This window comes from Marmota monax, unplaced genomic scaffold (assembly GCF_021218885.2).
Source record: "Marmota monax isolate L192 unplaced genomic scaffold, Marmota_monax_Labrador192_F-V1.1 WCK01_AAM20220418_F8-fsc00002, whole genome shotgun sequence".
In the NCBI taxonomy this organism is placed as follows: domain Eukaryota; kingdom Metazoa; phylum Chordata; class Mammalia; order Rodentia; family Sciuridae; genus Marmota; species Marmota monax.
The window spans coordinates 32814946-32936841 of record NW_026693571.1 but is presented as its reverse complement, the minus strand read 5'-3'; the positions used below and the strand labels follow the sequence as shown (position 1 = coordinate 32936841).

Here is a 121896-nt window from a genome sequence, read left to right as displayed (position 1 = left end):
GTGGTGTTAGTCCAGGATGTGCGCTGTTAACTGCAGGGGTTTTACCTGTTAGCACAGGCTGGCACTAAAGCTACCACAGTTCCGTTGTTTACTGGAGCCAGTGGTACTCGATAAATGTTTAACAGTCTTCCAGGAAAAAAAAAATTACATTCTCTGAGTCTCCTTATTTCTGTGGTGCAAATATTTACACATATCCAATTTCAAACAACCAATGAGATTTTTTAAAATATGAAGTTGAAAGAGATACACACAATCTGCCCTTCACTGCAGTAGAGAACCATCTAGAGCAATTACAATAATTTTTAAGTGCTAGTGTACATCTAGCAATGGCAGTTCAAGGTTGCCAAGTGAGAAGGACAATTTATGGTTGGAGACATACCCAAAGTATTCAGGAAAATTTATTTAAGTCTGAATAAGAGATTGATAGCTGATAAAACAAGAAGGACAGAATAAATTAAAAGATGCAGAATAAGGAGGGGGCTGCATAACTATAGGAGAGTAGAACAATTGAAATAGGTGATTCTGCATTCTAGCACAAGGGTCCAGAGCAGAGATGACTGGGATATACATCTGAAGAGACTTCAAAGTCATACCAGCCAATCAGAAGACTTCTCAGGAGTAGCTCCAGGAAGAAATCCAGGCAGTAAAAAGAACCATCATCAGAGAACTCTGGTATCAGGCAGGAGCAGATATTCAAACACAGTGTTGGCTAAATGACTGCTTCTATAAACCATCTGCTTCTGAATCTCTAGGAGGTAATTTTTTTTTTAAATTGCTTCTGATACACTGTTTGTGGGGCGGGCCAAGAAAACATGACATTCTTAAAAGCTCCAACAGTGATTTATATACAATATGCAGTTGAGAACCTGATTACTATCAAAGGCAGAAGGAGTCAGGATATCAAGGAGTGTAAGAGCAAATAAAAGACACCTAATTATGAGATTAGAGGATAGGGTCAGGATAACAATGACTGAAAGGGACAGTACAAAGATGGCACAGCAGCAAGGTAAAAGGTACACAAATGAAAACAGATGCTGAGACCTGAATATTATGAGACAAGTTAAGTATCTTAGTAAACATTTACAGAGGGTCTTGTGCCCATCACCAAAAACTTTAACTTTATTCTAAAGGCAATGGATGCCAAGATAAAAATATTATTCAGGGAGATAACAAGATCATTTTATTTTTACCACAGGGTGGAAGATAGCAAAGAAGCAAGACTGAAAGTAGAAAAAATAATTAAGGAGTCATGAAGCAAAAATGGTGAAGGCATTGTCAACCACTGTGACAGCAGAGATGGAATAATGAGGTTGGTTGCAGAGATATTGTAAGGTTTGGACTGACATAGAATTTCTGATTAGATACAGAGAAGAAGGAATAGGCAAAACTTGATAATAATTTCTACATTTAGGGATATGGAGAGGGAGGGATGCAGAGAAATTAAGGAAGATTCTCACATTTCTAACTAGGGTGATTCAGCAAACAGAGACATCCAGGGAAATAGGACTCTATGAAAAAAAAAGACAGATAAGAAAGGGTGTATTCTTCAGGACTTTGATTGCAAGTGAGAAAAAACAATTTAACTGGATTAGGCAGAAAATTTAGGCAAGGAAACCAAGAAAGAATTAAACCAACAAAAAGTGGTGTAGTGGGTTGTGGTAGCTGGAGTGTTGTATCCTCAGAGTATTATATCCTTTGTGGTAACAGTCCTGCACTTCTGTTTTTAGTTCATGTATGTCTCACTGACCCATAGCCACAGAAATAGCATATGACTGCCATACCCTATGCTTTTGGCCAGGGGGTTGGTTCAGAGGTTGACGTGTGACCTGAGCTACACCAATCAGCCATTTTTAGACTTTTACATGTAATTTAGCACAGACTTATCCCCTAGAGGCTTTGTTTTGAGGGGTCACCATTTAGGATCATGCCTAAGAGCATGCATTCTGACTGGAACTAATAGCTAAGAGAAGCAGAAATGAGGGATGGATCAAAAAAGAAAAGTAAGTGTCAGTTATAGGTATAAATGGAGACCTGGTTACTGAAGCTATTGCTTTGGTTATGTTAGCTATTTTGATATCCTTTCCAACCATATAAGAAAATAAATTTGTTCACCACCACTACCCCCCACTTAAGCTAGTTAACAATGGCTCTCCACAATATAAAGCATAAGATTCTTCATTAACATCTGCTAAAAGGCCAACTAACTGGACCTTGGGAAAAAAATGAGATCCAGGTACAGAAATATCACCATGGTCTAGTCCTCTGCATTTCATCTGTAACACTCAGGATGTTGGTTTCATTTGGTATCACTGCAGACTTCTTTCCTTCACATAGTTGGAAATGTGGTCACAAATAGCTCTTGAGTTTTGCTTCTCATCGGTTCTATCTCCAGAGGGGAACTGTATGTTACTCTCTATGCTTCCAAGTTCAGACAATTTAAGGAAGGATTGTAATTGACCTGCATTGTGTCCACCTAATGGATCAATCAATTGTAATTTTGAAATAATTGGCTAAACCATGTTGACATCCCTAAACCAATCCAGTGGGGGTGAGTGAGGTTGGGTCATGTATGAAAATGATGATGTTCAAGAAAGTCACAAAGTTAGAGCAAGAAGCAGAGAAATTCCAAACGTAGCAAATGGTGTCACCTACAAGGAGATGGTGTTTTAAACATGTTGAATTGAGATCATATGAAGAGCCAAAAGAAAGCTAAGGCAATGTGATTACGTGAAATTATTACTCAAATCCATGAGACAATTTTTGAATTTGACTTTGATGAATTAGGTCTTAGACTACGAACTTCAAATTCTGCATATAATTTTATCCCAAAGTTACTCTGGTCTCTAGTTTGTTTTTTTTTTTTTTTTTTTGGTTGTTTGTTGTTGTTGTTTTTTTTTTGGGGGGGGCGCTTTGTGTTGTTTTTGTTTGTTGTTGTTCATTTGTTTTTGGTAATGGAATTAAACCCAGGGGTGCTAACCACTGAACCACATCTCCAGACCTTTTAATTTTTTATTTTGAGACAGAGTCTCACTAAATTGCTGAGGCTGGCCTTGAACTTGTGATCTTCCTGCCTCAGTCTCCTGAGCTGCTGGGCTGATAGGCATGCACCATTGTGCCTGGCTAGGTCTCTAGTTTTGTTGTTGTTGTTGTTTTTGCATATAGATAGATAGATAGATGTTGATGGACCTTTACTTTATTCATTTATTTATATTCGGTGTCGAGAATCAAACCCAGGGCCTCACACATGCTAGTCTAGTGCTCCACCACTGAACCACAACTACAGCCCCTAGGTTTCTAGTTTTTTTAAATAAAATTTACACATTATAATGTATACTTTAGAAAGGTAGACATCATGAATTAAAGGAAAAGGTTATAAACTGCAAAGGCAGAATCTTAAGAAAAAAAAAATCCTAATTTATGTTCTCCCTCTTAAGGCAAGAGAAAAGACTGTTGACTCGCCTTGATGTGAACAACTGGGGTTATGGAATTGCCAGTAGAAAGGGAAAATTATGCACAAGCAAGTTTGGGGGTACATCTCAGTTTTCTCTCTGGCATCCAAGTGGAGATACTAGTAAGCTCTTAGAAAGATAAGACTGGATTTCAGAAAAGCAGTCTGCAAACTTTAAAATTTAGAGGTCAAGAATAAAAGAAAGAACCATCCAAGAAGATAGATGGGAGAACCTTCAGAGTTTTGGAGAAAAATCAGAAGACTGTGGTGTCCTGGCAGCCATGTGAGTGAAAAACATCAAAGAGAAGGGAGAAATCAACTTCGACAGATGCTGCAGAAAAGTCACATAAATAATGACAGAGAATTAATCATTGGCTTTAGTAACACAGCTGCCATGGGTGATTTTGACAGTTTCCATGCAATGATGAGGGCAAAAGGCAAGAGTCAGGAAGTAGCCAAGAATGCCAGCTGCAGAGACAGAAATTAGATGGGACATTGTCCTGAAAGGTAGAGAATTCAAAAGACATAGCATCTAGCATCTTAAGACTCTGACTCATCTGTGTTCATAATCTTAAGACATATCCTTCCCCCATACACAGAGCCACTATCTGAGGGAGATGACTGTGGAATTCTGAGGTCATTTGATAAACTGAGCACTAGTTGTGTTTTGTGTTTTTTTTTTTTTTTTAATTTTCGCCAAAAGAGACTGAATACTGAATAAAGTCTTTGTTTAAATTAGCACAGTGGACTAAGCTTTCAACCAAAGTTAACAGTTTTTCTTCTTATCAGCAGGGGTACAGAAAAAACAAATCAACTATATAAAATAAAACTAAAGGAGCCACATTGTATCTTCATATTGGATTTGTTGCCTGTGTTCAGTTTCTGACCTACATGGGGGTCGAATTTCCAATATATTTTCACTAATAAGCTTCCCATATCATATTCAGAGCTTATAGCTGAAAAGTTTTTCAAGCAGATCTGATCTTTTCCTTGCAATTATTTGGCAACTCTAAAGCTATCTCCTACTGTTGATATATGAAATTGAATATTTCCAGATGAAATCCTAAAGGGAGAATTCAGAATGTTAAGTTTGAAAATGAATTTTTTTTTGAAAAGTATAAAGATAGTAGAAACAGGGTAAAAATTGGAAAACTCAAAAATGAGAAACAGAAAAATGCAAGATGTACTTGATTGGCAGTGGGTGATACAGACCTCGAGAACTACTGAACATGCAGGTAAAGACACATGATATTTTTTTTACCTGCTTCAGATATTTGTATGTATATTTCAATTCTATTTAATAAGGCATATATCTCACGATATTACAGAAAGTAAATAAAGAATTAATAACAAGCACTGAAATCAGAGATTTTGTTTTAAGAACTAGCACTATCACTGATAAGCCATGTGATCTGAGCATGTTACTCCTTGAACCTTGGCATCCTCATCTATAAAATCTATAAGGGCTTGTAACTGACTAAGTGGTTCTAAGAATTGAACAAGATAAGGCCAATAATGGTCTTTCTGCAAGGCCTGCACATAGTAGATGCTCCAGTGTTATCAGCACCACTGAGAGGGCTTTCTTGTAGAAGGCTTTTCCATAGATGCCTTTCTTTCCTCACCTATTTCTCCACCTTTAGTGCCTCTGCTGGATCTCATCAATGACACTCTCATCAGCATCCTTGGTGTCCCTTCTCTGTCCTTCCACTACAGGTTTGATAGGACTCTCACTTGTAAATCCATTGACTGTGGAAGAGGGTTGAAGAAAATCACATGGTCAATTGACTGTATGTCCTCTTCTGAGAAGTGTCTGTTCAGGTCCTTGGCCCATTTATTGATTATTTGTTTTTTGGGTTTTTTTGGTTTTTTGGTGCTTAGCTTTTTGAGTTCTTTATGTACCCTAGAGAGGAGTGCTCTATCTGATGTATGAGAGGTAAAGATTTGCTCCCATTCTGTAGGCTCTCTATTCACCTCACAGATTGTTTCTTTTGTTGAGAAGAAACTTTTTAGTTTGAATCCGTCCCATTTATTGATTTCTACGTTTTAATTCTTGTGCTATAGGAGTCTTATTAAGGAAGTTGGAGCCTAATCCCAGATGATGAAGATTAGGGCCTACTTTTTCTTCTATTAGACTTAGAGTCTCTGGTTTAATTCCTAGGTTCTTGGTCCACTTTAAGTTGAGTTTGGTGCATGGTGATAGATAGGGGTTTAATTTCATTTTGTTGCATATGGATTTCCAGTTTTCCCAGCACCATTTGTTGAAGAGGCTATCTTTTCTCTAATGCATGTTTTTGGCACCTTTGTCTAATATAAGGTAATTATAATTATGTGGGTTAGTCTCTGTGTCCTCTATTCTGTACCATTGGTCTATCAGTCTGTTTTGGTGACAATACCATGCAGTTTTTGTTATTATTTCTCTGTAGTATAGTTTAAGATCTGGTATAGTGATGCCACCTGCTTCACTCTTCTTGCTAAGAAATTGCTTTAACTATTCAAGATCTGTTATCTTTCCAGATGAATTTCATGATTGTTTTTCTATTTCTATGAGGAATGCCATTGGGATTTTGATTGGAAGTGCATTAAAACTGTATAGTGCTATTGGTAGTATGGTCATTCTGATAATATTATTTCTGCCTATCCAAGAGCAAGGTAGATCTTTCCATCTTCTGAGGTCTTCTTTGATTTCTTTCTTTAGGGTTCTATAGAAAAATGTTCATCACCTCTATCAATTAGAGAAATGCAAATCAAAACTACTCTAAGATATCATCTCACTCCAGTCAGAATGGGCAGCTACTATGAAGACAAACAACAATAAGTGTTGGTGAGGATGTGGGGAGAAAGATACACTCATATAGCTGGTGGGACTGCAAATTGGTGCAGCCAATATGGAAAGCAGTATGGAGATACCTTGGAAAACTGGAATGGAACCACCATTTGACCTAGCCATCCCACTCCTAGGTCTATACCCAAAGGACTTAAAATCAGCATACTATAGTAATGCAGCCACATCAATGTTCATAGCAGCACAATTCACAATAGCTAAACTGTGGAGCTAACATAGATGCCCTTCAGTAGATAAATGGATAAAAAAGTGTGGCATATATACACAATGGAATATTACTCAGCAATAAAAGAGAATAAAATTGTGAATGTGCTGCTATGAACATCGATGTAGCAGTATCCCTATAGTATGTTCTTTTAAGGTCTTTAGGGAATAGTCCAAGAAGGGGAATAGCTGGGTCAAATGGTGGTTCCATTCCCAGCTTTCCAAGGAAGAACAACTAAGAACAGAGCAGGGAGGAAGAGCATGAGAAGAAGATTAACATTAAACAGGGACGAGAGGTGGGAGGGAAAGGGAGAGAGAAGAGAAATTGCATGGAAATGGAAGGAGACCCTCATTGTTATACAAAATTACATATAAGAGAAAGTGAGGGGAAAGGGAAAAAAACAAGGGGGAGAAATGAATTACAGTAGATGGGGTAGAGAGAGAAGATGGGAGGGGAGGGGAGGGGAGGGGGGATAGTAGAGGATAGGATAGGCAACAGAACACAACAGACACTAGTGTGGCAGTATGTAAAAAAGTGGATGTATAACCGATGTGATTCTGCAATCTGTATATGGGGTAAAAATGGGAGTTCATAACCCACTTGAATCATATGTATGAAATATGATATGTCAAGAGCTTTGTAATGGTTTGAACAACTAATAATAATTTTTTTTTGCTTCTGTGTATCATTTTATTTGAGCAGATATTGGTATCATTTGGGGTATGGTGTACAAGTCTGGGGAGCACTTGCAAGCCAAGGTGGCTGCATGACAGAGACTTTATTCTTCCCTTGTATCTACCCCTCCATGCTACCTCTTGAGCAGAATGAGGAAAGAATACCTAGGACTGGATGAGGGCTGCAAAAGAGGTGAGACCAGAGAGATAAAGGGCCTGATATAGCCTTAATCATTGTTTCTTCTTGAACCCTGGGATTATAGGAGAGTCATGGAGTTTATAGTCTTTTCTTGAAAGGAAACTAGGAAAGAGCAGGAATGTTGTATTCAAGAGGCAACATTCATGTGTACTCTGATATGAATGGTACACTCTGAATCTGTGCAGAGTATACAACCTGCACAGTCATAAATGGCTGCCCTGTCAGAGGTCATAAAATAGGCTACTCAGAATCTCTGGCATTGTCCCAAATCCCTTTCTTTCTGAGCCCTTGGACTTTGGACTTTGATCTTCAAGAAAAGGCAATCTTTCTTCCTGAGAGCTTTTATGAGGTTAATAGGTCTCTAGATGACCCTGAAAAATCAGACCCAGAAAGTCTGGGTTAGAAAACTCAGGCTGTTCACAGGTACTGTATTCCAAGCATCACTGAGCCAGCTGGGTAATTGCAGCAGCCAGCACACTGTTCTTCTGCAAACCATTCTCATGCAGCTACCAGGGAGCACAGGAAGCACTAAGCACTCAATATTGAAACCACTGTTCACAGCTATTGCTTCTCGGCCTTTTGGCTAAGATCAAGTGTAGTATCTGTTCTTATCAGTTTAATAATAATTTTTTTTAAAAAAAAAAAAGAGAATAAAATCATAGCATTTGCAGGTAAATGGATGGCGTTGGAGAAGACAATGCTAAGCGAAGTTAGCCAATCCCCAAAAAAACAAATGCCGAATGTCTTCTCTGATATAAGATGACTGACTCAGAGTGGGGTAGGGAGGGGGAGCATGGGAGGAATAGAGGAACTCTAGATAGGGCAGGTGGGTGGAGGGAAAGGGAGGGGACAGGGGGTTAGGTTAGCAAGGATGGTGGAATGTGATGAACATCATTATCCAAAGTTCATGTATGGAAGACACGAATTGGGGGTCAACATACTTTATATACAACCAGAGATATGAAATATTGTGCTCTATATGTGTAATAAGAATTGTAATGCATTCTGCTGTCATTTATTTTTAAAAAATCAATAAAAAAAGAAAATCACATGGTCATGACAACAAGCAAAGTGAGAGAGGCCACATATGTTTGTTGGAGGCATTTAAGGGTTACTTCTGCAATAGAATACCCTCACTAAGATGATACTCCAGAGTTCTAAGGTTTTTGTTGGTTCATATTTTAGATACAGGGTCTCAAAATGTTGCCCAGACTGGTCTCAACTAACTCATGTGCTCAAGTAATCCTCCTTCCTCAGCCTCCTAAGTAGCTAGGACTGTAAGTGCCTTGCTAAGAGATTTAAAAATTTTAATGAGTAAAATCAAGTAAAACCTTTAAGTATGACAGGATGAGAGGTTTTTGTTTGTTGTTGTTAGTTTTTGGGTTTTGGGGGGTTTTGTGGGTTTCTAAAGACAGACTCTTTTTAAAATTTATTTATTGGTGCATACTAATTATACAGAACAATGGGCTTCTCTGTGGAATATTCATACCTATACATAGAATAATTTGGTCAGTAGTACTCGCCAACACTACTCCTTGCTTCTTCTCCTCCCTCTGTGCTCCCCTTCCTATACTTTATTGATTTTATGTTTACTTTCATGACACCCTTTTTATTTTTTTCCCTTCTATCCTCCATATCTAAGAAAAAATATATGATATTTGTCTGTGTCTAGCTTATTTTGCTTAACATAATGCTCTCCAGTTCCATTCATTTTCCTGCAAATAACACAATTCCATTCTTCATTATGGTTGAATAACTCTCTATTATATATATATATATATATATATATATATATATATATATATACATATATATTTCACATTTTTTAATTCATTCATCTGTTAGTGAACGGTGAACATCTCTACTGATTCTACAACTTGGCTATCATGATCATGGTCTGATAAACATATGCACACATTGCCAAAGTATTCTGTCCATAATTCTTCTGGATAAATACCAAGAAGTGGTATAGCTGGATTATATATCAGTTCAATTTTTAGTTTTATGAGGAAACTCCATACTGATTTTGGTAATGGCTGCAATAATTTACATTCACCCCTCTAAGAAAAACATGGAGACTCTAAATTACCTTAAAAGGTAGTTCCCATTTTTTTAGAAAATTGATGATCTTTATTCAAATTTAAGGTAGGCCCTTATTTTTTGACCAAAGACTAATGAACAAGTGCTGGGGCTAAGGGTTGCGGTCTGATCATTGTCTAAGCAGAATCAGAGCAGGATCTCTGGGAAATGAAATATCATTTCTTGTCTTCCTTCTTTATGTTTGATCAGTTGATTTTTGTTTGTTGTTTTGATTTCTCTCTGTGTGTTTTGTTTGTTTGTTTGTTTTGCTTTTGGTTTTGGTTTTGTATAAAAGTTTTGAGGCCTGCTTGCAGAAGACAGGAGAAGCAGCTTTACTGAGAGAGAACATGAGCACACTGCTTCAAGTTGCAAATGACATTGTAGTGAGACTGTCTGAGGTTCTTATAGAATCCAACAATGCCCTGCTCCCCTGGGAAGATGCAGCTTTGGGCATAAGGAGTGGCAAACTCTCCACCAGCTGCAGCAACAGGAGGCCTTCTTCAGACTACTGTGATGGCAGTCGTCTTAGCCAGGGCAAGCTTAGAACAAGAAAGAACATGAGAGTAGCACAATGGGAGTGTGAGACTTCCCTCTGGAAACTGGCAAGCTTAACTGAGACACTTGGATGCTGAGGTCTGGTAAACATGCTGCAGGGGGCTTTGCAATTTGGGCATTAAAAGTGTGAGACACAAGCTGTTTATGTGCCATGACTCAGATTTCTCAGGAAGGGAGAGTGACTTATGCATCAATATTTTAAACGATGGTAAGTGAAGACTTTCTGGGACTAAAAAAATAAAAATGTCCCTGCCATTCATCAGTCCAAAATCAGAGCTGTGGATAAAGTCATGTACAGATTTATTTCAACACATCATTTTTCCCATATACACACTACATAAAATGCCTTAGCAATCCAATTCTTGGAAAGATAGTACTTTCTTACTGAGAAATTTTATTCTGTGAAATCATAAACTATTGGAAACAATTTTGCTCTTTGAAATTATTTTAGTAAGAATTAAATGCCCCACTCTCCTCTAGAGAAATTAAGTCATTATGACACAGTGAAGCTATCCTTGATATATAGTCGCCCAGAGACAGAGTGTCCCTGGACAAAACACTTGACTTGTGTGTGTGTGTGTGTTGCTGGGGATTGAACCCAGGGCCTCTCACTTTCCAGGCAAGCACGCTACCACTGAGCCACATCCCCAGCCCAACATTTTACTTCTTAATGTAGTTTCCAAGAAAACAGAACCTAAGTTCCATTTTGCAGTCCCGAACTGGTGCTGACCCACTTTACACATAACTTTACTTTGCTCTGAGTCCATCAAAACACAACTTCATTTGCACTGTGTCTAAACTGCACTCTTTCACAATGTTCTGTATTAATTTTCTTTTCCTTCATTTGGTGAGGCACCCCACAGTTGTGATGGGTAGTCATCCATATTGCAATGACTCATTTAACCTAACTTAATTGGTCTATAGTTTGTCCCTAGTGATCTTGGGCTGATTGGGAGAGGATAAGACTATGTCATATTTTTTTTAAATATTTTGCCTCCTGTGAGTACCCTTAATTTTCTATATTTTATTCTGCTCCATAAGCAGCATTAACAAGGTAGTCTAATTGCAAACCAAAGGATACTCATGGCCTAGAAGTTCCCATGCTATAAACATAAAAAGTTATTGAAACTAAGAGTTAAAATAAATGTATAATGAAACAGAGAGAATGAGCCACTTATAGGAGAACAATAATAAAAAGGGTTTTATTCTCCTTGATAATCTGACCAAGCAGGTTTAGTGAGAATGGCCACTGTATCACTTGAAAGCTATAGGAAATTTTTAAATTCTTACAAACTTCTAATACCTCATTCCAGGTCCTCACTCAACTTATGATCTATTTCCTATTTCACAAAGAGGCAGAAAAATGTTGAAGAGAATGTACACAAATTCCTACCACCACATCTTCCCAACTTCCTGTAACTGCTATTATTATTGATGGCTTCTCTGGGCGCCTAACAAAGCCTATTTATGTCCATGCAAGGACATCATTCCAGTAATCCTCTCCCTTCTTTTCCCTGAGAGTCAGCCTCCAAGATGGCCTCCAGTGACCCTCACCCTCTGGTATTCACACCATTATGCAGTTTCCTCTCATACTGAATCAGAGACAAACTGTCAATGAATAGAACACAGAAGAAGCGAAAGTGTGTGATTTCAGAGTTTAGGTCACAAAGGACAATGACATTCTCCTTAGACTTCTCACCCTGTGTAAAGCCAGCACCATGTCATGAGAACACACAAGCAGTCCTATGATGAGGCCCAGATGAAGAGGAACTGAGGGCTCCTCTTAGCAGCCAGAGCCAGCTCAGGACTCACATGAGTAAGCCACCTAGGAGGTGCATCCCCTAGGCCCACTCACATCTCCAGATGCGTAGAGCCCCAGCCCATGTCTGACTACAACTCTTTACCCAATCCATCCCCAATTCTTTGCCCACAGAAACTGTGGGAGATAATACATGTTTAGTTTTCTTTCATGTTACTGTTTTGGGTGGCTATATTTGTTACAAAAAAATAGATAATTAATATGCATCCTGTGATCAATACACTTCAGTGACTTCTTATTTCCCTCGGAGGAATAGCCAAAGTCTTCTTGATACCCCACAAGTCTTCTCATCCTGCCTACCCTCAGGACCTTTCTAACTTTGTCTTCTACTATTCTCCTTCTTACCACCTCAGATCCAGCCATAAGTGACCTCTTTGCCATCCTTCAAATATATCTCAGGGCCTCTATATTGAGGTATCTGTACAAATAAATTCCCAAACAATATTAGCATTTCCTTAAGCTCAAAATAGGTGATTAACACTCTCTTTGGTTTGGCTTATTATAAAATAGTGAACTCTTTAAGGAATGAAGCTTTAAATTTTTGTGAACCTATTTTTAAAAGTTAACAAGAGTTGATAATGTTATTAATTGTTGGAGTAACCCTTCATTGTAAAACATTTTGCGTGGAAAAAATGCTCTCATTGAGGGCAGGAACACTTTTTAACATAGCATCATCAATTCTCACTAAAACAGCATGTTTCTCCTAATATCAGGTTGTTTTTGGTAGATTTGTTTGCTTCTTTGATAAGACTCTTCTTGAAAATTATATATATAAAATTATATAATAAAAGATATTACAGTTAGCTGGTATTTATTAATAGCTGTAGGTATCCCTGCAGATAAATAAACAAAATTACAGTCATGGGCTGGGGATATAGCTCAGTTGGTAGTGTGCTTGCCTAACATGCATAAGGTCCTGGGGTCCTGGGTTCAATCCCCTGCACCACAAAAAAAAAAAAAAAAGAAAAAAGAAAAAAGACACAGATTAGCAAACTGACAATTCAAAGTTTAGAATAAAAGAAAAGGGATTCTTACATCATGCATCCACAAAGCAGATGTGGAAACCAGGTCCAACATGGAATTGTAATAGTAGCAGAGCTGTTGTCACAGATCTCAGAGGTTGGTCTCATTTGTTCAAGTCAGGACCCCAACAGGAACAATGGGACCATGTAACCTGAAACAAGGACAACTAGAGAGACAAGTTAGAAAATCCTAAACTTCCAGGTGTTTTGAACCATTGAGGATGGCAGAAGCATCTCCTTCTCTATAGCTTCCCCTTACCTGGATGCCTTTAGAGAACTCAAGGCAAATTCCCTGGAAGGTAATGCTTCTTGTTTCAAGATGTCTTTCTTCTCTTTTCATTGCCTCCAAACCAGTAACAAGGATCAGAGTGAGCACAACCTGAGTGGGAAAACACAGTATATTCTCTAAGAGAAAAATCACATAATCTTGCAAATGATTACAAGACCTAACTAATATGTACTATTGGCAACTGTGGAACCAAGGTTAAGAGTGAAACTCTGTTCTTTGCATGAGGGGAAGCAGAAGACAAACCTACACAGAGAAAGATTTATCGATATGCCAAAGAAAGTAGTCACTTTTTTAATGGAATAATTTATGCTGGCCACTATGAAGAACCAAAGAACACTTCGATTATAAAGACAGGAAAATAGAGTATTCCCTGGTACCTCTCTTGGTTTTTCTATGCTTATAGCTATAAATGGGCAATGATAGCAACCACAGTCTCAACTTCATTTCATCAGACTTACAGTGAGGAATATTTGACCTAGTGCCTGGGTAGGATGATGCATGGTATAAATTATGGACTAAGGAACAGTTTCCTGAGCAGTGACTATTTTTTTTCCTATACCAAATCATTGTAGAAATTTTGGCAGGATACTATTTGGGGAAAAAAATGAAGGAATAAAGAAAATTATGTGTTAAATTGATTCCTTCCTTTCAACAAAAACTGAAGAAGAGTTCTTTTAAATACAACATGCATGATTACATAATCAAATGAATCAGCAGGAATATAATTCATAATTTTTCATTATAATGAGAGATCTTCAAAATATGAAGCAAGATCATTCAGTCTGTAAATTAATTTAGCAACTAAGGGAGGAAAGGAAGTAGTCAAAAATTTTTTTTAAACTCCCACACTTATATACCCCAAAAGGTCATAAGGTGATAAACAGGTGTTCAGAGATTAAATGTGAAAAATATTGGCTTTGATTTTATAGAAAAGAATAAAATATAACTTGACAGTAGACTATTTACTTTATAAGTGCTTCTGTTACATTTCATAAATTATTTAAAAATATTATCAAATGGCTTAAATATATAGTTAAATAAATAAGAAAATTATGTACATATAGAGATGGAGGTAGAGATAGGGATTGAGATGAAACAAGGTAACTGATTTGGTTGGTTTATTTCCCCAGGCTGAGAAATAATTTAACCCTTGGAAAACAATCTCAAACTTAAAACAATATTTTATAGACTACAAGGCAGTTTTAGGCTTACAAAAAAATGAGCAGATAAGAAAGAGCCCCCATACAGCTCTCCCCTTCAATTATGCTATTATTAGCATCTCGCCTTAGCCTGCTTCAATTCTTAGGGAAAAAAAAAGTGCATTTCTTGAAAATGATAAACCAACATTGTTACATTATTCTTCACTCTAGTCCAAAATTTACTTTGGAGTTCACTCTTTCTGTTGTACAGTGCATTGGGTCTGATCAGTGTATAAGGTATAAGACCTAGATGTAGTCTCTAAATCCTTATGTTTATCTGCCTTCTGAATCCATTGATTGCAAACAGAGGAATAGTGATGACCCTCATTATAACCACTCTCCTTTCAGTTTTACCAGTTTTCTTCTTACATATTTTGACATTGGGCTGTAAAGTTCATACACCTTCACACCTTCTTGGAGGATTAACTCTTTTTTCAAGATATACTGGCCCTCTTTATATCTAATAGTCTCCTAGAATGATCTGTTTTGTCTGAAATTAAAATAGGTTCCCCATCTTTCTTTTGGCTAAAGGAATCATGTATGTGTTTCTTCATGTTTCTAAATCTGAGCCTTTATAATTAAAGTGGACATCTTGTCAACAACATATAGTTGGGTTCTGTATCTTATTCATTCTGTCAGTCTTTGTCTTTTAATGGACGTACTAGGACCATTTACATTTAAAGTGATTATTAATAGAGTTGGAATAACATCTCCCATAGAGTAAATGTTTTCTTTTTGTTACTCTTTTGTTGTTGTAGTTGTTTCTTTTCTTCTTCTTTTCTCTCCTTCTCCTCCTCCTCCTCTTCCTCTTCATTTTTATCTGCCTCTCTTTTTCTGACTCCTCTAGTTTTAATTGAGTATTTTATTATAGAATTCCATTTTCTCTCTTCTCTTGAATATCAATATGCATCTATTTGTAAATCAGGAATTTCCCTAGAGTTTGTGGTAGACATTTTTAAATAGTCCAAGTCCACTTTTAAATAACACCATACTGCTTCACAAATAGTGCATGTGCCATCTAATTAACTATTCCCAGTGTCTCCCTCCTGTCCCTTGAAGCATTATTGTTGTTCATTTCACATATCTATACACTAAAATCACTCAACATATTGCTGCTATTACTATTTTGAACAGTTAGATCAGTAAAGAAAAACAGATCAGTAAAGAAAACACAAGGGGATATAGCTCAGTTGGTAGAGTGCTTGCCTTGCATGCACAAGGCCCTGGGTTCTAATCCCCAGCACCACAAAAAGAAAAACACAAGATATAGTTTTATCTTATTCTTTTTTTTCTATTCTTCCTCATGTCAATCTGAGTTTCTGATATTTACCATTTTTCTTCTACATGAAGACCTTCTTCTAACATTTTTTTCCAAGACAGTTCTGCTGGTCATATACTCCCTTCATTACTGTTTGTCTGGAGAAGTCTTCATTTCTCTTTGAGAGGATAATTACACTGCACAGAATTCTAGGTTGGTAGAGTTTTTCTTGAATACATCTGAATATTTCACTCTACCTCCTCTTTGTTTGCCTAACCAGGCAAACAATAAGTCTGTTTAATTCTTATCTTTATTCCTTTATAGGTAAGGTGCAGTTTTTCCTCTAGCTTCATGCTTTATCTTTGTCTGATTTTCTGCAATTGGAAATGAAATATAGGTTTTTCTTTATCCCATCTGATATTTTCTGAGATTTTTGGATCTATAGATTGGTGTTTGGCATTAAGTTTGGAAAATTCCTAGCCATTGACATTTTAAATATATTCTGTTTCTTTATCTCTTTTCCTCTTGGTATTCCCATGACCTATATTTGATCCTTTTGTGGTGTTTTTGCTTTCTAGAGTTTTCATTTCTCTGCTTATACTACATATATGTTTCTGCATGTTGTCCACTTATTCTAATAGATCTCTTAGCATATTAATCATGGAGATTTAAATGTACAGACCAATCATTCCAAATTCTCCGACATACCTTAATCTGTTTTGCTTTGTCAAACTTTATTCTTGCCCATAGCATGCTTTGCAATTGTTTGTTGAAAGCCAGCCATGATAGCCAGCTATTAGATAATAGGAAATAAAGTAAATAGACTTTTATATTTTATGTTTACCTGGATGAAAGTTAGGCATGTTATTTATACTTGCTGCATCTTTTCAGGTCTATATTTTAAATTTCCTCTAATTTCCCTTTGTTCTCTCCTGTTGTCTTTGAGTTTTCTTACAAACTTGTCCTTAAATAGAGTCTGTGTCTTAAGGCTCTCTCAATCATTATACTTGAGCACTGTTGATGTAGTCATAAGATATTGAGGAATGGATAATATTTTTATAATCTTCTGATAAAACCTCTTAATTTGCTACATACAGATTCCCAGTTTTCCCATCACCATTTGTTGAAGAGGCTATCTTTTCTCCAATACATGTTTTGTTTTGGGCACCTTTCTCTTGTATGAAATAACTGTACTTTATGTGGGTTTGTCTCCGTGTTCTCTATTCTGTACCATTGGTCTACAAATCTATTTTGGTACTAATACCATGCCATTTGTGTTACTATTGCTCTGTAGTATAGTTTAAGGTCAGGTATTGTGATGCCAGCTGCTTCACTCTTCTTGCTAAGGATTGCTTTGTCGAATTGCCCTTTTTAATAATTGCAATAAAGTTCTGGTGAAGTTTGCCTTGCAGGTAAGCTTTTGTTTCAGAAAGCAAAACACTGTGGATGTATTTCAAATGGTTTATTGTTTCTTTCTCGTAGCAGAAGGAAGAAATTTTTCTCCTATCTTCAGTTTCAGAATCTGATGGGGTTTCTGAAAGTGAGACTAAGGCCAGACCCTACCCTCTCAGAGTTTTTAACTCTTAGTTTGTCCACAGTCTGCCTGCACATTTTAATGATTATTTTTTATGTTCCCCAGCCCTATTACTGGCTCCAGCATCTTTTGCTTCTCTGATAAGCTGTGATTCTCTGTATTCATTTATCTCCTCACTTTTCAGGAAGGTGGTTCAAGGCATAACCTCACTTCTCTAAGAAGTTGTTGATTTGGTTTGTCATGATGGGAGTGAAGACTTGACTTTCAAGCTCTTCAAATGTCAGAGCGGAAACCATAAGTCCTAATGATTTAATCATATATATGGTCCCTTTTGATCACATTTCTTACATTTAATATGGTAATATAAGAAAACTGAGGTTTAAGGAAATTAAATTACTTTTATAGAGAAATATTGTTAGTAGATAAAGCCCAAATTAGAACCCGGATCCTTTAGTGCATTCTAGGACTCTTCTAATATATAGACCTTTATGTTTAGTCATTAATGCATATGAAAAAAATTTGAAAGAAAAAATTTAAGCAATGTTATTCATATTTGGATTCCTCTGTGGCATAATGTACAAAGCACTGGACTGAGATATTAAATAATAAATATTCCCAGATCTGACACAACCCCAACTCACTTTCAGATTTTAGGAAATCCTCAACAGTAGAAATCTGTTTTTTCAATGTGAGTCAGAAGCAATAATGAATCACATGATCTTTGAGGCTTTTTCTGTTTACAGAGTGAAACAATTCTAGATTAGATTTAAGGCCCTTTATCTGTGGAAGCATGTTGGTATATGTGTGTATCTATAAGCATACACCAGAGTTTTTGAGGTTTCAGTTCCAGACCACCATAATCAGGCAAATATTGCAAATAAGTGAGTCTCATGAACTATTTAGTTTCCCAGTGCACATTAAGTTTATACTTACCCTCTACTGCAGCCTATTAAGTATTCAATAGTATTATCTCTAAAAAAAAAGTACATACCTATTTTAACTAAAAATACTTTATTGTTAAGAATACTAATGATCCTCTGAGCCTTCAGTGAGTAGTAATTGTTTTACTATTGGAGGGTCTCACCTCAATGCCATTGTCTGCTGACTGATCAGGGTGGTGACTGCTGAAGGTTAGCTGGCTATGGAAATTTCTTAAAATAAGGTGGCAATGGTATTTGCCTCATCAGTTGGTACTTTTCTCACCAATATCTCAGTAGCATTCTCTGTGTTTTAGCATTTTAGCAATTTTGAATTTCTTTCAAAATTGGAGTCATTCTTCTCAAAATTTGCCACTCATTGCTTTATCAAAAAGCTTTGTGTAATCTTCTTAATTTTTTGTTGTCATTTCACCAGTATTCCTGGCATCTTCACCAGGAGTAGATTCCATCTCAAGAAATCCCTTTCTTTGTTCATCTCAAACCAGTGACTCCTCATCATTATCTTGCTAGTTTCACCATATATGCAGTTACTTCCTCCACTAAAGTCTTGAACCCTCAAAGTCATCCATGAAGGTTGGAATCAACGTCTTCTGATCTCTTTTGATGTTCATATTTCTACCTCCTCCTCCTGTGAGTCATAAATGTTCTTAATCGCATCTTGAATGGTGAATACTTTCCAGAAAGTTTTCAATTCCATCAGAGAAGTGGTGAGTTATAGTAGCTATAGCTTTATGAAATGTATTTCTTAAATAATAAGACTTGAAAGCTGAAATTATTCCTTGATCCATGGACTACAGAATGGATGCTATGTTAGTAGGCATGAAAACAATTTCATTTTACATTTCTGTCAAAGCTCGTGAATGACCACAATCATTGTAAATGAGTAGTAACATTTTGTAAAGATTTTTTTTTCCTAAGCTATAGGTCCCAACTGTGAGCTTAAAATATCCAGTAAACTATGTTTAAACAGACATCTGTCATCCAGACTCGATTTTCCATTTTTAGAGCACAATAAGAGCAAATCAATACACTAACTGTCCTAGGATTTTCCAAATGGTAAATGAGTTTTGGCTTCAACCTGAAGTCACCAGCTGCATTAACCCCCCATGAGAGTGCCAGCTTGTCATCTGAAGCTCTGAAACCAGACATTGACTTCTCCACTCTAGCTATGAAAGTTCTAGGTGGCACCTTCTTCCAAGATAAGGCTGTTTTGTCTTCATTGAAAATCTGTTGTTTAGTGTAACCAACTTCATTGATTTTCTTATTTTCCGGATAACTTGGTGCAGCTTCTGCCTCAGCCCTTCTGCTCATCTTGCAAATTTTTTTTAATGGAGATGACTTGTTAAACTTCAGGAACAAACCTCTGCTAACTTCCAATGCTTCTTCTGCAACCTTTTCAACTTTCTCAGCCTTCATAGACTTGAAGAGAGTTAGAGCTTTTCTCTGAATTAGGCTTTGGCTTGTGGGAATTTTTAGACCACTAAAAATAATAAGACTTGAAATAATAAGAGTTGAAAGCTGAAATTATTAGACCAGAAATTTTAGAATTTTAGAAAGCTAAAATTATTAGAATTTTTAGACCACTAAAAATAATAAGACTTAAAAATATGGAGGCTAAAATGTCTCCATATCAGCAGTAAAGCTGTTTCATTTTACCATTCTGTTTTTCACTGGAACAGCACTTTTTAAATTTTCTTTTTGGGATGGGATTCAGTGTGGTATTTCTTACATGCAGATAGCATGAACTGATCAAATCCTTATCTCTAGTCCCTCCCCCTTCCACCCTTCCCAATTCCTAGTAGTCACTAGTGTACTTTAAGGCCAACTTTGTTTTAGCTTCCATATATGAAAGAGAACATGCAGTACTTGTCTTTCTGTATATGGGTTATTTCACTTAACATGATGGCTTCCAGTTCCACTTATTTTCCTGCAAATGACATGATTTGATTCTTCTCTGAATTTGGCTGAATTTTCTTTATTCATTCATCTCTTGAGGGGTACAAGGCTGAATCCCTATCTTAGCTATTGTGAATAGTGTTGCAATAAATACGAACATGCAGGTATCTCTTTGGTATGCTGATTTCATTTCCTTTAGATATATACCTGGGAGTGGTATTCCTGGATCATATGGCAGTTCTATTTTTAATTTTATGAGTAAACTCCATACTATTATCCACTGTGGCTGTATTCATTTATATTCCCCCCAACTGCATATAAAAGTTCTTTTTTCTCCACATTCTTGGCAGCATTTTCCTTTTTTTATAAAGACCATTCTAACTGGGATGAGATAAGATATCATTGTAGTGTTGATTTGCATTTCTCCAATGACTTAAAGATACTGAGAACTTTTTTATATAAAATTCAGCTCAAAATAGATGGAAGATCTAAATGCAAAACTTGAAATTCTGAAACTACTAGAAGAAGACAGGGGAAATATTTCAAGACAATAATTTTTCCTCAGTGCAATGTTTTACTGGAGATGACCCCAAAGGCACAAGAAATAGAAGCAAAACTTGACAAATGGGGTTTCATTGAATTAAAAAGCTTCTGCACAACTAAGAACATAAAAGAATATAGAAACAACCTACAGAATGGGAGGAAATATTTTCTAACTATTCATCTGAAAGATGTTAAAAATCCAGAACATATAAAGAACTCATGAAACTTCACAATAAGAAGATAAGTAATTCAATTAAAAATTGGCAAAAGATCTGAAGAAACACTTCTTAAAGGAAGAAATGCAAATGGAGTAGCCCATCTAATTTCCTTCAACATTTTTCCTTTGCATTCACTTTCTACTGTATGACACAATAGGCCTAGCTTTCAGCCTATCTGATCTTTCAACCAGCATTCCTCACTAAGCTTAATTACTTCTAGTTTTTTCTTTTTGTTTTTTGTTTGTTTTTTTAATGAGAGGCATGTGACTCTTATGTTTGCTTGAACACTTGAAGGCAATTACAGGGTTATTAAGTGCTTTAATTTCAATATTGTTGGGAATAGGAAGGTCCAAAGAGAGAAACTGTCAGATGCTGGAGCAGTCAGAATACACACATTTATCAATTAATCTTCCTGTGTTCTATGGTTGCAGTTCATAGTACCCCAAAAAAATTACAATAGTTACATCAAAGATCACTGATCACAGATCAGTGATCTCATAACAGATACAAGAATAATGAAAAAAATTTGAAGTTTTCTGGGCACAATGGCACATGCCAGGAATCCCAGTGGCCCAGGAGACTGAGGCAGAAGGATCACAAGTTCAAAGCCAGCCTCAGCAACTTAGTGAGGCCCTAAGTAACTTAGGGAGACCCTGTCTTAAAATAAAAAATAAAATAAGGTCTGGGAATTGTAGCTCAGTGGTTAAGTGTCCCTGGTTTCAATCCCCAGTACAAAAGAAAAAGAAAAAAAAGTTTGAAATACTATGATAATTACCAAAATGTGACCCATAGAAACAAAATGAGCACATAATTTTGGGGAAATGGCATCAACAGACTTGCTTAACAAAACTTCAATTTGTGAAAATATACAATATCTGCAAAGCACAACAAACAGAGATGTGCTAAGTAAGTATGTCCACCTGCTAAAGGGATGTTATTTTTTCAAAATCTTTCTGAATTGCTAAATTAATCATTTCCTTTAAGGGAAAAGTCTTAGCTTCTTTAAATACCTAAAATGAAATAATACTTTGACTTTGCATCTGCTTAGTTTATAACACTGTAGTTTATGACTGTGAGCAATACTGAAAGCAAAATCTCCAGGATACCTCATCTTTGAATGGTCCTTAATGTTTTTTTGGTTTGGTTTGGTTTGGTTTTTCTTTTTGTGAACTGCATAACCATCAACAACTACTGGATGGTCTCAGTTAAATATCACTTAATTTCAAAGAGGACTTCCTTAAACTCAGACTGGGATAGAACTTAGTACTTCCCCTTTTTGAACTTGAAGTTCATGTCTGTGTCCTTTGTTGAACTGAAACCTACGTGAAGTTAGGACTTTGTCTACACACTCCCAGGGCCGTATAAAACAATGCTTTCCAGTAGAACTTTTGCAAGATTGAAATGTCCTATAATCTGCATATATGGCCTTAGCAGTTGAAGTGTCCAATGCAAGTGAATTACTGGATTTTTTTTATTCTACTTTTTTTTCTAATTTAAATAATAACCACATGTTGCAGTGGCTACTTAAATATTGGACAATAGAGAACTAAAGCAATGTTTCTTAAAAATCTATGTAGAGATGTCAACATTTTCAACCATTCTTCAGGCAATTTACAGGCAATGAAATATAGAACATAATATAAATATAGAATATAATCCTCAAGCCTGGCTTCACATTAATGTCATCTGAAGGAAGTTTTAAAAGGAAATGATTCTGGAGCCACGCCCCTAGAGATTCTATTTTAGTTGGTCTGGTATGAGATTCGTATTAAAAGAAGAAGAAAAACACACACACACACACACACACACACACACACCACCTCCCTGGTCATTGCAATATGATGCCACCAAGCTTAAGAAGCCTAGAAAGTCCTATACTCATCTATCACTCAGTACACATTAAATAAATATATAAATCAATGGTTTGTGCATTTAGAAAGGATTAGTGGTTACAAGTGAAATTCGTGTCACAGGAGATGTTAGTGACCTCAATAGTTCAGATGAATTTTTTGATGTTCATTGGGGGTAATATTTTACAATATTACCCATAATGTGAAATTCCCCAGTCTTTTGTTTTATTCATAAACACCATAGATAACACTGTGAGCTTAGGGTGACATGCCCAGCCTTCTCTGAACAATCACATCTTTATATTCAATACTCTTCTGGTTTGCTGGTTGATTGACAAAGGGCTTGACGAGTCCTCAACTGTCACCTGACAGTTCGCTCCAGTCCCACACTGGAAAAAAGGCGGTCCCGACCTGCATCCCTGTGAAAGCCTCCCTAGGCAGGTGCTGGAAGTCGCGATTCAGCCAGGGGTGGGAAGGGAACTGTGAGAGCAGGAAGTAGCTCCAGGAGAGTTGGTTGGGCGAGGGAAGGGGTCGAGTTCAGGGCGCCCAGTAGTACTCAGCCCCTGCGCAGCCGGAACACAACGCGGTGAGTACAGAGACCGGGTGGCGTTGCCGGGGGCGGGAATGACTTTTCAAAAAACAGAGGGGTGGTTAAAAGAAAACTCCAGGCTCAGAATAGATACGTGCAAACACTGTTAACTTTAACCAAGAGACCAGCAAAGGCTTGCGGGAGATTTGAGGAAATTAGCATGAAACTAAGAATGAAATCATTGTGAAGCAGAACAAGCAGTATAGATCAGAACCCACCAAATACTAATTTAACAAAGAAGGAGGGGGATGATTAGAAGTTTAAATTGGTAGGGATAACGTAGGGGGAAAATATTTACTAATAAGTGAGATGAAGTAGTAAAATTTTAAAAATGAATACAGTTTAATAAAACATAGACAGTTAAAAGTAAACATTATAAAATTATGTTGGTTTCACTAAAAGTTCAAACAAAAGGAAAAAATTTGAAAGTTTTTATCATGGAGAAATGATGTTTGAAGAAAGATCTTTAACGTGATTTAAGATTAGACAATGAATACATGGATGGAAATATCCCCTTACACCCCATTAATATGTACAATTTTTATGTTTTGTGCCAGTTAGAAAATCAAATAATAAAAATTTTAAAAAGGAAAAAAGTAAATGTAAAATTACAAAGAGAAATTCCATCCAGCACCAAAATAAATATAGTTTGAGACTTAACAGATTTGGACTAAAAGCAATTGAGAGCAATATGCTAGAAAAAAGTGATGGTGCTTTTCTTTTCCACAAAACCTTCATTGATTTAGAAAGAGGTAGACACTTTCTTAAAGACAGTAAGTTATTACCAACACATATTGAAATTACATCACATGCTGTATGCAATAAACTTTATTTATATATGGATTATAACTGATTAATGTTCATACAGCAGTCAAATTGCAGTTCATGCACTCTGGTTAGCACTTCAAATTATTCTTTCAATTCAGGGTGAAATCTGAGAGGTATAAGGCTGTCTGACAATAAAATAATCTGCTGTCTTTGAAGTTTAGTCATCTGTTTTTATCAATGTACTTACAAAGATTTTGTTTTGCTTTGTTTCTTTTTAATTAAAATGGAAAAAAAAATATTCTTATCTAACACCTAATCCTGTCTTTCTACTCCCATGATAGCTTTCCCAGATAATTCTCATCTCTCTGACCCTTCTTAGCTCTGATATCATATCTTGGCAGCTCTGCCTATTTGGCCCTTGAGCTTTATGCCTGTGAGCCATTTCGAGGGCTTAAACTTTCTTGGAGCCTATCAGTAAAACAATTACATGGATCTTTAAATATTTATTATTTTTAAAAATAAAATAACAAGGAAAGTTGATTTCAGGTGTTTTTTTTATTCAATACATATCAACAAGATATTAAATTTGAAGAAAAAAGAAAAACTGGATTATCTTGAATTGTATTCCACAAGGTTATTCCAAAGGGTCAATATACGAATACAAATACAAAATGGTATTGTGGAAAAACTGATAAAAGTGTGTGTGTGTGTGTGTGTGTGTGTGTGTGTTTCATGAAGTTCATGCAGCTGAATAAGGTGAATTGTATTTAGTGGTCTTTTCCTAATGTTTTCTTATTTTTAAAAAACGGCTCTTGGTTTCTTGCAGTTTGGGTCCTTTTCTTCATAGGAGAACCACTACTGTCCACTAGAACTTTTTTCAGTGATAGAAGAGTTCTGTAACTTGCACTGTGCAGTAGGGTAGCTAATGGTCACATGTAGTTATTAAGCACTTGAAATGTAGTTGATGTGGCTGAGGAACTGAATTTTTCACTCTTTTATTTGATTTAATTCATTTTAATGAAAGTTCAGCTATTTGTATGTGCCTAATGGCTCCTGGATTGCACAACACAGACAACTAAGTAGCTGACTCATACACTTCAACTGGTTGATATTATTGCACAACACACCACTGCTGATCTTTCACTTTACAAGATTCTTGAAGCATGTCTTCTATCAGTTTATTTTTTTAAAAAGTTCATAATGATACAGAGGTTCATGAACGATATATATATATATATATATATATATATATATATTTTTTTTTTTTTTCCTCTGTGCTGGGATGGAACTCATTGCCTCCCAAATGCTCAGCACAGAGTCTACCTCTATTATACACCCACTGAGATTCATGAACTATTTAGACTAAAACTTACAATGGGTATATTACTCATGATAAGAAAAGTACCTTTCCCCCTAGGGAATTCTGAGTTTGTAGCAGCAGTACAACCTAAAGTGCCCTAAAGCTGATGTTGAAAAGAAAACAAAAGCTTTTGCTTAGAAAGCACTTAGGCTTTCTAGAAGTCCTTGCAGGTGTTTTTGCATTTGATTGTCACAACAACCAACTGAAGTAAACCAAGTTCCAGTCCCCAAATCTTTCCCTTATACTAGTTTACCTATAGAGAAGAATCTTTTATATAATGTAATAAAAATTGGATCCAGATCTTGGAAGAAGTTAAATTGCAAAAAAAAAAAAAAAAAAAATGTTGGATTTTTAAACTTGTAAGTTAGTGATAAAACATACTTGTTGGAAGAATAAATAAAAAAAATTAATGAATGAACATGTGGCATGTGAACATTATATAACTGCATAATGTTTTAAGCATCTTCAAGAAGTTATTTTAGAGTCCATACTTTTGATTGATGATAATATGTATTAATTACAATTTGTTCAGAGATTCAACACTTCTCGATTGTTTCATTTTTATTTCTTTTATTTCAGAAACTCTTGAAAAGCATATAGAGCCAAAAGTGAACCAGCCCTCTCTTGCACTCCTGGAACCATGACCAATAATGGAACAGATCTAGCCATTGGCTACCTCTCCTCTTCTGTAGCGGTACTTTTGTTTGGCTCAAACTTTGTGCCACTTAAAAAATATGATACTGGTGATGGTAATTATTTTCTCTTCATTATTAACCTAAAATTATTTTTAAATCTTTTGGGTCTTTTTAAAAAAATTATACCTAAAAAAGTAATGAAAAGTATTAACATAAATCATTTGACAGTATCCATACCTGTTTATCTGAGAGTTAGTATAGGATCACCCTTAAGATTTTATGGTAAAACAGTGGAGCTAGGTACTGTCAGGAAAGCTTTTCAGACAGTATCTGCTATGTTTACATAAGAAGAAAATCACAGTAAATTCTAATAACACTTGTTTTGAAAACACACATTTCCGACATGATTGATGTATTACAGAACAGTGTTGAGCCTAAGAGGAGTTTTGTTCTAACTCATATGCAATTTTGTCTCTGAGAAAACACTAGATGAACAAAGAAAACTGCACCAAGATGAATACAGATGTGTAGTAGTAGACAAAATGCATGCACATGTAGACACACACACACACAAACACACACACACTTTTCAAACCCCTAAGCTTCCTCAGTTCACCCCATGTGTTATGCATCACACTACATGCATCTGAAGGCAAAATCTTTCACCAACTTCACAGTAATTTCATCTTCCAGTGCTACTTCTATAGCTAACTTACAGTCTTTTTCAATTTCGAGTGCTATATTTATTGCAGCATTCATGTATTTAACCAGTTAAAAACAACTGTCATTCTCATTAGGTCTACTCTTTTTTGATACATCGCTGATGAAGTTTTCCAGTGTTCTTTCCCCAAAACCCGTTTTCCCTAAAAGCTCTGTGGTTTGTATTGCATGGTTTTTACATAGTTTTGAAGGCTTTGCAGTGATATTTAGTAATGCACATGTCATCTTAAAACTGCCTGTGATGTTTATTTTAGAGAATGAAAAGTCAGAGTTATTTTTATTTAATACCCTCCATATGGAAGCCAGAAGGAATTGAGGATATTGGAATGAGGAATATCTATTAGGAAGAAACTTTCTGTTAGCATTTATCTCCCTAATTTCTTATGTCTTCATACTGCCTAGACCATAGGATTACAAATCTTTTTCCTCCAGAGTCTTTCTTCTCTTTTTATTTGGACTTGAAACAGGAATGGAAACTACTTTAAAAAAAAAAAAAAGCGGGGGAGGGGGAGGGGGAAGAGTAGAGGACCTGGATTTTAGGTTTCTTGCAATTAGCTTTGTGCTTCTGGGCAAGTCTACTTCTTGAAATTTAATTTTAGTTAATTTAGTGATTAGTTAATTTAGTGATTTAGTTAGTTGTTTGGGCTTTGTAGATTGAACCCAGGGCCTCACACATGGCACATGCTCTACCATTGAGCTATACACACTCCCAGCCCTGGGCAAATCTTCTCAGATCTTTCATTTTTAGTTTCTCACTTGTGAAGTGAAGAATTTATAAAATGAAGTTCCTTTTCATCTGGTGATATTACTTTGTTGTCTTAGAAGCCAATTTTTTCCCTCTCCTCCACTGTGAGAGTAAATAGAAATAGGCAAAAATCATCCTCAAAGTCAAAAGTGACAGGTTGAGTTATAACTGACTTTTTCTTTCAATGTCAACTATTTCTTTATCTTTTTAATTCCTAAATCCTTGATAGTGCAGCAGCTTCAGAGAGGTACAGATACATCTCATATCATCAGGTGATCTTCAGATCATCAGCAAATATCAGCTAAACACATTACAAAGGAGAGCAGTCCTGATCTAGAAGGCTTATTCTCAGATTTGTAATTTCTGGCTTATCACAGGCATTAGACTCTAGATGAGACCAGTTGGGGGCCATAAAAGACTTTATTTTTATCCCAGAGTTGGCACAAATCATTCCTAAAAAGTTTTAAGTCACTGTGTGCTACTCTAAAGTCTTAATGCCATGTTTTGGGTGGATGGCTCTTAATGTCACATCTGAATGGAATTACAGACTTGGTCTGGCCAGCATTCTGTAACTGAGAATTCCTGATTTGTTTGATAGGTGGAAAAAAAAAAAGAAGAATTAAGCCATAATGCACTGTGTATAGGCTTAGCATCAAACAACCTGTGTTTAAATTTCAGATCTACAAACTAGCAGCTATTTGGACAAATTGTTTAATCTGGGATTTATTTTCTCTTTAAGTTAGTGTTAATTACAATGCAGAATACTTGTAAAAATGAAATGTGCAAAGTGCCTATTGCATAGACGTTTAGTAAACTGTGTCCATGCCTACTGTGTTATCTCATCCATATTCCTAAGCAAAAATTCACTCAAATCGTTTTGGAGCATTAAGACCAAGTTCTTTTGTTTCCAGGAATGTTTCTTCAGTGGGTTCTTTGTGCTGCCATTTGGTTGGTTGCTTTGGTGGTCAACCTGATATTACGATGCCCTAAGTTTTGGCCTTTTGCAATGCTTGGGGGCTGCATCTGGGCAACAGGTATTGTATGTTGTAACCTTTTGTATAATGATTTAATAATGATCAAAACACGTCTCAAACTCACAAAGAGAAGAAAGAGCACAAACAGAAATTCTCTATAATACTTAGTCATAGATAATATAAATTAACTATGTAATTTCTTCCTTTTAAATATTCAATACATATTTGTGAACATTTCCTGATTTGTTCCTTTCAATGATTTTTAAGTTCTTGACAGAAAATTATTATTTCAAATATTTCAATCTTTTTAAGCAAATCTCATCTATTATCTTATGTGCTCATAAGCAAGCATCCATCCAAACTACAGATTTTTACAACCTCAGTAGTGTTTATATTCACTCAGCAGATTCCACTGGGAGTCAGTGGGGAAGAGCCAAATTTGGGGATATGTTACAGATTGGGATCATAGCAACTGATAGGATATGGACCACAGAGAAAAGGGAGGAATTGATGATGTAGGGCTTTATTATAGTTGATTAGGAGGATGCTGTTATTGATACATGAAGAAACAGAAAGAAATATTTGGAAGGGAAAATGATGGAGTTAACTTGGAACCTTCTGAATTTGAAAATCCTAACGTTTCATCAATAGAACATCTAGCTGCAAACTTCTTATCAGCATAACACTTCACACTCAAGCAAGTATAGGCTGGAGCTGTCATGCTGGGAGTGTGTGTCTCTGGTTGACAACTGAAATCATGAAATTAGGTGCAGTACCCAATGAAGAATATAGATAATAGCAAGAAGAGCATGTTCCAAGTGAAATCTGCAGGAGGCACTTAATCCAGAAGGCATGATGAGAAAGAACAGCTGGAAAGAACTAGAGAGATACAGGAGAATAACCAGGAATTGAAGGAATCTTGGATATCCAAAAAGGAGATCTTATAAGAAGGAGTCTAGACTGCAGGGCTGAGGCCATGCTAATGAGGGGTTAAGAACTGGTAAAAAGCAATCATGGATTTGGCCCTGAGTGACCCTTAAGAGCACAAGGTAATAAATTGGGAGATTTAGAAGAAAAGTCAATGAAGGTGAATGTGGAAACCTGGAAGACCAGTCCATGAAGGTAGAAGGGTAGATTCTGAGGCTATATTGGAGTCAAGGCTTCTCCAGTGGTTGGCCCCAGATCGATTCAAGGAGAACTATAGTTTTATCATTTACATCTTTTACAAAGAGCCATGAAATAGAAACCCTTGTTAAGGATGAAGAACATCTGTACAGTTAGGCAAGAAGCCAATTCAATGTCTTCATGGGATTTTTCCCTAAGTCTAGTTCTTTGAGCAATCATAATTATAAATTTAATGCTAAAAAGTAGTTATCTTATTTTAAAATGAAGAAATATCCTTTACCAAATTTATATAAACCCCATGCACTTCAGTTGAAGTTGAAATAAACACTAATTTTAAACACTAATTTATAAATTTATTTTATATATTGAAAATAACAAATTTTTTTCTGTGTATTGCATCTACAGGGAACGTTGCTGTGGTCCCAATTATCAAAACCATTGGTTTAGGCCTTGGAATCCTAATCTGGGGATCATTTAATGCTATAACTGGCTGGGCAAGCTCAAGGTAATACAAGTCAACTTTTCAACTAAGATTCCCTTCACCCATACCCAATGTAAGACAAGTGCTAAGGATTGGGCTTGCTGAGAAGAATAGCATATGATTCTTATTCTCACAGAAATAAAAAAAAATGTCACATTTAATTTTTTTTAAGTTCTTAGTAAATTATCTAGATACTTGATCAAGATATAGCAAAAAAAACCCAAAAATATTGAAAGAATTATATCTAGGAAAAAAAGTGGGAGAAGGAAAACTGAATGTTTATTTCCTCTTCCTATCTGAAAATTAACTAAAAATGTTATATGCATCATCCTCATTTTATTTTCATAATTATGCAAGTTAAGTGCTATAAGAGAGCTGATCCTCAAAGAGGTTGAGTCATGCAGGTCACAGACTAGTAAGCCAGGATTCAAACCCAGCTTTCCAATTCTAAACCACATATTCTTCCCTTACAGCAGATCTGCAATCTGTGAACTGGTCTCCTGCTTTTCCATACCCATCCATTTAATATTAACTGTGGCTAGTTTTCTTTTCGGTTTTTTTTTTTTTTTTTTGGCTTTGTTTTGTTTGTTTGTTTGGCTTTTGGTTTTGGGTTTTTTGGTACCAGGGATTGAACCCAGGTGCGCTTAACCCAGCCTCATTTTTGTTGTTGTTGTTTTGTTTTTTGTTTATTTGTTTGTTTTTGAGACAGGGTCTCACTAAGTTGCTGAGGTTGGCTTTGAACTTGTGATCCTCCTGCCTCAGGCTCCAGAGCTGCTAGGATTACAGGCGTGGGCCACAGCTTCTGTCTCTATGGCTGCTTGCAAAGCAAGAGAACCTCAAACCTAGGAAGTCTGAAACTCTAACTCTGGCCCTTGAAGAAAAAGTTTGCAAACCCTAGTTCTAGAATAGTGCTGTCCAACAGAGTAGCCACAACCCACAGTCTATTTTTATTGAATCCACAGGCTATGAGTTAAACATTGAGAAAAGCAACCATTAAATTTCTCAGTTGTACTAGCCACATTTCAAGTGCTCAGTAGTCATGGATGGCTGGTGGCTTCCCTATCATATAGCGTGCATGGACCAGTCTAACTGCCCTTGGTCTACATTAATGTGCACACTCAAGACAAATTTGGGGAAATGAGCAGAATGAAGAATGTTGCTCTCACCTTACAATGTGGGCTCCCCTTGCAGTCAAAAGCATTATTACCACCTCAAACCAGGAAAGCAAACTAATTTACTAACCTCCACTGGGTACTTTCTTTCTTGTTCTTTCCCATTACCACCTGAACTTTTTACAAATAACTACTTTCTGCTTCTTCTTGCCTCCTTATCCCTTGCCTCTATATGGTTCTCAGTAATTCTTCGTGATGATCACCATAGTGTCAAGGCATGAGGGGAAAAAGAAAAAGAATTTAAAGTGATTGCAAAGAATAGAAGTTTTTAAACCAAGTTATTTAAAAATATGTTTCTAACACTATACAAGGGCTTGGGTGTAGCTTAGTGGTAGAGCGCTTGCCTAGCATGCTCAAAGCCCTTGGTTCAATATTCAGCATGCAAAAAAAAAAAGCTAAATAGTATACAAAATTGCAGCCAATTAATTAGTATTCAGTTATTCACTTGAACTATTTGTTTTCTCCTTCTTAAGTTTTAATAGAAAAGGGACACTTACAAGTAGTACTTTTACATATGGTAACCCATTTAATGTTTATAACAAACCTAGAAGTACGATTGTTTCCCCACTTTTAACATGGAAAATTGTCCAAAGTTAGAGTTAGTAAGAATAAGGGCTAGAGTTTGAACCTAGGATCTGGCCCCACATCTATGCCCTTAAACAATATGGTACAACATGTCAACAATATCTAATTTGATATGACTCTCTGAATTTCCAGGTTTGGCTGGTTTGGAATGGATGCAGAAGAAGTACCAAAACCTCTGCTAAATTATATTGGAGCTGGGCTCTCAATAGTAAGGTACATAGCCATTTCTAATGTTTTAGCTATTCTTCTAAACATTTGAACTGCTTTTTAAGGATCCTGATGTGTTTACTTTTTTTGAGCCTACATTTTATAAAATCTTCAGGATTTTTTCCTTCATATTCTTCATTTATAATGACAAACCAGTTTTAGAGTACAAAAATACTAGATCTGGATTCAGGAACACCATCAGTAGCTATCTAAAAATTGGAGACACTGAGAAAGTCACTTAAGTTATTTGAAGCTCAGTTCTATTATCTATAATTTGTATAAAATGAGAATACATAGCTCATAAATTACAACCAAGGTATATTAAAGTATACTGCTAACTCAAACATGCTATATAAATAAATGCTGGCTTCCCGATGCCCTGAAATAGTCATTGATTCTCTCTTCTGTTTATTATATAGTCCTAATTCATTCAAGGAGAATATGTCCCAAAGTCCAAGTGGATGCCTAAAACTGCAGATAGTACCAAACCCTATAATTTAATGCCTTCTCCATCTTAACTCCATCTTAACAGTGTGTGATAAATGCATAACTATGCATTTATCACACACTGTGACAATTCTTTTGCAATTTGAGGTGCAACAGAAAAACTATCATAAATTTCTCTTCCTCACGATCTCTTACCATGGATCTTAGCAACTTCAGCTCACAATGATTTTTCTTTCCTTTCAAAGTTGAGAACTTTTGCCTTTATACTTAAAGGAAGCAACTTACAGTTTCTCTTTGGCATATCTGCTTTGCCCACACCAGTACTTTGTGTTTGGGGGCCACTACTAAGCAAAAAAGGGGCTACTTGAATAAAGCACTGCAATACCATGATAATCAGTTTGATAACCAAGACAACTACTAAGTGACCAATTGGTGAGTAGCATATACAGCATGGATACATTGACAAAGGGATGGGTTATGCCCCAGGCTTGACATGATGATACGGCATGAGATTTTATCATGCTACTCAGAATTATGCACAATTTAAAGGTTATGAATTGTTTGTTTCTGGAAGTTTCCATTTAATATTTTCAGACCAGGGTTGACCACAAGTAAATGAAACTTTGGGAAACAAAACCTCTGATAAAGGGGCCTACAGTACTCACTCTGTTGCTAGTGTCTATTTCTGACTTCTCACTCATTCTTCTTAACCTAACTAGATAATCACTGTCTCTCCTGTGAAAACACATGCTCTTTTGGATGCCTATTTTTGAATATATCTGTGTCTAGTCATACACACTATATGAGTGAGGATAAAAATGAATCTGAATCTCTACATGGTGATGTTTGTTCAATAAAATTCTAACAGGAATTAGGTCACCTTAAATTCAGTCCCCATCCTCTCCAGACTCCATTTATATTCCCTGTCAGTCTTCACAAAATGAATAGCACAGCCTAGAAAGATTTTAGTACAATTTTAGTCTTCAGGGAAAGAACAGTATATTTCCCTTCCACCAGCAATGATGGCTTTTCCCCAGCCACATTTAGGAACAATCTCTTTGTCATTGAAATGTTGCCTTAGAGAGTAGTCCTAGGGCAACTAGAGGAGAAATAATGTAGATTATTCTAAAGTTGTATATTCTGGCCACTTTTTGGTTAGAGGCTATTTTATATATTTTGTACGACTTACAATATTCTACATTTGAATAGCTCTCTCCAAAGCAATTTCTTTGCACCCTAAAGTTGTAATGTAGCATGCCTTAGTTTTAACTTAATGGTAATCTAAGCCTAGTTTACCCAGTCTATTAAGGATTGTTCTCTCAATGTTTCTTTTTCCTGTAGAAAGAGTGCATTTTCTAAGATTACAAATTAATTATTTATGTTTTACCACTCTTCCTGTGTGACCTTGGCCAAATCATTTCATTTCTCCAAGTCTTGGTTTCTTCATCAATAATAATAATAATAATAAAACCAATCTTATGAGACATTTTGAGGATTAAATGAAATAAAATATGCTAAATGCTTTGAAAATATTAGGTACCATAGTTAATGCTCATTTATGTTAGGCAGTTTTCATTTTGATCACTATTTTTTTAATAATTGTGCTAGCTTTCTGTTACTTAAACAGATAATACTTGAGATTATCAGCTTGGAAAGAGAAAGTTTATTTTGGCCCATGAATTTGGAGGTTTCAGTCCATGGTTAATTTGCCCTGTTGCTTTGGGGTTTGTGGTGAAGCAAAGTAACTTGGTGGGGAGCAAAGGTGCTCACCTCATGGCCCAAGAGAGAAAAGAAGGGACCAGTTCCCAAAGTCTCCTTCCAGGGAAGCCTCCAATGAGCTAACTTCCTCCACCACCTCCCCTACCACAGGCTAGGGACCAAGCCTATAACACATGGGCTATCCTAACTATAGCCTGGCACGATGGTGCATGGCTGTAATCCCAGCAACTCAAGAGACTGAGGCAGGAGAATCACAAGTTCTAGACGAGTCTCAGCAACTTAGTAAGACCCTGTCTCAAATTTTAAAAAAATTAAAAATAAAAAGTTTAGTGATAAAGCACCCCAGGTTTAATCCCCGGTACTGCAGAGGGGGAAAAAAAAGCCTAATTGTAGCATTACTCTGATCAAATTTATGTTAAACTAGACAATGTACTTGAGAACTCTTGCAGCTTGGCTCAGATCTGAATCCATGCAATGATCTCTTCCTGTGGGGTCTCTAGGACCCCAACTATGTTTCTCTTCAGGGAGGAATTTTAAGAATCTGTCATTTCATTACTTTAACTCATTTAAATCAGTTTTTTTTCTGAAGAACATTCATTGGGTAAACTTGGAGCTTCATGATGTGTGTAAAGAAACTTGGAATATGGTTTAGGGAGGGTGTTGCTTTTCTATTTAAAATTAAAACAACTGTTTGGATCCTCTGTACAATTCAATCTTTAAAAGATTGTATAGATAATTTCTAGCTTTACATTTTCCCTCTGTGACAACCTGTATAACCAAATACCACACTAGGTATTTTATTTATTTATTTATTTATTATGGTGCAAAGGATTAAATCCAGAGGCACTTAACCACAGAGCCATATCCCCTTTTTTTGTATTTTATTTAGAGATGGAGGCTCACTGAGTTGTTTAGGGCCTTGCTAAGTTGCTAAGGCTGGATTTGAACTTGAAATCCTCCTGCCTCAGTCTCCAGAGCCACTAGAATCATAGGCATGCACCACTGCATCCAGCCACACTAGGAATTTTAAATAACAGAGGATTTAATAGAAGGTATGGTATTGTTGACCCCATGGAGCAAAACAGGGAAGGAGAGCACAGCCCAACAGGCATTGCTGGATCAATTGCCTCTGCCTTGAGCTAGCTTGCTGGAAACCAATGGAGCTGCCACAAAAGCACAATGACTTTGTGCATCTTTTAATTCTAGCCACATGCCTCCCATCAGCATGTTGAACTATGAGATCCTGAAAGAAGCAAGATCCATTATTATCCATGTACAACAACCCTTTCACATCATCATCATCAGACTTTTCTAAAACATGTTTTAAACATAATAGATGATTAATAAATGCTTATTGAATACAGTTTAATACTAAGTCAGGCATTTGCTATAAAAATACCAGATGTGGGTAGAGAGTGCATTATGATAGGCACATGAAAGGAGAAAACAAAAGGAGAGATGTCAGATAGAAAGGTAGTTCTAAAGAAATGGCAGGACGACTGCAGTGGCAATTTGGAAGTTATGTTCATATCATAGGTACTTAAAGATTTAAAGTGTGTTTTTTTGCTTAAAAGGCAGCTTAATGCGGACACATGTTATGATAAATATCACTAAATATGTTTTCTTTACAGCGCCTTCATATTCTTATTCATCAAAAGTGAAATATCAAATGGCACATATTCCATGGACACCACCCCACTAATGACAGAGCAGGTGAGTCTCAGTAGAGACAACTGATTTGAAACATGAAATCAAAATAGAAGGAAAACAGCAAATTTGAAATACAGATGAGGAGGTAGAGTTTTCTTTTCACTCATGGTTGCATGAAAGAGCTTACTTATTGTGACTAGGTCTGTGCAGCAGGCAATCAATATTTGCACAATAAAGCTCCTCAGTAAGCACAGAGGTTTATTTATTTTATGAATGTTATATGCCTACTAGGAGATGTATGTATGCATCCCCATATTTTAGGTTGATTTATGAACTTGTACAATAAGGAAGCCCTAAATTCTGCAGAGGAATGTAAATAAAACTTTAAAAAGCAGTAGGGTAGATTTAATGCAATTCCTATTAAAATTACAATGATGTTTCTAGTAGAAATAGAAAAAGCAACATGAAATTCAGTTGGAAAAAATAAGAGGTACAGAATAGCCAAAGCAATCCCTGGCAAGAAAAGTGACACAGAGGCATCACAATACCAGACCTTAAATTATACTACAGAACTATAGTTACAAAAACAGCATGGTATTGGCACCAAAACAGACATGAAGACCAATTTTACAAAATAGAAGACACAGAGACAAACCTTACATAAATACAATTATCTCATACTAAACAAAGGTGCCAAAAATATACATTGGATAAAAGGTAGCCTCTTCAACAAATGGTGCTGGGAAAACTTGGAATCCATATATAGCAGAATGAAATTGAACCCTCAACTCTTACCCTACACAAAATTCAACCCAAAGTGGATCAAGGAACTATGCATTAGACCAGAGACCCCGCGCCTGCTAGAAGAAAAAGTATGCCCAAATCTATCATATTGGCTTAGGAACTAAATTCCTCAAAAAGACTCCTAAAGCAAAAGAAGTAAAATCAAGAATCAATAAGTGGATGGATTAAAACTAAAAAGCTCCAGGGCAAAGGAAATAATTGAGTGTGAAGGGAGACCCTACAGAATGGGAGAAAATCTTTTCCACCTGCACCTCAGCTATAGCATTAATTTCCAGTATATACAAAGAACTCAAAAAACTTAACACCAATATGATGATTATTAATAATAATAACCCAGTCAATAAATGGGCAAAGAAATCAAATAGGCACTTCACAGAAGACAAAACATGAATGGTCAAAAAATATATGAAAAAATGTTCAAGCTGGGCACAGTGGCACCCATCTGTAATCCCAGCAGCTAGGAAGGCTGAGACAGGAGGATCACGAGTTCAAAGCACGCCTCAGTAAAAGTGAAATCAAGATAGGAAGAAAACATAAAGCAACTCAGTAAGACCCTGTCTCTAAATAAAATACAAAATAGGGATAAGGATGTAGCTTGGAAGTGCCCCTGAGTTCAATCCCCAGTACCAAAAAAAAAAAAAAAATCTTCAACACTCTAGCAATTAGAGAAATACAAATTAAAACTACACTGAATTTCCATCTCATTCCAGTCAGAATGGTAATCATAAAGAATATAAGTAACAATAAATGTTGGTGAAGATGTGGGGAAAAATGTACATTCATACATTGCTGGTGGGACTGCAAACTGGTGAAATCCCTACGGAAAGCAGTATGGAGATTCCTCAGGAAATTTGGAATGGAACCACCATTAGTCCAGTTATTCCACTCCTTGGCATATACCACAAAGACTTAAAATCAGCATACTTTAGTGATGTGGCCACATTAATATTTAAAGGAGCGAAATTCACAATAGCCAAGCTACGGAACCAATTTAGATAAAGAAAATGTGGTATATATACACAATGGAATATTACTCAGTCTCCAAGAAGAATGAAATTATGGCATTTTCCAGTAAATGGATAGAACTGGCTACTATCATGCTAAGTGAAATAAGCCCATCCCCAAAAACCAAAGGCCAAATGTTCTCTCTAATATGTGGATGCTAACACACAATAAGCAAGGGGTGGGAGGGAAGAATAGAAGTTCAATAGAGTAGACAAAGGGGAATGAAGGGAAGGGGAATAGGAAAAAAGGTAGAATGAATCAGGCATAACTTTCCTCTGTTCATATATGAATACATGACCAGCGTAACTCCACATCTTGTACAACCGTAAGAATGGCTCGTTATACTCCACATATGTATGATATGTTAAAATACACTCTACTGTCAGGTATATCTAAAAAGAACACATTAAAAAAGAGGAAAAGAAAAGCAGCAGGGTGGAGGTCTTGAAGAAGGAATAGAGCAGAGGAAACCAATGAACAAGTCAACGGTATCATGTGAAAGGAGAAATGACACTTAATTATTCTTCCCATTTCTCTTCTATTATCCTGTTCTACATAAAGGCAGAAACAAAATATATAAGGAGCCACTCTTCTGAAATTGACAAATCTAAATTAGTCTGGAAGAGCAAATCTGAGTCAAACAGGAACATCCTTTTTAAGAGACCTGATGTGTACGTGTCACTGGCTATATATTAAAGAAGTTATTTTAGGGCCAAGCCCTGCCATGAACCTGGAAACTAATCTCCTGTGTCTCAAGGATTTCCTGCCATTGGTCCAGAGTCCAGTGCCCCACACTTTCCCTGAAAGATGCTGCTTCTATTCCTTACTTCAAAATAAATCTTTTCTTCTCTCCTTAATCTCCTGTTAAACATTTATCAACTAAAATGACTGGTATGGCACTAAAGTTGACTAATAATTTGCTTAAGCATAAGAGAGAAGAGGTTTATTAATCTGTAGGTATCTGTAATCAGAGATGTGTTTCAGGGGAATGGACGACTTAATATGGGAGGTTCCTAGTGTTCGTTGCCCATTTTAAGGACCCTGATAACCAACTAACCAACCAACCAACCTTCAAACAGAGGAATAAAGTAGTACAGTAATAGAAATAGAAGTTGCTAAAGATACATAGAAGGCTAAGGAGATTTTCCTAGACAAGGAGGAAGGATCCGAACAAGCTAAGTCTAAAGACACAGAATGAGCAGAATGGCTTAGTATGCAGCCATGAGTTCTGAGCCCTTTCAGTCAGAAAGCAAAACTTTGTTAGCTCATGACAAAGAATTCAAACCTAGTTTCTTATCTCATACAAAAGTGTAGATACAGCATCAAGGACACTTTGAGTTTAAGAAAGACAAAAAATTACAGTCAATAGTAGAAGTATTATTATGAATTTGCTCATAATTTTTCCTGTTTAGAATACGAGACTAATTTTGAAACATTCCTTGAAATATTTTATTAACTGATTCAGTTCCTAAAATTGAAGTAAACAAACTTACTGAGTTTAGGCATTCCATATTAGGAGCCTAAGTTTTTCTTGGCTCCTATTTCTTTACAGGTTGTTGAAATATACAAATGAACCACAAGAGTTAATGACCTTTGTCAGTTTCAATAGCTATATCAAAATAGCCACACATTATCCTGTGAAAAATGTCAGTGGAGAACTTGCCAACTGCCAAACCATTCTGAATGAAAGAGGGGACAGAATCAGAAAGAAATGAACTCAAGCTATCAAAATGTGTGGATAGCATGTTCATATTTTAAGGTATGTTTGAGAGAGGAAAGGAAATCACTGGAAATCTTTTTGTCACCAGAGCAATTATGACTTGAATGTTCTTTTGTTTTGGTTTCTGCCAATGTTTTCAATAGGCGATCAACACAACTCAAGATCCCTGTCCTGATTATTCCTGGGTGGATAAACTTCCTACAGTATACCACCGCATAGTGTAAGGAGAGGTTACTTCTTTATTATTCTGTCTCATATCTGGTTAAAGCAGGGTAGCCAGAGTGAAGAGAGATTCCTCTGAGTTCAAGGAGGAGATAACACAAGCTTTGACTTCTAGTCCCTTGGAGTGAGGTTTTCTTTGTCCCCTGCTGGATCTTAAGTACAGAGGCCCATGAGCTCAGCTGCTTTGGGGATCATTGCCATTGCAGGTGACAAAGTCCACATGATAAGCAGGTGACAAAGTCCACCTCATGTTTCAAGACTATGCACTAAAAGTTAAAACAGGATAGTGTAATGGCCTTTGTATCAATTGTATTCTCAGTAATGATGATCAAGTTAGGGCAATACACTTCTCTAGTACAGCAGTCCCCAGGATGCCCACCCCACACTCAGGTGTTAGACAGTTTCAAAATACCAAGATACTATTGTCAAATATAGTGTAATATTTTGTGTCTATGTGAGTCCTACCCTCACTGTGTCGATTACAAGGACTCAGAGAATTAGGTTCCACATAAAACTGTTTTATTTTATGGTGTAAGGTTTTATGAGATTTATTTTTGCTTGTTTTTTTCTTAATTTTTGGACTGACAAAAACATATGAAAATATGTAACAATATACAGCTTGCGTTTTATAATTCATAGCTGCTTCGAACTTTGTGTGGTGACACCTTTTGTTTTTTTTTTTTTGGCCTCAAGAATATAAAGCCTCTGGGGACACTGGCTTCTGCATATAATTCCAGTGGCTTGAAAAGGCTGAGGCAGGAGGATCACAAGTTCAAAGCCAGCCTCAGCAATGTAGCAAGGCCCTAAGCAAATCAGCAAAAGCCTTCTCAAAATAAAAAATAAAATGTGGCTTAGTAGTTTGGTGCCCCTGGGTTCAATCCCTTTTACCAAAAGAAAAAAACTATATATGTATGTACATATATATTTGTTTATATATGTATATATAAATAGATGTGTGTGTGTGTGTGTGTGTGTGAGAGAGAGATGCTGGGCATCAAACTCAGGGCCTTGTTCATGCTAGGCAAGCACTCTATCACCAAGCTCTATCCCCAGTCTAAAGCTTTGCTTTTAATTATATATATACTATCTTCATAGTGGAAATAAGCAGAGAAATAAACAGTTAAAAAATTAAATGAATAAAAGAATGAACAAATAAGCAAGCTGTAAAAGAAATAAATGTGTTGCTATTTTTGCCACAGTATGAAATCTTCAAATAAAACATTTTTTCAAATATTTTCAAATGTTTGTTTTTTTGTTTTTATTTTTGTTTTTCATGAATCATCTTCCCCCACTTAAGGGGATATTTGTTAAAGAAATAAGATTTTTAATTGCCTTATAACTAAGCAGGCCTGGTTTATGTCTTGTTTGTTTTGGGGACATGAAAAACCATTTCTCCATGAAAACCATTTCTCACATGGCCCAGGGATTTCCAGTGTGAGAAAAAAATCCTTAATGATTTTTTTGTTTTGGTTTGTTTTTTTCCTCTACCTTAAGGAGATCAATTATATTGATTCCTTAATTAAGAAGTATTAAAATTGAATAAGAATTTGATTTTAGGCTTAGGAGGGAATCATTTTTGCCTAAATTTCCTGTTTCATGTTATTACAGCTTATATTAAGTTAAAGGGATTATTGCAAAATAATAATCACCTCTCCCCCAAAATCACTGGCAATCTCTGCTTTGTGGAAACAAGGCCCAAGTCTGAGAAATCAGCATGACTCCAGTGCTTAATATGAAACATTTTTCTCCTTATAAAAAGGGAATATTTTACCTGAAATATCCAGATTATTGGATTAAGTCAGCACTTCCCCTTGACCATGCCATAGTCAAAGAATGCATAAACAAGTCTGTGGGTCTCAAAAGTTGTTTTCAACAAAAATGTACTTAGTACTTTGTCTATCATAGTTCTGTTCTGGATATTATACCGTGTTTTTAAAAGATGCATCAGGCATAGTGTCTTTCCATAAATGGCTCATAATTTAATTGAAGAGTCAATTTTATTTATGTAGACTGTACAATACAATGGAAGCAATATTCCCATCTTATGGTGTGTGATGACAGCTTATAGCAGTAATCCACTCTGACTTTGGCAATTCATGTACTTCCAAAATTAGACAACAGACTGTGCCTGTCCTGGTTCTCATGCCACTTAATACTGCAGGGTACTCCTTTGACTTCTGCCAATCACAGAGCTTGAGCTAGATGAGTGATTTCTGCTAAAGACCTGTGATCTGCATTTTGAAGCTTGCTTTACTTATGATTCCATTTGTGTGTTTGTCAGCAATATTGCTCTGGGCCGAGATTCATGGTGAATTATCTTTGTTTCCAAAGGGGCTGCAGTCTTGCAGTGATATCTGGAATACTCTATGGGTCTACATTTGTGCCAATCATTTATATTAAGGACCACAGCAAAAGAAATGATAGCATATATGCAGGGGCAAGCCAGTATGGTGAGAATAAAATGTTATTTTACTTTATAAGCAAATTCATTAATACCTACTTGTGTTAAGAATATGAAAAGCAATGTGATATAGTATATGTTGGTATGTATATTTGATCTTACTTTTTCACTTGTTTTTTTAACATTTTTTAGTTGTAGTTGGACACAATACCTTTATTTCATATATTTATTTTTATGTGGTGCTGAGAATCGAACCCGGTGCCTCACATGTGCCAAGCAAGCACTCGACCTCTGAGCCACAACCCAGCCCCTTACTTTTTCACTTGTGAATGGTGATTTAGAAAAGTCCTGAAGACTAAAAGTAATAAAGGACTGAGAGTATTTTCATGTGATCTTTAACATACAAATAGAATCAGCTGTAGTCAGGCTTCATTTCAACTACTGGGATCTTAGCACATCATTTTTGGCTTTCCAGCAAGATTTGGTGATATTTTCCATTTAGATGATCGCTGGGAAAATATGTATTCTTTTGCTTTTTTTAGAAAAGGCTAAAGTGTGGTACATAATACTTTTAAATCAAGTAAAGGTCAAAGTACAGTCTATTGAGTCAGAAGATATTATTTTTTCAAGCACAGGGTGGTACATTGAAAGGCTCAACATAATGCTTCCTGATAATATCTCACTATTTAATGGTAAAATTAATCTCTCAGAGATTAAACTCAACACTGTATGCGATAGCCTTGAACAGGGTCAGGAGGAGAGGAAAGAGGATCTACTCTGGGGTTCTGTAATCATACTGAAACATGCCTTACGCCTATGAAATGATAAGGGAATTAAAACACGAGTGAAATAAAATTCTAGATCATATGGTACAGAAAATTAACATGACCTGTGTTCAGATAAGGGAAAAGTTTGGAGAGCACAAGTCATGAGGGAAAGGTTAATGAAGAAGCAGACATTTAACTTGACTTGAACAGAGCACACAGACTTTGGGTAGATGCCACCATTTCCTTCTTCCTTTTTATATTTAGCCTCATATACAGTACTCAGCCATTTTATTGACTTCTGTCTTTCTTGCTAAGGTATCATACAAATACTTTTTCATATTTGTATTCTTTTCATTTTTAAAGGATGAAAACTAATAAAAATAGGATAACATAGGATAAATTAAAAGGGAAAAGCAAGAGGGAGGAAATAAATGGAACCAGGAATAAGTCTAAAAACTTTCTACTACACTTGCAAGAAATGAGCATAAATTTGGCTCTCCGATTTCTTGTAGCCATGAGGGAAATTAGATCAGTCCTAGGATTCAGTGAACACAATATAAAAAGAACAAATTGTTCAGGAGTAAAGTTGTTCTTGGTACTGGGACATAATAAACAATGCCTCAACAATGTCTTTACACAAATAGAACAATGGGTTCTTAGAGATCTTCCTTACCACAATTCTGCATGTAATCTGATGGGAACACACTTTATTCCACTTTATTAAAAATAATTCTAAGGGGCATTATTTTTATTTTATTTATTTAACAAACACATATGTATCATCCGTTGTAAGATCTTTGCAAATACTCTGTTAGCCCTCATAGCAATTGATACCATTGTTGTCCTCATTTTACCACTGATAAAATTAAGTCAGAGAGACATCAGGTGATTTGCCCAAGTCTCACATTAAGTGCAGAAAGAGGTAGTCAGTACTTTTAATTGCTATTTTATGTTGTCTTTTGTGGAGGTCTATTTACAGAAGTATCATTCTTGTATGACCCAGAAGTATAATTTAAGATTAAGAAGAATTAGACAAACTCTCTGTCCTTCAGCATTCATCCACAAGAAAGCCCACTCATCTTTGTCAAAATTTTAGGTGACAGAAACATTGAATCCAAAGTGACTTTGCCAGCCAAAAACCTGTAGTGCATCCATCTGTGTGGCCAGAGTGCCATCTGCTTAACCTGTCAGTAGAATTAGGGTTTCTCAGAGATCAGCACCATCAGGTGTTATTACTCCTTTCCTTTGTGCAACTCCATTTATAGTAAACAATTCAATAAAACTCTCTTTGAAACAACTTCTGGCATATCTTTCTGTATTGTTGTCATCCACAGTGGAGCTGCTGATCTCAAGATTGATTAATAGACCATATAAAATTTGCACCTCCCAGATGGTTTTATCCATACCTCCTCTTCAGTTGAGGTGAAGATTTGCTACAATTGCCAGTCATTAGTAAAATGAGGTCTGAATACCTACCTTTAAAAAGGAAGCATTGGGCTGGGGCTATACCTCAGTAGCAGAGCGCTTGCCTACATGTGTGAGGCACTGGGTTCAATCCCTAGCACCACATATAAATGAACAAATAAAATAAAGGTATTCTGTCCACTAACAACTACAAAAAAAAATTTTAAAGAAATATGTTAACATCATGGTCACGTTATGTTCATTGTTGTCTTATTTAGCTTTCCAAGATAATAATTTTTAAAAATTTGATGTTTAGATTTGATTATAGTAACTAATTTACTACTTAATATTTCTATTTATGAATATGTTTCTTAATATTCTATACAAACACATGTAAAATCTGAGGATGATCAAATGTAATTAATGGTTCCTTTACTTTTAAGGTTAATTTTGGTGAGTTTGTTTTATTTGCAGGCTAAGTGTACTTGGGGTGATTAAAATGATGTGTAAGATTTTATGATGTGTATTTTCAGATTTAGACTATGTTTTTGCACACTTCAGTGGCATCTTTCTTACGAGTACAGTCTACTTTCTGGCCTACTGTGTAGCCATGAAAAATAGTCCCAAACTATATCCTGAGGCAGTCTTGCCAGGTAAGAATATCAACTATGGAAAATCTCATTACTCTGTGAAACTATCATCCTCTATTCATTTAGCTTGAATGATTGTTAGAGTACAAAAAATGTGTATTTAAAATACATATGCATTCATTCTTAAACCATTAGGCACTGATAGTTAAAATAATAATTTCTCACTTAAGAGTTTATTATAATTCAATTGGAGATATAGGACCACAAGTAAAAATTTTAATAAAATATTTTTAATAAATTAGAGGTTTATTTTGAAATCCTGATTCATTTTTGCTGAAGTGTATCAACTTCTAGAAAATGGTAGAATATTTACTGACTACCCAAAGTATTGTGAGAATTCAGCCAATACTTTCAGTTAAATGCTATGAATTTTTCCCCTTAGTTCTAGCATCATTCTGAATTTCACCTCTTCTTTATGTTTATAGTTCAGAGTAAATGGTTTTGCAGGAAATGTTAAGATCCAGTACTTCCCTGGGCCTCTCTCTACTACCCAATTTCTACCTGAACTCCACTTTGGGTACTTTATTTATTGTCAACAAAGAGAAAGCAGTCAAGAGCAGAGAAATAATTTGGTTTCTAAATTGACCCATAAAACACAGTTCAAGAACCCATATTGGTCAACAATGTTGATAGGAATGCATTGTCTGTGCACTTTGATGCTCCTGTGGTGTTGGAAGAGTGAATTTTTCAGGAGCAGAGCACAGCTTTCAAATGAGGGTTGTCTGTGTGTGTTTCAGGGTTCCTGTCAGGAGTGCTTTGGGCCATAGCTACCTGCTGCTGGTTCATCGCTAATCATTCTCTAAGTGCTGTGGTCAGTTTTCCAATAATCACTTCTGTAAGTACAAAAATTGTTTGTCCAAATTTTTGTGTTTCAAATCAAATCTATTTTTTCTGAGCACTCTTAGGAAATCATTAAAGCCTGTCATAGAATTTGATCTCTTTAGGAATAAACTATCCAGGTACAGAATCTGTTTATCTACAACAAGCTCTCTCTAATCTTCATGTCCTTGATTGTTAAGGAACATTAATAATCTCATTTTAACAGGTTTGCTAACTAATGTTTAATCTTTAATATCCTTGCTATTTTTGTTTGATCATTTTGCCTATTATCTTAGATAAATCATAATTTGCTATTTATAATATCAATCTTAGTAAAACAGATTATAGCAAATGGTTGTATGTATGTTATCCCACTTAAATCTCCTGATGTCCCTGAAACTGAAAGTATCAGACACTTCTTGATATGGTGTTACACTATTATGAAGGACAAATTTCAGAAAATACTAAGGCAAAGTATTAGCCCTGAATGATGCCATTTATCATAGCATACTTAAGACAATTTGCTTCATCTGATTTTCTAGGTGTCATTTATGTAAAATATAATTTGATATAAAAAATGTTTCCTTAGGCATAATCAGGATAAGTATTAATAGAATGATCCTCATTTTAAAGATGAGAAAACTGAGGCAATAACTAAGAGCATTATCCAAGTCATATGACTAGTGGAAATCTGAACATATCTAAGTACAGAGTTTCAGGTATACAGTGCTACTTTCTGCTGGCAGTGTGGAATCCAGTCCAGATCCATTATGGTACTAGGACTGTTAGATCCACAGGAATGCATTAATGTGTCCTCTAGACATCTTGGATTGCTTGCCAGTTATCTTCCTGCCTTCTCTGCTTACTAAGTCATCATGGCAAACAATTTGCAAAAATGTTTTAGTAGCACACCTGTGAAAACCTGTAAAAATGAATATTTTTTAAACATTGAAACAGGATGTGGGGCAGAGGAGGGACTAGATCTTCATTTTCTATTGTTCCTAGCTTCCTCCTTGTTCCACCTTTCCAACTCTATTCAAGGACAGCCTTATTTGCATGCAGAAAAGGCTCAGTTCCTACCCTTAAGGAGTTTATATTCTTTGGTTTTGTTGTTTGGTTGATTTTAGTTTTGTTTTTTGTTGTTGTTGTTGTTCTGTTTTGTTTTGGTAAAGCTGGATTTTTAAAAACTTTTTTAAAATAGTATTTCAAAAATACACCAACACACAGCTTCAACAGTTATGAATACAGTCAGTATTACTTAGTCAAGAATATACTTTTAAAATCCCAGCATCTCAGGTACAGGCATTTCCATGCATCCATTTCTGTATCCAGGCTTCCTGTGGGGATTAGATTGTAAGTTTCTTGATAGAGGCATCTCTTTTTAGCAAGTAATATTCAATTAAAAAGGAAGGAGGGAGGGAGGGAGGAAGGAGGAAGGAAGGAAGGAAACACATCTAGCAAGGACAAGGACTTGTGCTCTAAATCTTGTTTGATAAAAACTGCATCACTTTATCCAGAAGGTCCAACTTCTTAAAATAGAATCAAACATACCTTGTTCTCAAAGGCTGATTGAGATCTAATTTGTATTAATTTCCAAAAGGAAAAGATACAACGCCAATTTTCAAAATAGTCATATGTTCAATTAAGATGCTCTCAGTAGAAAATACAACGTGTTGCCCTTTGCCAGAAGCAGAGTGTATACTGACTTTGATCTATACTTGCCTGCTTTCAACAAAGCACACTACTCCTTACAGGAATGCTCAAGCCATGTCTGAACTTATATTTAGAAAATCATCAGACAGAAAGCTTCAAAGGACAGTGACACCTGTGGTATTGTCTTCTACCATATTCTCTGAAGGGAAATGAATTTGGGGAGCAAAGGGGATACAAATTATTGAGCAACTGGCATAGCAATAATGTTTTATCTCTTCTACTGTTTCCTCCATCCTGTCTCTAGTCAGCGTGAAGTTGCCTGAAAGACCCATATGCTTCTCATTTGGTTTGGATTTGGAGGCTCAGAATTTTGCATCACTGATAAAAGACAGTCCCTTTGACCTATTTCTCTAGCCCTTTTGATGTTGACTTTGCAGATGCTGATAAACACAGAGGAAAATATTTTTATTGCTTCACTCCTGTGCCAGAGTGGAATCAAACTTTGTTGACACAGTCACTTAGACAGGTGGAGGAGTAATGGAGGAAGACTTTTTGGAATCATTTATTTTGAAACTCTTCTAGAGCTCCTGCTGGGTTCCAAAAGGATCATAAACATGCTGATGTGACACATCTTCTCCACAAAGACCATGGTTAACCCCAATTCCTCTGTTGTTCTATTCCTTGTTGACTGAGAACAAATTAAATCAAAACTTAAAGTTTTCATATTGCAGAATCATTCTATTTCTTCATCCCATTTCTTCTCATTTTCTTTCTTCTAAATTATTTCATTTTTGTCTTTGTCTCCTGGTTAATGTTCTCTCCTCCTTTTGTATTCTTTTTCATTATATATATTTTTAATCTTTCCATGTAAGCATATTCAGCACTTATTTATGTTTAGTGTTAGGCATTCTCGAGTCTCTGCAGAAGTAACTTTTTTAAAAAAAAAAAAAAGTACCTGCTGCTTTCTTTCATGTGCACATTGCTTGCGAGGCCCAAAGAACACGCTGAAATTTCTTCAGTTATGAGACTTTTATGCCAAAGAAAAAGTTTGTTGGTGCACTTTATCTTCTTAATTCCATTTCTACTGTCTATTTCTCAATAGGAAAAAAATAAGAATAAGCTGTTTGTATATTGAAATGACTTATTATAATTGTATCACATTAAAGAAAAATATGCTATGGTAAAAAATATTATAGCATCATCAAAATAATAAAAATAAAAACCATAAAGAAAAAGACTTCTTTTTTTACTTAATGTTACTTTATGTTTAGTTTAATATAAAGTTATGGTTGAGATTATGGGTAGTTTTCCATGAAAATATTTATATATTATCTCAAACTTACTATATTTACGTAGAGCACACTTGTAAGAAAAATATCCAATTTAATTAAAGTTCTTATTTTTATTTAAGGGACCAGGATTTATAGCTGCATTGTGGGGTGTTTTCATTTTTAAGGAAATACAGGTATGTATAAGAGCATGTCTGGATTATGGCCAGGTAAGAAGGGTATTTAATATTATATTTGTGTTATTTCCTGAAAACTATATGTGACTTCAAGGCCTAAGGTAGACAATACATGGATGGATTGACAGACCAACATTTAAAATGTTCTAATATCTAAATAGGAAAGAAAATACTAGGTGTGTAATAATTATTATTATTTATCAGGTCTCTTTCCACTTCAGTTGGCTTTAATTTCCCTGAAGGGGATTACAGTTAAATAACCTAATAAAACATAATAGAGAGAAATTTGTTTAGTGTAAAATAATATAGATAAATAACATGAAATTTTTCGTATATCAAAGGTTAAAATGTCTCTTGGGGGCTGGGTTTATTGCTCAGTGGTAAAGCACTTGCCTGGCATGTGTGGGGCACTGGGTTCGATTCTCAGCACCACATATAAATAAGTAAAGGTCCATCAACAACTAATAAAATATTTAAATTAAAGAAAATTCTTAAAAAAAAGTCTCTTGAGGAAAATGGAATTTGGTCTTGCGTCTTTATGTTGGTCCATAAGCTGTTCAAACCAGCAACTTTTTAGGAAAGCAGTTTGGTAACAGATGGCTACTATTCCCATTTCAAATATGATAGTGGGAACTATAAATTACATTCATCAAATAGTTCTAGTAAATGTGTGTGTGCTTCATTACAAAATAATTTAGAACTTTTCTCATGTACCTTTATTAGTGGAAAGAATCTTCAGTTGAGGACTATATGATAATAAAATTGTATAATGTTTTTTAACTAAAGATAATATAAATCCAAAGAATTTCTGCCAAGGCATCATAAACAATATTTTCTATTTAATATATAGTATCCTGCTACTAAGATTTGATGTTGCTGTTCTCTGGGAATCATAAAGTAAATGTATTCTTAGCTGATCTTTAAAATGATTATTCAGTTTTATATTTAAAGCACTTTGATCATTTTAAATGAAGTTTTTTCATTTTAAAGGTCACATTGTGTATGGCTTATTATGTAAATAAAACTTCTTTGCATTCTAGCCAATGGTTTTTTTTTATTATTATTATTGGTTTTGTTTTGTTCTGTTTAATAATAGTCAGTCTAACTGGGGTGGGATGGGATCTCAATTCAACTTTGACTCACATTTCCCTGATGGCTAAGATTATTGAGCATTTTTTCATATATTTATTGGCTATTTGCATTTCTTCTTTTAAAAAGTGTCCAGATCATTTATCCATTTTTATTAGATTACTTGTTTTTAAGTTTTTTGAGTTCTTTATATATACTGAATATTAATTCTCTGTCAGATAACAGCTTTCAAATATTTTCTCCCATTGTGTAGGTTCTTTCTTCTCTCTGTCAATTGTTTCCTATCCTGTATAGAAGCTTTTTAATTTAATGTAATCCCATTTGTCAGTTCCTGTTTTATTTTCCATGCTTTTAGCATCTTATCCAGGAATTCATTGCCCATAACAATACTAAAAGCATCTTCAAAAATATGCCTCAGACTAAATAGAAAAGTAATTTTTAGGGCCATTGTACCATGACCAATTAGTGTTCACTTTAGGAATGCAAGGAGAGCTCATGATATGCAAATCAATTAATATTATTTACTATAATACCGGATAAGCAGAGAAAAGATGGGGTGATATGTACTACATTAACCTCCTAATAACCTAGAGAGAGACAGAAACTTTAGTTAGTATAGGATGTCTATCAAAGAACCACAACATGGCTAAAGGTGTAGCTCATTGGTATAGCACTTGCCTGCATCCATAAGGCCTGGGGTTTGATCCCCAGCACCACAAACAACAGAAAATACATGTCTAAGGTGAAAAAAGAGTTCTTTATAAGTAGAAAGTCAAAGATTTCTCTACTACCAGGATTATTCAGCACTTTCTAGACAGTTTGTTAAGACAAGGATCGGAAATAAAAGAATAGATAGAGAAAAGGAAAGGAAAATTTTATCACTAGCAGATTATATAATTTTTTAAAAAAAATTAAAAGAATGAGCTGAAATCTGAAGATTCAATAAGATCACTTGGTAAGGTTTATGATAGTAAAAAATCAACAGTTTTCTAATACACTACCCCTTACCAATTAAAAAGAAGAAAATTAATGTCATTATTAACTGTAGAAAAACCCACTAAAATCTAAGAAAAACAACAGGAAATGTGCTAGATATATAAAGGATTTTACTTTACTACAGAAATTTACCATAGGTCATAGATAATCAGAGCAAATGGGAGACTTGACATATTCCTGATAGGACAATTCATGGTTATAATTAGGCAGTTCTCTTTAATTCCATTCAGCATGATTCCTATAAAGTCCCAGTGGAGCCCTGTCTTCAATTTCCAGAGTAGATTTTAAAGTTTTGTCTATTATGTAAATAAAAATAGGCAAAAAATAAATATTAGAAAAATGACAGAGCACATTCCATATTTTAAAACATATGCAATTTAGATTAGCTAGGACAATTTTCTTATAAAAATGAGGACTTTTAAATATAGAAATGACTCTCTGCTCTTTTCTATTTATAGAAAAATGACTACGATAAAAATTACAGATATTAAAAGGGAGAGAGAACCAAGCTCAAAGCAAAGAGGAGATTATTGACATTTCTTGGGTTAAAAAAAAACTTATAAGTCTCCCTAAAAACAGCATTTTTTTAAGGGCTGTCTAGTGGTATTTGTCATTAGGTGCAGATGTCTAATTACTTCTTGACAGATATTTAAATTTTTAAATACTTTACATGCAATTTATGAAAAATAAACACTACATACTAGACCCAAAATCCTCCCAAGTATTTTTTAAAGTATTTTTTGTTAGAAACAAGATGAAACTATTTAAACTGTAAAAGAAACCAAAAGCAAAACCTTTATCTTTATGGCTTTTAGATCTTGCCAGATGTGTATCTTGAAGTAGTCCTTAGGAAATATTTAAAATTCCACAACCTACACCTGCCAGGACTTTAGGTTGCGGTCAGAGCACCTTTTATGTGAAAGAGTTTTAATGATTTGGTTTAGTTTAAAGCCATCAGTTGGACATTTCTGCACTTCTGATGCTCTTTTGTACTTGATTTCCATTACTCTTGGGGAAGTAATAATTACGTTAAGAAAGTTATAGATCACATTTTTACTAAAACACTTCAGTCAGTATGTCTACAGTAATACCAATGCAAAGAATTATTCCCACAATTTATACATTAGTAGCTACTCTCAGATGAAGAATGAGATGATCTATTATTTAGCAACTCTTTCAGAAATCAAAGTTAAAAGCTTTTAGCTTGGTTCTTAGCGTATACTTTCCAGGAGTTAATATTCACTTCAATAAAGGAAAACTTGGTGCTGCTCAAATATAGTTGGTCTTTTTCTGTAGGAGACTGGACAGTTTGGGCTGATTCTGATTCTTAATCTTGAAGGGGATTTTTTTTTTTTTTGCCTGAGAACATTATTCTTCTAGCTCTATAGATAATAAAACAGAACTTAGCAAAGTGTCCACACAATTAAATTGTAGAGTGCTTATAATTGAAGCCCCATTTTTTAAGTTAAATAATCACATCAATTTCTAATTCACAAACCACATTTACAAACCATATGAATGTATTCATTCTTTGAACAAATTTTTGTTGAGTGTCTATTCTGCTGCAACATTATTATCTAGGAGAAGATTAAAGTTCTGAAAGCTAAGAAAAAGATATTGGGAAATATCTTGCCTTAGTGCAAGATTTATGTGTATGGTTGTTTGGTTTGGTTTGGTTTGGTTTTTTGGTACTAGGACTTGAAGCTAAGGGCAGTTTACCACTGAGGTACATACCCAACTCTTTCAATTTTGTATTTTGAGACGGGGTTGCACTAAATTGTTGAGACTGGACTCAAACTTGCAGTCCTCCTGCTTTCAGCCTCCTGAGTAGCTAGGATAACAGGTGTGAGCCACTGCGCCTGGCCAGTGTGGATGTGGATGTGTTAGCAGCTCTGTACTTAGCAAGGTTTTGTTTCTCTTATATAAGTTGTGATTAAACTGACTTCAAGGAGTGAAGATGTTCACAGAGAATCAGATGATTCAACCAGCTTAGCAAGATCTATCTCTGACCATGAAACAGAGGGAATTTTTGAAATTTTTTTCTGACACAATTCTTTATAAAGTTGAAAAAAGAGGTACATACAATTTTGGTTGTTTCGGGTTATATATTACTTGACATTAGGTGTTTTAAGAGCTAGTAATATGAAAGAACAGCTTCCTTGGCAGTCCACATCTGACCCATCCTGGATACCATTTCTGCTTTGTCTAATGTCTGTACACACATCTACCTCTGATCTCTGCATTTTAAGACCTCTAAGGATCAGTGAAGGAGGTAGAGTGAGACTCAACAAAAGCCACCCTTTGCCATGACAGTTCCCCTGGGTAGCCAGGAAACAAAGTGATGCATACATTGCCAGCCTGGCCTATTCCACCCTGACCCTACTTCCCTGGAGGAGCCCAATTAGCCCTTTCTGGGTATCACTCAAAGCAGATCTGACAGAAGGGCAGTCAGGACAGAAAATCTCTGCACCCCTTGTGATCTTTGCAAGGGCAAACAATCTCCCTAGGCCTTTGTGTGTTGTATGCCAGGCTGTCCACAGGAACCCAAATGGTGCATGCTCCTCACTGATTACGTGGATAGCACTGGTGGAGATACTTAGGAGTCCAGCTCAGCCCTGAGGATCCACCCCTGACAGGCCCCAGGATACTGCTTTTATGAACCCACTTCCTGTACAAGTCAGCTGACAGAGCACCCCATTCCCACAGCCTTCCCCGAAGTTTTGCCCCAAATTTGTGTAGCTTCACAGTTAGCCTGGCAGACCCCAGTGGCCAGGGTTATCACAAGAGGGAGGCCATCAGCCCCGTTTTCTGCAACTCTAAGCAGTATGTACATGACTGCTTAGAGTTGCCTCTTCTGGCTTTTCTGTTTTCCTCTCAGAACCCCTGTGTGTCCTCCATGTGACATAATTAAATAACTGTTATTTTTTCCTTTAAAGAGGAACAGCTAACAATAGAATCATGTGATTTCATTATTAGAAGATCTGAAAATGATCTAAGAACATATGTCTAAAATTAGAGGTTATTAGCCCTGTCTTATTTTGGACAATCTTGGCCTTAGAGTACTGGGGTTCATCTCCCTAGAATGATATATACCCACTAGCAGTCATTCAGAGGGGATTGGCCAGGACAGTGAGGGAGTTTGAAGTCATTCCTTGTGAGAAATGCTCAAAGGAGCTAAACTATTGACCAGGAAAAGAGATGCCTCCGGGGATATAAAATAGTTATTTTTCACTATTTGAGGGTTTATCTTGTGAGAGAGATATTAAAGTCAATCGTTCTGTACCCCTAGAGATAGATCTTGTAGGAAATAAAATACTTCAGCTTAACACAGGAAGATATTTCTTTATGAGTCCAAAAATGGACTGAGCTACACTGGGATGTGGTGCTCCGAGTTTCCCATCTTTAACACCAGTGCTTCATATATGGCTAGGAAAGTTAGTCTTCATCATAGTTCACACCTGTCTGCATTTCTTCTTCATGCTTTAGTTTGGTGTCCACCTCTCCATCTACTCTTCCTCATCTTTCCCTGGAGGACTGCAGGAGCCTCCTTACTGGTTCCCTTGCATCCATTCTGGCCCTCTCTGATTTGTTCCCCATACTTCAAAAAGTGTAAGCTTTACAAAATGCAATCCTGATCTTTTCAGCACCCACAGTTGTCCATTCCTTCAATGTCTTCCCATTGCATAATAAGCCCAAAGCATAAGAAGTTCCGAATGCTCAAGCAGATCCATAGCCCTCCACCTCATCAGCTCCACTTACCTCTCCTTGCTCCAGTAGACTGTTGTTTTAGTCCCTGGGAAGTATCATGCTTTCTCTTACAACAGCACATAAAATTCCTTCTACTTGGAGTCTTGACTGCAGCCCTATTTTCCTGGGCAATCCATCGATACTCATAATTAGAAGTCTAACTCCCCACCTTCCAAACCAGCTTTAAAAGAGTCTTATAACACACTCTCAGACAACCACAATGGTTTCCTTTATGAACACCCCTTTCATGTTATAGCATTCCTCTGGGTAATTACTTGATTAATCCCTGTCACTTGTAGTATGTGATTAACTGGGTTAGGGCATGCATAGTTGGTGCTCACTGTGGGTGAGTTAGTGAGAATTTTGCAAATTTTCAAAAGAATTTGGATTATTACTAGGAGAGGGTAGGGGGAAAAAAAATACCAGGTGTGTAGAGCAGATAGTAAGATACTAAGCAATCTTGAAAGAATCTGGTTTTTCTCTCTTGTGAGAGAGATATTAAAGTCAATCGTTCTGTACCCCTAGAGATAGATCTTGTAGGAAATAAAATACTTCAGCTTAACACAGGACTGCAGGAGCCTCCTTACTGGTTCCCTTGCATCCATTCTGGATGGATGGACTGCAGTTATGTACATGACTGCTTAGAGTTGCCTCTTCTGGCTTTTCTGTTTTCATAAAAGCAGTTTATTCCAGTTTCTTCATTGCTGTTATTCTATTTTATTTTTCAGGGTCTACGAAACTACCTATTAATGATACTTGCATTTTGCATCATCTTGAGTGGAACTTTATGCACAGCTTTTTCTAAAATCTAAACATCGCAAGACCAGCAGATGGCAGCAGTGGTTAGGAGAACTCCCTTACTGGACAAGAGAGGGATTATGCTGAGAAGAGTTTCACTTTCATACAACAAATGGATCTCAACCACTTCTGATTTTTTCCCTCATAAATGTGAAAATGGAGGAAAATTATGTTTCAGTCTACTATAAAAATGAAAAATTCTTCTGATGAACTGTTAATGAGGGTAGGACTTTACAAGGTGCCTGAAATTTGTACATTCATGTAGCATTACATCTAACAATGCTGATTTTTGTTTGTTTCGTTTCTTTTAACACAAAGTATACCTGGTGTTGCATAATCTAGAAAACAGCATGGAGTTCATATACAAAGAAGTTACCATCCAAATTTCTAACTTACTAATGAAGAGAAACAGAAATAAAGGCCTGTGGTGGAGGGGGAAGGAGAAGACTCACCATATGGAATTAAATTGCAAAGATACTTGGATATTTTGCTAACAAAAGTAAATGTCACAGTTGATGATTACAGGTTTAAAAGACCATTGAATTATTTTTAACTGAAAAAATAATTCAAAACTTATTTTTACTTCCAATTAATATTGTTCAACTCTACATCATCGGCCCATCTTAGCTTAAAATACCTTGATTATCTCCAAATAAATCCATCCTCAGAGAACAAAAGTTTTCCACCATTGAGGATATGTACAAAATGTAACACATGCATACATAAGTCCACACACAGATGCATTTTTAACTGCACATCTATTCATATGTGCACAGTTATGAATTTGGGGAAAATTCTAGAGTTGGTAAAGTAAGGTTCTAGCTTATCAGGTCAATTTAAAGGGACCAACACTCATTTACATTTTTTTTTCTAAAATATACTTATCTGAAATCATTTTAAATGGAGGCTTTCTGTTTTATTCCTATTTAAACTAGTGGTTTCCAATAGACCACTGGAAAGAAAATGACATGGCAATAGTTTTATTTATTTAGGAAAATGGAAATAGAATTACTAATACAATGTTCATTGACATGGTTTTCAAACCCTTAACACAATAGAACTATTGTTCAAATGTAAATTTCACCTGCTCCCACCTGATAACACATATTTTGTGTGTGTGTGTGCTAGAGAAACAGAACAACATTCTGTATGAGTGCATAAACTCGGAAGACAACCTGCACCAGTTTAAATTCCACCTCTGCTTCATTTTAATCATTTGATTTTGGACGAGTTCCCAAGCTCATTGTTATCAAATTCCTTATTTGCAAAGTGGGGTTAATGGTAGTACCTGTCTCACATGACTAGTATACAGTTACAATATGTAATGTTTGTGAGTGCCTGGTATTTGGCAAGCACTGTATAATTGTTCCCTATTAAATGTTATTTGAAGGGAAAATGTCTACAAATTGGAAAATACCTTTTCAGAGCTACTATCCTTATTAACCTCCATCCAATTACCTTTGGTTCCTCCATATGAAAAAGGACACTGGAGTCCCTATATAATTATTGAACTGCTAATACAAATAAATATTTGATTATTAACTCCTTAAGCCCATTTTAATTTTAACCTGTCATTAAATTATGCTGATAACTTTTAAATAAATTAACATGATAAAAAAATATTTTATTCTTTAAATATATTTTAAAACATTATATTGGACAGTTTTAATTATTTTGTAGTTAAGATTGTGAACTTGTATGCAAAATTTTAAGCATGAAATAACTGCAGAAGAAAAATGGGTGGAAAAGAAGACAATTTATTATATACTGCTGTACTGTCTGCTGCCAGACAATAACTGTAGTGTTAATAAGAATTGTATACAAAAAAAAACCCAAGTCTTTTCAAAATGATAGCCAAACGGCTTACTGTTTAGAAGTTAGTCTAAATGGACAATTGCAAAATCCTCTCTGTTTGTTCACCTAGGGAAGTGAATGCCTAACTCTCTTGCGGTTTTGAGGATTTATTTTGCATTGACCAGTATAGCCAGATTCTTGTGTTGAACTTTTTATAGCTTGGTCTTCTTACTTTATCTCAAATGGTAACCTTTATAATAGAGCCCCTGCCATGTTGTGTATACAGACGGTACTACGCTAAGTAGAAGAAGCAGCCCCCGAGCAACCCAACCTTCTTTTATTCCTTTTGTACTGATATAACCTAGAGTTACTGACTACTAAGCCTGTCGTTGTCAATATTGAAAAACATGTAGAGTGAAGAATCCCATACTATAGATCTGTGGGTGGACCATGATGTCATTTAGGTAAATTATCAATAAACAAAATAATAGATACTTTCTATAAATACTTATGCTAAAAATAGAATATACATATATTACTCTTATTGTGCCTAATTAATAAATTAAAATTTGTCACGGGTAGATACGTACAGGAAAAAACATACTGTATGTAGCATTGGGTATTGTCCATGGTTTCTGGCATCTACTGGAAATCTTAGAACATGTTCCTTGTTTATAAGAGGAGAATATTGTATTTTAAAATTAGACAATATTCTATATTACATTCCTAGAGGAAAAAAAAGAAAGTAAAAGGATGGATAATTCATTGAATTTTATAATTTTTAAGGAGGTCAGGAAATGCTTTAAACTAATCTGTTTAAGTGGATTTCATTTGGCAAAAAAAATAATAATAATTACAGCCAGGTACGGTGGCACACACCTGTAATCCCAGCGGCTGGGGAGGCTGAGGCAGGAGGATCATGAGTTCAAAGTCAGCCTCAGCAAAAGTAAGGTGCTAAGCAACTCAGTGAGACTCTGTCTCTAAATAAAATACAAAATAAGGCTGGGGATATGGCTCAGTGGTCAAGTGCCCCTAAATTCAATCCCCAGTACCAAATAAATAATAATAATAACTAAACTTTCTCCTTTTTTTTTTTTTTTTTGGTTCAGAGCACTTAACTTGCCAATGCTAAATCACATCCAAAAGGTTGGTGGCTAGATCTGTTTTCATAGCCTTAAGATAAATTATTTGTTACTCCAGCTATAAGATTTCTAACACAGTTCATATTGACAAGATTTCACGAAAGCAAACATAAATCCCAATTTCTAAATGGAGATTTTCCCATAAGACCTAAAGAAATGAATCACTAGAAGAGAAGGTGAGACTCATTAGTGGAGAAGATGGGCCAGACACTCTGACTGATTGCAGCATCCACATGGGAGTCCAAGGCCCTCATAGGTTCTCCTGAGACTCAGATCATGTTTTTGTGTTTTCCTCTTACCAGCAAGGTACTTGTAAACACATTATCATTTGGCATAATTTACATAACTAAAGATTTTATAAACTTCCCTTTCACTTATAAAATTTTGATTGTATTAAATTAATTTCAATTTTTTTTCCCAACAAAGTCTCTATCATCTTCTTCTCCAAAAATATATGAGCATCATATCGATTCCATATGTATAGGAGAGCTAAAATTACTTGGGAACTCCTTGAGAGACGTTGTTTTATTCATCTTTATATCTCAAGAACCTAGCACAGTGCATGACACAAGTGGAAAAAAATTGGATTTTTTTTTGTTATTTATTTGTTTTTCCATCGAAGAACATCTTATCATTATCTGTTATAGTTTGTTTATGGTTTAATTGTGTCCTGTCCAAAGGTTCGTGTATTGGAAAATCAGTCCCCAGGGTGGAGCTGACGAGGAGTAACTGAACATTTAAGAAGTGGAGCCTAACAGGAGCTCTTTAGATCATGGAGGATGCAGAGTAGTTCTGGTGGGATCCCTCAGTAGTTCTCATGAGAGGACAATTATAAAAATATGAGTCTGTTACCAAGATCTGACTACCTGCTCAAATACACATTCCCACCATAGCCTTCTTCCACCTGCCATCAGGTGACACAGCCAAAGGGCATCCCTCATCCCAGAGCCTGTGCTATGCTGTTTAGTCTAGTTCTAATAGTTTTAAAAATATATTTTTAGTAGCAATTATGAGGCACTTCATATTTTCCAATCCTGGTGTCTTTCATTTCTTTTTCTTGCTTTATTCCCTTATCAATGCCCTCCACTGCTATTTAAATAAAAATGACAATGGGGACACCATTCAGATGAAGGATATTGTCTTCTGTTTGTAGTTTACTGAGTTTTTATCATGAATGGGTGTTACATGTTGTGAAGTTTTCATCATTCATTGTGATACTATGTTAGTCAGCTTTCCATTACTATATACAAATACCAGATATAATTAACTTATAAAGAGAAAAAGGTACTTTGGCTCATAGTTTAGAGGTTCCAGTTCATGATTGGGTGGACAAGTTGCTTTTAGACCTCTATTTGTGGTTACAACATGGCAATTGCAGGGAGATTGTGGCAGAGCTAAACTGTCATCTCATGAGTGTGAACCAAAAGTGAGGATGGGGCCAGGGTCCCACCATCCTCTTCAAGGACACCTCCCCCCATTGGCACCACTGTGGTTTATCCTGCTGTGTGCCCTGGAACTCAGATGCTTTCTATAGTATAAGTGAGTTTGTTTTGTTTTTTGATTTGGGGGTTTTTGTTTTGGTTTGGTTTGGTTTTTTACTTTTGCTATAATAAGTTAGAACTCTTCTAAGCTCTTGGACTTTGGGGGGACTGTTTCCATCTGTTCCTTTCCTGGGGAGTTGTTTGTCCAGTCTCTAGCATTCTCCTCCCATACATGGCTGGTCATTAGTCAACTAAAATTTTGAGAAGCCCACTGCAAAGCCCTGGAGCTCTGTCTCTGCACCCTCCTTTCTCTCCTTCCCTCTCCCCACCCTCACTCTAGTATGGTAAGGGGACAGATAGATGAGGAAGGTGGGAACACAAGGTTAAGAGAATAATTCTATAAAATAGGCCCACTGTGCTGGGCACCATGGCACATGCCTGTAATCCCAGCTACTTAGGAGGCTGAGGCAGGAGGATCATGAGTTCAAAGCCAGCTCAGTAATAGGGAGGCGCTCAGCAACTCAGTGAGACCCTGTCTCTAAATAAAATAAAAAATAGGGCTGGAGATGTGGCTCAGTGGTGAGGTGCCCTTGAGTTCAATCCCCAGTACCAAAAAGAACAGTCCCACCGTACTGACCCCCTACAGGCTTTCTTAATCAAAAAGCAATCTGCCTGCAGCCCCACCTGGCCTAGGCAGATACAAAGGTCAAGTAGTCAGTAGGTAATGGATGATGGGCTCTAAAGAAACTGAGGACTGGTTATCAAAGACAAAAACAATGGGTTATTAACCTCCATGATCATGTTCCAGGTCACTCTGGGTTGCTAAAAATTAGCTTCTTGTCCCTGCCCTTGGTAACATACATGGGGAAGAAAGAGAATGCAATAATTAAAAGAGGGATTCTTGGGTCTGTAAAAGAGAAAAACCCATCCTCTTCCACAGACACCCAGCTCTGGGGCCCCTTTTCTCCAGATAAATCTGTCTTTGTCCTTTTCTTAATAAAACTTGCTTTCTATACTTGCCTCAGCATTTCTTGGGGTTTTATTTTCAACACCAGGGAACAAGGACCCATTCCTGATCTCCAAGACCAGTATCAGGATTTATGTATTCTACCTGCCTTGGCCTTCCCAAATTCTCAACTCGTGTGGATTTATCACCTCTGTTTGTGTTCTTTCTTGTTGTACTTATATAAAATGTATTAATGTAAGATCCTGTTTATATTACTCATTTTTAAAATTTCTTCAAAGTAACAGAAGAAATCTGGTTTCTATTATTTTTCTTGAACAAAAGCAGAAGTCCTGAAATAAGCATTCTGCTATATTTTAATTCCAGCTTCTGTTTGGTCACATTCTCATCAACAGCATCAAAAATAAGTAGGCATTATAGCAAGTTGAATAATATCTCCTCCCAAAATATGCCCTGGTCTAACTCTTGGTGCCTGTGAATATGACTTTATTTGGAAATAGGGTCATTGCCAATGTAATTAAGGGTCTTGAGATTAGAACCTCTGGATTTACAGTAGGCCCTAAATACAGTAGCTGATGTCCCTATCAGAGAAAGGAGATTGGAAATACTTGGAGAGACAGAAAAGTACATATAGAGATAGAGGCAGAAATTGGAGTTACAGAGCAAAAACCAAGGACCACCAAGGAAAGGATGGCTAAGGCTACCAGAACCAAGGAGAGAAGTATGGAATAGATTCTGCCTCAGGGCCTCCAGAAGGGACTGACCTTGCTGACACATTGATTTTTCTCTTGGACTCCAGAACTATGAGAGGATAGATTTGTGCAGATTGGTTGTGACACCTCTAAGAAACTAACAGAGGCACCTGCAATCCAGTGAGCGTAGAAGACACTGCATGAAATAAGGTGCACACATGCAGCTCATGCTGAGCCAAAGACCGTGGCGACACCGAAGAGCAAACAATAGGTATAAAAACTTACATGTCACAAAGACTTCAAATAAATGACTTTTTTGTCTCAACACAACTGAGCATTTTTAAATAGGACAGGATGGGGCATACTCTTTTCCTCTCTATAATAAAATCAGATGTCAAATGATATTCATTTTTATTTTTAAGAAAGAAACTAGATGACCTAGAATTTTGTGTGAAACATTTCAGGCAGATATCAGAGCAGAAAAAGCTGTGGCTGAAATTAGATAAGAAAAATATTGTGGGTTTTTTTTTTAAGTTTCCTAATATTGTCAATCAGATTTTTCTAGCAAATAGGACATACAAGTGGACTCAGTGTTTTTTGTTTTTTAATTTTTGCCACCATTAAAGTCTGTGTATGGGAACTCAGGTCATTTTTGTCAATTTTTTCCTTATTGAAGACAAGCTACCTTTTTGGAATGCAGTTACATTCCTATTTTAATGATCCCAAGAAAAACTGAAATTTTTAAATCTAGTATTGTATTATGTGTGTATGACTCGCCCATCTTTCATTTGCATTGATGCTGGGGTAAACTTAGCCTCCCTAGAGCTGCTAAAAATAACTCCATATAAAACAAGAAAATGCTGATCTTCACTTGTAATTGCTCTTAGTTAGCAGATATTGCTGTATCCCAAGAATCTTCTTTATTAGCTTCTCTATTCTATTACAAATGTTTGCAAGAACTTGGTGGTGAATAGTCATATAGTAAGCCATTTTACAGCCTTCACTTGTTGAACCATAAAAAGAATCTGAGCTTAAGCAGTTGAATACATTGTTTTTTAATATTATTCTGTGGGGATTATTTTCTGTCTAAGCCAATAATAAAAACAACATGGTTATTATAAACAAAGAAAGGAATATTTAATTCTTTGGAAGTTTTTTTCTGGATCACACCTGACCTGACATTATGTAGAAATTTACTCCCTTTTCTCAAAGGCAATTTAAGATGCCTAGAAGAATGGGTGGAAAAGGGCCTAATAAATAAAATATCGTTGGTGTGACTGGGTGGTAGAACGTGCTTAGCATGTGCAGAGCCCTGGGTTCAATCCCCAGTACACACACACACACACACACACACATACTGGTTAGACTTTTTAAGAAATTTGTGTGCAGTATGAAAAAAGAAATAACATTCTCTCCATATACAATAATGTGTTTCTTAACTGAAACATACATAATATTTATTTCCTGAAAGATGAAAAAGGTCAGTTGGCATTTACTTGACTGGGCACAGTATTATGACATTGGTGGTAAATTCGTTCATAATACATTTTAAGTATATAAAATGTTTACTATAACAAAATAAATTTTCACAAATTTTGAAACACTACATTAAGACATGTTATATGAAATTTTATGCATTTTGTGAAATTTTCATGTTGATCAAACATGGAGTAGAGAAGCACCATTTTATGTAAGTTGAAGTGAAACTTCTTCAACAACTACTATAAATTTCTGTTGATGTAGAAAAGGAAGGCAGGCAAAGAACACATGGAAAGTTGAACTTGTCTAATCATGCAAACAGTTCTTAATTAGTTTTGAATTCCTTTTCAGCATATAGACATCCACAGAAGTTTCTTCATCTCTATATTAGAGCCAATGAATGGAGTAGAAATCTGTCAATAACTCCAGTAATGCGCCAGGGAAAAGGCAGATGGGAAAATATTTTATTTTTTTTTCTTTCTACATACTTATTGGGAGAGTCCTCTCTTATCCTTGCCTTGCTCATCTATTAAAAGTAGAATGTAATGTTACCTTCTTCATAGGGCTGTTATGAGAACCAAATAGGATGATAGCAATAATAACCATATTTATTCAGTATGTGCTAGATACTTGACATGTTAAGAACATTGCTTTCTTTTTTTTAATGAATTCTCATAGCAACTTTGAGACAAGCTCCATTACTGGCCCTATTTTATAAAATAGTCCTAGGATAGTATAATAATATCCACAGAAGGCTCATCATGTGCCAGGCAGTGTGCTCAACATATTACGTGTGCAAGCAAATTGTCTTCACTAAGATGGTTTCATCTTCAGTCTAACAGGAATAACTCTGGGAGCCCCTAAAGGCATTGGCCAAATACCTGTGTACTCATTCACCCCAAGGGACAAGCATCAGAGATGACCAAGAGCAAGCTGCAGCAGGACGTTCTAATGTAACTCAGGTTCAAAGGCAACATGATATTTTTGTAATAGCTAATATACTGTAATCAGCAAACAATAGGAAAATCACTGGGTTGGTTGAGTTGAGAAACCTACACTCAACCATCAGTGTAAACTTAGGCAAATAATTTAATACCTCTTTATTTCTAAAGTTTATTTTCTGAATAAAAATAACAAATTTTAAGTTAGAAAATTTTAAAACTGCTGTTCAAAAAGCTCATGTAAGATGACTGTAATATATTGATATGAATCCTTCCAGAATTTAACTACTCAGATACATAAATACATGTAGTTGGCAAAACTGAATTGTACTGCATTTATTATTTTAGAATATCACTTTGTTATTGAATATATTGTGAACATATTTTCATGTCCATCAATATATTTCCAAAGCATCACCCTCAAGTAGAATAGACATTTAGTCCCTTCTCCCCACCCCACCACCCCTTTGGTTTGGCCATTCCTCTTGGTTATAAAAACCTTTTTAGAGCCCATTTTACATGTTGTACATGGGGTCTCTTTATTCTACACCTTCCTGCTTCCAGAGGCCACTGAATTGATCCCAGGTTCCTCCCAGCATCAGTTTATGAACTTATATATGTCTGAAGTGAATGACAGAGTAGGATTTGAGAACTCAGTGACTAGGTACTCTGACACTTTTTTTAAGTCTTAAAGTATGAGTGGCACTCACAACCTTCTGAGGTCATAACACTAATAAAAATAGGAAAAATCTCATTTTCAACATGCTACACTGAAAATACCCACATTTTCCTGTGTTTGTCACTATGCTCATGATGGACTGAATCCACATTCCACATGGTCCCTGCATTCAATACCACTTACCTTAATTTAACGCATCTCACCTGTTTAAAAAGAAAGTATTGTACATGCATAAAGACATCTGATATCCAATTTTAAATCTACCTTACAGATCAAGGCTCTGAGCCTCAGGAAATTAGAGTTCCTATCCTTTGGCTATGATGCAAGCACATGATGAAGTCACGACTTTGAGAACTTTTCTACTCAATCATTTAATAGTCACTAGATTCCAACCACATGTGAGGCTAAGGAACAGAACAGGGACCTGAAGAGACAATGAACTCACCCTGAAAAGGACAGCTTGCATTTCAGCAGCATAGCCTGCTTGATGTCATTTCTTGACAGAAGGAAGAAGCTCCCCCTTCTCTGGTCTAAAGTCTCTCCTACCTCATGGTACATTTCTTTACCTTCTTCACACCTTCCTTATCATTAAGCCCTCTTGTCCCTCCTGGAAACATCTAGCATCTTGATCTCACAGTGTATTTCTGGTTTACTCTTTTGCTTTTCTCTCACTAATTTAAGTCATGTTTTAGTCAGCTTTTGCACTCCTGTGACCAAAAGACCTAAAAAAAAAGTAATTAGAGGAGAAAAAGTTTATTTGGGGGCTCACAGTTTCTGAGGTTAGTCCATAGACAGACTTCATTCCTCTGGCCCCAGGTGAAGCAGAGCATCGTGGCAGAAGTGTGTGGCAGAGGAAAGTAGTGGGCACATGGCCCAGGACGCAGAGGAAGAGAGAGTCTGCTCACCAGGGAAAAAGGCACACCCCCAATGACCTACCTCCTCCAGCCACACCCTACCTGCCTATGGTTACCATCCAGCTAATTGGGTTAAGGCCCTCAAGACACAATCATTTCACTTCTAATCCTTCTTGCATTTTCTCACACATGGGCTTTTGGGAAGACAAGCCATGTCTCACCCATAACAAGTAGTCAACACCATGCTTTTGTAAAATAGGTGCACAGTGAATATTTACTGAACAAGTTTAAATAACCTAAATCCTAAAGGCTTCATTGATGCTAAAATTGCCTCAAATTCTGGTTTATGTCTCACATCAAACAAGCAGTTTCAGCAAAATTTCAAGAAAACATTTAGTTTCACGGTGTAGTTGTCTTTTCACAATCCAATTAATATCCAGCATGAAACGTATGATTATTGAAAAACTACTTTATCTTCATTACTTATCACACAGAGCAAAAGTATACAGTTATTATTTTTGTCCTATCTTCCTCAGTTAAAAGAATATTTTTAGAATAAAAAGAGTACCGAATAAAATTAGACAGTTTTCTTTGTTTTCTCTTTGAGGCTCAAGGAGTACATTAGTACACATATCTTAGATGTAAAATTATCTTAGATGATGTTAAAACTCAACAGTCAAGAAGAATATACCCAACACCCAAATAAAGGTTTATATTTTCTCCAGAGAGAAAAAATAATATTCCAAGCTGAGGCTATAACAAATTCTGCATTGTAGACATGACGATAAAAAGGACAAGTACAATGAAATGTATTAATATGTATATGCAGCAACCACCCCCAAACACTAGACAGCTGGGCATGATGGCATATGCCTATAATACCAGCAACTCAGACACTGAGGCAGGAGGATTGCAAGTTTAAGGTCATCCTCAGCAACTTAGTGAGACCCTAAGCAATTTAGAGAGATCTTGTCTTAAAATAAAAAATTAAAAGGGCTGGGGAAGTAGCTCAGGTGTTAAGTTCCCGCTGGGATCAATTCCTAGTACCAAAAAAACAATATCCTTGGTTTCTGGGTTAAGCTTCTAAATTTGGACATTCTGATAATAATGTGTGTCTCAGTGCTCCTAAAATTTTCCATTTTAATATACATGACAAAATATGGCATCAAATAACTCATAGTCTACTTTCTTAAAATTTAAGTATATTTAAAATTTGAGTATAAAATTTAAGAATATTAATCTCTATGGGTTTTACCATCACTAATAGACATCCAGAAAAATATTATTTCCTATTCATTTTTCATAAATTGCAACTTAAATGAATACCCAGATTCCAAGTATATAAATAGTATCATGCAGTACAAGTGGCATATAGACCTTGTCATAGGCTGGAATGTTTATGAGAACTGAAACCTCTATAAGGAAGAGTCATCCAAATTTAATAATGAGAGAAAAGGTAGTCAGTTGAATTGGTTAAAATATTCACACAATATGAGGAAATCTAGTTGTCTGACCGTTTAGTTACTGACGTTTATCAAATAGTCATTCAATCAATTCATCTCTACAAATACATTTTTAATTTGACCACTAGAGGGAGGTATAGGTTTAATTGTGATAGTCCTTACAACCTTTTTGCTCTTAAATTCTTTCTCCCTTTCCTATATCTGTCCACTGAATGACCATATCATTTATAGCTTTTTAAAATCTGACCTAGAAAAGAAAGCTATTACCTATTTTATAAAACTATTGTATATGTCATGCTTCACATACTATCAATCTAATTCTCAATGTGATGGCTGTCTTTCAGTCATTGAGTTTTCATTACTTTATTATTTAGACTTTAGTATTTAATTTAATAAAAGTTAAAAATGTCATAAAATAAGCTCATTTTTAGAGTTATTTAAACAGAAGAGTATGTTCTTGTCCTAGAATAGTCAGGACATAGAATTCTCACAGTGCCACCAATCTTAATGACGTTGCCAAATAACAAGCTAGAAGCCACATTATTCTCTGACCCAGTGACAAGAACATCACCACTAAATCAGTAAGCTGAGAGGCCTCAGGTTTCTCTAAGATGCACTAATAATTCTTTGGCTTAATTAGATTCTTAAGGTCACAGAGACCTGGGACTATTTGCCCTGTTATTTTGGAAGACCTTTTGGAATCAAGAGGCCAAAATGTTTTCCCAATAGGCTCATTAAGTCAATCATTTGCTGTAATTGGATGTTCAATGAATATTAATTCCTACAAGTTTTTTTCATCACTAGTAGACTGAATTGAAAACAGCACATCTCCCATTCCTTTTCTCTGGTTATGGATTAAATTTGATGAAGGTAAATAATTGACATAAGCTGGGTAGTAAATGAGCCTGGTGTTTATTTCAGTGCTGAAATGCCTAGTGGAAAAATCACCATGACACAAACTCCATTGGAATAGGAAAGTTGGATATGTCTAAAAATGCTCAAATCATAAGCTGAAAATGTTTTCCAGAATCTTCTTCATTTATATACTTAAAATCAGTTCAAATCCTATCCCCTCACTTATGCTGCCTTAGTCTTGATGCTTCTTATATCTGAAAGTTCTCATATCTGAAATTCAAAATCATCTACATTTATACTGCCCTGTCAATAAAATCACAAACTTTAACATGGGAATGTGAATATTTCTTAAATATGAGGTAAGAAAACAAATCTAAATTTCACAATATATTCCAATAGATTTGTGTGCATTTTATGGGGTTGGTGAAGGAATGGAAGGCAATTTGGTCTTAGACACTTTCAGATAAAAGAGATCTTCGCAGTTACTAGACTACATAGGATGTACTATTTCATGTAAATGTGTATCTCTTTTCTTTTCAATGGCTGTTACAAATTTGTGTAATCATTGTTAACATCTATGCTTTATGAGATTAATTTATCTATCTGAAAATATGTTTCAAGATCATAAATCAAAGGAGAAAATGTAATCTTTCTCAGCTTTTGTGTGATTTTCCTGGGTTCTGCACCTGCAAACTTTTCATTCAGGCAAACTTTTCAGAAAAAGCTACAAGAAATCTGTCAGAGCCAAAATGGCCCATACTTAGGCAATTTGTTTACCCATGAGAGAGAGAAGCATGGCAATAAAATCGCTATTCATATTGGTTGGAGTTTAAATTACAATAAAAGAAAATTATTTATAGAACAGGATTCTGACTCTTTTAATGTTTCTTCTAATCTGCATCTAAATTCTCTCTGAAATGTACATAGATTTTTTTTAATTACATCTGTTTATTGCTTACTGAGAAAACAAGTTCATCTTAAAAAATAATGAAAAAAAATATTAACTGAAAGTTAAACAACATTCCTATTCTTTCCCAGACTCTCCAATTTCTACCTTACACACACATATATACACACAGAAATTTAGAGATTGTCTCCAATATTTTGTTACTAAAATAAAAAAGATACCATTAATCCAGGCAGGGCAGCCCATGGCTGTGATCCCAGGGACTCAGGAGGCTGAGGCACGAGGATCACTAGGGCAAAGCCAGCCTCAACAAAGACGAGACCCTATCTCTAAATAATAACCTACCTATGCTTCAGTGGTCAAGTGCCCCTGAGTTCAATCCCTGGTACCCCCTAAAAAAAGACATAATTAATATATTTGCATATTATTTTATGTTCTTATACAACTATGTTTACAAGGCATATTCTAAGAAATATAACTGTATCATGAGAAAGATGCGATTAAATTTTAGAGTTGAGTATACCATAATGCTATACCAAAAAAAAAATTGTGACTTTTATCCTAACAGATTCTGAACATACTGGTCAAAATTATTTTTTAAATCTTTCCCAATGTGATGTGAATAAAATGATATCTAAGAGTCTATGTGTGTCTGTGTGTTAGTTCATAAGCAAAATTGATGGATTCAGAATTGATTGATTCTGGGCTGGGATTGTGGCTCAGCAGAAGAGCGCTCCCCTAGCACAGGCGGGACCTGGGTTCCATTCTCAGCACCACATAAAAATAAAGGCATTGTGTTATGTCCATCTACACCTAAAAAAATTTAAAAGAAAAATTGATTGATTCTTTGTGTATCAGCTCCTTGTATTTACCCTTTTGTAACATTTCTTCCTATTTATATCTCTCAACCATTTTTTTCTAGGAAGTTTTGGGATTTAAACATAATTTGTAAGATTCCTTTGCATATTAAGAAGAATAATCTCTCTGCCTGTATTGTAATTTTTGGCAAATATATTTCCCAGTTCATTTTTAATGTTTGTGGATGGTTACCATCATTTAATCCTATGTGGTAAAATGTACTAAACACTCCCTTTTAACAGAGATGTGACATGGTCACACTTTCAAGATAATTATTTTTTGATCTCTACTACATTTTCTAGTGGTTTTATTTTTATGTTTCACATTTAAATGTTTAATCTCCATAGAGTTAATTTTAGAACAAAAAACAAAGTTTAAATTTTATTATTTTTAAGATTTTTGCCCCTCCACATTTCAGTTTTGGATATTTTCACTTACCCAACAACATCTCTCACATGAAGAATGAGTCAGCCTTCCAAAGTTCTCAAATCTGCCATAGCTTTGCAATTCAACAGCAAGAATATTGAATATATAATAGGAAAAAAATTTTTGAAAAATAAAGACTTTTGCAACCCCTCACCTCACACCACCAATTCCTATCTTAACTTTAACACATCACTTATGCTGGGAATATTTGACAACATACTTCATTGGAAACCAAGATCCAGAAGATTGAAGCTGAATCTTTACCCCAAAATGAAAACTAAATACAATGAGTAACTTGAGGGTTATGGCACACAGATTAGGTAAAGGCACATACAAGGAAAAAGGGGAAGAGGAGATGGAGGTGTGGGAAGCAAAGCTGATAGAACTCATTCCAAGAGTGTAATGGAAAGAACACAGGAGAAGCTGTGTAGACTCAGTGTATTGAACATGTCTGGAGGCACAAGATCCCTCCACGGCAGATCCAAGACTGTTAGAGTCTGTAAACAAGTCAAAAATAACACCTGGCATTTTGCCAGGGGAATGTTAGAGTTCGTAAACAAGTCTGGATGGTGCCTGGCAAAATGCCAGAGGGAGTGGTTTGAGAAGTAACAAAAACAAGCCATTAAGTGTGGAGATTCCTTATTGGTTGACTGATGTATCTAGTTTATGCTAATTAGATAAGCTCTGTGGAATGTATAAATACTGCTCCTGTCCTGCAATAAACGGTTCCCACTCCTGCTGTATCAACATACACAAGTTATTCGTCACCCCCCGGTTAGTTTGCTGCAGCCAGACAGACTGCGGCACAAGACCAGGGAGCTAAGCTAGGAGAAAACTGCCATTCTTCCAGTTTTAAAAGTCTCACATGGAAGAAAAGAGCAGCATGTAGTGGGATGATGCCCTGTGCCTGGTGGCACCATTGGCACAGTCTGGGAAGATAGTCTGAGCCTCACTAATCTGGAGGACCACCCCTCTCCCCAACCTCAGATACCTCCTGATTGCCTTGCACAGTATTAAAAGGCTTATTTCTGTCCTGAGAGAAATCAAATTTCTTTCCATCTGCAAGCATCCCAGGGTGGTGCACCATGCAGGTCCATTTCAGGAAGGAGCAGGTCTCCTGGGTATCTGGTCTCCACCTGCATTCCCAAGGCTATGGAGAACGACAGGCAGAAGATGCCACCTAGCAACATGGACCTGGCACTGAGTGGTTCCGTTTTTCTTAAAATCCTCATTTTGGTTTATTGCAAAGCTGGGTATTGATGGAATCCAGGGCCTGGGGCATGCTAGGCAAGTGCTCCACTACTGAGCTATACCCCCAGCCTTCCAAATACTTTTGACATATTTCAGATTCCTATAGGTACTTAAATCAATTTCTACTCTGGGTGATCATTGTGTGTGTGTGTGTGTGTGTGTGTAGTTGTAAATATTCTCTTGATAGTGTCTTTAAGTTGTTTAGTTGGTCCACATCATTACTCTTCTATTTTAGGTTACCCAGGCTATTCCTGTTTACTTTTCAAGAGGAATTTGAACAAGACTATCACATACTGAACAAACAAACATACTTGTTGGTTGAACATCTGAATTTGCAAATCTAACTTAGCAACAACTGATATCTTTAAAATACTGACTTTTCCTATTAAACAAGACTCAATGTTATTGAACACTTTTGTAACATTTTCATTATACTGCCATATGGTTTTCTATTCTATTATTATTGCTGAATTCAAATACAAATTCTTGGTTTTATTTGTCAATTCAACTATTTATATAATTTTTATATTTATGCTTTAATCATTTTAATACTTATTTTTTGAGTATGTGTCATCTATTTTATTCAACTCATTAGTTAATCAGAAAACCTGTAAGATTCAAATGAAGGTAGAAGTCAAAGAACACCAAGTGGTCCATCAGGAATACTGATTGCAAAACTACTCAATAACTAGTTGGGGACAATAATCAAGTACATCTCCAAGAAACATGCTTTATTTGCATTTTAAAGTATAAAAATTATTCGTATTGCTATCAATTGTCTATACCTTTCAGAGTTAAAAATAGCTCAAAGACAATGATTAAGACACAGATCCCAGGTAAAGTTGAATTACACTAGAAAGGAAAACAAAAAGGAATTTTCTTTCCCCCTACATTTCAAAAAAATCTCTTAATATGTTTTCTAATGGAAATATGAGGGTGTTATCTTAAAATATATTTAACATAGTTCTCAACACATCATGATTACTGTCATGTTGTCTTTTAGGCTAATAAAATCAGACAAAATTATTGTCTTTGAGGCAAACACTGCTAGAGAAATGCATACAAGGACCTCAGTATTCAGAGGTAAGAATTTTCTCATCTGGCTGGAAGAGTCTTCCTGCTAGAAGAGATCTGGTCACCTTGAGCCCTACCCCTTTCTCTGGCAGCATTTATGCCCAACCCCACAAAAAACACCATGAAGCCACCATATCCATGCTAACATTTCCCTATCTCTTTACAGCATATACACTGTGGCCACTTTAGCATTGCTCATTTGTTACTCATAACGAACATAATCATTCTCATTTTAAACAATTTTTTATCTTTTACTGCAGTTTTAGTTTCACAACAAAATTAGGCAGAAAGGTACAGAGATTTTTCCTATCATTCTCTGCCCCTAACATGCATCACCTCCACATTATCAACACCCTCACCAGAGTGGTACTTTTGTTATAAACCTACATTGATACATCATAATCACTCAAAGTCCATAATTTGCACTAGGGCTCATTGTTGATGTACATAATCTATGGATTTGGACAAATGTATGATGACATGTGTCACCAATGATGGTATCAGACTGGAAGTTTCACTTCCTTGAAAATGTTCTGGGCTCTGCCTATTCATGCTTCCCTCCTCCCTTGTCCTGGCAACCACTGATCTTTTCACCATCTCCACAGCTTTGCTTTTCCTAGAATGTCATATACTTGGAGTCATACAGGATATGGCCTTTTCAGATTGGCTTCTTTTAGTGGGCAATATGCACTGACGTCTTTTTTGTGACTTGATAACTCATTTCTTCTTAGCATTGAGTAACACTCCCTTGTCTAGGAGTACCCCAGGTTTATTTTTTCATTTAAGTACTAAAGGACATCTTCCACAATTATATCTAAAGTGCTATGAGCACCTAAGTACAGGTTTTTGTGGGGACATAAATTTTCAAATGATTGGAGCAAATACCAAGGAACATGATTGCTGGGTCATATGGTAACAGGATGTTTAGTTTTGTAGGAAACTAATGAACTGTGTTCAAAAGTGGCATCCCGTTTTACATCCCCACCAGTGGTGAATGACAGACAGTCCCTATTGTTCTACGTTATTACTATCAGTTGGTGTTATAATTATTCTGGATTTTGGACATTCTAATAGGTATATAGTGGTTTATCTTTTTTATTAGTTCTTTTTAGTTATACATTGCAGTAGAATCAACTTTGATATAATTATATAAGCATAAAATACTCTAATTAGGACCCCAATCTTGTGAATGTGGGATTCAGTGTGGTGTTTTCATGTATGCACACAGTTATGTCAGATGAATTCCATTGTCTTTCCTTTGTTTCCCCACTCCATTCCTCCAATTCCCCTTTGTCTGATCTATTGAACTTCTACTCCTCCCCTCCCCCAACCTTATTGTGGGTTACCAACTATATATTAGAGAGAACAATTGACCTTTGGTTTGGGAGGATTGGCTTATTTCACTTGGCATGATAGTCTCCAGATCCATCCATGTTCTGGCAAATGTCATAAAGCTATTCTTCTCTGTGACTCAATACTCCATTGTAGATATATACCACATTTTCTTAATGAATTCATCTGCTGAAAGGCACCTAGGTTGGCTCCATAGTTTAGCTATTGTGAAGTGTGCTGCTATAAACATTGAGCGGCTGCATCACTGTAGTATGATTTTTTAAATCCTTTGGATATATACTAAAGGAGTGAGATAGCTGAGTCAAATTGTAGTTCCATTCCTATTTTTTTTGAGGAATCTCCATACTGTTTTCCAGAGTGGTTGCACCAATTTACAGACCCACTAGCAATATATGAGTGTATGTACTCCTTTTCCTGACATCTCTGCCAACATTTATTGTTACTTGTATTCTTGATAATTGCCATTCTGACTGGAGTAAAATGAAATCCCAGTGTAGTTTTATTTTTTTAAGTTTCAAATAACTTTCTTTTGAATTTGTTTTAATTAGTTATACATGACAGTAAAATGCATTTTGACACATCATACATAAATGGAGTATAACTACTCATTCTTCTGGTTGTACATGATGTAGAATTACACCAATCATGTAATCATATATGAACATAGGGTAAAAATGTCTGATTCATTCTACCATCCTTCCTACCTCCATACCCCCCTTCACCCTCTCTATCTAATCCAAAGTACCTCCATTCTTCCCTAGTATCCTGCTTATTGTGAATTAGCATCCACTCATTAGAGAAAACATTCAGCCTTTGGTTCTGTGGAATTGGCTTATTTTGCTTAGCATGATAATAGTCTCCAATTCCATCCATTTACCAGCAAATGCCATAATTTTATTGTTTTTAAGGCTGAGTAATATTCCATTGTGTATGTATACCACATTTTCTTTATCCATTCATCTGTTGAAGAGTACCTATGTTGGTTCCATAGCTTGACTATTATGAATTGAGCTGCTGCAAACATTGATGTGGATGTGTCACTATAGTATGCTGTTTTTAAGTTTGGGGAGTATATTCTGAGGATTCGGATAACTTAGTCAAATGGTGGTTCCTTTACAAGTTTTCTGAGGAATCTCCATACTGCTTTCCATAGGTGGTTACACCAATTTTCTGTCCTACCAGCAATGTATGAGTGTACCTTTTTCAACACATCTTCACCAGCATTTATTGTTGATTGTATTCTTTGATAATTGATATTCTGGGTGGAGTGAGATGGAATCTTAGTGTAGTTTTGATTTGCATTTCTCTAATGCTAAACATGTTGAACATTTTGTCATATATTTGTTAATTGATTATATTTCTTCTTCTGTGAAGTGTCTGTTCAGATCCTTAGCCCATTTATTGACGGGCTTATTTGTTTCTTTGATGTTTTTTGAGTTCTTTATATATCCTGGAGATTAATGCTCATGTCTGAGGTGCAAGTGGTAAAGATTTTCTTCCATTCTGTAGACTCTCTCTTCACATTATTGTTTCCTTTGCTGAGAAGAAGCTTTTTAGTTTGAATTTGTCCCATTTATTGATTCTTGATTTTACTTCTTATGCTTTAGGAGTCCTGTTAAGGAAGTTAGATCCTAGGCTGAAAAGGTGAAGATTTGGGCCTACTTTTTCTTCTATTAGGTGCAGGGTCTTTACTCTAGTGCCTAAGTCTTTGATCCACTTTGAGTTGAGTTTTTTTGCAATGTGAGAGAGAGGAGTTTAATTGTTACACGTGGATTTCCAATTTTCCCCACACCATTTATTGAAGAGGCTATCTTTTCTCTTTTCTCCAGTGAATATTTTTGGCACCTTTGTCTAGTATTAAGTAACTTTACTCATGTGGGTTTGCAACTTTATTTATGTGGGTTTGTCTCCATGTCTTCTATTTTCTACCATTGTTTAACGTGTATGTTTTGGTGCCAATACCATGCCATTTTTGTTACTATGGCTCTGTAGCATAGTTTAAATTCTGGTATTGTGATGCCTCCTGCTTCACTCTTCTTGCTGAAGATTGCTTTAACTGTTCTGGATCTTTTATTTTTCCAAATGAATTTCATGATTGCTTTTTTAGGTCTATGAATAATGACATTGGGATTTTAATTGTAATTGCATTAAATCTGTAAAACACTTTCAGTAGTATTGCCATTTTGACAATATTAATTCTGCCTATCCAGGAGCATGGGATATTTTTCCATAATCTAAGGTTTTCTTCAATTTCTTTCTTTAGTGTTCTGCAATTTTCATTGTAGGATTGTAGATCTTTTACCTCTTTAGTTAGATTGATTTCCAAGTGTTTTTTTTAAGCTATTGTGACTGAGGTAGTTTTCCTAATTTCTCTTTCAGTAGATTCATCACTGATAAATGCGAATGCATTTGATTTATGGGTGTTGATTTTGTAACCTACTACTTTGCTGAAATCATTTACGTGTTTTAGAAGTTTTCTGATGGAATTTTTTGGCTCTTCTAAATATAGAATCATGTTATCAGCAAATTGTGATAGTTTGAGTTCCTTGCCTATTCATATCCCTTTAATTTCTTTCTCCTGTCTAATTGCTCTGGCTAGAGTTTCAAAGATGATATTGATAGAACTAATGAAAGAGACATCCTTGTCTTATTCCAGTTCATAGAGGGAATGCTTTCAGTTTTTCTCCATTTAGAATGTTAGCCTTGGGTTTAGTGTATATAGCTTTTAAAATGTTGAGATATGTCCTGCTATCCCTAGTTTTTCTAGTGTTTTGAACATGAAGGGGTGCTGTATTTTGCCCAATGATTTTTCTGCATCTACTTAAATAATCATGTGATTCTTGTCTTTAAGTCTATTAATGTGATGGGTTACATTTATTGATTTCCATATGTTGAATTGACCTTACATCCTTGGGATGAACCCGACTTGATCATGGTGCACTAACTTTTTAACTTGATTTTTGTATATGATTTGCCAGAACTTTATTGAAAATTTTTGCATCTTTGCTCATCAGGGATATTGGTCTGAAGTTTTTTTTTGTTTTTTTGTTTTTTCCTTGATGTGTCTTTGTCTGATTTTGGTATCAGGGTGATACTACCTTTAAAGAATGAGTTTGGAAGTGTTCCCTCTTTTTCTATTTCATGGTATAATTTGAGGAGCATTGGTGTTAATTCTTTTTTGAAGGTCATGTAAGAACTTGGCTGAGAACCATCTGGTCCTGGGTTTCTCTTAATTGGTAGACTATTGATGGTGTTTTCCCATTTCCTTGCTTAAAATTGATGTGTTTAAATTATGTATGTCTTCCTGATTCAGTTTGTAGGGTCATATGTCTCTAGAAATTTGTCATTGTCCTCAAGATTTTCTATTTTATTGAAGTATAAATTTTCAAAATAGTTTCTGATTATCTTCTGCATTTCAATAGTGTCCATCATGATATTGCCTTTCTTATCATGAATTTTAGTAATTTGAGTTTTCTCTCACTTTCTCTTCTGCTAAGAGCCATAGCCAAGTAGGAATGATGCATGGCATTTTTGGTTGAAAGGTGAGGCCAGCAAGCCATTGAGATGATAATGATTATGTTAAGATGTGTATTCAATTGGAGATTAGACCCCTGCTGTCCGCCTCAGCCTGCTACTTTGGAGCTCTCCGGGACTCCCGGAGAGTTCCCATTGGTTGGGGAAGTGCGGTAGGAGGGATTTCCGGAGGAGGGATTTCCTGTTGGAGTAGTGTGTCCCAGGAGAAGGCCGCGTGCATGGCATTAGCGGGAGTTTTGGAAATAAAGTTTGTTCCTGCTTGAGTGGCTCGTGATTTTGTGCCCAGCCAGACTGTGGCACTCTTCATTAGCATGGTTAAGGGTTTGTCAATTTTATTTATTTTTTTCAAAGGACCAATTTCTCATTTTGTAAATTTTTTGAATTTTGTTGTTGTTGTTGTTGTTTCAATTTCATTTATTTCAGCTCTGATTTTAATTATTTCCTATCTCCTACTGCTTTGGGTATTGATTTCTTCTTTTTCTAGGTTAATTGTTAAGCTCTTCTGCTTATTTCTTGATCAGATAGTTTACTTTCTTATTGTTGATTTTTAAGAGTCTGTAAATATATTTTTTGAATAACTATCATTTGTCTTGAAGGTATATCATAAATATTTTCTATCAGTCTGTGGCTTGTCTTTCAGTTTTTTGCAATATCTTTTGCAGAATAGAAATTTTTAATTTTAAGTAAGTCCAGCTTAGCAACTATTTCTTTCATGGATTGTGCCATTAATGTTGCATACAGAAAGTAATCACTATGCCTTATGCCATATAGATATTCTAATACATTTTCTTCTGAGAGTTTCATAATTTGTATTTTTATTTAGGCCTAAGATCCATTTTTTTTGTTAATTTTTATGGAGAGCATAGGGATGTTTAAATTTTTTTTCTAACTTGGATATCCAGTTATTCTAGCTTCATCTGCTGAAAAGACCACTTTGTTTCCATTGTAATGCCTTTGCTTTTTTAAAAAATCAAATATCAGTTGTCTATATACAATTAAATATGTATGCTTACATGGGACTATTGATGGGCTTTGTATTATGCACTACTGATCTATTTGATTATATTGCCAGAACACAATAGCTGTGTTGTTTACTCACATTGCATCACATGAAGAAATATATTGTCATGAGCTGTCCGTGGGTTGCATGTGGGTCACTGCACATGAAAGCCTCATAGATAGAGACATCTAGTGTCTGGGAATGGCCAGTGGACATTTTCTCTAGTCAATTTCCCAGGGACAATGTGAATTTCTTTCCCACTCAGCCATGGCCTACACAGCACCTGAGATGGGTGTGACCTGCCAAGATGTCAATCAACATTACCTTTACTACATCATTACCTGCAAGACATCAGGAAGCAAGACTCTACCATTGAACCTTATCCCTGGCTTTGATGTACCTTCTTAAATAAATAACCAAAGCCATTTTCCCTTTGTCTAGTTCCAGAATTCATGTGGACTAGATCTATTGGGGGCTTCATCTTGTGTAAATATATCTCTGAGTATTTGTGTTTTGTTATTTGCTAATTATCTGAGATTGTAGTTTTAAGGTGACTTGTACAGAAAAAAACCCACAAAGAGATGCTGGCTGTCATCCTCCTTCCCAAAAATATATAATCCCAGTTTACAACATTGTGGGTGATACTGAGTTTGATAATTTGATTAAGATGGTTCCCATCAGATTTGCATATTGCATTTTCAGGCCAAAACCTATTCTTTGGTCATATTCAATCAATGGCTTGAGCACCCATTGTTAATTCTTGTGTGAATAAATTATTACAACAATAGTTTCCAAAGAAGATTTTGTAATTATATTTTTAATTGCATGTTGATTACCAGCATTCCTTTGTAAAAATAAAATTTCTCCTCTACCTCTTCTCTCATTTTCTATGGACTTGTGAAAATCTACTGGTGTTCATTGCATTGAAATTCATTGTAATCATCATTTTTGATTTTTATATTCCCCCAAATTTAACTAGGAGAAGCCCTTCAATGCTCCCATTAGTTTTCATGTATTTCCTTGCTTTGAGGTACAATAACTTATTTTGTACTTATCAAAACCTTTAATCAATTCTTCCTTTAAATGACTAGTCTCATTTACTTAGAAATTATATATAAAACTAAAAAGTGTCTAATTCTCTTATTCTTTGAAAATAATTGTCTAGTTGTTGTCTTTATTGGCTTTTTTTTTTTTTTTGTACCAGGGGATTGAACTCGGGGCACTCGACCACTGAGCCACATCCCCAGCCCTATTTTGTATTTTATTTACAGAAAGGATCTCATTGAGTTGCTTAGTGCGTCACTTTGGCTGAGGCTGGCTTTGAACTCATGATCCTCCTGCCTCAGCCTCTGGAGTTGCTGGAACTACAGGTATGCATCACCAGGCCTGGTTATTGTCCATTTTTTTGCTGTGCTTTTTTTCCTGCTGTTTTGTAGTATCTAAATAATGTTCACATGTTGGACATTTCTTAAGACCATGTTCTTAATGAGGCTATTATATTTGAGTGTGAATTTGTTTAGGAATATTGTGGGGAGGGGCTGGGGTTGATAATCAACGTCAAATCTGGTCATCGCTTCCAGAATCTTTTCCCACTAGGTCTACTGCTTTCTAATCCCAGTGGGTTGGCTCTTTTCATCTTTTGTTGTTTCCCCTTCAGAGAGAGAAGAGATCCCTTAGCAAAAGATGGACATGGTTCAGGGAGAAAGTTTGTAACCCAAAGCTCCTCATTTGTCTGTTATTCTCTGATCTTCTCACTTTGCTCAGCAGCTGTTTCCCTGGATGAAGAGTCTCCATCAGATGAAACAAAGATGAAACATCCACACCTCTCTTACTTTAAGAGGCCCCCCAGAATGTTTCCAGCTTTCCTTGTGGCAGCCTTTACCTTAGTTCTCACTCTCTAATAAAGTGTTGTTAGTTAAGAACTAACAACAGTTTTGCAGAAAACACATAAGGCACCTCTTTCAGAAAAAAAAAAAAAAGATGAAATCAGAAATATAAGTCATCTATTTAAAGAAAAAAAAAAAACTAAAGTTTGAAAAGAAAACAAAAACCCTAAAAATGAATAGCCTTGGGATTAGATACTCTATGAAGCTCGTTGCTCAGGTCATCCTCTGATCCAGCTCCCCTGATTATATGCCTGAGGTTAAAAAAAAAATACAAAGGAAAACTAAACTCTTTCTATTAAAATCCCAGTCAGAATTGGAGCAACAGTCCTTCTTTGAAACTTGTATCACACACAGTTGAATAAAGCAGGATCATCCCCAACATTACCAAAAGGGAAATGGCAGGCTCTATTGGGGCTGTAGAGTTAATGGCATCAGCATTTTGCTGCTGCAGCATGACCTCTGCATGGCTGTGCCAGCTCATCAGGCAGTTAGGTCTCTTTTAATTTAATGGCAAGAAAAAAAACATAAACCAGTTGGGGTTAAGTAGATATTGCTTAGTTTACATAAACAGGGAACAAGTAAGTAGTGTGTTATTAAGGTCTGGTAGTTCAGAGTTGGTGGGTACTCTTTCTTTCTCTTTTCTGCCATCTTAATCCTTTCCATTCTATTTCCCCAAACTTTCTGTGATTCTTTCTTAGCCCTAATTATTTATGCTTTTTTTTTTTTTTTAATTCTCTCTGTCTTTGTACTGGCTATGTGCACATGGTGGTAAAACTTGACAAGCAGTTCCAGCTACCTATCATTCAAGCTCCACTGTTTCATAGGAAATCAGCTTCTACATCAGCTAGAAGATAAAAAGTCCTACAAGAGACTTTTGCCACATGCTATCCTTGGGCCAATCTCCAGGCATGGAGGAATGGAGGAATGGAGAACTATGAATGGTGGGCCTAAGTCTTTACCAATTCCAGTGTAAGGAGGCAAGAATTCGTGAATGTCACCTCCATGATTGAAGAGGGGAAAAACCACTTCACAAAGGAAGGTAGGACACACATCAAAACAAACAAAACCAGCACATTTCCAGTGCAGCTGGGCTTTTGCAACAGAAGTACCTCTGGCCTAGAAGAGAAGAGGCAAGACCTTAGGCATTGCTACAGAAATCTGAAATGTTGTGGTATCTACTGTTCCAACATAGCAATAATATTATGGCAATGGCTTTTTAAAAACATATCTTTCTTTCCTGGCCTCAGAGGCTGACCAAGACAGCTAGAGTATCAGTGAAAAATAAATCTAAAAATGCTGAAGATGGTACAGTTTAGTTTAGGATTAGCTATGTTCCATTGTCATATAGTCTCAAAATCACAGTGTTTTGCTCAAAAAGGTCTATGCCTTGCTTAGATTACATGTGCTTTGAAGTTTTATTGTGGCTTTGTTCTACATTCTCTTCATTATAGGAGCTAGGGTGGTAGCAGCTTGTATCTGGAACATTATATCCTGACGGCAGAGTGGAAATTGAGAAGGCAGAACTGTGTGTGGTGCTTGAAACTTCACAAGGGAAACCATCACTTCCATTCACACTCACCTCTCACTGGTCAGTGTAAATATCTTGGCCCATTGTGTTAGTCAGCTTTTTGTTGCTATGACAAATACTTGGGAAAATCACTTAGAGTAGTAAAGATTTATTTGGGCTCATGATTTCAGAGGTTTGAGTCCATGATTGACTCTACTGCTATGGGCAGGGCAGAAGATCATGGCCAAAGAGCATGGTATAGGTGAGCCGCTCATCTCATGTTATTCAGGTATGAGAGAGAGAAAAAAAAATAAAAATAAAAAAGGGGGCCATGGCAAGATACACCCTCCCAGGGAACACCCCCAGTGACCTACTTCTACCCACCATGCCCCTCCACCTACAGTCTGCACCACCTCCCAGGTGTCCATTCAGTTATCAGTGGTCAGACTCCATGATCCAGTCACTTCCCAAAGCTCCACCTCTAAACATCACCACCTTTAGAGATCAAGTCTTCAACTCATGATTCTTTCAGGAACATTCCAGATGCAAACCTAACCACAAACGACAGCTATGGTTTGGATATGAGGCCCCCAAAAGCTCCTGTGATTCAGGAATGTTTGGTGGTGTAAAGATTAGATATGAGAGCGTTCACCTAATTAGTCCACCCTAGTCTGAATGGACTAACTGGGTAACTAGAATAGGTGGGGTATGGCTAATGGAAGTGGGTCCCTAGGGGCAAGTACTGGAAAGGTACATCTTCCCTGAGGCCCCTTCCCCCTCCCTCTCTGCTTCCTGGCTGCCATAAGGTGAGCAGGATTCTTCCCCCATACCCTTGTGGCACAATGTTCTGGCTCATCTTGGGCCCAGAACAATGGAGTTAGCCCACCATGGACTGAACTTCTGAAACTGGAAGCCAAAATAAACATTTCTTCCTCTAAGTTGTTCTTGTCAGGTATTTTGGTCACATCAATGAAATGTTGATTAACACAGTGGTATAAAAAATGTATTTATTCTACATGGAAAGATGAAAAGAGAAGCACCTGTTAGGAAAATGGTCCAGGAGAGAGAGGCAGAAAGTGTTTTGCCCTTAACACAATCTACCACAATAATTAAAATGACAAAGAGAACTGGGATTTGTTTGTTTTTAGTAAATGTATGCTGTCTCTAGAGACTCCAAGAAATAGTTTGTAAGGGAATTTTAAGGGGAGATGGAAGTTAGAGTTTTTCTAAATTACCATCTATCAGAACCAAAGAGGTACTGTTTTCATGATTGGCCTAGAGAATTATTGAATGTACAAAGGTAAGCGATTGTGAACACCATGTATATCTTCCCTGTATTAATAAAGAATGACTTATATTTTTTAATGACCACATTATATAGCACATAAAATAGGATACTTTTGAGAATAAAGGAGTTACTCTTGCTAAGTACCCTAAACCAAGTAGTAAGACATAGTGAATGAAGACTTATGGTTACTTCACTTGTATATCATGATTGCCACAAATTATAGTAATAATTTTAAATTTTAATTTATTTATCCACAAACCTAGAACCCTTTATTGGGCTCATTTAATACTAGGGAACACTGTTAAAAGTATAGCCTTTTGCTCAGCATGGTGTTGCATGCCTGTGATCCCAGAGGCCCTGAGGCTGAGGCAGGAGAATCACGAGTTCAAAACCAGCCTCAGCAACAGCAAGGCTCTAAGCTACTTAGTGAGACCCTGTCTCCAAATAAAATATAAAATAGGGCTGGGGATGTGGCTCAGTGGTTGAGTGCCCCTGAGTTCAATCCTCAGTACCAAAAAAAAAAAAAAAAATGTATAGCCTCTTGCAGGCTTATCTATAAAATTCAAGTCTTCAGGGCTGGAGGTATTAGAATGTAGGGACATCAAAGTATTCAATGTTCCTCCATTCCAATCATCTATACTTCAAAGGAAATACTGTATTTCTTACCCTGCCAATATGGAGTTAACTTATATGACTTGGTTTGGCCAGTGAAATCCAAGTGGACTGAAGCTGTAAAAGTCATATGGGTTTCACTGTCTCTCCTCTGTAAAAGCTGTAAAAGTCATATGGGTTTCACATTCTCTCCTATGCCAGGAAAATCACCAATGTTTCCTACAAGGACTGTTCCTCTAACCTTTGTCCCCAAGTTAAGAGGACATGGATTGTAGCCACCACGCTCTCCAAAGAGACTTGCAACATGAACAAAAATAAATCATTGCTGTTAGTAACCATGACCTGGGTGCTTTAGTTTCTACAGTACAATCTAGTGGGATGTGGCTCTATCATCTTTGAAAAATGCTAACCAGATTATTTATTCATGTTTTATTTCATTTTATTCAATATTTAATTTTATTTTTTATGTTAACTAGAGAGATAACATAATACTAAACCTTTAACAGCACTATCCCATAGTGAGAATCTCATACAAAATAGAGTACAGATTATGTGCTTAATAACTAGTTGTTGAATTTTTCCTTTTGTCTGATTAGTTGTTTTTATAATACTATGAGATTCACTATTTGACTATAATCTTCACTAAATAGTCTTAGTGTAGTCTTAGAGTTTTATTGATTTGCTTTCTGATAATATAAGAAGCACATGCACACTCTAGACAATTTGAATGCATAAGTGATTACAAAAAAGAAAACGATCATATCATTCCACATCTCTTAGACTATCATTATTTAATTGTAAGACACTTAGGTTGTTTCCAATTATTTTTGTAATTAATGGTGTTAGTAGTAACTTTTAATGAATGTTAGAAAGAAGAAACTCCAATTATTTTCTTCTGTTGGACTTCTAAAAGATGCATTACAGAGCCAAGAATATGAACAATTTTAAGACTTTTGATATGTGTTGGCAAACTGTTTTACAGTTAAGTTTTACCAATTGACCAAAAAGCACTTGCCTTCTGCAAACTCACCAGCATTGACTGATCATTACAGTAATCTTTCCAGTTGAATAAGCAAACTAAGTACATTTTTGCCATTTTCACTTCTAATGCATTTAAACATTTTCCTTTGTTTGTTAGCCCTTTGTCTCTTCATATTCTTTCTTTTGCCATAATTTTAATATAATTCATTGGGGGGAACGGGGTACTCAAAGACCTCCCCCTACATGCAAATGAACTTTCAGAATGTACCTCATTTGTTAAGTTAGAAGACTGTTATGCTGAATATATATTAGGATGACACTAGAGAGATAATATAATACCAAACACTTATCAGCACTATCTCACAGAACTTTCTACAAAGTTAGAAATGATCTCTCTCAGTATATCCAATATGGTAGTCTCTAGTCACATGTCACTTTTAAGTACTTGCAATGTGACCAGTGTGACTGGGAAATTGAGTTTTAAAAATTGTATTCCACTTAGAATCATATTAATTTTAACTTTAATAGCCCACATGTGGCTACTGGTTACCATATTTGACAGCACTGTTCTAAGCAATTTATCCAGCTTAGGGAATGAGTGAACTTCATTTATGGCCTATTAAATCTATAATTAAAAGGGGAAAAAAACAAGACCAAGGGGAAAGCTACACTTGTAGCTCAGCTTACATACGGTGTTTACATTTAAAAATACAAGTACAATTTATTTTGTTCAAGAGTGAATTTAATTTCTTAAGCTAAGAATTTACATAGGACAGGGTATGTATAACTATGTATGAATAAATAATCTAATTAGTTTTCAAATGAGATATAGCCATATCCTACTAGGTTATGCTGTAGAACCATGCTGTAGTGAGTACAGATTAAGTATTCACTAGATAGTTATTGAATGATTTCTTTTGTCTGCTATTTATGGTATTACTAGACTCATTATTTATAAACCTATATCAAATAGTTTTGGTGTACTCTCATGGTTTTGTTGTTTGTTTTCTGGTAACTGAAGGAGCATGCTGCACACTGTACACAATTTGGAAGTATAAATGATTATAAAAAATAGAATAATCCATCTCATCCCACATCCCTTTGATTATCAGTATTAACATGTTATTTTGTTTAGTTTAATTGCTTCTTAAGAATATCTTAGTTATTTAATCATACTATACAATATAAACATATTTTCTACTTATTTTGCATGAGTATTTCCTACATTGGAAAACATGCCACAAAAGCGTTTTGATGAATATACAACATTCCAATATAGCAAAGTCATATCATTGTTCATTATTTTGTTAGGTATTGAACTGATGTGGTCACATTAACCTACTATGTTCATATATAAGAGTAATAACACTTTTAAATTTTTATTATTGTGTTAGTCAGCTTTGGTTGCTGTGACAAAATACCTGAGCAAAATCAACTTAAGGAAGAAAAGATTTATTTTGGTTCATGGTTTCAGAGATCTTAGTCCATGGGTAAGTGGCTCCATTGTTTCTCAGTCTGCTGTGGCAAGGCAGAACACCATGGTGGGAAACACCTGGTGGAAGATGCTCACTTCATGGCAGCCAAGAAGCAGAGAGAAATGAGGTACAAAAGGAACCAGGGACAAGATATACTCTTCCCAGGCAGATAGATCTACTTCCTCTAACTAGGCTTTACCTCCTAAAGTTTCTACTGCCTCCCAATAATGCCTTTATAGATTAATCCGCTAACAACATCCTTTATAGATTAATCAGCTAACAACTTTCTAAAAGTCCCACCTCTGAACAGAACTGCCCTAGGGAGAAAGCCTTCATTTAACACAGGAGGAATTTCCAGATCCAAACTACAAAAATTATATACCAGGCTACATTCCCAATTTTTCTCTGTTATTGAGACAAAATCTTCACAATAAGCTTATGACATAGTTCCATGATTTTCTCAATTTATGGATTTTTTTTTTAAACTGACACACAAAGAAGTAATCATAAGTTCCAGAGCCTGCTAGTGTGGATCCAAAATACACTTTTGACAATTCCCTTACATTACCTCTTAGTATATAATCACTATGCAGCATACGATCTATTGTTCTTAATGAAACAATATGTTATTTCCTGAAATGCCATTTTCAAGGGGCATGCTTTACTTCACAACTCAGAGCTAACAGGCTTAAAATCAAATGCCTGATTAAAACCAAGAAATGTTTATGAAACTTTCTACACAAAAAGACAGTTAACCCATATACGAAGAAAATAACCTATCAAATCATTCCCTGAAGTATTTGTCTTCTCAGAAAACAAATATAAAGGACAGCTTGGCCAAAGAGTAGGCTTGCTCTGTTTCTACTGGGTGAAGTGAATAGCAGTAATTTGTAATATCTGTCTTGCTCAGGAAGTTTTGCTTTGCTTAATTTGCGAAAGTTGTGTTTGTTAAACATTTACAAGCTTTTCTCCCTTGGGATAGTTTTATTAAAACTGTGTCACTTTCTCATGGGAAATGTGAAAATAGTGAATTACCTAACTAGAATAATGAATTAACTCTTACTCTATAGTTTTCAAAACCACAAGATTAATTTGAACTAAATTGGTTTAACAGAAAACCAATCACAAAGGAAATCTAAGTTATCAAATAGAAGAGGAATCTAACTTCTTTGAGTAAAAAATTCATTTGAAGAGATATCTATATTTTTATTTATTATAATTCCAAACATGATGCCACTAAAATTGTGAAATTTTCAAAGATTTAACAAAGGAAAAATAAATATTAAGTGTCATGGGGAAATTAATGAATTGAATTGATTTGCAAACAACTTGTCTGATTATAATCATATATTCCCTTAGCAGTAGGGCTGCCTGTACTCCATGTTGTATGTTCGATTGTGTTAGGCAAAACTTTAAAATCAGTCCATGCTGTGATGATGTTCCAAAGGCATGAAGAATAACTGGTGAGAATGTAAATGATTCCTAGATCAAATTTAAAATATTGCTTGACAATTGACTAAACCCTGTTGTTCCCTGTCTTTTACACTGAGACAACACAGGTAAAAATTTGTGTAGGCTCTAAAAGCATCATCATTAGAAGACAAAACTTTGTAAAGATAACCATGTTCAAAACTCTCCATATAACCATCATTTGCAGTTTAGTTAATGGGAAGAATGTATAATTTGATGACAGAGAAACAAAAGTTACAATCTCAATCATGGCACCTAATAGTAGTATAGCACTAAAAAATTTTAATTAACTTCATGGAGGTTTGGTTTCTTCATATATTATTAAGACACACTATTTGCCAGTAAATAAAGTTTTGCCTAACACAGGCAGAATATGTGATTACAATGAGACGAGTTGTTCACAAATCAATTCAATTCATTAATTTCTCCCTGACATTTATTATTTGTTTTTCCGAAAGAAATGGGAATGGGAAAATTCTAGAGACTTGTCACAAAGAGGCAGAAGTTGAGGGCTTAAGCAGAAGATGAAACTTAGCAATCATTAGAACAGAAAAAAAAATTCAGAAAAAAAAAAATTCCAATACATGGGTTGTAGGGAGACCACAAAAAGCAACAGCTGGGATAATAAGATAATGTCAGATGCAAGTCACAATAGCAGATAATGTACCTGCAGTTACTCAAAACAATTTTTACTGATTGTATTGTGCAAGATTCCATACCCAAGATTTTTAAAAAGGATAGGAGGACCATTTCTGATCATTAAAATTCAGTTTTTACTATATAAAAAAATGTAAAAATATCATCCTTTCCTAGTATAGAAGTTTACTTGGAAGAACAAGGGAAATAATGCAGATGAAATACATTATCATGTAAACTAAGGGATGTGATACTAGGTTCCTATTATGATGTGCTCATTGCAATAATGAAGTATACTTAGGTTTCCTAGAAAATATATGTAAGAAGTAAACTTCATGGATGTTCCAAGCAAAGTTATCTTTGCTGCATGAATCAGGATTAAAATATGAATCCATATCACCTATGTTTATTTAATTTAGAATTTTTTTTATATATTCTGTTTTATCTGATGAATATTTACTTTGCTTGTTTTATGATATTCAACAATGAGCTTTTCTCACAGTAGATCAAGGATCCACAATCATGTGTAACAAAGTTAGCCACATGGAACAGTAATTTGTGGTGACTTTCTGTTGCTTGCTGTTTCTCGACACCTCCGTACCACTAATGAAGGGCCTATAATGTAGAGATGATGAGAATAGGTTCTCACATTTTAGAGACATGGGTCAAACTCTGTCTCTGCCACTTGTTATCTGGGTAAACCTAAGAATGCTGTACTTCCAAATCTTGAGTTTCCTGTTCATCTAAACAGAGAGGGTGTTACCAGGGCAATCCTTGCTAGGTAGCTGGCCATCAGGACATAACTGGACATATCTATCTTCATCCACAAATGCTTCTGACCTTAGTGACTCTACTGCAATCAGATGAAAAAATTATAGGGTCACAGATTGGATTGGCCTCAGCAATTCTGAATTAAATTGTCAAAACACAGTAGAGCAAGTATATAATTTGTGCATTAGGAGTTTTTCCCTTCATTTTTAAAGTTAATTTTTCCAGCTTGACTGGGATGTAACTGACAAATATAAGTTGTATATGTTTGAAGTCTACAGAGTGAACCAAGCTCCTCAACATAGGCATCACCTCACAGTGTTACTGTGTGTGTGTGTGTGTGTGTGTGTGTGTATAACATCTAATACCTTATTTCTTAACAAATTGCAAGTATACAATACAGTCCTCTAAGCTATGGTCACATTATGATGAACATTATTTTCATAAGAGCTTCTTCAGAAACCGAAGGTGAACTGTATGAAAAGAAGCCAAGCAATCAGAAAGATTCTTACAGAGTGAGGGATTAGAACAAAGAAAGTTGGTATTTGACTGGAGTGTATAACATAACTGGACATATCTATCTTCACCATATAGCTACATTTGTCATGTCAACATAATATTCCAGCCATTCTGAAGGCTTCCTGATTCATATTTAAATGGACATTCTCAGTATTTGTTTTCATGTATTTTTGTTTTTATGTATTCTACTTTTTGTTTTTATGTATTCCTCTATCTATTCCTCCATTATAAACTTCCCTTTTGATGGACACAGTACAGAAGAACAGGCATTTTAACCTTTTATTATTTTACAAACAAGTCTTCTAGGTCTAGGAAACTTTTTTTTTCTTTTTAGAATTTTTTTTTCAGTTGTATAGGATTATCTCTCAAAAAAAGTCAGTCTTATTTCTCTCGTCTCACCGATTTTGGTACACTCCTCAGTGAAATGGTGAATATTGACTCAAATACCTATCTCACACTCTGTAGAATTGAATAACTGCTGTTGCTTGGGTGAAGTGTCCTCACAGGCCCACGTATTGAAGGCGTGGTTTCCAGGGTGGTGCTACTGGAAGGTGCTGGAACCTTTAAAAGGTGGGGCCTAGTGAGAGGAACTTACATCATTAGGACACGTTCTTAAAGGAGATATTGAGACCCCAGCTCTTTTTTTTCTTTTGTGTCTCCCAGCCGTCATGAGGTGAGCAGTTTCTGCTGCCATGTGCTCCCCACCATGATATACTGCGTTACTACAGGCCCAAAGCAATGGGGCCAACTGACTGTGGACTGAAACCTCTGAAACTGTGAGCCAAAATAAACCTTTCCTCCTTAAAAGTGCATTAGCTTAAGAATTTTGTCACAATGGTAGAAGGCTAATACAGTAAATATTCAATATATTTTAGTTTAATAATTTTATATCACCATGAATTTATCTTTACCTATATCCCTGTTCTACCCCAAAAGAAATAAAGTTGAATTTTGTATATAAGCTCACCATGGTCTCTCAGCTGATCTTGGTTGCCACTAGAACTGCCCATATTGCTTTGTACTGCTGCTGCTCCAGCGGCCTGTCAGAAGAACATCTGAAGTGCTCAGAGTGTGTTGCAACATTTCCACTGATTATAGGATAAGGAATATGGAGACAGGGACTTTTAAAGGGGTTTTATTTAGCAGGAGCAGCTGGAGAGGATTCAGGCAGAGATTCAAACCATGTGTTTAATACTTGGTTTCTTCTCCACTATTACTTATATTTAGAAAAAGAAAAAGGGAAAGACGGGCACAAAGGGAATGGCACATTTTAGATTTCAAAGTTATAGGTACAAAACCATATCCTCTTCCTCTGAAAAAATCTCCCTGACTCTACCTAATAACGGTCTCTGTTGCCATCTACACCCACTTCTGCAGCTGTTTCCCACCTTTGCCACCTGCTCCTGCACCCACCCATGCCTTTACACTCCTTTAGTCTTCTAAATGAGAAACGTCTCTATGTAGAATCTGATGTATTAATTAATTAATTAGACATTCAGTTGTTGGTGTAGAGGAAAGAAACTTTGTGAACAGAAGACAGCTGATTTATCAACAGAAGGTTAAAACTCCAAACAGAAAAGTCTTGGAAAGTAACTGGGATATCTACCAAGTGGGAAGGTTCAGCTCCCCCTTCTAATATTTAAGGTGCAAATGCCTCAGCTGTGGGAAGAATACACTTGGCCTTGGGGGAGAGAAAGGAATAGTTAGGGTCAGATCTGTGCACAGATGATCTTAACAAAACCCAACAAGTGGGAATCAGCAGAGAGGAAACCACTCACACCCACAGAACTTTGGAATCCCTCATTATGCAAGACCATCAGGGAACACTCACTAGGAGGCCTGATGGCATGCTGTTGAAGTTAAGTCATAGTAAACCTGTTGTTGTTTTGAAATACACGTAATTAACTTTCGAGTTTAAAAAATATGCTGTTAGTACTGGTAATCAGAAAGAGTATGTCAAGCAATTATCATGGTAGAGAGATTTTCCAAAGTGCTAGTGGAGCACATTTGGAAAACACCAATTTGAAATTATCTGGGCTTGTGAACCCAGTTTTGGTTAAAGGAGCAGAGTCGGGGAAAATTATCTGACTCATGTGGACCTCAAGTTCCTTTGGTTAGAATTAGAGAATCAGAACAGAGGACTCCAACTTCAGAATTCTATACCATTTTTATTTGAGGCGAATTTACTTATGAAATAAAGGGTATAATTGTGGAGCTTGAAGAATGAGAGAGGGCCATTTTATTTTAAATTCTGACAAGGTTGGTGATACCAATAATCCTAAATGACTTGCTCATTTGAATTCACTCACATGACAGGTGTTATGGGTCCCAGATTGTCATAAGAAAGGGTTCAGCAGGCTGGAACTGAATCTTTTTTTTTTTTCCTCAAGTCAACTGAAATCATCGCAATCATAATCCCAAAAGACAGCACCAAATGCCAAATATTGGAAATTTTATCCCAAATACTGAAATCCTAAAAAGATCAAAATCCCTAAACTTTAAAATCCCTAAAATCTAAAATCTTTGGAGTCTAATATCCCCCAAATCATAATACCAAAATATTAAAATCCAGAAAACCAATTTTTCTTTTTAGTTTTTTTTTCATGTAATTAGTTTTGTTTTCATTTTCTTAGGATTTTTTTCACTATTTTAAGTTATTGGAATTACTTTTCTACAATTCACTATTATATACATGTTATCTTCACATCCTTCCAAATACTAGAGTCATAAATTGTTTAAAAACTTTTAGATCTAATTTATTTTATGCATATTTTACAAATTTGACTCTGTTCAAATCATGACATCGTCTTTGTGTGAAGCATTTTGCATGTACAAAGCATGGAAACCTCAGCAAATGAAAATATGTCCTTCTTCCACATCTGCATTTGCGAAGATAAAATTTCTCAAGATTTCAGCTCTTAGGACAATTGCATGGGTATTGGTAACCTATTGTAGTTTTTAATTATTCTTGTCAGAAGACTTAGGCTGTCCATTGTGTTGTTTCAGATGACTGCAGTTACAAAACTGGGTGCACACATTACCAGCTATAGTGGTATACATTTGCATATTTTGCATTTTGAACTATTTCTTTATTAGTGTGGTCTGTCTGCTCATAACTGTTATGCCTATACTTCTGTTACAGAACTGGGACCTTCTAAGAACTGAGACAATGTGAAGACCCCCTTCAAACCATGATTCTTGCAATCAAGTCAGAAAGATTTCAGGCATATCACTCAGAGTAACCAGCATAAATTTATTGAAGGGATAGGAAAGGGGAAAGGGGACACTAATTCTCAAGGGGGAGGGGTCCTCTTCGGGAGGATAGTGACAATGTGCCTCTTCTGCACTTCAGTTTTATTGGAGATTCCAGAGACATTTCCTGAGAATACTGCCTAGGTCCACCTCTTGACTCTTGACTGACAGTAGGGTGACATCAGACTTTCAAGTCCCCCACTGCCATGACAATTCTATGTTACCTTGGCCCATGTTGACTAGTTCTAATTGGATCCTTAATCATCTTTACAGGTTTTATAATTAGAAGGAATTATCCTTGTCTTCCAAAATCTGGTTTGTGAAAAGGGTCACAAAAGTCTCTCCCTTCAAAGTAACTTGGGTTCCTCTTATCAACATTATTTCTTTCCTGCATTTCCTTGCAGCTAACAGGCTGAGGAATGTGACATATCCTGTCCACTTAGGCCAGGAGGGGCTGCAGGTAAATTGTTTTTTGGTAAAGAAAGCATGTGGGGGTCAGTACAGTGGGACCATTCTATAGAATTATTCCCTTAACCTCGTGTTCCCACTATCCTAATTTATCAGTCACTACCATCATTAGTATACCTGTTTATGCTTGCAAAAATATGTATTTTTATGATTTGGATATGTGGTGTCCCCAAAAGCTCATGTGTGAGACAATGCTAGAATGATCCTTATAAGTTTTATTTTTCTTAACTTGAAGGCAGCAGCAAGTATGAGAGAACATTTTAAGGATTCTACCAAATAATTTGATCACTACAGAACAGTATTTCAACAAGGTCCTATAAATAAAAATCTGCTGAACAAAATCATCAAAGAGTTTTGGTTTGGGAATATTATGATCCAGGACTTTCTGTGATCATTAATGTTTTTAAGAGCTGGAGTTGTCTATTGAGTTGAATCTAATTTTCCTAGGAAATTTAGAGACATTAAGCTGAATATACTTTCATTAGTGACAGTTCATAGATAATTCTATTCTTCTCATTTTAGTAGCTCATTTTAGAAACTGACCAGATGTACTGCCACTTAAATTTTATTCTTTGTGTTTAAATAAAAAAAATTGCATAAATTATTTTGGGTTTTGTTGTCTATATGTTTATTATTACTCTCTATTTCTAATAGATAATAATGGTTTTCAATTTATGATAAGGATAAGATGGGTTTCTTTTCAAAGTATAATTAAATCATATTTTATAATAATTTGAATAGGTATCCCTATTATATTACTTGGAAGATTCTGTGGGAAGTTGAATTTTGAATCTCTTGTTTAAGCTTATGAAAAGGAAAGCAAAATGACATTTCAATAACAATAAACTATAGCATTTCTTATGTTGCTCCTTCAGCCTAGATCTCCCTTTCTATTAGGCATGTGTGTTCATCAGCTTTCCACGACTATAACAGAATACCTAGAATAATTAACTTATAAAGAAGAAAGGTTTATTGGGCTCACTGTTTTGGAAGTTTCAGTCTATAAATGGTTGACCCTGTTGTTTTAGGGCCTGTGGTGGCACATTATACCATGTAGGAGCACATGGCTAGAGAAGCTGCTCATCTCACAAGTGCCCAGGAAACAAAGAAAAGGACAGGAAGGAATGGGGGTTCCTAATACCCCCTTCTAAAGCACACCCCCAATGACCTAACTTCTTCCCACTAAGTCTTACCTGTTAAAGTTTCCACTACCTCCCCATGGCATCATGAGCTAGAGGCCAGGCCTTTAACATGTGGGCCTTTGGGGTACACTTATCCATACTTGAGCAGCATAATTCAATTCAGTCTTCAAGGACAATTTCAAATACAAATAATTTTTTCTGAAGAAAACTATCTGGGTAGTAAAGAAAGAATTATATCATCTAATTTTGCTTGATACTTTCCACAGTCTCATGCTCATCTCGAAGTATAGAGTACTTATGTGCCAAAGATGGGTGCTATCTAAACTTGGATCCTTTAGGGACAGCAACAATCTTTCTTAGGCACCTTTTTAATCACCAGAATACAACACATATTTCATAAACCTATATATGTATTTAAAAGGTAAGTGCACATATTTTTACCTATAGCAAAAATACTCTTGAACAATGTTGAAAACACTTTTGAAATATGTTGCTCTTTATAAATTACAATAGTACAAATAAATTTGAAGAGAAGAAGTCAATGTCATTCATACCATTTGGTGGCCCTGAGACCATTTCAGAATCATATTAAGCAACTCCTCCAAGATGCATATTCTTTTTTTTCTTCTTCATACATATACCCTTCAATATTATAGCCCCATATGTTTTTCTTTCCTTATAGCCCCATATAATATTTTTCTTTTCTTTCCTTTTCTAAGTCACAACAACTGATCCCAGAGAAGAGCACTGCTCTATTGGCATTCACAGAGGCAGCAGCCACTAAATCCTGAGTTAGAGCGCTACTTTGTCCTGAAAGGGTTAATACAGCTTTCATTAGAAACAAATAAGACCCCAGAAAGTATTGCCCAATAAATATTCCCTTAGACAATATTTCCCTTGACTTCTGTTTCTCCTGAACCATGGCCTTCCAGTCTATAATCCATCATCATGTGTAGCATTCACTTAAGTAAAACATATAGCTCACTTTCAATCTGATATTGAAAACTTATTTTCCTTTTAATTTTTTATCACTATAACCTGACCAAGCCATTTACTTACTGTAAAAGCATTACCGATGATAAATTCTGAACCCTGCCCAGAAGTAGTTTTAATGTGTGAAGATTGTTGGAAGAGACATTGTGGTTTAAAAAGAACTATTGTATTTCTTTTTATTTTCTTCTCAGTAATTTGTGCAAGAAGCAAGTGATATGTCAACATGACAGAGAAACTATCAATAGACAGAGTAGAAGCACTTCCCCCTAACTGAGGACATTATGGATAATGAACTATGCTTCACTATATTTAGTAATAATTAGATTTTGACACAGGCTGATACCAGGGCCAACTTGAAGATAAGCAGACATTCTCTGGCTATAGATGAGAGACAAATATATGCCAAGTATTTGGAGAAAGGAATAAAGCTGAAAAAAACCTCTATATTTAAGACTTTAATGCCATAAAAAACACTCTTAAACTCTGCTAGATTTCTGGGTATTAGATCAATGTATGCTTCTCCTTTTTATTGTTCTAACAACTACTTTAAAACATAATTAATAATACATTAGTGATAGCATAGCATCTTTTAATGCTTTGTCAATGATAGTATGTGCAATTCTTGTATTTTTTCCCCATTTTAAACATTTCCATCAACTATTTTATTGACACAAATTCTAATTTGTTTTATATAACCTAAGTTACTGAGATAACAGGAAACATTTTGGAAAAAATGCATGATTTATTTTAATTTCCATTAAATTTTCAGAAAGTATCAGAATCGGATTTAATTTAATTTAAATTTCTTAAATTAACCTATAAATTATCCCCTCAATTTTAGTTCATCAAAGAGTATGTAAATGATGCTTAAACTAATTGTCATAATACTTCTTAGGTTCAAAAAATTTTAAAAGATTCAGGTGGAATTTTTAAAAAATTATTAAATTCCTCCAAAATGCAGAAAAAGACTAAAATTATTGGCACACAAGATTAGTGAGAATGTCATTCCAATTAATTAGCTATTGGTTAGAAGAAAAGATAAGAGAACAGAGAACAGTGAAAGAGAACAAAAAGTTCTCTTTAGAAAAAGTGAAGTCATTCTTATTTTGAACTTGAGGATTACTTTAGACTTCATTCAAAAGAAAGTGAGAGTTAGTGAGTTATTTAATAAAACTGTATCTCTACTTTATCTGCAAGTCTATAATGTGAGGAAATTGAGCTATACTAATATGGAAGGCCTCCCACCAAAACGTACCATTATTGATAGATTCTTTGTTCACGTGTCTCCATAAAATGAAGTTTTAAGAATTTGGAATTATTAGATTTTTCACATTGAAATCTGCCAAAACATTTTAAAAATACAATCTAGCCTAAGTCTAGTGAGATTTGTACCAGCTACAGGGAGAGAGCTAAATCTCTGAACACTTATATTGAGGAAAGAACTCAGCATTGGCAACTAGAGAGGTGTTCAGTTGATACACCTGGCAAATTCCTGCTATTAAGGAAGAGACCCAGCTACTGGGTGACACGGGTCAGAGCCTGGCCAGGAAGAATTCTCCTGAAATCATTAGACTCTGAGATGCTCCTGTAGGAACCATAGACCTGATTATCCCAGGACCTGGGGCTAAGTTGAAGACTGGAAGGTTCAAGTGCCCTACACTTAGTTTAGAGATTTACTGTGGCAAAAAAAAAGGAAGATTTTCACATGTACTTAATCAATAAAGCCAAGAGTCAACTGACTAAATTTTAAAAATTGAGGGGGTGGGGAAATCTGAGATTTATGTTTGCCAAAAATACTCACTTATAAAGCTTATCTATTCTTTTGCATGTCTAAACAGATGTCAAAACACCATAAACCATATTAGCCTAATTACATTTTTAAAAAGTTTAAAGCATCAGTCTCCCATTAAAACATAATGGAAACTTGAATCAAATGTATGAAATATGATGTGTCAAGAGCTATGTAATGTTTTGAACAACTAATAATAATAATAAAAAAACAAGTAAAAAAATAATGGAAAATAGATATATGAGCAACAAATCTAAATGGAGCAAGCAAATCTTACCTATCAATTTTGATTATCAATGGTTTATTTTTATTAAGTTGATTGATTGTTTTGCATATATTCATATACTAGAATATGGGAAATGACAATTACATTAGAAGCAAAAAAATTATACTTATCTATCTTGTATCTTTATTTTCTAAATCTATAATGACCTGAGCTTTTTAAGTGCTGAAAAAAACTAAAGTGCCATTTGTCAAGTAAGTGTTCTTATTTTTTTTTTTTTTTGATCATTTCAAATTTTAATACTCATGTAGAATATTTTAAAATGTTTTCTTAGGAGTTATCTCTCATTGGGACATGTGTGGGGAGAGCAAATGTGAGATCAATCTAGTACAGTAATTCAAAAATAAAAGTAAGATTTTTGAACTGCTTCATGACTGATAAACACAAAACAGTTTCGACATATTGCTACCCACCAAAATAAACCAAGTGTGTTTTGTTTTTCATGGTACTGGGGATTTAGCACAAGGGTGCTCTAGCACTGAGCTACATCTTCAGACCTTTCTTATTTTTATTTGGAAACAAGGTCTCTCTAAATTGTCCGGGGTTGGCCTCAGACTTGTGATCCTATTGCCTCAATCTCCTGAGTTGCTAGGATTATAGGCATGTGCTACTGCACACAGATCTCTGAACTAAGTGTTCTAAAGAAACAGGGCAAAAAAAAAAAGTTTTTAAAATTAACATAAACCAACTTGTGCCCACAAATAAGCAAATTCACAGGAATAGTAAGAACTGGTCAAAAGGACCCAGGAGACAGTTTGGAGAGGTTCTAAGTTGCCAAATTTATCCCATTGAGAATAAAATTAAATAAAGACATAAACAAAAACTCATCAAATAAGAATTTATTAATTCATATTCATGTAAATAAATCAGAAAAGTTCCACCATAGAGCTCTGCTAATATAGAAGAAATTATGGAATTAGAAAATTACCATTTGCCAATCATCCTAGTAATAACAGATTGAGGTGAGAAACATAAATGAGTAAAAGTTGGGGGAAGACCAGGGTATTATATATTAATGAGAGCACTTGTAAGTATGATACAATGTTAACAAAAAAGGCATTTGGGTAAAGAGCATACAGATTTCTATGTAGTCTCCTTCCAACTTTTCTATAAATTTAACACTAAATTAAAATTTAAGTTACCCCCAAGCCCACCAACCCAGATCAATACAACTTCCTAAAGAATATTTCCATTTGTGAAATATGTTTTATTCTTCAACCTACTCATTACTTCAGGATTTCTCTAGGCTTCCTGTGGCTATATTTGAAACTCACAGGGGAAAAAAAACACATTTTTAAATAGTTCTGTGTGCCTGATGAAAGAAAATAATACGCACTAGGCTTTTTTAAATATTCAACTAATACCTACTGCAAGTTTACTATGTAACAAACATTATTTCAGGCTCTGGGTTTAAAATTATATTTGCCAGGAAAAAGTGGCAAAGTGGCCATGAATTTGTGAAGGAAGGACACTGAACACTTCTGTGCATGGGGAAGGACCAATACTTAGTTTGACATATACCTGCATGCTCTGTCACATTAATTTACTAATCCATTCATGGAAAAAGCCTGTCTTTAGACTCTGAATGAAGCAAATGCAAATAATATATAGAACCTATTTTTCAGGAAATCAAATTGAGGGAGATGAGATGAAGAAGAGGAAAAAAATAGTGCTACTATAATACATGTTGTAATGAAAACAGAAAATGTAGAGCTATAGAAAAGTAAAGAATTAATAATAGTAATTCTCATCCAAGTATATGCAAAAATGTTCAATATCACCAATCAGGGAAATGCAATTTAGAATGACAATACCATCTTCATGATTATTTCATTAGATTGGCTACTATAAAAAGCCAAAAGAAAATAAGTATTGGCAGGAATGTGGAGAAAAGAGAACTCTTGAATACTGTTACTGAGAATGTAAATTTATAACAGCCATTTTAGAAAACAGTATTGAGTATCCCCCAAATATTCAAAATTGAACTACCAAATAATTATGCAATTCTACTTCCAGAAATATAGCAAAAGAAAATGAAATCAGTATCCTGAGATATCTGCAATTCCATATTCATTGCAACTATTCACAATATTCAAAATATAGAATCAACTTATGGGTGCATTGATGGACAAAGAAAATAGAGATAGAGAGAGAGAGAGAGAGAGAGAGAGAGAGAGAGAGAGAGAGAGAGAGAGAGAAATATTGCTGGGCTTTAAAAAGAAGGAAATCCTGCCATTTGCAATGGATGAACCTAGAGGACACTATGCTAAGTGAAATAAACCAGGCACAGAAAAATAAAAATTGCATAATTTCATGTATATGTGGTATCTTAAAAAGTAGAACCAGTAGAAGCTGAGAGTAGAATGATGGTTGCCAACTGATAGAAGAAAATATAGTGTCAACACTCAAACATATTCAGCATGTCTGCACAGGAACTGACTTCCTTAATAAGACTCCTAAAATGCAAGAAATAAAACCAAACACCAATAAGCGGAATGCTAGCAAATTAAAAATGTTCTGCACAGAAAAGGAAATAAGAATGTTAAGAGAGAGACTCCAAAATGGGATATCTTTGCCACCTGTGCCTCAGGTAGGGAATTAATATTCAGAATATGTAAAGAACTCAAAAAATTTAACACTAAAAAACAAATACCCAAATAATAAATGGGCAAAAGATCTAAAAAGAAGAAATACAAATGGCCAATAACATATGAAAAAATGTTCAACATCTCTAGTAATCAAGGAAATACAAATCAAACTACCGTGAGATTTCAGCTCATTACAGTCAGAATGGAAATTACCAAGAATGTAAATAATAATAAGCATTGGAGAGAGTTCAGGGGAAAAGGTACAATCATACATTATTGGTGGGACTGAAAGTTAAAAAAAAAAAAAAACTATGAGTGGAACCACCACATGACCCAGCTATACTGCTCTACATTATATATCCAAAATATCTAAAATCAGCATACTATAGTGACATAGCCATATCAATATTTATTGCAGCAAAATCCACAATAGCTAAGCTATAGAACCAACCTAGGTGCCCTTCAACAGATGAGCGGATAAAGAAAATGTGGAACATACACACAATGGAGTATTACTTAGCCATTAAGAAGAATGAAATTATGGCATTTGCTGATACGTGAATGAAAATGGAGAAGACCCAATAGTCAAAGATCAAATGTTTTTTCTGATATGCACAAGTTAGTTTAAAATAAAGGGTTAGAAAAAGAAAGAGAAAAAAAGTGGAGGGGTTCCTCAAAATAGAAGAAGGATGAGTGGACTAGATGAAGGGTATTGGTGGGGGACAAAGTAGGGACAGCATAAGGCAAGAACAATTGAATGAATCTAACCTAATTTTCCTATGAACATATTTATGAATGAATAAATATTTATGAACATATCACAGTGAACATATCACAGTGAATTTATGAACATATTTTCATAAATTTATGAACATATCACAGTGAATCTCACCGTCATTTATATCCACTAACTAAGACACTAACTAAGAAACAAAACTATAAGTAAATAGCAGAAAGATCAGTCAGTAGAGAGAGAAGAACAGGGAGAGGGAGGAGGGAGGGGGTTGGGAAGTCCTGGGACTGAATTAGAGCACATTATATTCCATGCTTTTATAATTATGTCAAAATGTATCCTAATATTATTATAACTAAAAAGAAGAAAAACATAAAATGGTGGTTGCCAGGAGCAGAGGTATGGAGGACATGGGAAGGTGTTGGTTAAAGGGTACAAAGTTTCAGTTGGGTAAGTTCTGAAAATCCAATGTACTCATCTAATGGTTCATTAACAATACTGTTGTATGCTTGAAATTTTCTGAGAGTAGAATTTCAATGTTCTCACCACCTACACACAGACTGAGCAAAAAGATGTCTGCATTTGTGATTAGATGTAGGAAAATGAGAAAGGCCTTAAGTGGAAGGGCAACAGGGAAATTCTGAAAGTAAAGTATGGGGTCAGATTCTAAAGTTAGGCCAGTCAAGTGTCCTCTCCCTACCCTGCATGCCTTGGAAACCAAGAATCTGTTAACTCATGGGCACTTTTTCAGTTTCTGGAAGGAAACACTTCAAGAGAACTCCAGAAATTAATACCAAATCTGTTGTTTTGGTTTTCCCTTAATTCCAAATTAAGAATCACCAAATTAATGAGACTACAAAGATTGATCCTTAGTGATAATTCTCATAATTAAAAGCAAATTTTATTAGACATGAACTTAGAAATTGTATTTGGAATTCAAATTAGTTATTGGTATCAGAGATAAAGAAATAACAATTTGACTTATTTTATGTGAATACATGCATTTCTAATCTATTTAGTAAAATGTTAACTGGAAATACATGTTTAATAAGACTACTTTTATGTCCTGATTACCAAAATGTAAAGTGATTTCAGATTCTGATAGTTATCATTCATAATCTCCTGTAAGTATGCAACTTTAAAATACCTATGCATAGACAATGGGATATAAGTGGATATGTTAGTTTTAATTAATTGAGATTTAGGTTGTTTTAGTCAGTTTTTTTTTTCTGCTGTGACTAAAAGATTTAACCAAAACAACTGTACAGGAGGAAAGGTTTATTTGGGGACTCACATTTTTAGAAGTCTCAATCTATAGACAGCAGGCTTCATTACTTGGGGCTCAACATCATGGTGGAAGAGTGTGGCAGAGGGAATCAGCTCACATGAGGATCAGAATGCAAAGAGAGCTCCATTTGCCAGATACAAAATATATACCCTATAGCCACGCTCTCAATAAACCATTTCCTCAAGCCACACCCCATCTGCCTCCAGTTACCACTCAGTTAATCCCATCAGGATGAATTCACTGATTAGGTTAAGGCTTTCACAACCCAATCATTTCTTCTCTGAACTTTCCTGCATTGTCTCATATATGAGCTTTTGAGGGATACCACACATCCTAACCATAATAAGGGTAGTTAGCTCACACTTTGGAGATGGCTACTACAAGTGTCTTAGTGTCCTTCTTCTCCAATACTAAGAGATCTGTTATTTAACTTAAGGGATGGAAGACATCATCATCAACTACATCATCATTCATCAACTACAAGTATGACTTGGGTGGTTGATAGTGGTGTTAACAAGTAGGAGGAGACAAACTATAGAGTGGAAGATGGCTAATTTGTTTTGGATGTGCTGATTTGATCTGACATCAAGTAATATACACAGCAGGCATTAATTAAAACACTCCTAAAGCTGGAGGAGCCAACAGCACCAAGTCAGTGAAACCCTACATTTGTTGAGATTGTACAAAGACAGCAAAGTAAAATCAAAGCTTATCAGCACCAATTGTGGGAAATTCCAAAATTTAATGGTAAGGGAAAGAGAGTCTCTACACAAGACAGAGAAGAAATAGTGGCGGCATATGGAGAACCATGAAAGTCTGAAGCTCACGGGGAGCAAGAATTTGAACAACAAAGAAATGGTGATATGTGTTCAGTGTGGCTAGCCAAGAATCGGGTATCCTGTGGACTGATGCTAGGAAATAAGAAAACGAGAATAATAGATTCAACAACGGCTCTAAAGATAACCTAGCCTACTCCAAACCCCTCAATTTTTTAATGAGAAATTGAAGTTCAGAGAAATTTGTTGTCTATTCAATGACACCAAAGGGCATTGCTAGGTTTAGAGCCATGTTCTCCCATAAAAGATGAGCACTCACAAAATTGTTATTGAAATCTGCAAGTGAAAACTACTGTAGGCCAGTATCCAGGGCTGTCTGTTTGTTTGTTTGTTTGTTTTCTTAAAATAAAAAAGAGTATTCACTCTTGACAAATGCACTTCAATTTCCAGGAATATATGGACCAAAGCATCTTATCAGCTTCAATTATCAGCATTGCCTAATTTGCAGATCTGTAAAATTTGCATATGATACCTTATCCCACAGTCTGTCCCTCTACTCTTCTGGGCTTGAGTTCTCAAACTCTGGGATTAGACACCTGCATGGTGTTGCCTATAGCTCCCTACAGATTAACACACAGTGATAGCCTAAGCTGTCACGAGGAAAGAGACCAATGAGATGATTCATGGGCTATTGCACAGACACCAACCAAGTAGTTAAGATACAGTGTGGTGAGATTGAAAATTAGTGCAACTCCTTTGGAAAGCAGTATGGAGATTAAAAAAAAAAAAAACTAGTTATGGAACCACCATGTGACCCAACTATTCCAGTCCTTGGTATAAATGATTTAAAATCAGCATACTATAGTGATGCAGCCACGTCCATGTTTATAGCAGCTCAATTCATAATAGGTAAGCAATGGAGCCAAACTAAGTACTTTCAACAGATAAATGGATCAAGAAAATATGGTATATATACACATGGAGTATTATTCAGCCATTTAAAAAAATGACTTTGTGACATTTGCCTGAAAATGGATGGAACCGCTAAGTGAAAAAAATCCAGCCCCCAAAAGTCAAAGGTTGAGTGTCTTCTCTGATATGCAAAAGATAATCCAAAATAAGGGGATAAGGAGTTAAAATAGAAGAAAAATCAGTGGAATATACAAAAGGGAATAAAGGAAGGAAGGAGGGATGCGTTAGGAAAAGATAGTAGAAGGAATCTGACCTAAATTCCTATGTACATATATGAATATATCACAGTGATACTCATCATCATGTACATCCAAAAGACACTAATTTAAAAAACAACTATAAGTAAATATCAGGAAGACCAGTGAAGTAGAGGGAAGGGTATAGGGGGAGGGAGAAAGGGAGGCAAAGGGAAAATAGTGGAGACTGAATTGGAACAATTATGTTCCATGCTTTTATAATTATGTAGGAAAGAATCCTATTGTTTTGGGAAACTAAAAAGAACCAATAAAAAAAAGATACAGTGTGTCCTTTTATCTCTCTTTTGTACGTATATGTGACATGAGTGTTAATAGAAATGTTTAGTTTTTAATGTATTGAAACTTTTATATTGGGTAATTTGCCACATTGCATCATCTTGTAAGTTTAAACAATTTGGAAAGTATATGCTAAATTGTAATTCACTTTTTATGACAAAACCAAATGAATGAATGCTTTGCAGTTTCTGTAACATTATAACTTTCAATAGGGCAGATGTTATGGAAATTCAACAGTTTCAAAAGTTTGTATATCATATGTTTCATAAAATGGAAACATTTGAAGGTTTCATTTGGTAATGGTGTGGTCTTTTGTTAAGGAGTATGTGAGTTTTGCTTTTAGTCTAAAATAGAATGTGATGTAATAGGATTCTGCATGAAATGATCCCTCTATAAAAACAAGCTCATCCTTGTCCCACTAATTCTGAACATTTATCATTTACAATATATAAACACAACACCCAGTGATTTTCAGGGAACAGAAACAAAAGGAAGGTGGAATAAAGGATATTTTAGTTTCAGTTTCCATCCATACAAAAGAAGGGCAACAGTGAAATGTTGGTGTTCTGTCATTTTGGCAGTGAAGGTACTGATGGTCTTGGGGGGAGGACACACTGATTTTCAGCAGTATTTGCTGTGAAGTGATAGTAAATATTTTGCTAAAGTTTCTCATATTCTATCATAGCCAAGATTTATATTATTTTCATATTTTAAGGTAACCATCGGTGTCAGTTTCTGTCACTTTGTTAAGCTACCTAAGATAACCAACTTAAAAAGAGGAAAAGTTTGTCTTGGCTCACAATTTTGGAGGTTTCCGGCTATGGTTTGTTGGTCGCCTGCCTTTGGGCCTGTGGTAAGGCAGCACACCATGGCAGAAGTGGTGGAGGAAGTCCGGAAGTGGTGGCCAGGAAGTGAAGCAGCATACAGGAAGAGGCCAGAGCCTCAGGATCACCCTCAGGGCACACCCTCAATGGCCAGACTTCTCCAACTAGGCCCCACCTCTTAAAGATTCCACCACCCCAATAGCTCCAAACTGAAGAGTAAGTCCTCAACTCATCAGCCTTTAGAAGAAAACATATCTAAACCCCAGCCCCATTAAATGATAAGTTAGAACTACCAAGATCTAACTTACAATGGTACCAACTTGTACTTCCATTCTCCACCAGGCAGTTTATTTCAGGCTTAGCATAAATAGCTTTCTTTCAATCAAAGAGGATAAAGATGTCAAAATACTGTACAATTTCAGATGTGAATTTAGTTAAGTTTCACAAATGTGTTAAGATTACTAATTTATTTCCATATGTTGGAATCCTAAAGGTTTAGAATTAAATTCAAGTTTTAAGGAAATCAGTGTGCATGATAAACTCTGAAATCCTATCTACACAGAGGAAAGGCACTAACTTTGAAAACTGATTAAAGTACTCAGACCAAGATAGATTATCTCAAATAATAATAATTTTGTTATTTTCAAGATGTTACTGAACTCTTTGCATAAAATGAAATAAAATCCAAAACATAAATGGTCAGACACTTTGATTAAGAGATCAGTGGTTCTCCTGGATATTTCTCTGTGTTAGAAAGAAAGAAATAGCATTGGCTATTTACTTCATGGAAGACATTGTGCTAGATCTTGTGGGGTACAAAGGCTCTACCCTAAATTGTGGCTCTGGGAGCTAAGTGGTAACCTGAGGCCAAGCAGTATTCTTATTGCTGCCCTGGTACTGATGTACCAGGTCAAATCATTTCACTTTCACATTTCATAACTTTAAAAAAATCATAGTACATTACTGCAACAAGTGCCCCCAAATATAGCTCTAATTTCCTGAAAAGGGTACAAGTTCTCCTGGAATTAACAGAACTTTCTAACCTACTATTATGAAAGTTAATTTCTTTAGGTCCTGCTAGGAAGATACCTTGAAAGGATTAGAGATTTATTTGATAGATCAGAGAATATTTTCTTTCCAAAGCCATTTCATTAATACCTTCATAAAAAAACAGGACACTCAGTATATTGGAAAGAGATCTGTGCAAGTTAAGGTGACATCATAGCTTTCAGATGGTCTATAAAATTTTGATAAAAACTATAGGCTGGAGTTGGGCTTAACAGTAGACTGCTCATCTAGACGTGTGAGTCACTGGGTTCAATACTCAGCACCATATAAAAACAAATAAATAAATAAAAGTTTGTATCCAACTACAACTAAAACAAATATTTTAAAAAAAAAACTTCAAGCTTTATTTAAAAAAATGGTAAGAACTAATATTTATTTCTTTTATAATATAAATAAAGTCGAGTGGGTAAGCAAAATGGAATTATATTTTTAAAACATAATGAATTAATATAAACATCACTTAATTACATTATGATTTTCTAAAATGATAAAAATACAGCTTCTTGAATAAAAATTTAGTTTCTTTGGAATAAACTTAAATATTACTAAAAAATAGAAACAACAGACAATCTCAATATTCTTATCATATTTTTTACTTTTCCAGTCACTTAACTAGTCTAAAATATAATGAAACCTTTTGTTGTTGTTGTTGTCTTTTTTATTTTATTTATTATTTATTTATTGAACAAGGATTGAATCCAGGGACACTTTGCCACTTAGTACTTCCCCAGCTCTTTATATTTATTTATTATTCATTTTGAGACAGGGTCTCACTAAATTGCTTAGGGCCTCATTAAGTTGCTGAACTCATCCTTCCTCAGCCTCCCAAATAACTGGGATTACAGGCATGTCCACCACTCCAGTGCTATAATGAACCTCTTAATGGCAACCATGACCTCTGATAAGATATCATATGGAATTAATGTAAGATGGGGTGTCTTTAAGAACCTACTGACTTAAGCATACCCAAATTATAATTAAAAGGTCAAAAAAGGGCTGAGTTTATTGTTTATTTATGGTAATTATACTTTAAAAATAATCTTAAAATTATAAATGTATCATTTGGCATTGATATATTTACTTGTAATATATTTATATAGAGACAAACTAACATAAATAAAACCACAATAAAATTCTGTTAATAATTGTTTTTTATTTTGAAAAGTTTTTAAAAACACAGATAAGCTCAGAGAACAATGTAATACATTTTAATCTACCCAACACACAGAAAAAGCAAAGGCTACTATTGTGTAACTTTTGTTTCAGATATTTTTATAGGGTTATTTATTCCTGGACTGGGGCAGCACTATGCTTATCTTTGGGGAATGCATCAAAGTCTGGTATGACCTTTGGCTGAAATATAATTAGATGAGCTAGCTGGCAATTCATCTTGTGCTGTTTAAAATCTGAAACTGCCCTGGAGTCACGCTTACTAACTAGCCTTTTTTGTGTAAGGATGAACAGATGATGCTTTTGAATCAGGCTTATTACACATCCTGCCATTTGCTATGTGACCTCTTGGTAAACGTCTTCCTGGGGTTCCCTAACACTAGGACAGACGATGCATATATTGATGTTCATAATCTGAAGCTAAGGTATACTGAGAAATGACCCTGATGGCTGTGCTTAGAAGTTTGCAACCCTGCACAGGATTACCTGCACTGTCTACTACTGTGTTGGGCCATTTCCTTTACCACCTGTAGGCTGCTGTCATATAAAAATGCAATTGTTTTAGGTATTTTACATCTAAGAAAATTAATCAACTCTTTTATAACTTCTAAAATATTCCTTTAAATCTTTTGGATTTTCTACCTACACAGTGATATTACCAACAAATAATAATTTTCATTCTCAATTTTTAAAATTATTTTCCTTTTTTGCTCTGAATAGCAATTCCAGTGCAAGGTTGAATAAATTGGTGCTAGCGGGACTGTTGTCTTATTCCCATTGTTAAAAAGGAATGCTTTCAACATGTCACCATTATTTATGATGCTTGCTAGATTTCTACAACAATGCTTATCAGATTAAGGAATTTTACTTCATACTTAATCTCTTTAAGGTTTACCTTTTTCTTTTTAGTCCTGAATACTTCTTTTTTTTATCAATTCCTTTTTTTCTGTATCAGAAATAGTGACATGATTTTATTTTGTATCTCTTTAGTGTGGTCAGTTACATCAATTTATTTTTTTATGTTAAATGAATTTCTTTGGGGGATAAACTCAGTTTCAGTGTGTGTGTGTGAGAACACAAACTGATTTCCAACCAATTGTTGTATTTGGCTTGCTACTGTTTTTGTTTAAGATTTTTGTTATCTCAATAGACAAGTTTGACTTGGATTTCTCTTTTTCATATTGTACTCAGAAACTAGCAAGACAATGCTCAAATATATTTCTGGTATTTCTCACTTCATCTGATGGTTTAGTGCCTTTCCACTGCTGTTTTGGAGTTCTACCATTTCCACTGCAACCCAGGAACCCAGTTCAACAACAGCTCCTGTTATTTGCTAAAGAAAATAACTACCACTAATTGTTCTCAATGATGCTGGTTATGCCCCTTATCAGTGGATTTCTTATTGGCTACTGCAGTGTCCTCCAGGTCCTCCTAAAGAAAGCATATGCATTTCTAATTCTCTGAAACTATTCTCTCCTCCTTACTTGGCCACATGAGCTCTGCCTCTTTGTTTAGTGCACATCCCAGGTATCTGGGTGTGGATCTAGAAGGTATTACAACTGCTTGTGCCTGAGTGTTAATCTTATGTCACAGAACAATGGCATCCCTCTTGACAAAGTCTCCCTTATCTACCAGAAGCCCTCAAGATATGTTCTCCTCCATACCCTCCTGGGTTCCTGCCAATACAATTTACCCAGATTCTGCAACTTGTTTAACCCACAATAATTCCTCCTTTGGTTGGCCCATCACTTCTCTCATCAAAATATGAGAGACTTGGCTCTAGTTATGGTTTTGGTAGTCAGAAGTTAAAAAGAGGACAGAGCCTGAAACAAGCATTGCTTTTGAGGCTTCTATCCTTGAACATGAAAGAATGATACTTCTGCAGAGGGTGTAAGGCAGTAAGAATGTGGATCAAGACTCTCAAATGCATTTACTTAGATCTCAGGTCTTGGGGCCCCACTTCTTCCCAAGTAGAGCTCTGCTTTGACATAGAGATAAATTAGTAACCTTCTGTCCCTATAACAAATAACTAAGATAATCAATTTATTAAGAGAGAAATTTTATTTTGGATCACAGTTTTGGAAATTCCAGTCCATGATCAGCTGGCTCCTTTGTTTTCAGGTCTTTGGCAAAGAAGCACATTGTGCTGATAAAGCAAAACTGATCACCCTCATGGCTGGGAAGAGAAAGTGTTGGGTCCCACAATCGCCTTCAGGAGCATAACCCCAATAACCTAACCTCCTCCCACAAGTCTCTACCTTTTAAAGGCTCAATGACCTCCCAGTTACCAGCATTCTGGGGACACAGTATTCAATACATAAGTCTTTGGGGGACCACTTACGATCCAAACCATAACATTCAGAGACTTATCTAGTTAAAAACTCAGCCTCCCTAAAGTCTCTTCCACCTCTAGTATTAAGTTCTGTGCCTAAGTCAGTTCTGTTGGCTCTCTTTCAAAATACTATCAAAGAAGTTTTTTAAATGTCACACTAAACTTTTTAAGTTGTTAAATATATATGTATATATGTACACATGTATTATGTGTATATATCTGTATATACATGTGTGTATGTATATATACACACACATGTATATACAGATATATATATATATATATATATATATATATATATATATATATATATATATATATATATATATTTCTGTCATTTTTCTTTTTTCAAAAGTCATTGGCACTTAGCAATAAATATCCAATTCCAAGGTCCTTATAGGTACTGCTTTCCCCAACCCTGTCAAATGCTCAATAAGTTACACTATTTTGATGCCTCCTCTTTTATCTTTATCACAGTCAAATTTCCTACAAATAAATGTCTTAGCAATCTTGTCTGTACAGCATGCAGAGCACTATCAATATTCCACCTAACACCAATACTATGATTCTTTTTGCAAGCAGAGTGATATTTTTCACAAGCCCACTCCTAGGACCATCTACGTTAGGTGTGGTTCCCTAGAAGTAGAGACTGCTAAGGGGATTCTTGTTACAGAGTTCTTCAGGGAGTAGTCTCAGGAGAGAAGAGAAAGCAGGTCAGGGCAGGGAAACAAGTGCGAAAATGTGGTCTTAGCTGGAGAGTGGTTTAAACCTGAGCTCACTAAAAAAAATTAAAAATTTTTTTAAAAATAAAAAATTAAAGCTCTATGCATGAATCACCCCAAAGAGTCAGTTATCCTTGAGGTATGAGGACTGGTCTTTTGTGCCCTCTTGTCATTCAGACATTGGCTACAGACTGCCCCCAGAGGGCGGTGCATAACTTTTTAGGTGACCTGGTCTTACTGTTTGAATATGGTTTCATCTCTTGGAAACTGAAATTTAATTCCCACTGTGAGATTCTAAGAGGTGGGACCAGGTAGGACATTTACGAGGAAATTAGGGCTCTGCTCTGAGGAATGGATTATTCTACTTATGGCTTAATGGGTTATTTCCAGGATGGGTCTGCTATAAAAGCCACTTTGACTAGGTCTCTGTGAGCTAAAATGAACTTCTCTTTATACTTACCCAGTGTTATTAGCAACAGAAAATAAAACCAGGATACCAGATACCATCGTGTCAGGGCATTTCTTTTGAGAACAAGGGCAGCTGTGAAATGTAAGTAGGCAACACTCATGGCATGCTAGCCAAAGAAAGATTGACCCAGAGCACTGCAGGATATACTATGGCAACACTTCAGAAATGGGTTACAAAGAGCTGCTACCTCTTCTATAATCAGGAAGTCACTTGCTTTGGAATTGCACTTTCTCAGCTATAATCTCTCAGTACAAAAAGGGGGGAAAAAACAAACCCATATGTTAGAATCTGTAAACAAGTCAAAATAACACCTGGCATTTTGCCAGGGGAATGATAGAGTTCGTAAACAAGTCTGGATGGTGCCTGGCAAAATGCCAGAGGGAGTAGTTTGAGAAGTAACAAAAGCGAGCCATTAAGTGTGGAGATTCCTGATTGGTTGACTGATGTATCTATTTTATGCTAATTAGATAAGCTGTGTGGAATGTATAAATACTGCTCCTGTCCTGCAATAAACGGCTCCTACTCCTGCTGTATCAACGTACACAAGTTATTTGTCACCCCCCTGATTATTTTGCTGCAGCTGGACTGCGGCACCCATACACAAGGAGCCACAACCAACAGAAAGCAACTCTGCTGCTACTATTACCTGAATTGCTGTAATATGCTTTAAAAAAAAAAGGTATTTCTACACTGTCTCTTAATATCTCAATAATGTACTTCATGGTCCCTGAAACCCCCTGCTAACACAGCAAAGTGAGGAAATTTCCCCAACTCTGTATGCCAAGAGAAACAGTAAAACAGCAAATTCATATCTTGTATGAGTGTATCAGATTGTCACTGCTGTGACCTAACTGCAAGGAGCCTTGGAAACAATTTTATACTTCTTCTGCATCTTCATTCAGTTGCACTAGAAAGAGGGAGAGTAGATGGTTAAACTCAATCCACCAAATGCATCTGCGTTCACTCTTTTATTACTCAGTATCTATCATCCAGTATTTTAAACTTCCAAAGACATTAGAATCAGCAACAGGATGATCCTAAAATGCTCCAACTTACATCCTCTCAGACTTCACATGTCTGAAAATATCTTAATTTCACCTTCTGTCTCCAGTTAGTATTTAGTTTTACAGAATTACTAGTAGACAATGATTTTGCATCAACACACTGAAATTGTTCACTGTCTTGTTGCATTTATTGGAGTTACTGAGAAATCTGCTGCCAACCTAACCACCATTCCTTTTATAAGTTTTCTGTTTTTTTCTTTTTAAGAAACCTAAATTTCCCCCTTTTTGTTTGATAACCTACAATTCCGTGTCTTTGTTTTTCTTTTTCTTTTGAGGCCTCTTAATAGACTCTTCCAAACTGAGACCCACATTCTGTTTTAGAATACTCTCAGCCATTATCGCTTTTAATATTCCCCGTACTTTATTCTCTTTCTTTTTTTTTCCTGTAATTTTATCAGCATTTGTTGATGGGATCCTTTTACTTTATTCTCTATGAATCTGTCATAATTTTCTCTCTCCATTTTTAATATCTCTCTGTGTTTTTTCATTAATCTTTTAATTCAGAAATTATTCTCCAATTCTTTAATTAGACTCTTCAGTCTTTTAGTTACATCATTAAAACTTTAGTTTGTTTAAATTTCCCTATTCTCCAAATTTTCTTTTTATTCTTTCTAGAATTACCTGTACTTTTACGTTTTGCCTGGATGTTGCCTCTATGGTGTCTCAGATATTTGTATATATGCCATATTTGTTAATCCAAATGCTTCTGTCTATTGCACTACTCTTGCTCATGTCCTTTATTTCTTCTTGTTGTTAATCTGCACACCCAGAGCCCACTTCTGGTCCTGATTCCCTCATCAGCCCTCCCATCCCATCTAACTCATTGCCCTCATTTTAGTTCCCTCTTCATTTATTTACCAGATGATTCCCCCTTCTTTGGAGTTGTAATATACCCAAGGCTGGTTGCTTTTGTTGTTATGTTATTTGTGATTTTTATAGGATGATATCGAGGATTTCCTACATCTTTTGAGTCTATCACAGCAACCAAAAGCATTTTGACATTCAGTTGTTTGTCTTCTACATACTGAAGAAAAAAAAATCATCTTTCCATCAATATCACAAATAGAGCTGAGATAATCGACCTATAAAGAGGATTTGGGTTCATGGTTTTAGAGGTGAGAGCCCATGTCCAGGCAGACCTACTGCTTTTAGGTCTCTGGTGGAGGTTCCAACTAACAAGGGCAGAGTGCGTGTGGTAGAGTAAAATTGCTCATTTCATGGCTAGGAAGGAAAAGAGAGAAAGAAAAAGAGTCCAGCACCCAACAATCCCCTTTAAAAGCATTGTCCCCAGTGACCTAAGGACCATTAGGCCCCACCTCATCCAGGTTCCACCACCTCCCAAAAACTTCACCCTGGGGATGAAGCCTTTAACAGACTTTGGAAGACATTCAAGATCCAAACTATAACAGCATCCCTGGTAATTTAAAGGACCAGAATTATTAGCCATAAGACACAAGCTTTAGCTGATAGATTTCATTAACACACTCTCAATTATTACTGGTAAAATCTCATTTGGAGGCTAGGTCCCAGCAACTGAAAAGGCTGAGGCAGGAGGATCACAAATTCAAGGCCAACCTGTGAAAATTCATAAGACCATGTCTCAAAAATTTTAAAAAAGACAAAAATAGTTCTAGGGATGTAGCTCAGTGTTAAAGCACCCTTAGTTCAATCCCCAGTGCCAAAACAAAAGAGAAAAGGGGAAAAAAGAGGAGGGGGGTGGGGGGAAGGAAGAAATCTTATTTGGATTTGAAGAATAAAATATTTATGTCAAACATTTGCAGCCAGAATGTCAATCTTATACTATTTTATGGCAAGGAAAAATAATTGCTTTTTGTTACCTAAGCTATGTTATTCATAAATAAAAAGTTAATGAGAATAAGCTCAGCTTCTGGAATTTCTAATAATATGAATATATTTCTCACATGGAGAATCATTTCAGCTTCTTGTCATGCTTTGGCACTACTCCTCAGCCTCTCCTTCTTCGCTGGTTACCCCCAAAAGTGACATCATGTGGATCTGCTTCATCTTCACAGAGCCTTGTCTTCTTGGTCCCCAAATAGCTGCTGGTTGAGACAAAGCAGGCAATTGTATGGTATAATGTATGAATATCCTTAGGGCAGGGGCCCCTGGCCTGCCTCATGTTACTGCACTGAGATTGTCCTCTGGCATTAGTTGCCTTAAGGTGGGAATTACAGCCCTCCCAGATGGGCATAGATTTTTCTATAGATAGAAATCCAAGGAAGGGGTTTTCCAACTTTTTTCCACATGACATCAAGACTTAATAATTTGCCTTCTTGAATACAGAAAGAAATAGCAAGTTAGCATTCTCATGGGCCCAAGAGTTCCTTCTACCTTTTGGACATATGGGTGCAGCAGATTATCTGTTAAGGCTTTGAAGTATGGAGGACCTCTTGCTCGTTTTCTATTCCGACCTGGATTTGATACCATTGTCTTCACTCTTGGCAGCAGTTAACTCACTATCTCTTCTTCAATCTTCTAAACATGCAATTCTCGGATGAAGTAAAACTATCAGTACGTAGGAGGACCAGCAAAGTACTCTTTCAAATAAGTCTGTTTCTTTTGACATTAGCCAGTTACACATTCACTGCAGATGTGCTGGCATTCTAGAAAAATTTTAACAAATATGCTTAAGCCACTTTTATATAATACTAAATAAAGAAATAAACCATAACATAAATGCCTTTGAATGCAAAATGACAACATTGTCGTCGCTCAGTAGTGATCATTACATAAAGAATTAAATAATGTTTGAAGACAAAACTATACTCTGACTCACAGTGAAACACCAGGAATATTTTCTGTATCCTGAAATAAAGCTTTGAAGCAACTAAGTTCTCTGTTCTAGGGGAAACACACTAAAATTTGAAAGTAGGCCATGGGCAGTTCTTTTAAAATAAAATATGTATTTTCTTTGAAAAATTGCAATTTGAATGTATCACGACTCAGCTGTAACTCTGAGGTGTGTTTTAGAAATTAATTTTTTCCCTAAGTGGATTTAGCTATGCCGATCCTCATACTAACATTTATCTTCTTGAAATATGTGAATGAGATTGGACAAGGAGTTTCTCAACAGACACAAATAAAAAGCTGAGTCTCCTACCTACGTACCTGATCATTGATGGAAGCTGGAAGACAAACTTCAAGAAAACTGCTGTGGTCTGGTTAAGTGTCCTACAAAGGCTCATGTAGGGAAGGCTTGGTCCCCAGCCTGTGGCACTTTTGGGTGGTGGTGGAAATTTAAGAGGTGGGGCCTAGTGGGAGGTCTTCTGGTCACTGGGGATGTGCCCTTGAAGGGAATATGGGACCCTGGCCTGCTCTTCTTCCTCTCTCTTTCATGCCTGGGCCACAAGGTGAATGGTTTTGCCACAGTCCCTGCCATGATGTGCTGCCACCACAAACCCAAAAGCAACGGTGCCAACCAACCCAGTCCTGAAACCTCAAATTGTGAGCCAAAATAAACCTTTAATCTTATAAATTTGATAATCTCCAATACTGTTACAGTAATACAGAGCCGACTAATACAGAAACACTACACTGGGTTTGGCTACACATACCTTATATGACTCAGAGATCATTCTAGATAGAGTAATAAAACTTTTCACGTGCCAAACACTAGTGTAGATTCTGGGGTCAGTATTGTGGTCTTACCCTTGGACTCAGAGAGTCTGCTTTCCAGTGGGAGAGACAAAACATAAGTAAACCAATGAACACATGCAAAACAAGAATGTCAAAGAGCCCTAGGATCTATGAAGAAAATCAACAATGTGAAAAGATAAGTGGAAGTGAGAGGCTATTTAGGTTGAAAACCGAAGGATGGACTCTCGGAAGAAATGCTTCCAGACTAAGGATTGGCTGCCCAAAAGCCAGCCAGCCATGAGACGATTCTGTAGAACAGTCCAAGCAAATAGCATAAGCTTAGAATATTGAGTAATAGAAAGATCCATGTGATTAAAATATGTGAGCAAAGGAGAAGGCGGGGTTGTTAATGGAGATTGGAAAATGAACTGCAACTAAACCACATAGGACCTGGCCCATGTTGGGAAGACTTTGAACTTGATTTTAAATGGGACAAGAAGTCACATAGAGGTTTTAAACAAGAGATTTCCTAGATCATAGTTATATAACCCCAATATAAATTAGAACCTTCAGCTATGATAATTTTTGACACTTGTATTTTCTTCATAGCATTTTATAACAGGTGTGCTTGTGAGGTTATTTTTTTTTAAATCTATCTTCTCCTCATAATCTCCATGAGAATAGAGAAGAGTTTTTTTTGTTCAACACTAAATATCCAGAATCTGCTCAGTGTTTACCAGATACCTGGGGGGTGCTCAACGTGTAATGGTTGAATGAATAACTAAATATTAAATGCACGATTCTTTTTAAGGTCACATGATAAGAAAATAATCCTCTCTGTATTGTGAGCGCTGCACCAAGCACATCATCTAAACTTGCTTAACAAAATTGTATTCAATGAACCCCAAAGGACCCACTTTTATGCTCATCCTAATATATTAAATCAGTGTTCAAATAAAACACAGCCCAAAGAATGTTTTTAAAATTTTCAACAATACCTACATTCCTCCACTCTAACAACTGAGCTATAGCAGGGTATAAACATGCACTAATTTTTTTTTTTCCTGTCGGTGCTGGGGATCAAACCAGGACCTCCTCTGTGCCAGGCAGACACAATTGGAGAATATCAGGCTGAGCCAATCACAAAAACTAAAGGCTGAATATTCTGTTTGATCTATCAATGGATACTAACCCAAAATAAAGGAGGTTGGGGAGGGGAATAATAGAAATCCATTGGATTAGACAAAGGAAATGAAGAGAAAGGAGAGGGAAGGGGAGGGGAACGAGAAAGACAGTAGAATTCATTGGATGTGACTTTCCTAGCCTTGTGTTTGAGTTCATGGCCAGGGTAACTCCACATCACGTGCAACCACAAGAGTGGGATCCTAAATAGAGAAAGCTATACTCTATGTAGGTATAATTTGCCAAAATACATTCTATGTCATGTATAACTAAAAAGAACAAATAAATAAATACATAAAAAATTTTAAAATAATGAAATTTTTTAAATTTCCTATACACACACATTAAAACAGTGTCAGGACCTCAACAGGTAGTATTTTGGTATCTCTTGTTTTATATGGTAAGAGCACTAAAATTGCTTTTGTCTGTAACAGCTAAAACTGCAAATAAGAGAACTGAAAGAATTTTATGGCTGTTTCCTTCAAGTAATTCTGTCCTGGATAGAATCATTACAGACTAAAATTTTGGAACAATAAACCTGGTGGCTTTGTTCAAAAGCTCTGTTCTCAAGGTATTCAGAACCACTCTGTGCATCAAACCGGATTCTTCCTAGAAACCACATTAGAGTGAGCATCTCCATGGCCACTGCCCAGCATCTCTCTTCAGGTGGCTCCAAGCTGAGTCTAGTCAAACCTCCCATCTCTGTGTGTGCGGCTGTACTGCAGGGCTGACGTCAAGCATACTTTTTACAATGCCTTTTTTTTTAAGTACCAGCAATTCGTGTTTTAAATTCCAAGGGTGGCCACTGAAAACCAATAACGGGTCATAAGCACATGCACCAAACATTTGCCTGTTGTGATTTCAGGGAGGTCGGGGGAAATTCTTATCACCAAAAATACACATCCAAACAACTGAGGTTCTCTTTATTGAATTGTAGCTTTCCATATGTTCATTTTAGAGTCAAGATGAGATCTACAGAAAAGGTAGTATAATTTCATGTATTTGCAGGGGGTAGGCTATGATTTACCAATTCATAAATGGGCAAAGAAACTGAACAGATATTTCAAAGAAGAAATGAATGGTCAACAAATATATGAAAAAATGTCCCACATCTCTAGCAGTTAGAGAAATGCAATTAAAACTACACTGAGATTCCATCTCACTCAAGTCAGAATAGCAATTATTACGAATACAAGTAACAACAAATGTTGGTGAGGATGTTGTGGGGGAAGTACACTCATACACTGAAGGTGGGACAAAAAATTGGTGCAACTACTCTGGAAAGCAGTATGGAAATTCCTCAGTAAACTTAAAATGAAACCATCATGTGAGCCACTCCTTGGTTTATACCCAAAGGACTTAAAATCAGCATACTACAGTGATACAGCCACATCAATGTTTATAGCAGCTCAATTCACAATAGCCAAGCTATGGAACCAACCTACATGCCCTTCAACAGATGAATGGATAAAGAAAATGTGATATATATGTACACAATGAAATATTACTCAGCCATAAAGAAGAATGACATTATGGCATTTGTGGGTAAATAGATGGATCTGCAGACTATTATGTTAAGTGAAATAATAAACCAATCTCAAAAAACCAAAGGCTGAATGTTCTCTCTGATAAGTGGATGCTAAAATACAATAACAAGGAGGAGGGGAGATAAGAAGTTCATTGTATTAGACAAAGGGAAATGAAAGGAAGGGAGGGGAGATGGGATTAGGAAAGACAATAGAATGAATCAGACATAACTTTCCCATGTTCATATATGAATACATGACCAGCAAAACTTCACATCATATTCAACCACAAGAATGGAATCCTAATTAGAATATATTACACTCCATGTATGTATGATATGTCAAAATACATTCTACTGTCATGTGTATCTAAAAAGAACAATTTTTTTAAAAATAAAATAAATAAAAATTTAGGTAAAATGGACAAATTTCAGAAAAAAAGATGATAATACGTACAAGACAAAGAAAAAGATGTGCTATGATTTAAATATAAGTTGAGTCCCTGAAGAATCTATGTGTTAAAGGATCTGCTGTGAGATACTGTGGACCTGTGGGAGGTGAGGCCTAGTGACAGAACCTCAGGTCACTGAGAATCTGCCTTTGAAGAAAACTGTGGAAACCCGGTCTCTCCCCTTCTTGTCCCTCCTTCTGCTTTCTAGCTGATGAGGTAAGCCATTTGCTCCTCCATGTGCTACCAACATGATATGTTGTCTTCACCAGAGACCCAAAGTGAAAAAGCCACTTGATCTATAACTGGAACCTCCAGAATCAGGGAACAAAGTAAGCCTTTTCTTTTTATAAGTTAATTGCCTCATGTATTTCATTATAATAACACGAAGCTAATGCAAGCTATAAATAATACCCAATACTATAATACCAGAGATTCCCTAAAGGACATCTGGCTATGAGGCAAAGGATATCTTGACTTTTTATAAAAAGGACTTGCCTGAGATAAAAAGGAGGTTGAAGGCAGGCAAACTGGAATCTTTATTTCACCATTTTCCTAAGACCATCTTTGCTTAGAAACTGTTCTTCTTCCTAAATATAACAACATGATTCCTAAAACACTATGAAGAACAGATAAAATCATATAAATCATTTATTGAACATTTTTTGTGTAGGGGATACAAAGATAAATAAGACAAAGACCCTATTCTCAAATTATATACCATCAAGTGCGGAAACAAAGGAGATCCCAAAAATTACAGTACAAGTAAGCTCCTCAGGGGGAGGAATTTTTTATGTTTTATTTCATTCTTTGTCCCTGGTGCCAAAAGTACTGCCAAACATTGAGTATACGCTCAATAAACATATGTTGAAGATTGAATTAATATTATAATTGCTATAATGGAGATAAGTTCCAAGTACTGCAGAAACTCATTAACAGCCACACACACAAGACCCAAATTCAAATCCCAGCTTTTGTCCTGACCAGAAACATAACCTTTGGCAAAATACTTTAGCTTTCTATGTCTCAATTTTCTCACTAATAAAAATGGGAATGTCATTGGCTGCATCATCAAATGGAGAAAAAAAAATGAGCTTCTCTGAAAATGGCAGTTCAATCCTCTTTGCCTTCCTGGACTTACCAATCAACTAACCACATAGACATAATGCTGGAGATGGCCATGTCCATACTGCCCATGTTCCACTGTCATTGAACTCAAGTCACCATGAGACAATCAAAAGATCTTCAACTATGCTTTCTCCAAGGCTTCTGTCACTTATTTGGGACATATTGTTTTGATTCACTCAACCCATGAACTCAATCCCACAAGAGCCAGTTGGCTTTTGTTCCTTTCCTCCTCTCAGATGACAGCAGCTTTCTTTCATGCAAAGGCAGCTGGAGAACTAGGCAAGAGAAATTGAATGGTGAGAAAGTCATTCGTGCCTTCTTACCAACCAGAACCTCTCTCCAAACAAATAACTGATTTTTCTTGGCATTGTTCAACAAGTAATAAAAATAATGCAGGCCTGATCTCTTCATTGGGCCTTTTATTACTATTTAAATATAAACTAAGGAAACGTCTCAATGCATTTTTTAACTGATAAATATGCCCCAAGATGTACAATTGATTGGCTCTGCTATTTAATTCAATTTAAATTTCTGTCTATTTGTTTTGCCAGAAATTTTATTCAAGGTGACTTAAGTTTTACAGCTTTTGGAGTTTTCCCCATCCTTTGATGATACCATCACTAAATAACCCTTTTTGCAATATATAAGTATTATAGCTTAAAGGTTTCTAAGCAGCATGGTCCATTTCATCAAGATCCACCTTGGAATGCCTTTAATCTCTTATCTACTTTTCTATATTGGGATATGTAAAAGCTGGTGAATGAGTCCTTGCATATGACTTCAATTTGAATCTGATACAGATGAGTCCATTCATGTGCATGTGTGCTTAGATTACTCAAAACCAAGCAATGGTTGACTTATCTACAGACATTATTCTGGGGGGTGGGGAAGAGAGATAGAAGGGATCTCTGGAACTAACCAAACTTCTGATCATTGGCCTAAGGGACAACATTACAGGTAATTGTGGTCATACTGGTCAGTGTCTCTAATGGATCCCAGCTTTAAATGGTTTACCTTAGCAGCTGAACTAAAGAAGTCAGGTCAATCCTTTAACCCAAATACATTGATGATACGGTTATCAATGCTGATGGAGTCTAAAACAGAGATTTTTATGTCCTCACTACTTCCCAAAATAACCAGTGTGTCAGATGACATTTTGCAGCAATTTTTTTCTTATTTTGTAGTAATGTATTTTAAGGCTATAACCCTGCTTAATCTTGAATGCAGTTTTTATATAACTAGGAGATAATTTCATCTGTTCAGTATGCAAGCACATCAGGATAACCTAAGGCATCCTTGAGACCTTTGGGGAGATCCATAATGTCTCTAAATTACCTCCTACTGAACCTTGGAGTATTACAGACCAATATTTTGCTTTACTGGTGGAGAAATTCTAAACCACAGCTGTACTGCATGCTTAAGCAAGAAATTTGCTGTTTTGCAGAACCTGTCCAAACTCACCCCTAATTTATACATTATTGTTTCTTCTTAGTGTAAACTATTACCCTTTTATAGCTAAAAGCTGAAACTCACATCTTTAATAAAATTTTAAAGTGATTGTATCCCTAGCATGGCTCACACTGCAGACTTTTAGTCATCTGCACTATTGGGAAATATTTACTATTGGGTAAAGTCAGTTGAGATCAAAACATTTTGCCAAGTGATAAGTATAACATTATAGTTAGAAATAAAAAGCTATTAAAGTTTGAGATTTCAAAAAATCACAAAAAGTAAATATTATTCAAGACTTTTAACATTTCTATCACTTTAAAAATTATTAATTATGCTACAATTTTACGAGTATAATAGACTTTTTCAGAAACAAATGAGTATTTATATGAGCCACCTACTTTTTTCTTGAATAGCTGCGATATTTTTACTAACCTATAAATTCTAGGATTTTCATACATAGAATAAATATGAAAATTGGAATATAACTATGAGAAAAATGGATTATTTATTTTCTTCTTTTATTTTGAAGGTTTTTTCGTTAGTCACTGTAGAGTCAGTAACACAACAGTTCATTTGCAAAGACAGGCAATGCCAAATGATTGTTTTTTTCTATGAAAGGGAAATTCTAACTATTAAACTTTAAGGAAAATATTCCAATTCAGGCTTGTTTAGTCACCTCTGAGTCATTTTTCCTAAAGACAAAGTTATAAAATTTTGACCAAGGCCAGTTGCAGCCACAGATTAAACACCTCAGAATATTCTCAGATTAAAAAAATACAATTATATCAGTGAGTTGTAGGGTTTAGATACAATAAAATTTTTAAGGCATAAAAGATTTTTACATGCATAAGTAATCTTTTGAAAGAAGTGGGAACTCTAAAAATGCAAGAAGCATTGTATGGAGAGACTCAGCTTGCCCTCTG

At 35.7% G+C, this 121896-nt stretch overlaps 1 protein-coding gene and 3 pseudogenes across 1 annotated transcript; 2 read left to right on the top strand and 2 right to left on the bottom strand.

The window, feature by feature from the left end:
* Nucleotides 1-5084: 5084 nt before the first annotated feature.
* LOC124102715 (tigger transposable element-derived protein 1-like) lies at nt 5085-24367 on the bottom strand (annotated as a pseudogene).
* On the top strand, nt 7932-8035 carry LOC124102796 (U2 spliceosomal RNA; annotated as a pseudogene).
* Tmem144 (transmembrane protein 144) lies at nt 22943-56907 on the top strand. The gene is made up of 12 exons (XM_046459242.2): nt 22943-23154; nt 25865-26034; nt 28297-28419; nt 29890-29989; nt 31855-31935; nt 35727-35808; nt 39418-39494; nt 41828-41946; nt 44602-44721; nt 45456-45553; nt 48602-48655; nt 55216-56907. The coding sequence occupies exons 2-12, from the start codon at nt 25926-25928 to the stop codon at nt 55297-55299; spliced, it is 1047 nt and encodes a 348-aa protein (XP_046315198.1). The 5' UTR covers nt 22943-23154; nt 25865-25925; the 3' UTR covers nt 55300-56907.
* A 13299-nt stretch (nt 56908-70206) lies between these two features.
* LOC124102714 (peptidyl-prolyl cis-trans isomerase FKBP1A-like) lies at nt 70207-71052 on the bottom strand (annotated as a pseudogene).
* Nucleotides 71053-121896: the final 50844 nt, after the last annotated feature.

What these genes read in the sequence shown, in the direction of transcription:
- Tmem144 (XM_046459242.2), top strand. Translation starts at nt 25,926, where the DNA reads ATGACCAATAATGGAACAGATCTAGCCATTGGCTACCTCTCCTCTTCT. An exon ending in ACTGGCTGGGCAAGCTCAAG is followed by an intron (nt 29,990 to 31,854) that starts GTAATACAAGTC and finishes CTGAATTTCCAG; the next exon opens with GTTTGGCTGGTTTGGAATGG. An exon ending in GTTTTCCAATAATCACTTCT is followed by an intron (nt 45,554 to 48,601) that starts GTAAGTACAAAA and finishes TTTTTATTTAAG; the next exon opens with GGACCAGGATTTATAGCTGC.